This window comes from Hylobates moloch, unplaced genomic scaffold, assembly GCF_009828535.3.
Source record: "Hylobates moloch isolate HMO894 unplaced genomic scaffold, HMol_V3 SCAFFOLD_12, whole genome shotgun sequence".
In the NCBI taxonomy this organism is placed as follows: Eukaryota; Metazoa; Chordata; class Mammalia; order Primates; family Hylobatidae; genus Hylobates; species Hylobates moloch.
This window is the reverse complement of record NW_026652287.1, coordinates 91,500,698-91,644,876: the sequence shown is the minus strand read 5'-3', so window position 1 is coordinate 91,644,876 and position 144,179 is coordinate 91,500,698. Positions and strand designations below refer to the sequence as shown.

At 36.8% G+C, this 144,179-nt stretch overlaps 1 long non-coding RNA gene across 1 annotated transcript; it reads left to right on the top strand.

The window, feature by feature from the left end:
• The first annotated feature begins 36,487 nt into the window (after positions 1-36,487).
• LOC131380886 (uncharacterized) lies at positions 36,488-130,227 on the top strand. Its single transcript, XR_009209154.1, has 3 exons — positions 36,488-36,572; positions 53,788-53,908; positions 129,851-130,227. It is a non-coding gene; the product is annotated as an uncharacterized LOC131380886 (long non-coding RNA).
• Positions 130,228-144,179: the final 13,952 nt, after the last annotated feature.

Below are 144,179 nucleotides of genomic sequence, written 5' to 3'. Positions count from 1 at the left end.
AGGGTGAAGAATGGAAAGTTTGTTAACATTGTTAAGAAGGGAGGGAACATGATCAGATTTGCTTTTTGCACTGGGACGAGATGATGAGCAATCTGGCCTCAAACTCACTACTAATTTGTATTTTAATTACCCTAATACAACACATGACTAAGAATTTGATAATACTTTATAGAAGTTTTTATGATGGAAAATTTTGAACATATCAAAAAAAACAGAATGATATATTTCCCCATGTCCTTATCCCTTGGTTTTGGTAGTTATCAACTATCAATGTCATGTTTGTTTCACCTTTCCTCTTTTCCCATCTTCTCCTATTTTATTAATATTTCTTTCTTTAGTACTTTTTGAGGCAAGATTTATATATATTCAATTACTGTACAATTTTGACCAATGCATACACTCATGTAACCCACACACCTATCAAGACAAAAAGTATTTTTTATTATTTTTATTACTCAGAAAGTTTTCCCATATCTCTTCCAAGTCAACCCCTCCCACTCTGCTAAGAGGCAGCCACTGTGTTTGTTTTTGTTTTCTTTTGTTTTGTTTTTTTGTTTTTGCCACTCTTAGAACTTTATATAAATGGAGTCATACAGCATGCATTCTTTTGTGTCTGGCTTTTTTTCACAGCATAATGTCTGGGAGAAGATTTATGCCATTGGGTGTATTCACAGTTTGTTCCTTTGTATTGTCAAGTAGTAGTCCATTAAAAGAATATGTCAGTGTTTTTCCATTATTTTCATACCTGGGCTGTTTCCAGTTTGGGGCTATTACAAACAAAGCTACTATTTCCATTCTTACAGATGTCTTTCTGTGGACATCTATTTTTATTTTCCTTAAGTAAATATATAGGAGTTTGCTGAGTCAAAGGGCATGCATATTATATTTAAATTTATTAGGAACTGTCAAAGTTTCTTTCAAAGTGTTTGTAACATTTTACACTCCCATCAGCAATGTATGAGAGTTACAGTTGCTCTGCATCCTCACCAACACTTGTTGTTGCTAGTTTTAATTGCAGCCATTCTGATGGGTGTATATTAGTGTCACATTGTGGTTTTAATTTATATTTCCATTATGACTGATGACATTGAATAATTACATTCAGATGTGGAATAATACTGCTGAAGAGCCTCAGTTTTCATATTAGACCAACCCTCATTCAAATCCCTGCTTTGCTTCTTACCCATCAAGATTCTTGACTTCTTTCTAAAATATATATCCATATAGCAGCTACCCAGCTATCCAAATTTTACACACACACACACACACACACACGCACATGAACAGCAATCCCCAACCTTTCTGGCACCAGGGATTGATTTACCTGGAAGACAATTTTTCCATGGATGGGGCAGAGGGAAGCATGGTTTTGGAATGAGACTGTTCGACCTCCGATCATCAGGCATTAGATTCTCATAATGAGTGCAATATAGATCCCTTGCATGTGCACTTCACAATAGGGTTCATGCTCCTATGAGAGTCTAATGCCCCTGCTGATCTGACAGGAGGACAAGCTCATGTGGTAATGTTCACTTGCCAGTTGCTCACCTCCTGCTGTGCGGCTGGGTTCCTAACAGGCCATAGACTGGTACAAGTCCATTGTACTAGAATATATAAATACTATATATATTTTAGTGCATATATAAATAGAATATATATATTTATAAGTATATATAATTCTTTTTAAATTTTTTTTTTTTTTGAGACAAGTCTCCCTCTTGCTGCCCAGGCTGGAGTGCAGTGGTGCAATCTCGGCTCACTGCAACCTCTGCCCCCCGGGTTCAGGTTATTCTCCTGCCTCAGCCTCTCTCTGCCAGGCTGGTCTCGAACTCTTGACCTCAAGTGATCCGCCCACCTTGGCCTCCCAAAGTGCTAGGATTACAGGCATGAGCCATCATGCCTGGCTTATATATAATTCTAGTATCTGCTACATGGATTGTGGTAAAGGTTAAGCAAGAAAATACACATACAGTTTTTAGCAAAGTATGTGGCCCAACAAATAGTAGTTTTACTACTCATTGAAGACTTTCATGAATTATACTTATTGACACACAAATAGTCAAGTAGATTACTTATTGTTATTTTCAGATGGAGGGAATTAAAGGGGAGAACCTCTTGTACTCAGAGAGGTCACAATCCTAAGCACTCCTTACTCACCTCAAGATATAGCATAACCAAGCCTGTCTCTACCCTTGATGACTTCTTGCCACAGCAATCTGAATGCCCTTGACCGCTTGGACTTGGCTACTCAGTTCAGCCTGTTTCCCCTACGATGAACTGACATAGATTCCAAGGCTACAGCTTCCTTTGTATCTTTTCCTCAATGTTGCTTCACAGAAACACACTGCCTATGCCATCCACTTCTGTTTTTTCTCTTCCCCATCCTCCAGTTCCCTCTTTTCATGATTTGTAATACATGCCCTTTAAAAGAGTTTTTTAAATGTCAGGCAAAGGCAGGCAAATGTGATTCTTAGAAGTAGTGTCCATTTTGGAAGTGGGAGTGAGGGAGGCAGAACCCTTTGTTGGGGTGGGTGGGGGGTGTGTGAATGGGAGAACTAGTCTTTCTTCCTCAAATAGTTTTGTCTAAATTCACTAGGCATTAAGGAGGGGCGAGGGTAATGTGCTTCTCCCTGCCTCTATCCCCAGTAAAGTGTGGGGGTATAGCAGAACAAGCCAGGGTCTCAGAAAGGGGCCATCAATAGTTTTAAAAATCTTCCTGGTTATTGATCTCCTGCCTGTGCCTCCTATATTGCACTGAGTCGTACTTTTTAGAGCCAGAACCAGAAGAGAAGAAAATGAAGGACAGAGCCTTGAGCTGTCCAGAAATGTAACAAGTGGCTGAAATAAAGAGATTGAAGGCAAGTGGCTAGCAGAATAGAAGCAAAGTTAGAAGTAGGTAATGTCTGTATTCAAAGAGAAGGGGATTGTCAACATAATGAAACACTTCAGAGAAGTGAAGTAGAATGAGGAATAAAAGTAGGTCACTGGAAGTTAAGTGTTGGTGTTTCTGAAAGGTGTGTTTGCATATATGTTTGGAGAGGTAGAGGGAAGGAAGTCAGATAAAAGCTGATGAATTTATGACTCACAATGTCTTTTGATGAAATTAACAAAGCCTTTGAACTCATGCATTCCGGAAAGAGCATTCCAACTGTTGTCGAGGTTTAATTCCAAAGAGAAAAATAACATCCAACATCCATCTTGTCATGATCTGATGGGAACAGCCTAACAGGCAGGGAGAAGCACCTCCAAGCTCACAGCCTCGCAGACCTTCAGCAGCTACTCCAGAGAATAGTGTGATGTGTGTAATTCATGAATTTCTGTAATCAAGGACAAGGATAATTTAGTCATGAACCTGTTTTCTGGATCATCCTCCACATAAATAATTGCTAGCTTATTAAGGAATATTTTAACGTAATAAAAGTAATTTCCACCCCCCAAAAAAGATATACAAATGGCCAATAAGCACATAAAAATGTGTCCAGGCTGGGCGCAGTGGCTCACGCCTGTACTCCCAGCACTTTGGGAGACCTAGGCGGGCAGATCACCTGAGGTCGGGAGTTCGATACCAGCCTGACCAACATGGAGTAACCCTGTCTCTACTGAAAATACAAAACTAGCCAGGCGTGGTGGCACATGCCTGTAATCCCAGATACCTGGGAGGCTGAGGCAGGAGAATTGCTTGAACCTGGGAGGCAGAGATTGCAGTGAGCTGAGATTGTGCCATTGCACTCCAGCCTGGGCAACAAGAGTGAAACTCTGTCTCAAATAAATAAATACAATAAAAAATGTGTGCAAAGTCATTAGCCATTAGGGAAATATAAATCAAAATCACAACGAGATACTATTTCACATTCATTAGATTGACTAAAATTAAAAAGACAGATAATAACAAGTGTTGGTTAAGACACGGAGAAAATCTATTCCTTATATTGCTGGTGGGAATGTAAAATGGTGCAACCACTTTGCAAAACTATCTAGAAATTCTTCCTAAGGTTAACATTTGAGTTAACATAGAGTTAACATTTGACCCAGCAATTCTACCCCTAGGTATATACCTAAGAGGAATGAAAATATATGTCCACATGAAAACTTGGACATAAATGCGTATGGTGCCGTTATTCATAATAGCAAAAAAGGGGTAAATTCCCAGCTATCCATCAATTTATGAATGAATAAATACAATGTCATGTATCCACACAATGGAATAGTATCTGGCAATAAAAAGGAAGTATTGATACTTGCTACAACATGGATGAATCTCAAAACTTTTTACTAAGTGAAAGAAGCTATCACAAAAGACCGTATATTATTGCATTTATAAGAAATGTCCAGAAGAGCCAAATCTATAGAAACAGAAAGTAGATTAGTGTTTGCCTGATACTGGGGAGAAAAGGAGAGCAATGTTAAAAGACATGAAATTTCTTTTGGGGTGATGACAGTTTCCCCAAATATTCTAAATTGATTATGGTGATGTTTATACAACTCTGTAAATATACTAAAAACCACTGAATTGAATACTTTAAATGTGTGAACTGTATTGTATGTGAATTATGTCTCAATTGTGCTATTCCAAAATAAAACAATGTAAATGTGTTTCAGATATTTAAAAATATATATATACATCTAGCAGGATACCTCATACATGTATATATATATATATGGGGTGTGTATATATATGTGTGTGTGTGTGTGTGTGTGTATGTGTATATATATGTATATCCCATATATGTATATATACACACACGGGATATCTATACATATATATGTGTGTGTGTATGTATAAATGTGTGTGTGTGTGTGTATATGTGTATATATATGTATATCCCATATATGTATATATACACACACGGGATATCTATATATACATATAGATGTGTGTGTATGTATATATGTGTGTGTGTGTGTGTGTGTGTGTGTGTGTGAGAGGTACCCTGCTAGATATATATTTTTTAATTTGACTTCCTTGCCTATATTTTATCCTATAGGATTACATTTAAAAAGTCAAAAAGTCAATATCTCATCTACCCCAAAATATGTATAACTATCATATATTAGTTATTATATAAATATGATAGTTGTGCACGTTTGCAGGTATATGTGCTGTTTTGATACCTGTGTACAATGTGAAATGATCAAAGTAGAGTAATTGGGATATCCACTATCTCAAACATTTATTATCTTTTGTGTGTGTGTGTTGGGAACATTGCAACTCTTCTCTTCTATTTTGAAATCTACAATAAATTATTGTTAACTATAATAGCTGTACTATTAAATACTAGAACTTATTCTTTCTATCAAACTGTATTTTTTTTTTACCCGTTAACTAACTTTTCTTCATTCCTGTATGTTAAATTTTACTGGATTAAAGAGTTAAGTGGGCCGGGCGTGGTGGCTCACGCTTGTAATCCCAGCACTTTGGGAGGCCGAAGTGGGCGGATCACGAGGTCAGGAGATCGAGACCACGGTGAAACCCCGTCTCTACTAAAAATACAAAAAATTAGCCGGGCGTGGTGGCGGGCGCCTGTAGTCCCAGCTACTTGGAGAGGCTGAGGCAGGAGAATGGCGTGAACCCGGGAGGCGGAGCTTGCAGTGAGCCGAGATTGCACCACTGCACTCCAGCCTGGGCGACAGAGCGAGACTCCGTCTCAAAAAAAAAAAACAAAAAAACAAACAAAAAAAGAGTTAAGTGGAAGATAAGTAAACTCAGATCTCTGCCTTAAGAAATGGCTTAAGAAGTAAAGCATACAAGAGAGGGAAAAAATGGGAAAAAGATGGCTCATATAACCATAGGCAAGTTACTTCTCTGGGCCTCAATTTCTCTCTCTGTAAAATGAGGTAGTCATAGTACATATCCTGTAGGATTTTGTGGGGATTTTATTAGCAGATATGATATGCTTAAAACAGTTTTGCAAATATGGAAAATACCCACAAATGTCAAGTATTATTATATTAGTGAAGGAGAAATTGAGCAATTCTCTTTTTATTGAAAGTCTCAGGGATCATTAGTTTGGCCTTTTCCATTGCTACTACCTGCTGTTCCATTTAGAGGCCTTCTCTAGGAGCCAGATTCACTATACCCCTCATTCAGTTTCCAACTGCTCCTCAGCTCTGCAATGCCGCAGAAAAATTCTTTAATCTTCGAAAAGATGTTTTTTTCCCCCTTATAGAAGATACAAGATGAGGATAACAAAAAAACACAACTAGTGGGGAAGTTACATGAAATCTGAAAAGGAATGGTATTAGTTCTCATTGACCTTCATTTCGAACTAAATTGAAACCAGCCCTCAGCATTCATAACATAACCATTTTCCTTCCTCTTCATTCCTCCTCTCCCCAGCTATCTTTCTTCTTCTGTTTACAAGGTTTCCTGGCTCAGTATATATTGTTGTTGTTTAATTTCAGAGCCTTGCTTCTTATTCAACTCCCCTTTCTCTCCGTGCCTTTTTGAAATACTGCCTCTGCTGCCTAGGTTTCATGTAAGATACTGAGAGGGTAAGAGAAAAATAAATGCAAACAGGTGTTTTTTGGGGGGCGAGTCTTTTTGTTTATTTATTTATTTTTTTGAGACAGGGTCTCACTCTGTCATCCAGGCTGGAGTGCAGTGGTGTGATTATAGCTCACTGCAGCCTTTAACTCCTGAACTCTTGGGATCCTCTAGCGTTAGCCTCCTGGCATGCACCACCTTGTCTGACTAATTTGTTTTTTGTTTTTAGTAGAGATAGGGTTTCATTATGTTGCCCAAGCTGGTCCCAAATATCTGGCCTCAAGTGATCCTCCTGCCTCGCCCTCACAAAGTGCTGGGATTACAAGCATGAGCCACCATATCCAGCCACAAATAGGTGTTACAATGCCAAAAAAAAAAAAAAAAAAAAATCCAATTTGGTAACATGAAGGGAACAGTGGTTCTAGAATCAAGAAGGGGGTTAAAACTTCAAATCCAAGACTTACTAGATAACAACATTACTTTGTTTTGTGTTTGATTATTAAATATTGTTGAAATGGGACAAATAATGTGACCAATATCATAGAGTTTAGGGAGGAATAAATGGAATATTGCGAAAGAGCCCCTAGTAGTACAAGACCTGGTGCTTATGCATCAGCTACTTTTCTTTCCTGGGCTTTCAAAATGGATTAAATGCATGTAATTTATATATTGGAGCATAACTTGTCTACATCTACCTCAAAGTGGTTCCTGCTTTACAAAGGAAAAACGTAGCTCCTTTCCTGATGGCAGTCATTGAAGGTGAATAAACCTACTTAAAATAATGGCGAATGGAAACTTTGAGACTGCCATAGCATCCTACTGTAAAGTACACACTTATATAAATGAAAATAGAGTTTGCTGATGCTGAAACGTAAATTAAACATAAAGGGAGCACATACCCTGCCCAGAGAAGGGGTGTTGAGTCCTCAATAGTAGTCCCCTTGTGTTTGTATATTTCGTGAATTCTAAATAATGGATGAATGAAGTGGGAATTTTTCTGTATTTCTTAGGAGGTCATAACACAGAATAGTTAACTGATTTTATTTTTTGCTTCACCTTGAGCATACAAGAGCCTTCATATGTACCATAAACAGTGTTTTTGATGTACTGTTAGTTTTGCATCAACACCTCTTCTTCTCCGCCACCTGCTGCCTGCCTGTCTGCCTCAGAGGCTGGGCAGACGGCCCCCATTTGGAAAACAGGCAGGAGGAAGATGAGCTTCCTCAACAGAGCTGACAGAATTTATCTCTTACATTTGCCCCAGTTGGACTTCCAACCAGAACATGGATCTACGTGAAGAATTGCTTGCTTGCTGAACCTTTCTAGAAATGGGCCTTTTCAAAAGGGGGAGTGGTAGGATGGGATATGGAGGGTGACATCAGCTTCCTCAGGCCTTTGTGGCCACTGTTTTGAAAAGGTCATGGTCATATCCATTGTGGGTGAACACCTGTGCCAGCCTTTGTCGGGAAAGCTTTTGTTCCAATGGGACATGTCTATCCCTGCCTTGAAATGACTTCCTGCTCAACATCGGGAACAGCGGCGGCTTTGTGCTTAATGAATGCCTATCAGACACATTTTTGTCATGGTTTTTGGCTTTGTTTGCTTGTTTTTGTATACTTTCATGGAGTTCTAAGTCATGGGGAAAACATATAGACATTTTTGCTTTGGGGTTCTGTGGTATAGGAGCAACAAATGTCAGCTTGAATATACTCAAGGCAGTTTTCGCATATCTCCTGAGTCACTTCCTTCAGTGAGGCAAAAGTCATATTGCGTGTTTTTCTGTCCACAGCAATTCCAAAGTCCTTACAAAACAGGTGAGTTTCAGTGAGGACTTGACTAAGCTTGAGTCTAGGTTGCCTAAGACAGCTAGTTCCTGTGGAGAAGAATTTTTAGCAGGAAGGAGTCCTTAGCTCAAGACAGCAACTCTGAGTGATTACACTGTTTATTTGAAATGGGTGTGTAAATATACTATGATCAGCTAACTTCTACCCATGTGGTGATTTGCACTTACAAATTTTTGAATTTCCCTGAAAATTGAAGTTTTTCTCCCTCTGCACAAAAACACCAAGGTCCCCCTTGCACAGAATGCCTGATGTTTGACTGGTGGTCAGCGGAATGTGAACAATAAATGTTGGCTCAGGATATTAATATAGAAGCTGCAATATTCCTAACAGTTTTGAAATTACCCTAAATTAGTCACCTTTTCCTGGACCAACAATAAAAAAACTATAATATTCATCTATACTTGTAGATGTTTGCTGAGAACACTCCAATTGGCAAATATCCTAATATGAATGATCTTAAGTAGCTTCACACTTTCCCAATTGCAAGTTCTTTCTAGAATTTCTTCAGGACAAGCTCTTTGACTCTCTTTCTCCCTCTTTCTCTGTCTATCCGTCTCTGTATATCTCTCTCTCTCCCTCTCTCTTTCTATATATATATGTGTGTGTGTGTGTGTATATATGCGTATGTACACATATATATACACACACGTTTGTGTGTGTGTGTGTGTGTGTATATAAAATAAATTTATTTATTGGTTTGCTTACTTATAGAGGCAGATTTTTAGGTCTCAGAATGTGTTAGCATGTAGGTTCTCCATCAACTTTCAGTTTAGTACCAATCCATGATGTCATAGAGCAAGGTAGTGAACTGATCCCAGAAATTAACCACATATTTTCACGATGTTTTTTTTTTCCCCTTTTCCCTGTGCTTACCTCTCCCCATCTAGGCTTTAGCTGATCCTTCCCTTGGCCTTCTGGACTTTTAGACTAGAACCAGCACTTACAAAGGTACCTTGTACTAGGGTGATATTTAAGATGCTGCAAATCCAGTTACAGAGCCAGTGGGAGGCTGGGGTCTGGGCCACCACGCCTCCCCAACCAAGACAAGAGCTTCCCCTAAAGCGGTAGCCCCAAGGAGCAGTGAGAAGTAGTTTTCTCAGCGGATTGGAGAGAGCTTGGTTCCAGATCCCCTGGAACACTTTTAGGCCTGGTAATTTGAAGGCACTGAACTCCTTCTGGTATGTGAGTAATTTTTAGTGTGATTTTATGCCTTTTTACCTTTCTTTTTAAATATTTGGTCATCATTGTTCTGTACTTGGAGCAGGAAAGCTACACCAAATTGCTTTTCAGGCTGGGCATGGTGGCTCACGCCTGTAATCCTAGCACTTTGGGAGGCTGACAAAAGTGGATCACTTGAGCCCAAGAGTTCGAGACCAGCCTGGGCAATGTGGTGAAACTCAGTCTCTACCGGAAAAAAAAAAAAAAAAAAAAAAATTAGCCAGACATGGTGGTGTGCACTGTAGTCCCAACTACTTGGAAGGCTAAGGTGTGAGAGTCACTTGAGCCAGAGAGATCGAAGCTGCAGTGAGCCAAGATTGTGCCACTGCACTCCAGCCTGGGTGACACAGTGAGACCCTGTCTCAAAAACAAAAACTAACAAAAAAATCCTGATTTTCAGTATTTATCTCCTCTTTCAGTTTGAGTGCCAGGACATATCTGTCTTCAGGGCAAGCTCCAGTGGTGGAAAGGGCATATAATTGAGCTTAAATCTTGGAATTGTCACTTGTTGGGTATGAGATCTCAAGAATGACATTTAACATTGCTGCTTCTTTTGCTCAATTAGTAATAACTTTCTGCTAGGGTTATTTTGAGATGTTGATGAAATCGAGTATTAGAAAGTGCCCAGCACAGTATTTGGCTTAGCGTTAGTTCCATTTCTCTCCCTATCCTAGTTTCCATCCTGGTTTTAGTTTCTTTCCTGACGCTCCTCTTAATCTGGAAATGTTAGGTGATGGGAAGAAGTCATTCTCCACATCAAAACTTTTGGGAGATGGTTCTGAAGCTGGCCACAATTGTGATACGTTGGTTGTGGTATTTTGTGATTAGTTTTTATATCGTGATTTGTTTATCACTTTCCCTATGATATCACGGTTGGTAATAAACTAAAATTTGATTGAGAATCTAACCGCCAGCTCAGGAGAGGTGAGGAGGGTGGTAGAAGAAATGACAAAGGCTTCAGTGCAGACTCCAGCAAATATTAGGGTAGGAGACCCAAAGCAATAAAGCCAGAGTGAGGCTGGGACGGTGGCACCACCCTTCTCTGTCCAAGATAACAGCTTTCCATCAAGTGTAGTCCCAAGAACAAGTGGGCACCAGGTTTCCCATAGGCCAGTGAACCAAACGGGTGGAATGAGCCTCATTTCAGCCCTTGGATTCAAGCAGTGGGCTGTGAGCCTGGTTACAGGACCAAATGAGAGCCAGGAGCCTAATGAGAGCAGGAAGCCCCACTTGCAGCCCAAGTCTTCCTGCCTCTGTTCTTTGCTGAAGGAACTTTCACTCAAGTGAGTTGTGAGAAACTTGGTTTCTACTTCCCAGCTTCAGCCTCCTTTGTGGCTAAGATCAGACATGTGACATACTTCTAACTAATCCTACATAGGAGCAGGAGAAGAATCTCCTATGGCTGTTCTCAAAAGGCTGCTTCTCTATATAGAAGCTTGGGTACAGCTACATCAATATTTTATGTAGAGTATTAAGAACTTGATAAACCTGCATTCAACACCAGGATTTATTGATTTCTTATTGTCAGAACTTGGGCAAGTGTCTGATACTCTTTAAAACTCATAATGCCTTCTGCTTCCTGTACTGGAGCATTACTGAATGCATATTGCTTTCTAACTGTGTGGTTACTTCGTTTATTTTCTCTCTTAGACTAAAAACATCTTGTGAGAAGGGGCTGTGTTTATAGTAAATAGCACAGTACAAGAACATGATAGGCATGGAAAAAAGAATTCAAATAGATAAATTAATTTTCTACTTCTGATGAGGTGACCAGCAATGAAGATATGCTATTGAGCTGCAACATGAACTGCTCTTCATTACTGAGGAGAGTGTAAAAAAGTTGGCACAAAGGATTCTGATGCATATACTAAGCATTTCATTGAGACAGGGTACAAAGATGATAGTAAGATGCCCCCAATTCTAGAATCAGAAGTGGAAAGGATCTAGGGAATTAATTGTAGGTGTACGGGAATTAATTGTTGGTCTACAGCACACTCTAGAGCACCTCTTCTATTTATTTATGGAACTTTAAGGAACATTTTCTTATGAAAGGTTTAATTTTCAAAATACTATCCAAGGAAAAATTAGTAGTTGTTTTAAATACTGAAACTATAGTTTAGACACTGAAATCATTTCGAGAGTGGTACCACTTCATCCTTGCCAATTACAGCTACAATCCATATTTCTGGAACCTTGACATATCCAACAACATGCTTCCTCCTTAACAAGTTATCATATGCAATCTCTGTCTCACAACACCAAGAGCTAAAATCTTTTCATATTTTATACTAGTTTACGCTTAGATTTTGAGGCAATATATTGCATAGTCTACTGAGAGGCATCAGGTGCAACTTAACTTTGCAAACTCAAATTCAGACACAACTAGGTATCCTTATGAAAACACGTAGAGAGAATGACTTCAAATTATATTTTCAGTTTATCATAATGGTCTTAAAATCACATCTCTTATAGTGGAACAACAGCAAATGACGAAAGAAAGGGGAAGTTTGACATTTCTTGACCTCCTGCTCTCAAAGGATTCTCCTGCCTTGGCCTCCCAAAGTGCTGGGATTATAGGTGTGAGCCACCACACCTGGCCTAAGTTTGACATTTCTGATAGAGTCAGAATTATTTTTTTGTGAACCTAAAGGAAGGCTGGGAGCTGACCAAAAAAAATTGAGAGGAGTAAGAGATCCTGTCTGCAAAACTGAAGGGCTTCTTTGCATGCAAGTTATAAGTTAAATTCTTTTATTATTAAGTTTTTATTTTTAACAGACTTTGTGTAGTACCCTAAAACCTTATAATGACTCTTTTCTTGTTCAACAAAAGGCACATTTCCTCACTGTTTCTGTAATATTCTTGCTTCTCTCTTGGAGAAATTAATGGAGCAAACAACCCTTTTATTAAACAATATGTCAATTTTCAGAAGCATATACCATCCTCCAAACCTTACTGAAAAACAAAGGCTTGCATAGTTTGCACCATCATTCTTTTGCTTCCAGGCTGCACAGAACACTCTGATTGAGGGCATGACAACCAGATGCTGATGATCACCTGAAAGTGCTATTCAATGTATGCAAATTCCTGTTCCAGTATTTTTAGGAAAGCCCTTTGGGGTGGCACTGGTGCTGTGACAAAGCATATTTGAAAGAGGAAGGTCAACCATGGATATTATAGTGCACATATGGCTACACAAGGCTTGAATGTAAAATGCTTTTCCTGAAAAATAAGTTGGCAGCCATATAAAATCTGCCATTAATATTTGGTTCTGCTATCCAATATCTGGAACAAGTGGGGAGTGATTCTGGGCACATTTCGTGTGTTTTTTTCCCATGGCTATTGTCTTGTTTATAATCACTGCAAAACTGACATTCAGGAGATGCAGCAGTAGAGACCCAGCACTTGCAGCCAGGGAAACCTTGGTCCATTCTTTACTGACTGCACAACAAACACTATTAAAGGCAGGGGAAGCCATTTGTTCATGAATATACATTTGATACATATAAATGCTTTGTGCCATGAATATTTATCTCTTTCATGGATTGCAGCTGTTGTGTATTGAAAACTATTAACAGGTTGGAAACCATCCTTTAGAAACCTATGCCTGTCATTGGTGTGCAAAACCATCCCTGGAAATTTATCTTTTTCCCCCTTCCTCTTTTGTGCGAAATATAGCATACTCCTTGGGTTTATAATGTGGTTAGTCCCTTAGAAGATAGAGAAATGAATTTGGTAAAAATGAAAGGCAGCTTTCTCGGGAGAATTTACACACACACAGACACACACACACACACACACACACGTGATTTATTTAAGGTTTTCTAACTTAAATTGTTTAGGTAATATGACTAAGGCAGAGTTTTATCTACCAATTGGACTTCAGATTTTGATGAACCATTGATAACACAGGTGAAAATATTAGTCATTCAATATTATGTATTTGTGAGGGTGAAGAGTGTCACATGATTTCTATTATTACCCAAGATGAAAACCTAAACCTTGTGGATATTCTTGGGTATTTTTTTGGACAGAATGAATAGTTTTTCAGAGGTCAATCTTGTACTCCTGCATGTTCTATATAATTTAGCCACTCTTAATTCTTGTTTCCCAAACAAACAATGTTCTCTTATGCCTCAGGACATTTGTTAATTCTGTTCCTATTGTCTGAAAGATTTTTCTCTCCAATTCTGAGCATCCCTGCAGGTTTTCCTCTTAATCCACTTCTCTTCAAGAGCAGATTCAAACATCTGTGTCTTGGGATATCTTTTTATGCTTTTTATTCTCTATCCCCCATCCATCTCTAGAAACCACTCCTGCCAGTGTCCCTTCTCATGGTAAATTCCTTTTCTGGATCCTTCTGCTGTGCCTCGCTGAACTCTAGTACAGGCACTTATTGTTTTGCAGTTATTTGCTTTGGGGTACATCTCTTTTAGTAGAGGAAAGTTACTTGAATATAAGAAAAGATCCAACACACCTCTTGACTTTCATACAGTGAATGCAATGTTTGACGTTTATTCTTCATTTAACATATGTTTATGCAATGAGTAAAACTGAGGGGGGCAATGGTATTTAATTTTTATTTTTAATCTTTATGGGTACATAACAGGTGTATATATTTATGGGGTACCTGAGATATTTTGATACTGGCATACAATGTATAATTATTACAGGTGGGTAAATGAAATATCTCTCACCTCAAGTAGTTACTATTTCTTTGTGTTACAAACATTCCAATTATACTTTTTTAGTTATTTTGAAATGCACAACAAATTATTGGTATTTAAGGGTAGATGTCCATGAAAAATATTTTACTATTTCTGTAACAATATACAAAGTCAAATGACAGCTACTCATTCTCTCCCTTTTTCCGATTTTCTCTTTTTCTTCTCTTACCATTCTACTTAGCTCTTCTTGGCCAACTCTGAATTCTCCATTGGAAAAGGACAACTGTGGTTTACACTGCCACTCAGGTTTATACCCAGGCTTTCCTGTGTGCTATCCCTTTTCTCCCCTAACATACCTCCACCAAAAGATGCAAACAATAGGAAAATTCATCATTCTTTACTCTTTCCAATCCTACCCTAAGTTACAGAAAAGATGAACTGTTGTGAAGTATTTAGGCACTTTTGACTCTAATGAGTTTTTAAGGTATGTTGATATAAATACTTTCTTATATATGCTATGTTATTTTAGTAGAATGAAATTTGAGCATGTAGTCATAGTTATGGGATGTCTGATATCTATCTGTGAAGACGCTATGTGTGTTTGTTGCTCCCTTTCTTTAGTGCTCATCACTATAGCTTTCTCTAGCATGGAAAACTTGCCTTTGACTTCTTTTAATTTGGATCCACTTATTGGCTGTAATAGATGGCAAAAATATCTCCAAATACAGCCCTTCTCTGACTCCATGCCTCTTTGCAATGTGACCTGGCAGCTCCTCTAACAAAGAAGCAAAATTTATTTTTTTCCCCTTGCATTTGAGCTGGCCAGTAAAATATACTAGAAGAGGTGCTGTGTATGTTCTGAGCCTTGATCTGCCCTTACTGCCACAGGGACTCTGCCACCACCATGTGATAAAAACTGAAGGTAGGCTGATGGAGAATGAAAAGTAATGTCAAGAGAAGCCCCGGTCATCTGAGCTGTCTCAGAAATGGTCATCATAAACCAGCCAGGCTCAGCAAAGTAGCCAGGTGATCACAGATGTCTGAGCAAATCCAGGCACGATTAGCCAAGCCCAGATCTGACTAGACCAAATTGTTAATCAGTAGATTCAGGAACCAAATAAATGGTTGAAATCACTACATTTTGGAGTAATTTGTTACACAGGAAAAGCTGACTGATACAATGATAGGGCATAAGAGGTTCTGATAATTCAAGCAAAATCCTGTACTAGGCTGGGTGCGGTGGCTCACACCTGTAATGCCAGCACATTGGGAGGCTGAGGCAGGTGGATCACTTGAGGTCAGGGGTTCAAGACCAGCCTGGCCAACATGGTGAAACCCAGTTTCTACTAAAAATACAAAAAATTAGCCAGGCATGGTGGCGGGCATCTGTAATCCCAGCTGCTCGGGAGGCTGAGGCAGGAGAATTGGCTTGAACCTGGGAGACAGAAGTTGCAGTGAGCCGAGATAGTGCCATTGCTCTCCAGCCTGGGTAACAAGAGTGAAACTGTCTCAAAAAAAGAAAAAAATCCTGTACTAGGAGTCAGTGCCTAATAAACACATAACAGAGGAACATATGGGATAGAGATTGTTAATGTGAGACAACTTACGTCAGTTCTGACCGTACCTACTACCTCTGATCTTGCCTTTCTTGAAGACGGCTTCCATAAACTTTTAATTTACTTCTGCATGATGTTTCTGGCAGTGACTCTACCTCCACTTGCCTATAAATCAAGCTTTTTTTTCACTGATTAAGTCTTTAAGATTTGTGTCACAGGCCAGTTAGCTCTTTCAGTCTCTCCTATCTTGGTCTTTCCCTAAGTCCACCTTGTTTAGAAAAGCTTAGCTTAAGTTTTGGAGGACAGGCAACACAACCAGCATCAACTATTACTGGCTGAGGGCTTCCTATGTTCAAAATCTCATTTAATCCTTACTACAACGTAGGCAGTAAGAACCAGGAGTCTTAGCTATAAGCTGGGAAACATGACGCCATAAAACCAGAAAGAAAAGATTGGGAAGACCTTGATCCAGAAAGGGGGCTGGTTACCAGAGGACTTCAAATCTGAATCAGACTTTAAAGGAAAGTATGCTGGAAGCAATGACTCAAAGAGAGGCACCTGCTGTTAGTAGGCTGGCAGCTAGGTGCACTCTCCTGTATTTTCATGTGATTGGTTTTGCCTTTGTTAGCATGAGCAGGCAATGGATGGCAGCCAGAGAGACTAAGTTCCCAAATGCCTATTGCTCAGTAGAGGTGAAAGGCTCAGCCTTCCAGTACATTTGAACATCATGTGTGATAAATGCGATCTTCCAAGAATGTCTACACAAAGTCGTGTGACAGTCATTCTCTTTTATCAACAAATGTCCTTTTTTCCTTTGAAGAGTCCTTAAATCAACCTCACCTTAAACAAAACAGTATGTCACTTAAATGGATAGACAAATATTTCACACATTAGGTATGAAGCTCCTTTTAGTTATCCAGTACACTGCCCCGGTAACATTGGGTTGCATCTCAGGAATGTGGTCTGCATCAATGTTTAATTTTGTTTAAAATGTGTTCAATGTTAACATACTGCTTCAGAAAACTCTTTTATTGACTAGTGATTCAGATGTCTACATGTTCTGGGCTTACTCACTTCTCATTATCTGGGCTAAAGATAAAGACTTTTTGGAGAACTCATTTGTACTAGATTAACTAATCCTATTCTTCTTTGGGGCCTATAAATTAAATTAGGCCTAGACTGGCATGTTTCCTTAGTTACTTGCATTTAGCCTTGAAATTTCATCATTTAGTTCCTGAGTGAAGGTGATTGCTCTTGTCTGAATGTTACTCAAGACTGCTACAACTATAACCATAAAACCCACATTTGAATGTGGAATTTCAAATGACGTTTTAGGAAAGACTTTAATGTCACCCAATTGATTTCCATTAGTGAAATAAAAGCTATTATTTACTTATCTTAAATGTATTAAAAGCTGCTAATAAAATTTGTCTTACATTTGTGTCTTTGTGTATAGGTCTGAATAAAGATCTATAAGAATAGATGTGCCATGTATATCTTTGTACAGATCTATAGATCTTTATGTACATTTGCATGATGTTAATGTCTGTCATCCATCATCATCATTCTCTCCTGCTCCCTCTCTCTCTTCAGTGTGTGTGTATAAACAGATCTTTTAATATATTTAAATGACTTGTGATTATTGATATTAGGAAGGCATGGGAAAAGTCCAGGCAACCTTTTACTTAAAGACAAATTATTAATTCCTTTTATTTCTCTTGCCTTTCCACTTTCTAGATGTTCGTTATTTCATTGTTCATTAAAATATCCTCCAGGGGAAAGAAGATGAGCTCTTGGTATCTAATGCAATGTGTAGCACTCTAGGGACACCCATTAAGTGTCTGTTGACAATGACAATGATGATGATAAAATTCAAATCAGTTAATTGGTTCTACACCTGTTAGTAATGCCAGTGAAACTTTGCATCAGATACAGGTTAAAACAATTGGTGAATTTTCTGTGAAGACATGCTCCTCTTATGGGGAGGAATACTCATGTTGAGGGCTCCTATCTCACAGTTTTCACCAGCGTGAAATGGAGTAATAGAACAAGGCTAAACCCAGGGGAAGGCAGAGCATGTAATGTGTCTGTAACGATTGTGGGGTTATGACAAGGGCCTATCATCTCTGCCTTTTCCTACACCTGCGATTTATCTTTTGGGCTGAGACATCTCTTCTATTCTTCCTTGTTTATGTATACACAGGCAATTGTAAAAGCAGAAAGAAGGACATTCCAGAGAGGGAAAACTTTCTAACTCAGAGAAGGGAGCATTTCAGCTCATTCTTGACAGATACATGAAAGTAAGCCAAATAGACTCGAATGTTTGGGAAAAAAAATAACAGGTAGGGATGCTATCTTCCTCTTGCCTCAGTCAAAATAGGCCAAGTTCAAAGCCTAAAAGGGCAGCAGGAGATTAGAAAATGCCAAGGAGGAGAACTCAGAGAAAGAGAACCCTGAAAGACAAACTTCGCCGACATTATAATCTCCTTGGAGGCCATTCGGTGTAGCCAGAAAAGCACTCTTCATTTTCATATTTCAGAGAGTTTTTTATTTGTCAAGTTTTTTTGATTCTTTTCTACATGTAATTGCAGTAACAGTTCTTGGTGCTTATTGATGTTAATGGTAAATACAAGCATAAATAGAAAGGTACATATACTTTCCTTATAGAGTATTTTCCATTGCATTATTGAATAAATACAATAGGATTTGGGAATACAGAAAGAAACTACTGTTTGCAAAGTAAGAATATTACTGACAATGCCCATTTTATTTAAAAGGTGAGCTTTGTGAGATTCAGAACCAATTTTCCAAATCTAAGATCCATTTCATAAAAAATGAGTATACTCTGAGACTTTAAGAGGAAATTTATTCAAGAGAGTGTTGCATATTTTACATCACCCCCAGATTACATGTTACAACACGTCATATTGTTTCAAATGTCGTTTCTACACAAAATGAGCCTGTTCCTGATAAACAGGTCTCTCTGCCCTACCTCCCTCAGCTTCTTTTCATTGTTTGGATCTCTTTTTTTTCCTTAGAATTGTATGTCTTCTAAATGTAAATAAGCCTTATGGCTTTTAAATTCTACAAGATCTCCAAAATGCTATCTGCATCCCAAATTTTTACTTTTATTTCCTTTGCCTAAAAATAAGGAGAAAAACAAACAAATACAAAACAAACACACACACACACTAACTATAAACAAAATGCCACGGGCTTCATTTTCCATGACAGGAAATAGCTGAAAAGGGAGAAGAAGGCAAATTGGGGTTTATATTGGAACGTAAGCAGTAAATAATTGATCTCCCACTTCTCCCTGCCTCAGTTTGGAACCATTGAGAAATAGGAGTCGGGATTACCATCAAAATATGACCTTTGTCTGTTTGGGAACATGACTTGTGCATGTAGAAAAATGGGCTTAATAGTTCTGTACCCCCTGAGATGAGACAGATTTATCCATCTGTTCACCAGGCAGAGGCAGAAAAAAATCATAGAGTTTCTGAAAGAGAAAAAAGTGGCAGGGGAGGCGAGTGTACCCCTGTCCATTTTATAGCAATAGGAAGCAGCAATAGCAACTTCCTTGAAGGCAGACTGGCTCCCAAATAGAGTTATAAGGGGCTGAGAACAGTATTAGCAGTTCCTTCTTTCAAATTACCAATCCTTTATAGAGGATTGAGGGAGGAGAAGGGGCAAGAGACCTGAGTCTTTCTCTAGAGGTGGTCCCTCCATAGGGAAATCTTAGGACAGGGAATAGAAAGAATCCCTCATCTTACTATTTAAGAACTTCTCTTAGCCCCACTGTCTGAATTTAATTAAGCCACTTCGATTTTCTTCAGGCCTTTGGCAAGCTTCATGGTCATTCTGAACTATTCCTGATGTACTTATGTCTTTAAAAATTATGCTTAGGATAGTTCTGAGAAAGTGACTCTTGGGAAAGAGTACATTTTGTTCCAAATATCTAAACCAGAATGAAGCCAGATCCGGGTGCTTTCAAAACAGAACCTCTATATTAGTCACAAAAATTAGAAGCAATGAAATCTATTAGATCATCTGCTGCCTCCTCATGCCAAGCCCGGGGAATATGGACTGCTTATTCTTTTGAACTTACACTGTTTATCAGAAGGGCAACTAAATAAAGTTTACTCAGAAATAGACACAAAGGGGCACATTATGTGTCAGCATACACAAATTCAGAAATGTCTCCAGAGCACATGGAGAAAAATGTACGTGGAAAAAAGAAATTTGTTCTGGGAAGTTTTTTTCTTATTAAACCAGTTTAATTCCTTTACCAACTTTCTATCTAGCATACTTAAATCATACCCAATTTTTTAAATGTTTATTTTTATTTTGCTGAAATTATTTTCATTAGAATCATTTTCCATGTAAAATTTTCAGTGAAAGTGACGTACTGCTAATCAAGTTTTAAAATTTATATTAATAAATTTATAGCATCTTCAATTGGAAATTTTGTTGTATGACATTATATCTATTCTAAATCTAATGTTGCAGATAGATATTTTATTAAAAAGTTTTGCTTCTCTCCATTTTTAGTGAACAACAAAGTTTACTATGTGCAATTTTGTTTTATTTTGTGTCATTATTTTTACTGTTAATATTAATTGTAAATTGGATAAAATAAAATAGTTTATATTTATTTCTTAGCTAACTTATGAGAAAATAGCAGGCAATTTTCCTTTGCTCTTCCAGAAGTGCTGCAATGTAAAGGACTAGACATCTTTATCACTAACCTTCTGTATATTTTTATCACTTTGAATATTGCATTTTGAAGTACATCATCTTAGTCTGGTCTGGGGATGCTATAAAACCTTTATCATACACATAGGTATGTCACCTATAGATACACCATAAGTGGCTTAAGCAACATTTATTTATTTCTCACAGTTATGGAGTCTGGGAGGTCCGAGATGAAGCTGCCTACAGATCCAGAGTCTGGTGTGGGTCCCCTTTCTGGTGTGTAGATGACAATGACCACGTGGCAGAGAGCAGAGAGGGAGTTGCTCTCTTTCCCTAGTTATATGGACACTAATCTCATCAAAGGGTTCCACCCTCACAAACAATTTACTTCTAAAAGGTCCCACTTCCCAGTGCTATCACATTAGAACTTCAGCATATAAATTTGGAGGAAACACAAGCATTCATTCCACGGTACACCCCCTCTGCTTGTGGAACCAAGGGTAAGTGGTGGGTCCAAAATGATTTACTTTGCTTTATATTTGTCAACATTTGGGAGACAAAGAAAAAAAGATTATAAAAAAACTAAAATACTCTTCTCTTTGTTTCATCTGATTTCTTTTTCCTATTTTTTCCTCTCTCATCTCTAAACCTTCAGTCGTATCAAAGTTTCCCTGACTCATCTTTTTATTCTTCTGTAACTATTTTATCCTATTTGTCTCTTGCCTCAGTCTTCTTTCTACCTGCTGTTCGCTTGCCCTCTCTCTCCCACTCTGTCTGGGACCCCTGCACTGTCCGTGACAGTTCTCCTCTGGGTATTTAGGTGCACTATCTCCTCTGTTGCCCTACCACCATCTCTTACCAAGAACTGCTTAGTCAATGTTATGATTATAAAGGTTCAGGGAAAAAACTCTTGCCCCTGACACTCAGCATCCCATTCAGATCAAGTAACCTTAACTGAAAGAGTTTATTAACTATTTATTGTATGGGTTTAAATACAGCGCTGAAAATAGTCCACTTATCTGAGCTTGAGCAGAGGGATGGATGATAGGATCTCAGGAGGACCTTGCCAGATCAAGAAATTTGGAATCATCAACTTAGATTTATTAGACATCCTTGTGGAATTTGGAGTTGTATTACATTAATTCAGACTTCAAGCCCTAAAATCCAGTTTCTTTTTTTTTTTTTCAAAAAGCTTAAAATGTTGTGGTATTGAGCTGAGTTTTCTGCAAGCTTTTGTTATTGTTTCTGTCATTATTTACTTAAAACAAGGCTTGTTTGTCTTACCATTAAGTAGTATTCTAGTATGTTCAGAGTTGTGCAACCATCACCACAATCTAATTTTAGAACATATTCAAATCCCATAAAAAGAAACCCCAACCCAAATCCATTAGCAGTTATTCCCTATTACTGTTCTCCAGCTCACCACCGCAGCCCCAGGCAACCACTATTCTATTTTCTGTTTCCATGGATGTGCCTGTTCATGGCTTTTCAAATAAATGGAATTATACAATATGTGGTCTCCTGTGACCGGTTTCTTTCACTTAACATAATGCATTCAGGGTTCTCAAGTAGTAGCATGTACCAGTATTTCATTATTTTTTATTGCTAAATGATGTTAGATTGTATAGATATAAATATTTACTAGTTGTTAGACATTTGTTTCCACTTTTTGGCTGTTATAAATAATGCTGCTATGAACATTCACATGTGCGTTTTTGTGTGGAGATACATTTGCACTTCTTTTGGGTATATCTAGGACTGGCATTGATATGTCTTATGATAACTTCATGCATAACATTTTGAAAAATGGACAAACTGTTTTCCAAAATATCTGCCCTATTTTGCACTTCACAAGCAATTTATGAGGGTTTCAATTTCTCCTAATCCTCTTTGACCTTTGTTATTGCCTATCTTTCTAGTCATGTTAGTGAGTGTGAAATTGTATCTCATTGTGGTTTTGATTTGCATTTTCCTAGTAACTAATGATGTGGAGAATCTCTTCATTGATTGTTGGTCATTTATATATCTGATTTGAAGAAGTGTATATTCACATCCTTTGCCCATTTAAAAAATGGGTTATCATTTTATTGTTGAGTTGTTTAGAGTTATTTATAAATTCTGCATACAAATCCTATGTCATATATGCTTTACAGACAATTTATCTCATTCTATGGTTATCTTTTCATGTTCTAGATGGTGTTCTTTTTAAATTTGTTGAAGGTTCATTTATATCTATCTATCATCTATCTATCTATGTTGTTGCTTGTGCTTTTCATATCATATCTAAGAAACCAGTGCTTGACCTAAGGTCACAAAGATTTACTCCTAAGTTCTCTTTTAGTTTGGTAGTATTAGCTCTTCTATTTAGGTTTGTGATGTATTTGAGCTAATTTTGTGTATGGTATAAGATAAAGGTCCAGCTTCATTGTTTTGCATGTAGATATCCAGTTTTCTCAACACCATTCGTTGAAACACCATTTGCACCATTTGCACATTGAACTGTCTTGGCACCCTTGTTGCAGAACAAAAGGACACAAGTGTAAGAACTTTCTTTTGGAACTATTAGCTCAATTCCTTTCATTCATATATACATAAAATCTTATATCAGTAGCATGCTGTCTTAATTACTGTAGATTTATAATAAGTTTTGAAAATGAGAAGTGTGAGTCCACCAACTTTGTCCTTTTTTTCCCAAGATTGTTTAACTATTCTGAGTCTCTTGAATTTCTATATGAATTTTAGGATCATCTTATCAATTTCTGCAAGAAAATGGGCCGAAATTTTGATAATGATTGCATTGAATTTCTAGATCAACTTGGGTAATATATCTTAACAATGTTAAGTTTTCTCACTCATGAGTGTGGGATATTGTTTCATTTTTTAAAATCTTCTTTAATTTATTTTAAAATATTTTTGTATTTTTCAATGTGCAAGTTGCACTTAAACATTTATTCCTAGGTATTCTATATAATTATTAGTTATTATTATAAGTCAGATTGTGTTCTTAATTTGATTTTTGGAATATTCATGGCTAGTGTATACAAATACAATTGATTTTTGTATATTGAACTTGTACTCAGTAACAATGTTGAACTTGTTTATTTGTTCTAATAGTTTTTATACTGGATTTTCTATATACAAGATCATATTATCTACAAATGAAAATACTTTTACTTCTTTATTTTCAATCTTATGCCCTTTATTTCTTTCTCTTACCTTATTACACTGCCCAGAAATTCAGTACAATACTGAACAGAGATAGTAAGCTTGGACGTGCTTGTCTTATTGTTAATCTTAGAGGGAAATGATTTGGTGATTTTCCGTTAAGTATGTTAGCTATGGGATTTTTAATAAAATATCTTTTATCAGGTTGAGGAAGTTCTCTGTATTTGTAGTTTTCAAACTGTTTTTAGCAAAACAAGAGTGTTGGATTTTGTCAGACGCTTTTGCTGCCTCTATTGAGATGATTTATGTGGGTTTTGTCCTTAATTTTATTAGCATGGTATATTACATGGATTGATTTTCAGATGTTGAACAAGCCTTGCATTCCTGAGATAAATCCCTTTTGATCATGGGATAAAATATTTTTTAATTTTTTTGGATATGGTTTGCTTATATTTTGTTGAGGATTTTTGCATCCATATTCATAAAGAATATTGGTCTGTACTTTTCTTTTCTTATAATATCTTTGTCTGATTTTTGTATCAGGGTAATACTGGGATCATAGAAATAACTGGGATTCTTTTGTTCCTCTTCTGTTTTTTGAAAGAGTTTTTGAAGAATTGGTATCAGTTCTTTAAATGTTTAGTTGAATTCACCTGAGAAAACATCTAGTCTTGGACTGTAATTTATAAAAAGGTTATTTATTTATTTATTTTATTTTATTTTTGACATGGAGTTTTGCCCAGCCTGGAGTGCAATGGTGCGATCTTGGCTCACTGCATCCTCCGCCTCCAGGGCTCAACTGATTCTCCTGCCTCAGCCTCCGGAGTAGCTGGGATTACAGGTGCCTGCCACCACCCCTGGCTAAGTTTTTGTATTTTTAGTAGTGATGGGGTTTCACCATGTTGGTCAGGCTGGTCTTGAACTCTTGACCTCAGGTGATCTACCTGCCTCAGCCTCCCAAAGTGCTGAGATTGCAGGCATGAGCCACCATGCCTGGCCAAGTTTATTGATTAATAATTAAATCTTCTAATTTGTCATAGGTCTAGTTAGATTTCTCTATCTTCTTAAGTCAACATTAGTTTGGGTATTTCTAGGAATTTGTTCATTTGACCTAAACAATATAACTTTATGATTCATTTATTTAAAGTTGATAGTGTATGTCCTTCTTTTACTTGTAGTTTAGTAATTTGAGTATTTTTTAAAAATTTTTTCTTGATCAGTCTACCTAAAGATTTGCCCATTTATTTTTTCAAAGAACTAACTTTTTGTTTTTCCAATTTTCCCTATTAATTTTCTATACTCTATTTCATTTACTTCTGCTCTAAATTTTATTATTTTCTTCTTTTTGCTTGGTTTGAGTTTAGTTTTTTCTGCTTTTTCTGGTTTCTTAAGAAAATTAGGTTATTTATTTGAGATCACTCTTCTTTTTAATGTAAACATTTATAGAAGTAAATTTCCTGAAAGCAATGCTTTATCTGCATTTCCTAAATTTGGTATGTTGTATTTTCTTTTCACTCACCTCAAAGTCTTTTCTAATTTTGCTTATTAATTGTATTTGACCCATTGGTTATATAGGGTGTGTATTTTAAATTTAAATATTTGTACATTTCCCAAATTTTCTTCTGTGCATGTTTTGTAACTAAATTTTATCAGAGTCAAAGAACATACTTTGTATTATTTAAATTTAAAAAAAAAATGTTGAGGTTTGTTTTATGACCTACCATATTGTCCATCCTGGAGAATATTCCAAATACTCCGGAGAATAATGTGTATTCTACAGTTGTTGGATTGGGGAATTGATAGGTTTTGTTATATCCAGTTGGCTTAAGCTCTGTTCAACTCTGTTCTGTTTGTTTGTTTTTTTATTTTTGCTGATATTCTGGCTATCAAATTTATTGTTTCTTGGAAGTAAAGTATTGAGTTCTAAATTATTTTCAATTGTCTGTTTCTCCCTTTAATTTAGTCAATTTTGCTTTATATATTTTGATGCAATGTTGATATATACATAAATGTTCATAATTGTATTCTTCATGATTTACCTTACTTATTATAAAATAGCCCTCATTATTTCTAATAAAATACTTTTAAAGTCTGTTTTTTTTATATTAGTATAGCCACTCCAGCTGTCATTAGGTTATTCCCTAAATGATATTTCTTTTAACATCCTTTATTTTCCATCTATTTGTATCTTTTAATCTAAAGTATATTTCTTTCAGACATCATATAGCCATATTAGGTTTTTAAAAAATATTTATCCCTTCTTCCATTCTCTGCTTTTTGAGAGGGAAGTTTAATCCACTCACATTTAATTTCTGATAAGGCAGTATTTAAGTCTGCCATTTTACTATTTGTTTTCTACATATCTTACAACTTTTCTGTTCAACAATTGTTCAATTCCTGCCTTCTTGTGTGCCAAATAGGTATTTCCTAGTGAACCTCTGTAATTCCCTAGTCATTTCTTTTATTATATTTGTTTTAAATGATCTTTTTAGTGGTTGCATATGAACTTAACCTAGTTTTGACTAATACTCATTTTATTTCAGTAAAATATAAACATTTTATTTCCATTTACCCTTGTTTTCTTTGTAGTATTTTTGCTATACCAATGGTATTTCTTAAGTTTATAAGACCATTAATATGGTTTTATAATATTGTTTAGGCAGTTATCTTTTCAAACAGGAGAAGAAAATAATGGCAAACCACAAAAAACTATATTGTCTTTCATACTACTGACACAATTACTTTTATTAGTGTTCTATTCCTTTAGGTGGATTTACTCACCATGTAGTGTATTTTACTTTAGATTTAAGGATTTACATAGTATTACTTACAGAGCAGAAATGCTAGCAGTGCTTTCTTTAATTTTTTTCTGTATCTGAAAGGGATTTATTAATTTTTGAAAGTTTAACTGAATCCAAAAAGTTGGGCTGACAGTCTTTTTCTTTCAACACTTTGAAGATATTAGCTCACTGTCTTCCAGGATCCATGGTTTCTGATGAGAAATTATTCATTTTTCTCTTGCTACTTTCAAGGCTCTCTTTTAGCCTTTGACTTTTGTCAGTTTTGTCTTGGTATAGATCTCTTTAAGTTTATTGTATTTCAGTTCATTAAGCTTCTCGGATGGGTAGATTCATATATTTCATCAAATTTTGGAAGTTTTTGGCTACTATTTTTTCAAATGTATTTCTATCCTTTTCTCTCTCTTCTTTTTCTGGGATTCTTATTACATGTATATTGGAATACTGTGTCCCACAAGTCTTTTAGGCTTTATTTTTTATCAGTCTTTTCTCTTTCTTCTCCTTACACTGGATAATCTGTATTAGCCTATCTTAAAGTGTGTTGATTTTTTTTCCTGCCAGTGCAAATCTGTTGTTGAACCTTTGTAGAGGATTTGTCATTTTAGTTCTAACTCTAGAATTTGTATTTCAACTCCAGAGTTTTCAACTCCATAATATTTTGATTCAAGATTTTTCATATCTAGAATTCATATTTGGCTACTTTTATAATTTTCAGCTCTATTCTAGCTGATACTATCTACGTGGGAATAGCTGATACTACCTACTTGGGAAGACAATGTTGTCCTATTTTTCTTTAATTCTTTAGACATAGTTTCCTCTAGTTCTAATTTTAGCATGTGTTGCCAAAGTGAGCATGTTTTCCTCTAGTTCTTAAAAATTTTGTGATCCCTTATTAAAAGTCTCTGTCCAAAGTCTGGACCCTATCAGGAACATTTTATGTTGACTGCTTTTTCCCCCTTTAATGTGACATACTTTCCTATTCACTTTATTTTATTTTTGGAATGTCTTCTAATTTGTTTGTTGAAAACTCAACAATTTATAAAATCTAGTACCAGATTTTTCTGTTGCTATTTGTTTAGCAAGTTTCCTGGACTAATTATATAGTTATGTATTTCTTCTAGTAAATGGCCACTAAGTTCTCTGCTAGCTAAAAAATATATTTTTTAAAGTTATTGTTTTTATTTTTAAGTCTTGCTCCCTAGGGGTCACATCTGAATCAGGATAATTTAGTGGTTAGTAAATTTTCTGAATGGTCAAAAGTTTTCCTTAAATACTTTGCAGACATGTCTTTTGCCTTTGCACAGAGATCTGTGTGAGAAGGGGCCCTTTCATACTTCATGCAATTTACAAGACAGACTTCACTTTCAACTCCTGCTTGTGTAGGACCTTAAGGACAGCTGCAGGTGGGTAACTGGCAGCTTATCCTTTCCCACATGTTTCTTGGTCATGGACACAGACTTGTGCAGAAAATGGCTTTTTATATGCACAGGAATATGTCATAGGTTTTCAGTCTCTTCCTACAGCCATCTAGTTCTCTGGCATTTCCTTTTAAATTCCTGGCCATACAGTTGTTTTTCATAATTAAAATTACAGCCTTAAACAGCTATTGCCAGAAGTTTGTTATTGTTTTGGTGATGCCCTAGGGATGGGCCATTTTTTTCCCCCACTAAATTAAGCTCTGAGTCAAATCAAATAGTCAACACATTCTGAGAATAGAGCTTTTTCAGAGAGCTTCAATTTTAGACGAATATTGACTGTTTTCTGGGGATGGAGGTTTTAATAAAACTTTGAAAAAGCGGTTCAATTTCTCCATTTTCAACAACGTTATCAACTTTTGCTTGCCATACTACTGAGCAGGGAATAAAGAGGAGTGGGAATAAGAAGTTAAAATACCAGATAGTTCATTTTGTCAACTAGGTTCAGTAATTAGTGCTTTTCAGCTAACTCCTTGTTTAATTGTCCTGACAATTATATAAGAGTTGTAGTTGTTTTGTCTGTATTTTCGTTGTTTTGGAGAGAGAACACGTTGACTGATGTCTTCACCATTGCAAAGTCCATTCCCTGAGCATTTGTAAAAATAAATAAATATTTTTCTTCACTCATAATGAAGGAAACAAGTATATTTTATATACCGGTTCAAAGGGGAATCCAATAAAAATATAAATTTGTAGATCAGGGATATTGGATTAAATGTGCAAATTGAGGCAAAACATTTTTCTGAGGAAGGAGGATGGCTGCTCCTCTTGGGACATAATTCATTTGCATGTATATAGATGAAAATTATTTTTGCATTGCTCTAAGTTATCTACAACTCACAAAGTTGTAAAATAGCTTTTATTGAATCAGAATCTGATAAGGCAGAAGAGTGAGTGAGTTATAGAAATGCATGGCCTTCCATTGAATCACAAATTACTTCCTACAAAACTAAGAAGACTTTCAGAATAAATAAATCTTATGCTATTAGGAAATAGAAAATGGTTAAAAAAAAAGTTTATTCTTATTTGGCCAAAATTGAACCCCACTAGAGTAACAAAAATATGAAAAACATAACAGCACTCACAGGCATTTGTTATTTATACCTCCCCTACCACCACCCTGTAATCACCAAGGGAGTTCCATTTTGGAGATTCTGTCTGCCTTATACACATCAAAGTTAAAGTATTGGGAGATTTTTCACATGTTAGGGGCTAGAAAACCACTGCTTACTTTTTTCTTTATGAAGTGGATATAGTTATGAAGGCAAGTTCAAGTAGGGAGAGAATACTAATGTTATAATGGCTTCCAAATTACCTAAAATGGATTCCTGAGTGATTGATTAGCATTCTGAGTCTTGTCTGACACACACACTTCATGACTTTCATTATAAAGCAGGAATCCACTTTTTACTTCAACTTCCTATTTCCTCTTTTAAAAGTCTCTTTACAAGAAGCAAATAAAAAGCTTAAAAGAAAATTTGTATGTGCTAACCTTTTAGCTTAGTTACTATCCAGCCTCAAGTGTGAAAAGAAAGCTGTCCTGGATAAAGTGTTTATAAAAGGTAGGCCCTCAGGTAGAGAAGGCTTGCTTCCTTTTCTGATCTATCCTTGCTGAATCCATGCACAGAGAATGTTTTCTTTGCCCTATTCCATAATGGGTTTCATCCTGAACTCAGTAATTTTAGCTAAGAAACAGCTAAGTTAAAAAGACCACCTATGGAAATAAAATACACCTTTCTGGCATTGATCTGGCTATCTTGACATGCTGTTGTCACTTGTAAGGGTGTCTGAGAGGGAGGACTAGGTCATTGACAACTCTTACCTTTGTTTAAGGTACTGTTTCTGGCCATATTTTCTTTAATGGGCCTTTACATACATTTTATTATTGCTTTGAAGAAATGATGGTACAATAATTAGGCCTCAAGTCCTATCCCTATCCTTTTGAGATATAAATTTTCTACTTGGTTTTATCTAACAGTCTTTTTTTTTTTTTTTTTTTAAGGCAAACTGATGCTGAGTGTACTAGTCTGTTTTCACACTGCTGTAAAGATATTACCTGAGACTTGGTAATTTATAAACAAAAGAGGTTTAATTGACTCACAGTTCTGAATAGCTGGGGAAGCCTCAGAAAATTTACTATCATGGTGGATGGTGAAGGGAAAGCAAGGCATGTTTTACATGACAGGAGAGAGAGAAAGAACAACAAAGTTCCTCACTTAAAATCATCAGCTCTCATGAGAACTCCCTGTCACAGGAACAGCATGGTGGACACTGCCTCCATGATTCAGTTCCCTCCCACCAGGGCCCTCCCTCAGCATGTGGGGATTACACGAGATGAGATTTGGATGGAGACACAGAGCCAACCCATATCATTCCACTCCTGGCCCCTCCCAAATCTCATGCCCTTTTCACATTCAAAACCAATCATGCCTTCCCAACAGTCCCCCAAAGTCTTAACTCATTCCAGCATTAACTCGAAAATGCAAGTCCATAGTCTCATCTGAGACAAGGCAAGTCCCTTCTGCCTATGAGCCTGTAAAAATCAAAAGCAAGTTAGTTAATTCCAAGATACAATGGGGACATAGGCATTGGGTAAATATTTCTATTCCAAATGGGAGAAATTGGGGCTCCAGGCTCTAGGCAAGTCTGAAGTACAACAGGGCAGTCATTGACTCTTAAAGTCCAAAATGACCTCCATTGACTCCATGTCTCACATCCACGACATAGTGATGCAAGGGGTGGGCTCCCAAAGCCTTGGGCAGCTCCACCCCTGTAGCTTTGCAGAGTACAGCCCCCATGGCTGTTTTCATGTGCTAATGGTGAGTGCCTGTGGCTTTTCCACTCACGTGGTACAAACTGTTGATGGATCTTTCATTCTGGGGTCAGTAGGATGGTGGCCCTATTCTCACAGCTCCACTAGGCAGTGCCCCAGTGGGGACTCTGTGTGGGGGCTCTGACCCCACATTTTCCTTCCTTGCCCTAGCACAGATTCTCCATGAGGGCACTGGCCCTGCAGCAGACTCCTGCCTGGATATTCAGGTGTTTCCATACATCCTCTGAAATCTAGCTAGAGGTTACCAAAGCTCAACTCTTGTCTTCTGTGTACCCACAGGCCCAACACCATGTGGAAGCCCCAAAACTTGAGGCTTGCATCCTCTGAAGCAATGGCCCAAGCTGTTCCTTGGCCCCTTTTAGCTATGACTGGAGCTGGAGTAGCTGGGACGCAGGGCACCAAGTCCCAAGGCTGCACAGAGCATCAGGGACCTGGACCTGGCCACAAAACCATTATTTCCTCCTAGGCCTCTGGGCCAGTTATGAGAGGGGCTGCCATGAAGGTCTCTGACATGCCCTGGAGACATTTTCCCCATTGTCTTGGCTATAAATATTCAGCTCCTTGTTACTTGTGCAAATTTCTGCAGCTGGCTTGAATTCCTCCCCAGAAAATGGGTTTTACTTTTCTACCACATGGTCAGGCTGCAAATTTTCCAAACCTTTATTTTCTGCTTCTCTTTTAAACATAAGTTCCAATTTCAAATCATATATGTGTTCAAATCTCTTTGTGAACACATATAACTGTATGCTTTCAGGAAAATCCAGGTCACCTCTTGAATGCTTTGCTGCTTAGAAATTTCTTCTGCAAATACCCTAAATCATCTCTCTCAAGTTCAAAGCTCCACAGATTTCTAGGGCAGGGACAAAATGCTGCCAATCTCTTTGCTAAAGCATAACCAGAGTGACTTTTGCTTAAGTTCTCAATAAGTTCCTCATCTCCATCTGAGACCACGTCAGCCTGGATTTCATTTTCCGTATCACTATCAACATTTTGGTCAAAACCATTCAAAAAGTTTCTAGGAAGTTTCAAACTTTCCCAGATCTTCCTGTCTTCTTCTGAGCCCTCCCAAATGTTCCAAACTCTGCCTATCACCTAGTTCCAAAGTCACTTCCACATTTTCAGGTTATCTTTGTAGCAGTACCCCACTATCCCAGTACTAATTATCTGTATTAGTTCATTTTCATACTGCTAAATGTATAATCATGGCAGAAGGTAAAGGGGAAGAAAGGCACAACTTACATGGCAGCAGGAGGGAGAGGGAAAGAGTGAGGAAGTGCCACACTTAAAACCATCAGCTCTCATGAGAACTTCCTCACTATCATGAGAACAGCATAGTGGAAACAGCCCCTATGATCCAATCATCTCGAACCAGGTCCCTCCTTGACACATGGGGATTTCAATTTGAGATGAGATTTGAGTGAGGAAAGAGAGCTAAACCATATCACCTTGCTAACAATTGCCTGAGACAATAAAACAGCTAATTGGAAAATTGATAGTCTAAATGGAAAAAAAATTATTTTATTTTTTCCAACTTTTAAATTCAGGGGTATGTATGCAGGTTTGTTACATAGGTAAACTTGTGTCATGGGCGTTTGTTGTACAGATTGTTTTGTCATCCAGGTATTAAGCTAAGTACCCATTAGTTATTTTTCCTGATCCTTTCCGTACTCCCACCCTCCTCCCTTCAATTGTCCCCAGTGTGTCTTGTTCCCCTCTATGTGTCCATTTGTTCTCATTATTTAGCTCCTGTTTGTAAGTGAGAACATGTTATATTTGATTTACTTTTCCTGCATTAGTTTGCTAAGAAAAATAGCCTCTAGCTCCATCCATGTGCCTACAAAGGACATGATCTCATTCATTTTATGGCTTCATAGTATTGCACAGTGTATATGTACCACATTTTTTTAACCCAGTCTATCATTGATGGGCATTTAGAATGATTCCATGTCTTTACTATTGTGAATAGTACTGTAATTAACATATGTGTGCATATGTCTCTGTAACAGAATGATTTATATCCCTTTGAGTATATACCCAGTAATGGGATTGCTGAGTCAAATGGGGTTTCTCTGTTTAGGTCTTTGAGAAATTGCCACACTGTCTTCCACAATGGTTGAACTAATTTACCCTCTCACCAGTTTATAAACATTCCTTTTTCTCAACAGCCTTCCTAGCATCTGTTATTTTTTGACTTTTTAATAATAGCCATTCTGACTGGTATGGTATCTCATTGTGGTTTTGATTTTCATTTCTTTAATGATCAGTAATATTGAGCTTTTTTCATATGATTGTTGGCCACATATATGTCTTTTGAAAAGTGTCTGTTCATGTCCTTTTCCCACTCTTTAATGGGATTGTTTTTCTCTGTAAATTTGTTTAAGTTTCTATGGATGTTAGCTATTAGACCTTTGTCAGATGCATAGTTTGCAAAAATTTTCTCCCATTCTTTGGGTTGTCTGTTTACTCTGTTGATAGTTTCTTTTGCTATGCAGAAGCTCTTTAGTTTTAATTAGATCCAATTTTTCAATTTTTGCTTAAAAAACGCTTTAAAAGCTGGCAAACAAAAATTTTTTATGGAATCCATAAGATCTGCTTCTGTGTCAGGATGTCCACATGTGTTCGTTGTTAAGTGTAAGTGATAATATTTGATAAATAAAGCTAGTTTTTAAATTGTTGGAAAAATAGGAATGGCTTTAAAATTGTCAGTTAAATATAATTCAGGATATTTTGCCTGAAATTACTGGTGAGACAGGTTTATGCTGCCTCTGCTACATGTTTTAAGGTCACAAAACTTCTGTTTCTGTGGTATTTTTGATAATTCTTGATTTGACTGTGAGCTTATGCTTTTGGTGTGGAGCCTCTGGATTCTGGGGTCTAGATAGTTTACCATGGTGAGACCTGAAGACATTTTCTCCATGCCTGAACCAGCAGCTACAACGCAGAATAAAGACCAATACGGCCCTTCTTCCTGGCTCAGCTTTGCCTTTTGGCTCTTCTGCAAGGGGTTCCATCCTCCATACATCATCTTCACAGATCTGTCTTTTGTCTTGAACTCCATACCTGGTATGTAAATTCAGGACTCAGGCCCTACCTCTCATAGCCATCCTAAGTGCCATGTGGCTACTTGACATCCAGGATGACTGGGGAAATTATTTCAAAATTCTTTTGAGTAATTTAAAATCTTAAGGTCATGTTATATTAAATTAAATAAGTGATAATCATAAAATGTCTAATACTAGAATATTAATTATTAAACATAAGTTTAAATTTATATACTTTGGCATCTTATTGTTATATAGCATACATAGAAAATCTATAGATATTCAGATCTGTTAATAAACAGATCTGCCTGTGTCTGTTTGACAGGCCAGGAGTTTGAGTCCAACCTGGGCAACATAGTGAGACACTTTCTCTACAAATAAAACAAAATAAAAAGAAATTAACAAGGCATAGTGTCATGTGCCTGTAGTCCTAGCTACCTGGGAGGCTTAATTAGGAGGATCACTTCAGTTCAGGAGTTCAAGGCTGCAGTGAGCTATGATCATGCCAGTGTATTCCAGCTTAGGTGACAGAGCAAGACCCTATCTCTAAAAAAAATAATAAAAATACTTATAAGAAATTATAAATAGTTTATGGAAATCTAGTATGATCAAAAGCTGACTGAAATTGGATAGATTTGTTTATAAAGTTTTATTAAAATTAGCTGTAGTATTTATTGATAATACACACAAAAAGGAATGCTTGGTTTTATCTTTGAACAAAATGTTTTATAGTATTAATAAGACACAGTAAAATATTTTTGTTTACCTTTTGAGTAAACCACACAAAACAAAAAAGAGAGGAATTAAGGAGAGACAAATTATGTCTCATGCTGTCTTTCTCAGGTCTGCTGATTGTTTGGAAAACCGAGTTTCTTCTCCACTAAAGAATAAAGGTTTTGCTTTTTAATTTTTTTTTTCTTTGAGACGGAGTCACACTGTGTCACCCCAGCTGGAGTGCAGTGGTGTGATCTCGTCTCACTGCAAGCTCCACCTCCCAGGTTCATGCCATTCTCCTGCCTCAGCCTCCCGAGTAGCTGGTAAAATTTTTAATTATCATTTTGGCTAAATGAATAACTATTATTTTACACTGTGTGTGATCTTGTTTTGGTCAAGTGTTTTTAACATATTTGGTCAAGCGTTCTGATATGCTTGAGAGGCTCCCCAAAATCAAATTATAAATTCAAAATTCTTTTTATTGACCTCTAGCTTTGGAATGCTATGGAGGGCTCTTATAGCATACAAAAGAGAGATAATAAGCAGGCTTAATTGATGTGTTAAATTACACAGAAAGCATTGTCAAATAAAAAATAATGTTTAATCTTCTTCAAGTTATATTTTTATGAATATGTTATTAATATATATTCCAACAGTGTATGGGACTCCTAACATTCTGATATGTCTGGGTATACGCTATCACTTATAATTATGGTTATTATGTTTAACTATTATAGGCCAGAGAAATAGCCAAACTTATTTGTGATTGTGTCTTTAAGTATAATCATTTAAAGTCATTTACACAGTTAATTGCTTAATTCTAACGGAGTTTCAAAAACTTTACAAACATGTAAAATTCTAGCGTATTGTGTTTTCAAAAAGATTCATGAAAAGAATGCAATCTAAATGTAGGTTTCTGATAACTTTAGGATCATTTGGTCTGGGAAAGAATTCCCAGAACTTTAATAAAGAGACTGACTGGTTTTTAAAATGTTAACCTAAGCAAGGCAAAAATTAATTAAATATCAAGAAAACACTTTGCCAGATTTTCATGCTAAATCAGCCAGTACTGAAATTGTTTAGCTAGGCAATTTAAATAAACTCCATGGTCCAAGTGAAATTACCTATGATAACCCATCTAATAGACAGTGTTTTCCACCTTAATTGGAGAAACAAAATTGATATTTAGGAGGATATAAACTCAATGTTAAGTCTGGACTCATGGAGAGTCTGGTCTGCTGCTTGGTTCTTCTGAGTTCTTAAAGCTTTCATTATTTAAAGCTTTACATACCATGAATCTTCATGGAAGGGATAAAATAATCAAAATTGAATCTTTGGTTTGTCAAACCCATAATCCTGGGAAAACAATCAAAACTTCAGGTACATCTCTGCTATCTGATGGGCCGTTCAAACATTTATAGAGGGATTTCATTCAATTGTAATTTTCAGCATATGTTTTCTGGTTGTATAGAAGCTTTCCAGTGTAATAATGCAGATGTTATAATAGTAGTTAAAAGGTTATTGGAAAATGTGTTTTTAGCATGAGAAATTTATAAGAAAATCTCCAGTGATAGAGGCATTTATTTCACTAGTCAAGGTATAAAATTATTAAATAATGTATTACAGATACAATAACATTAGGCAAAGGCAACTGAATTAGTTGGATTGCCATGATCAAAGTTATTGCAGATTGATGACAATATGATCTACTTCCAGGGGAAAATATAAGCTGACCAACCCCTTATGAAATAGTCACTGGAGAACCTATGCTCCTAAAAATAAAATCTCATGTGTCTTCTACTCCTAAACTCTAATATGACTAAATGCTGGAAGGCTTTAATGCATTATGCCACAGTGAATTTTCACCAGGTAAAGAAAGTATTTTATTGTCCACTGACTGAAGACAACCGAATCCTTTACATTCTAGAACCTACCCTACATTCTGAGAATGACATCAGAGAAAGACTGCCCTTGCCACCCACACTGCAACAAAACTTTGGGACCTTGGATCTTGGGTTCATAATCTCGCAATTCAGAAGGACTTCTCCAGACTCTTGGATTTGAACCTTCACTGGAGACCTTAAGGTAAAGCTAACTGGAGAAGTTTCTCCCCAGAAGTAGATAATATCCTAGACATGGATAGCTTTATCCCACAATCACAAGTCAAGGCTTCCGTGCTATCATGAAACTCTTCTCTCTCAATTTTTCCTTGTTTATGTCTGTATAAACGATAGAACTCAAAAATGGATATTATGTGTGTACCCATGGGGTGTACTTTTATTTGTGGAGGATTTTGCAACCCACCTTATACATGGACAACCTTATGTACTGACAGATGGACGATAAAGGGCTAATGTGGGTGAGAAATTTTAGTAAAACCTTTGTTCCTTCTTAATCACTGAGAAACAGAACATTGGTCCACTCCTCTTAACCTATATCATAGGTTAAAGAGAACATTGCCAAGAGGCCTTCATTCTTCTGGATAGGCATCATTTATTAGGCCTCTTTTTCCATGGTTTGGGGTAAATGAAGCAATGACTAGAAATGTGTCCCTTATAATAGGCTCTATAGCAGATTCTACTGCAAAGGCTATGATTACACAACAGACTTTAATTTCTCTTACTAAAGTTGTGCTATATAATAGAATTGCCCTAGATTACTTACTGGCTAAACAGAGAAATATCTGTGCAGTTACTGATGCTTCTAGTTGCACATGAGGAATACATTGTGTATTATAGAGAATCAGTTGAGGAGATTAATGAACAGGCTGTTTGGTTAAAACTAGTAGACTGTTTATCTAGCTCATTATTTGATATATTTGATTTTAGTTGGTTTGGCTTATGGGGACCCTGGCTAAGGAGCATACTCCAAACTCTTGGTATTATTCTCCTGATAGTTATAATAGTTGTCTCCATGGTACATCACATTCCCTCAAAAATTTTAAATGTTTGTATGGAGCCATGTGTAAAATGTCAAATGATCTCTCTTTGACTGAAACAATAAATAGTCAAAGAAATGTGTCATTATGAAAATACCATAACCTATAAATGAGGTGATGAGACCAGAAACCCAAAAAGATGGTAACTGAGAGTGGTGCTAAAGCCCTAAGTTTTTGTCACACTTTCACTTAAAAGAGAAACCTAACCCAAAGGAGAAAATTTTTAAACATGTAAGTTTTATGAAAGGCCATTGTTTTGGCCTGTCCTGAACAGACCAAACAAAACCAAAATGGAGTCACTCATGCTAAATGCAACATAATCAAACTGAAACTTTAAGGAAGTGGATAGGTCCTAAAACAGACCAGGTTTTGTTGTTCTTCTATAAACAGGAGATTCCAGGACAAGGAGGTCCCCCGTCTACTCTAACCATTATCCACCTTATAAAAATCTACTGTTCTACTATTTCCCAGTTCTACTATTGAGACTAAATAAGTACATTTACTGTAGTGACAGGGTGATGTCAATGCCTAAACTTTTGGTCAACCTCCCAATTTTGAGAGATTGACCAAAAGGGGGAATTGTTAAATTAAGTTTAGTCTACAACTGCCTTCTTACATATTTTAAGTTAGGCCTAAAGCTTTCTTTGTACATAGTGACCTGTAACCTAACTGGATGTGCTAACAGACTGTAACCTACTCTTGTCCCAATCATGGCGTTTCTGCCAATCAAAGGTGGCCAGCCCTTCAAACCATGTTCAAATAAGGCAAACACAGAGCTGTAACCAGTCTGGCTGTTTCTGTACCTCACTTTCATTTTCTGTACATCACTTTTCCTTTTCTGTCCATAAATCTTTTTCAACCATGAGGTAGCACTGGAATCTCTCTAAACCTGTTCTAGTTTGAGGCTGTCAAATTCACAAATCGTTATTTGCTCAATTGAACTCTGTTAAATGTAATTTTTCTAAGGTTTTTCTTTTTAACAGTCCTACATCCTAGTGTAGCACTTTCTTGTTACTTAAAATAACAGTAATAATAGTAATAATGCAAATATAAATATGGACATAAGAACCATCCAAATAAAATATTGTCTAGCTAGATTTTAGTTTAGGCTGTTTGTAGACATTTGAGACAGGTTTTTTTGTTTGAAGCATTATTCCATTGTGAAAATGTAGAAAGCCTAATGTCTATTTTCAAACATAGAATGATATATTGAGTAATTTAAAAAAATCTTGGTGTATTTCTTCCAATAATGGCAATCAGGGTAACCTTAATGGACTGCGCTGTCTTGATAGGCTCATTATTTGCTGGAGGTTAAAGAGCATATTGGGTAATAGTTTGACTTATTGGTGCATACAACTTTAGCTAAGGGAAACACATCCAGTAACAGAAATGCATTTTAATTTGAGGTAATTAGAAAAGAGTTTTGACTCTTACATTAGAGAGCTGAGATTGAAATAGAATCACATCAATATGCTTTAAGAAGCAGTCCTCAAAATGAAGAAATTTCACCCTTCATTGGTTGTGGTAGATTAAATAATGGTCCCTCAAATATATCAGATTCTAATTTCCAAAACCTATAAATGTTACCTTACATGGAAACAGGGTGTTTGTAGATTTGATTAAGTTAAGGATCTTGAGATAGAGAGATTATCCTGGAAGATCAAGGTGGGCTCTAAATGCAAATGTATGAATCCTTATAAGATGGCAAGAGAGGCTGCAGAGGGAGATTTGACAATACATAACAGAGGAGAAGGCAAAGTGAAGAGAGATTCCAACATGCTGGCCTTGAAGATTGAAGCGACACAGCCACAAACCAAGGGTTGCCAGCAGCCGTCGGAAGATGAGATTCAAGGAAAGAATTCTCTCCTAGAGCCTCCAGAGGGAATGCTGCCCTACAATACCTTGATTTTAGTCCAGTGATGCTGGTAACAGATTTCTGGTCTTCAGAATCATGACAGCATACATTTCTGCTGTTTTAAACCAACACATTTATAGTAACTTATTATAGCAGCCCCAAGAAACTAATAGAATGGTGATAAAATATACTTACCAAATCCTTGAAGTGGTTTCAGTGTTTTCTGAGATCTCCAGTTTTCTCTTTCACCCTCTAAATCTCCTTGGATTATCACACCAATTTCTTCCTTTAGAGCTATCCACTGCCTTCTCAATTCTGTCAGAGCACTCTGCACCAACTTTTATGCCAGCATGTATCATATCATTCCAGCCTGCAAAACACCACCCTAATCTTACTAGCTAAGCAAGCACCATTTTATTATACTCATGAATTCTGGGGGATAAAAATTTGGTCAGGGTACGGACAGATGGCTTGGTCTGTTCCACAGTGCCTGGGGCCATCCTGAGATGACCAAAATGTCTGAGGGACTGGAATCATATGAAGACTTCTTCAGTTATATAACTGGTATTTGGACTCTTATGACTAAGAAGTTGAGCTTACCTTCAGTGGTGGACCACAACCCCTCTACATGTAATTTCTTAACTTTCTCTTGGCCAGATTCCAACAGAAAACATCCTGAGGGAAAATCTCAGGAGGGGGAGCATTCCAAGCCAAATAAAAACATTTCCATCATAATCTGCTGCTCAAAGTGATCTAAAGTCCACCCAGATTCTAGGAGAGGGTCCATAGACTCAACTCCTTAATGGCATGTAGCAGGGTCTTACTGCAGAAGGGCTTGTGAAGACGTAGATATTGTGCGATAATCTAGTGAAAAATACAAGAGTCCACATTCATTCGAATATGGTTGCTTTTTCACCTATTACCTGGCCTAACCTAAAACTCAAGCTAAAGGAAGTCCACTTGGTTTCTTTATATCCCCAATGCCAAACACTCAAAAAATGCTTGAATTGAGAAAATGGAGGTTGCAAAGAAGAAAATAAGGAATGTGAGAAGAAAGGAACTGGAAATTAATCGTGTTGGCTTTATAATGAGTGAAGATTTCTTCTGCAGTAAAAACTGTGTGGTGTGAGGCTCCATGTTAACCTACAATTCCCCTCTACTTTCACTTCCTTTTCTATTCAGCCAAGACCAAAACATCCATCATTATCAATGGCTCTTTGCCATAGCCCTCAATTTCCATTTTTCTTTCAGCTTTGCCCTGGAAAAACTCTGTCCCTGGATCAACTTAACTATTCGCCTCTCTGCTTGTCCTCTACTGAATTACTGATCACTGCCAGACAAAATTCACACAGGCTTCTGGGCCGTTACTGCAAGTTCACAATTGATACTTGTACTGGTCAGTTTGGAAAGATCTGTGGGTTGTTGGCTGACTTGGCTCTAGGCTTTGGTTCATTTTCTATTTTTTTCTTCTAAGGCCCAGGCTGAAGAAGCAGGAACCACCTGAGGCAAGTTCTTCTTCCAGTGGGGTCAGAAACTCCCAGAGACATGAAATAGAAATATATCATAACTTTCAGACCTACAAAGAAAACTGACACACTGTCCCTTCTGCCTATATCCCATTGTCCAAAGCATGTCACCGGGCCAAGCCAAACATTATAAAGCAAAGACAAATACTTCTCACAGAGAAGCTAAGCAATAATATATAATATTTCCCAATATTTTACTAGACTCTCTTAGCTGTCTTTTATTCAACGTATCTCCAGTTAATGTTTTCTATAATTTTCCCAAAAAGGCATTTATAATTTTTTTCAAGATCCCAATCTTTTCATTAACCCACCTTAAATTGGCCAAACAGAGTAGTCTCCAACTTCAAAGAAAAATTAGAGATCTTTTAGCAAGTATCCTCTTATCCTTGCTATGGGTCTGTCACAAAATTCATTTATCTGCTCTTTACCATCTTGGTGGAAATCATATTCAACATTCAGTTTAATGGTAATTTTTTCACCTCTTCTCTGGATCCTATCCACTATGATCTTCTTTGAGTTTGATACCATTAGTTATTTCTTCCTATTTTATAGCTTTAAATTAGCCCTCTTCTTAGCAGCATGACCCAAAGTAGTATAAACTATAAAAACTATTCACAATCCAATATTCAGCCAGACATGATGATGTAAAATTAGGCAATATTACTTTAATACAAGAAAAAAATTAGAGAGGTGAGGAGAGTGGATCACTTGAGGCTAGGAGTTCAAGACCAGCCTGGCCAACATGGTGAAACCCTGTCTCTACCAAAAATACAAAAATTAGCCTGGTGTGGTGGCAAACGCCTGTAATCCCACGTACTCAGGAGGCTAAGGCAGGAGAATTGCTTGAGCCCAGGACAGAGGTTGCAGTGAGCCAAGATCACACCACTGCACTCCAGCCTGGGCAACAGAGCAAGACTGTCTCAAAAAACAAAAAAAGAAAAGGAATTCAGGAAGGATGGAATGAAGCAGTAGATTAATTGAATGAAGCAAGAGGTGTGGATACGTATGTGGAGTGACTCAAACTGATAGAGGACATGAATTCTTTAAATTTTATTTCCTGCAATATAGAAATTATAGGAGACTCAAGATTGTGGTTCTAGTAGTAAGAGGATTTGTCTCGAATACCTTCACTCCTAGATCTTAAGGAAGTGAAATCTCTGGTTGCTAAGCCAACTCAATCAGCTGAGATGATGAATTGATGAATTCTATTGGCTCAATTAACACATCATCCTAAACTTAGGGGCTTAAAATGACGTGTATTTATTACCTCAGCATTTCTGTGAGTCTGGAGTCTAGTTATGGCTTTACTGAGTTGTCTGCTCAGGGTCTGAGCAGATTATGGGCTGGAACTACAATCTCATTTGAAGCTTGGGATCATCTTTTTAGTTTATTGGTTGTTGGCAGAGTTCAATTCCTTGTAGTTGTAGGCCTGAAGTTCCTGTTTTATTTCTGGCTGTGGGTTGGAGACTGCCCTCAGGTGCTGGAGGCTGACTTTAGAGCCTTACTATGTGCCTCGTTTGAAAGGTAGTTCACAATATGGTTGTTTGTTTCATTATTATTATACTTTAAGTTCTAGGGTACGTGTGCACAACGTGCAGGTTTGTTACATATGTATACATGTGCCATGTTGGTGTGCTGCACCCATTAACTCGTCATTTACATTAGGTATATCTCCTAATGCTATCCCTCCCTCAGACCCCCACCCCCCAACAGGCCCCGGCGTGTGATGTTCCCCACCCTGTGTCCAAGTGACCCCAGGAGAATCTGTGTTTCTTTGAATCTCTTTCTTAAGGGAGTGCCTGGACTGTATTTTAAATGGCCCACCTGATTAGATTTGAGCCACCTAGGCAAATGTCTTTTCTGATTGATTAACTCCAAGTTAGTTACCTTATTTACACTTGTAAAATTCATTCATCTTTGCTATGTAATGTAATCACAAGAGTGAAATCTCATTTTGTTCACAAGTCTTTGCCACACTCATGGGGAAAGGATTATAGAAGGTATGTACACCATGGAGAGATCTTGGGGGCCAATTTAGAATTGTTCCTACCATACATCAAAACCCCAAACGTAAATTGAAATTGCAATCCTAAATTTTTAAGGATAACATAATTGTTTTCTTAGTGGGCATTTATTTTTAATTCTGGTGAGAGTACAAATGAGTGTTAGAGGTAATATCAATATAAGCTTTAAAGTTTTTATTTTTGTGCTTAATAATTTGTAATTTTTAAATTTAAAAAATCTGGTTTTCTCTTTATCTATCACTCTGGGAAATTCCCGTGCCTCTCCCGTGTAGGACTTTTTTTTCTTGCACTATATATCCCTTCTTTATTTTTTAATTCCTTAATTTTGACATTGTATATCTTCCTGTAGCCTCCTAAAAGTAAGTTCAAGGAAGATAAACATTTTGAATTCATGTTTATTTGAAAATGTCTTTATCCTATATTATACCTCACATAGTTTGGCTGGATTTAAAATTGCAGGCTGAGAATACCTTTTCCTTGGAATTTTGAATACATTGTTCCTTTTCCTTTCTTCTTTATTTTTATTTTTTTCTTTTCTTTTTCAGAGACAGGGTCCCACTCTGTTGCCCAGGCTGGAGCGCAGTGGTACAATTATAGTTCACTGAAGCCTTGAATTCCTGGGCTCTGCCTCAGTCTCCTCAGTAGCTAGGACTGTATGTGCACACCACCACACTGATCTAATTTTTTTTTTTGAGATTGTGTCTTGCTATATTGCTCAGGTTGGTCATGAACTCCTGGTCTCAAGCTACCCTCCTACCTTGGACCCCCAAAGCATTGGGATTACAAGCATGAGCCACTGTAGCCAGACACACTCTTTTCCAGGTTTCAGTGTCGCTACTTAGAAGCCCAATGTCATTTCAGATTTCAGTGTTGCTATTTAGAAGCCCATGACAAAAACATGTTAGTTTGTAACGTGTTTTTGTCTCTCTGGATGCTTTCATAATCTCATCTTTGTCCTTGGTATTCTAAATTTTTATGATGACCTGACTTGGTGGAGATCTTTTTAATTTGATTTTTCTTCTAATGGGTGGGTACTTTTAGCCTTGATACTATAAACTTCTAATCTGGAAAGTTTTCTGGTGTTATTTCTTCATAACTTCTTTTCTTCCATTTTTCACCATTGTCCTCTTATAGAATTATATTAATCAATTTTTAGACTTCCTAAATTAATCCTGATTATTTTTTATTTTTATATTTTTGTCTTTTCATTTGTTCCCTGACTTTATCTTCAATTATTTTATAACGGTTTTAATTTTAGCTATGTAATTTAATTTCTAAAATGTTTTTCTTATTCTCCAAATTTTTCTTTTTATGGTTCAATAATTTTTTAATGGTATATTTTAAGAATGTGGTGTTTTAAGAATGCAGTTATCTTCTTTTGTCTCCTTGAGCATGTCAGTCATAGTTTTTTAACAATATTTTTTACTCCTTTTATAATTGATTTTTTTGTGTTGTATACTCTCTTATGTTTGTTGTTCCTTAGGTATCTAACAGTATTGGAATAATGAACACTTTCCATGTTGGAGCATGGCTTATTGAACACTGGGCTTCACTCTGTGTTGGTCAATTGAGGACGATACCATTTTATCATATAATCCTCAAAACTCAGTACCTGCAAGTCTTTTCAGATATGTAAATCTGGTTGTATTTGGATGTTGAGCCGAAAAAGGCAGCTGGTGGTCTCTAGTTAAACCTGTAGACTTATTAGTTTCCTTTTGGTTCAGGTTGCATACTTACACTTGCTTTCTGCCATACCTTTTGTCCCATGTCCCATAATGTCTCTGGCTCAGTCGTTTTAAAGACTAAAAACTGTCCTTGTCCAGGTGCGGTGGCTCACACCTGTAATGCCAGAACTTTGGGAGGCCAAAGCGGGCCAATCACTTGACTTGAGGTCAGGAGTTCAAGACCAGCCTGGCCAACATGGTGAAACCCCGTCTCTACTAAAAACCACAAAAATTAGCTAGACATGGTGGTGCACGCCTGTAATCCCAGCTACCTGAGTGGCTGAGGCTGGAGAATTGCTTGAACTCGAGAGGCGGAAGTTGCAGTTAGCCGGGACTGTACCACTGCATCCCAGCCTGGGCAGCAGAGTGAGACTGTCTCAAAAATAAACAAATAAATAAATATATACATACATACTGCTCTCTTACCTAGGCCAAAGAGAAGTATTTATCTGGTTATGAGTCTGAGAACCTTAAAATTTTAGCTAACAATCTGGTTTCCAGCCCTACCCTTTATCTTTGACTTCTACATAAATTTTTTTAAACTTTCAGAGGTTCAATTGATTTGTATCTCATTGGCAAATTTGATTTTCCTACTTAAAATTATTTATTATGCCTCAATACATCTGTAAATTTTGTTGGCATCTTTTGTCACTGTTGTATTCCTTTCTCTTATTTTTATCTGAGTATGTTTACTTTTTAAAAGCTTACATCTTCATAGGTTTCTAGAAGGTATTTCTAGATAATATTATAATTTTCTTTACTGTTCTTAAACACTGTTCTCTTTCCCTAAGAAATATTTCATTCTCTCTCATTGCTCCCAGTGGCACTCACACTTAGAAAATTTCCAGTCCATCCTGATGTGTATCTAAATGCCAACCAGACATCTTTGCTTGTATGTATTACAGGGACTTCAACTCAACAAGTCCGAAGCCATCCTCATCCACTTCTCTCAAAATTCTCTTCTTTTTGTACGCTATTGACCTTATTAATAGCATCACAGTTCTCTGTTGTTCACACCATAAACCTGGAAGCCATTCTGGCTCCTTTCTCTCATTATAAAACCACATTAAGTTGCTCATCAAGCCCTGTTCACAATATCTCATAACCATCTTTAAAAATCTGTCATTTCTTTCCCATTTCTGTGGGCATTTTTCTGGCTCAACTTCTCTTTATGTCTTGCTCAGATGGCTACAATAGCTTCTTAAAATCCTCCCCTTACTAGGAGGGTTGCCCTTCTCTATTCGATTCTTCTCAACGTCACTACCTGGATCCCTTGAAATTTAAGTCTTACCATGGCAGTTAGCTTAACACCTCTGAATGTCTATCTCATATGTATTGGTAATTACTGTATGCTAAATCCTGTGCTATGCTGAGGGTAGGATATAAACAAATGAGATATTTGGTTCTCTGGTCTCATGAGGCATATAGCATGATGAGAGAAAGACCTATTAAACAACCACAGAAATTAATGTTTAGCAATAAGCTGCAATAAGGAGCACAAAGAAAAAGCAATGAGTGTGTTGAGAGATTATAATTAGGCCCTTACATAGCAAGGGGAGTTAAAACAAAAAACCTTGCAGACATGGTAACATTTAAACTGTGTCCTGAAGCAGGAATAGAGGTTGATAATGCAAAACATGAGGAGAAGGTTGGAGGGGCAGTATGAAGATAGGAGAGGCAGGCGGAGCTTTTCAGACAGAAGGAGTAGCCTCCATGTGAAGATCCTAAAAGTGGTAAAGAACTTGGTGTGTTTAAGGAGCAGAGAAAGAAACCTGTGCAACTGTTGTATAGCAAATGATGGGAAAAAATGGAATGCAATGGGACTAGAGAGGGAGATGTAGTCTAGATGATACAGGGCAATAGGCCATATAGAAGATGTTGGATTTCATCTCCAGCGCTATGGGAAGCTGTCATAGAATTTTAAGCAGGAATGTGACAGAATCCAATTGTAGCTTATAAGAATCATTCTGGCTGCATTTTAAAATAGTAGATCTGGATAGGAAGTGGGGGGATTTTATGGCTCAGTATTCCAGCCAAGACAAGATGGTGGCTTAGACTGTAAGGTGACTGTGGTATCACAGGGAAGTGGATATATTTAAGACACATTTAGGTATTAAAATAGACATAAGCTCGTAAATAAAGTGGCATTAGGGCTTTTAAGATATCCTGGCTTTTGCATCATGAAGCAAAAAGGGTAAAGAAGCATGCTGAAAAGATGAGCAAGAAGAGTTAGGTTTGAGATTGCAGTTATATATATGTCTGAATTTACAATAAAGAATGAGAAGAAAGAGTGTCCAGGGTGGAGCTACCGGGAATTCTAACAATTAGAGGTTAAGTAGGGAAGGATGAACCAAAAGAGCATCTTGAGAAGGAGAGACTAAAGAAGTAAGAGGAAAACTAGCATAAGGTGGAATCATATATGCCAAAAATAAAGAGTTTCTTTCAAAGAGAGAATCACGGTAAGTTATATTGAATCGTTCTGAGATATCCAAACTATCTAAGAAGTATCTTTTATGCTTAGTTATTGATTGGTCATTGTGATCTTAGCAAGAGAAGTTGTAGTAGCAAAATAAGAGAAGTCAGAATGGAAGTAGTAAGGGAGTTAATAGGAGACAGGAAGTAGGCATCTTTTCCAGGCGTTTGGCTGGGAAAGATAGGCAAGAGAAAGGATGGTAACTGAAGAGAGTTATCAAGTCATGGAACATTTGTTTGTTTTTAAAGGTTACTAGGGTTGCTAAGCCTTTGAATGCTGATAAGAAAGATCTAACAGAAAAACGAGAGATAATTTGAAGAACCATGCATAAGGAGTTATTACCAAAGAAAAGAGGTCTCTGAAGGAGGGAGAAGGAATGGCATGCACACACAGGCAGAGGGATGAGTCTTAGGAAAGGGACACTGATTCTATAGCTACATGAGGGGAAATAGAAAAGGATGGATCCAGGTAGGATAAATTGTGAATCCGGTTGAGGGGAAATGAGAGTCTCTATTTGATGGTGGCAACTTGTAGACAGTGGAGATAGAAACTATGTGGAAAGAAGTGGCCACGTTGCATCATGAGTTTTTAATTATGTCAATTATCTAGTTATATAATTTCCCGTCAAATCCAAACTTCTTAGCATAATGATTCTCAAATGGTGATTTTCTTTAGGAGCATGGGAAAGCTTTTCTCTGACCTGAATCTCAGAACTAATGACTTAAAACCTCTGAGAATGACATATACCATATGTCTTTTTACAACTTCCATATTTTTTCTTTGCCTTTAATGAATAGAACACACTGTTTTAACATACAAGGCTCTTCATGGTTAGACTAGAAAGTCTAACCTGTCCATCTTCACCTCTCACTATGCCTTGCTTTGAACCCTGTATACCAACAATAACAAACCACAGGTTATTAGCCACCCTCCACCCCACCCAATGCACCAAATTAATCATCATTTTCCCACTACTGACTTTGAATGGAGACCCAAACAAGTAGCACATCTAAATTACTTATAGAGAATACTTAATTCCACATCACCATTTGCAGAACACAGAGAAATTCTTAGGTTCTTTTTTTATATCTCTCCCTAGCAAAGTGTCTGGCCTGCATTGCTTACATGCCTTTGGTAAAAGGAGTTCAGATCATAATAATTGGGGTTGAAGAACACTGAATAGATTGACAGCTCTGGGTGGAAGCACAAAACAGAATTAACAAGTTGTTGAATCCAGTCTAGAGTCAGTGTACTAGTCTAAATAAGGTGGGGAGAAGAAATTCAAGCCAAATTCAACCCAAGAGGGCCTGACTTTTATGAAGTTACACAGCACCAAGAGGTGTGATGTTTCACAGATACAAAGAGGGCAGATGTTTTCAGAATGGAGAGAGAATAATCAGATGGGCAACTACTGCAGTCACGTCAGATAAGAACTGAGACTTATCCATTGTCTTTGGAAATACAAAAGTCCTTAGTGACCTTTGCAAGAACAGTTGCAGTGGAGCTAGAGAACAAAAGGCAGATCACAGCACGGTGAGGAGTAAATTGCTTATTATGAAGTACAGATAGCAAGTAGCAGGAAATTTTTTAAGAAGCTCGACAGTAAAAAAGTAGAGGTAGAGGGGAACATGGTGTCCTTGAAAGGCATTTCTTTATTGAACTATGCATATATACTAAAACATGTACATAAATTTTAAGAAAAGATCCAGAAGAGAGAAAAAAAGAAAAGAAGAGTGTGTGTGAAAGAGAGAATGCTGAGTAGAGAGACAGGAAGCAAAAAAAAAAAAAAAAAAAAAAAAAAGAAGAGGACCGGGGGAGAAAAGACAGAGTACCTGACAAAATAAAGTCTCAGAAGAGAAATTGGAATTCACAGGTGAAAGAACTTGGAGTAGAAAGAGAAAATCCCCTTTCACAAAGACAGGAGGAGATTCTGGGAGAATCTGGTGATTAAAATGTACTCTAAGCACTAGGAGATAAAGGTGGGAGGACATTTTGTTCTATGGTCTCATTTTAATCAAATAGAATATAACATCCATAACTAAGGGTGAGGGAGGAGGATTCAAGAGGAATGTAGCCTGGCAACAACTGAGATTGGAGACTATGAATCTGAAATATCCCTGGTTATGTGATTTTATGCTAACAGCTCTCACCGTCAAGAATTCTGCCTGTATATTGTGAATATTTATGTGCAGTATTGTTCTTTTAATTTCAGTGATATACAGCAATATCTCTTATTGGATGGGGTCCTTTTTAAAGCCATAATAAATGCCAATTTTGATTCCTCCAAGGACACTACTAGAAGGATTTAACATGAGCTCCACATATGAAATGATCATGAAACGTGTCATCTAAGAAATCTTGCAAATTGCACTGCCTAAACAGATGGCACAGCTTTGCAATATAAGCAGCAATGCCCTCACCAGCTGTTGATTTTCTTTGCAAAATTTAAATCACTGCACAATGGCTGCTGGTGCTGATGAGACGTGTATCTAAAATAATCCCACAAGTTCCACAAATGATTAAATGTCCTAGGTTTAGAAGAGATTGGGGTAAAAAGATACTTTATTATTGTACATGTTTGAGCTGCAGAGATTTTCAGAAAATATCAAACTTATGTTTGGATATACTTCAAAGTAGGGAGGAGAAAGCTCATCCTGTTATATGTAGGAAGCCATCTGACTGTATAAATGCCTCCATTCTGCCCTAACCCTCTGCCTTCACTTTGGCATCTGTGATACTTTACTATCCCTGAATGCCTTTGCTGTTTTCTTCTTTGATTTTTCTGTCTTCTATTATCCTTGACATTTAGGGAATTTTCAAGCATCCTGCGTCTTCTCTTTGTATATGCTGTTAATTGCCTAATCCCTCCCTTGCCTTCCCTTAAACTATAGCCTGCATTGCTGTCATCCAAGGAGAGAGGCCATAAAAAGCTGAGAATGTAGATCTGAAGTTTAGGAGAGAGGAGGAGGCTGTAAACACACAGAGTTAAGGAGGTTAATGTATATGTAGAAGAAGTCATACCCTTCTTTCTCTTCTCCATTTGACAAATCCCCACACATCTGTGCAGACTCAGCTATAATAATACTAACAAAATAATAATAATAAATGATTCATGAATTTTTATATGTGTTAAACACTAAGCATTTTAAATGTATCAACACACTTCATCTAACCCCAAATTCAGTGCTATCATCGTGGTTACCTGTATGATTATATTTACCTTCCCTAGTAGACATTAAACTTTTTTAAGGAGAGAGAAATTATATCACTTATATTTTTGTCCCCTATGGGACTTCTTGTATTTTCTGTGTTGAATATGTAAAAAGCATGTTTGTTGAATAACAAGATAAGAAAAAGAAAAGGAATGCACAAAATTGTTCTAAAAGTTGAAACTATTAACTATATACTTATAATCATGTTTTTTCGTGTAAACTGTGAGTTCTTTGAGAATAAGATGTGTTTGTCTGTTTCCCTCAAAGTACCAGGTACACTGTAGATACTCAATACATATTTGTTGGTTGATTGGTTAAAACCTGCCAGAGCGCTATTTTACCCTAGAAAGTGGAAAGCTAAGGGATATATAATCTAACTCAAAGTCAGAATTCACTGAGTACCTGCTGCATCCCTTCCCACAGACCATTTGTCAGGCATGTTGTTTGATTCTTTGGATGTGATTTTACTGAAAGTGGTTTGGATAGTGATCACTGGGCACCACCCCATTGCTGAAGCACCGCTAGTCACTGTGATTAACAACTTACATTCCATTCTGTTTCTCTTCATTCCTGTTCAAATCATCTACCACTGTGGCACTATTGTGGATATCTTTTGCATCTATTGAAGAAAGCTTACAGTTTACATTAAAGATGACTTAAAGCAAGTTGCACATTAATAGTGGACACTTTAAATAAAAGTGTATACTATAACTATTTGGGGAGAATTAATTTACAAAACAGTTAATTTCTATCTATGGATGACAATGTGTACTTACACTAGGAATAATCACAAAAGTCAACACTGGTGAAAATGAAGAAACAAGATACTCAACTAAATAATACAGGTTGTCTTATTTTTGTGCAGCTATTAGAAATCATAAAATGAAAGGTGTAATAAATCAAAAGATTATTTATTGTTCAAACTGACTTTAAGTTCATCTGTGAGGAGATATTATTTGCAACTGGAATATGAACTATGTTTTCTTCTGAAAAGCAACCATACAATTCGGTGCTGATTAGTACATAGCGAATGACATTTGAGTTCCAAAAACAAATCCATCTCTAATTTTTGCCAAAAATAAGAACAAATTCTAATTATGAAAGGAAAGTCTCTTTGTTTTGAGAGGCTAGTAACTGAGTTTTCACTACATAATTTCTACCTTTTCTCCCAGTGGGGCTATATCATCATGCAAGATATGAATGCATCATCATCATTTTACCTGGAGAAGTGCCATGGGTTTTCTAGAAAATTTGCATCTCTAGAATTTAGACTGGAGACACCTTGTGTGTCATAATTCTGTGATCCTGGCTTTTAAATTTGTATTCTTATGATTTTGGCTTTCTGGGATAACTTTCTATTCTCCCTTTTCTAATACCTAGCAAAGATGGATATTTTGTTAGTATTTGGATACCCAAAGGAAGACCTGGTTGTCTTCCTTGTCAGACCATCCCTCACAATCCCTTCAGACAGAGTGAAGAAAAATTGGTATTTTCAAGTGGAGTCCATGAGATGAATTGTAGATGGTACCTGCTAACCCTATGTATGACAATGTCAGTAGAACACTGATTTATAGCTTTCCAAAGAGTTTTTATACAACTTGCATTTTTTTAAAAAATAAAATGAAATGAATCCCTATATAACAGGAAAGAAAAAGAAAATTATCTTTTTTACGGTCTTTAACTTTGATCTGTGTATTTTAGTCCCCAAAGAAACATCAAGACATTTTAAAGCATAAAATAATCTATACCCACCCAAAGAACAGATCCTAGGTCTAATACAATTCAAGTCCAAATGAAGAGTTTCATTTTCCCATGAGGTTAAACCTCCAACAAGTTGAAATTAATATCTGTATATAAATTAAAGAATCTGCAACATTCAGAAAACATCCCTTGCCTTTGAGATTCACCAGCTTTTGCTCTGAAATTTCTGGATTTATTAGGTGGTAAAACTGTAGGTCCATAGCTAAGGCAAAAACAGATTACCCATATAGGTCAAACAATATGAATAGAATATCTATAAATGTATTGTTTATGAAAAAGCTAGCATTCTGAAACTAAATAAATTTAGAGAGTGTTTGTCTAGAAACACTTTCCTACCCAGAATCAATTACCATTAGACTGCTTAGTACAGTTGTCTAACAAACCTATCGGAAAGCCATTAGACAACAAGTATATGAAGATAGTTAACTTAATTAGTAATCAGGTCACTATAAATCATGACAACAAGAAAATGCCATTTTACATCCATTCGATCAAAATAATTAAAAGTTTGATAGTAACAATTGCTGGAGCAATGCTAATCAATAAATCTTTTACATCACTGTTGTGAGGATAAAATGGTACAATTGCTTTGAAAACAATTTAGCATTATCTTGTAAAAGTGAATATTCATATGTCCTGTGACCTATTGGTTCCTCTCCTAGATATAAATTCATGTGACATGTTTGTTTATGTGCACTGAGAGACACGTATAAGGATGTTTAGAGCAGCACTGTTTATAATTGCAAAAAGAAACAAAAGTTTAAAAACCTGTATTAAATGCAAATAACCACAAAGAGGGCCAGGCACGGTTGTTCATGCCTGTAATCCCACCCCTTTGAGAGGGTGAGGTGGGCAGATCACTTGAGGCCAGGAGTTTGAGACCAGTCTAGCCAACATGACAAAACCTAATGCTATGAAATTTGTTTTATTTTTCTACTTAAAAATATAAAAAAATAAGCCAGGCGTAGTGGCACACACCTGTAATCCCAGCTACTTGGGAGGCTGAAGCATGAAAGTCATTTGAACCCGAGAGGCAGAGGTTGCCATAAGCCGAGATCTTGCCACTGCACTCCAGCCTGTCCAGAGTGAGACTCTGTCTGGAAAAAAACAAAACAAACAACAACAACAAAACACACAAGAGGAGAATGGATACAGTGGATTAAAAAAAATCATAAATGTGCCATTACACAGTAGTGAAAATGAATAAACCACAACTATATATAACATGGATGAATCACAGCTACTACTGAGTGAACAAAAAAAATCCCAGAATCTGTATATAACATAATAGCCTTTTTTTAGAAAAATGAAAATAAAAGCTCAGTATAAAAAATATTACTAAATATATGCTATGTGTAATACAACTATTATTAAAAAGCAAGGTGTCGCTTGGCGTGGTGGCTCACGCCTGTAATCCTAGCACTTTGGGAGGCTGAGGTGGACAGATCATCTGAGGTGAGGAGTTCAAGACCAGTCTGGCAAACATGGTGAAACCCCGTCTCCATTAAAAATACAAAATTTAGCTGGGTGTGGTGGTGTGCGCCTGTGGTCCCAGCTACCTGGGAGGCTGAGGCAGGAGAATTGCTTGAACCTGGGAGACGGAGGTTGCAGTGAGCCGAGTCGTGCCACTCCACTCCAGCTTGGGTGACAGAGCAGAGACTCTGTCTCAAAAAAAAAAAAAAAAAAAAAAAAAAAAAAAAGCAAGGTGTCCTCATCAGCTTGTACTATTGTAACAAAAATACCATGGACTGAGTGGCTTACAAACAATAGACATTTATTTCTCACAGTTCTGGAGGCTGAAAGTCCAAGATCAGAGTGCCAGCATGGTCCGGTTCTGGTGAAGGCCCTCTTCCAGATCACAGACAGCCAACTTGGAATTGTATCCTTACACAGTGTAGAGCAGAGAGGGTAAGCAAGCTCTCTTGTGACTCTTAGAAGGGCATTAATCCCTTCTAAGAGGCTCCACCCTCGTGACTTCATTTAATCCTAATTATTAGTACCTTCTAAAGGCTTCCCACTACATATTGTCACATCAGGGGATAGGGTTTCATCATATGAACCTTGGGGAGACACAAACATTCAGTCCATAACACACACAAAAAGTAAAAATACAAAAGGCAGAATGATGGATAGCTTGTATTGGAAACTTCCGCCCAAAGACAGGATGGGAAGGAACCCAGATACCTGTAACCAGTTGTCAGTATTCTAGCTCTTGGCCTGGGTATAGTGTTCACAGATGTTTATTATTTGTTGAAATAAACGAATGAATAACTAAATAAAAGCACTGAAGAAATTAAAGGCACAATGAACCTGACTCTATATACTTGTGATACATAAAAATAAGACTTTGAATGGATGTCAGTGTTTGAAATATTTACAATCTGATTGATAAATACTCATAAACAATTACAGAATGTGCACCACAGAGCTAGGCACCCAACTCTTCAAAAATCCAAATTTTATTAGGATTTTGTTCTGGGTGAGAGGATGGGCAGAAATGTTTCCTCTGAAAAATGCCATATCGGTAACATAATACATGGATCATTAGGTCAGGAGAGATTAATTCTGCCATGTGGTACCGTTAAGTCTATCTTTTAATGATAATTTTGTTGTTTTTAGCTTCTTGGCAGCTGCTCTACGATTCTTCCCCTATATGGTTTTTTTTTTCTTTTAGACTGTTAACAGAGTTACTGCATTTTGTGTGAAGGTGACATTATAATTACTACATATTCAACAAGCAGGATCCATAGGTATCTAGACTAAATGAAATGGAAAAACGGGTCTGTCATTTATTTTATGTAATTTATATGATCTTGATCTGGGCAATTTAAACTTCTAAACTCTAAGCTTAGAGTCATATTTCCATAAGCAATTGCGTCCTTTATGAATATAATTCAGGCCTTCTAGTCTTTCATGTTGACTGATGGGAAGGCACAGAGCAATCAAAACTCATGGCTGGAACAGATCTGAATTGAGGCATCACAAGGATTAGGGTTTGGTGTGTGTGTGTGTGTGCGTGTGTGTGTGTGTGTGTGTGTCTGGATCATTGTTTTGGGAAGAGACATTCTACAAATATAGGTCAGAATAGAAATATCCTTGCGTATTTTGCCCAAGTGACTGAAAGAACAGCACGCCAGCACTCCTTTCACCTCTTTCAGGCCCTTATTCCAAATTGTAGGGTTTAAAAAAAGTCTTTGTATTTGTTTTTTATTAGTCTCTTATACAGAAATATTAAAACTACAAGGCAGGGGTTATTGCTTACCAATGCATTGCAGTGCCAGCTCCAGGGCCAGGCAGTAAATATTTGTTGAATGAAAGACTAGGCCCCCATTAGGCAATGAGGCTGCTTTGGCAATCAGTCTCCTTAAATGACATTATTTACTGCTGAAAATGTGTTTTCCACATTGGCTTAGATCTTTAATTTACACAGGCCCATTGCCACACTTCAGTGACACAGATCACTTTCTGAACACTCCCATAGCTTTTCTGACCTCCTTCTCACATTGAGACATCTTGAAAAAACAAAACACGTTGCATTCATTTTTATTCAATAGCACAGCCTTGCCCTACCCCTACCTCTAAATTGCAATTCTTTGATTTTTCACTATAGAGCTAACATGCCCCAGCCTGTTGATTCCATAAACTTTCCTTAGCTTTATGTTATGCACAGGGTTACGTCTCAAGTGGAGTCTTGTCTGCCTGTTTACCAGACCACTTTAGAGATTGTTCAAACCCAAATAGCCAGGAGAGAGATGGGAACTTAATTTGTTTAAAGCTTCAATGGCTGGAGGCTAGACAGACTCTGTTTCCCATGGGTGGACTACTAAATGTTTTCAACCTTGGTGAGCAGCAAAGACGTTGTACATACACCACACAGCAATTTCCCAACAAGTACAGATCACACTCAAATGACAGGGTTGCCTGTTCAATACTGACTGAGACCCACCTACCTAGGGAGTTGAGCAATTCTTTGCTTTTTCAATACTTCAGTCCTCAAGTCAGTTAAACAGAGCTCCTAGCACACATGACAGAAAGTATAGCAAACATGCCATGTACCAAACATGATTGGGCTATTGCCTGTTCTCCTCTCCCCTCACCTTCACCAATCCTTACTGGAATAAGTTTTAAAGTCCTTTCTGTTGACCTGGAAGCCATTATTGTAACAAGAGGCTAAAATCAGGGTAAATTGAATTGCTATGCATGACTGAACCCAGTCATCTGGAAGAATGACTCAGGCAAGAATTAAGTTTGAAATTTGAATGTGTTAAGTGGCATAATATGAAAGAATTACTGTTTTGTTAACTATGTCTAAGAAAAGATGGTAAACTGAGTATATCTCAAACAATTTGATTTAATTAGTTCAGTGTTTATGAACGCTAATTATATGGCCTTGAATTGGGCTACATTGAAGGAAAGGCATTGAAGGAAAAGAGAGTAGATTTCTCCCCTTAAGAAGTCCACAGTTTGGGAGCTGACTGATTCACATATGCCAGTGAAATACCTGTGATTAACACAGACCAGCATGTAATAAACATTTACAAATCTTATTAGGTGGTGCAAAAGTAATTGCAGTTTTGCCATTGAAAGTAATGGTACTATGACTGCTATCTGTCAAGTATTATAAGAATGCCTGAATACTTTTATTGTGCCTAGGGGAGATGTATTAGAGAAGGCAATACATGAGCAGATTCTTGAATGGTAATCCTGCCAGTAGGGAGCAACGGAGGACATTTAGACAGAGACTGCATATATAAAGCATCCATGGCATAACAGCCAGTTCAGTGGTGAAAAGTCCAGGTCTCTCTTGGCAGGCCAGGGCATATTTGGCAAGAGAACTGTCCACAGTAGTCCAGTCCAGACCTCATTGTCCTAGTCCTGGTGTAGACTGGACCAAGATAGCTTAAGGCAGTGTAGCCAGAGGGAGGATTTAAAATACAGTTCAAAAAATGCAGCCAAAGTAAGCAAAAGGTGGTGCCAGTGGTCAAGTTTGAAGAGTCAGCTGAAGCTGTAGGTGGAGTAATGAATAATACAGTAAAAAGTAAATAGGGATAGGAAGCAGTTCCAAATGCAGGTTTAGAAATAGGGCAGGAGGTCTATTTCATTTGGATCATGCTTACTGACACCACTGAAAATGGATGAAAGAGAAGCAAAAGGATCAGTTAGAAAACAATTGCAAAAGTCAAGCAGGAGATGAAAAGGACTTGAAACAAAGCAGTATTAGTGGAGTCGAGTGTGAGAAAAGTTTTGGAGACCGCATGCATCACACTTGATAAATAATGAATATGAGTTTGAGGAGACAGACCTAGAAAATGCTCCAATCGTGCTCAGGGACAACGTCTTGCAGAATGCGAAGTGCACATCGAATCTGTGGCTAGTTAAGTATTCACTCAAGGGCTAGAACACATGAGTTTAGGAACCAATGAATGACTCTTATCATTAGCCTCTCAGTATAATTCTTACTGACCAACCCACTTGCAGATTTACATTTTCCATTACCTCGAACATAGGTTCTGCCAAATCACAGGCCTTAATTCTCAATGGGAGAATGTTTTCATCAGTGAACAGTTATAGTTTCAATAAACTTGGAGCTATGACTTACTACCATATTACTTTGCAGTCCTATGCTAATGGCCCTAAAGGCAAAGATTTAGGGTAAAATGACCCTGATAATAAATAAAGATGGAATGTAATTAGTTCCAAAAGAGAACAATGAAAAAGAATACCATGAAAATCTAGAGGATGGAGAAATTTGGTAACATTCAGAAATGCAAAAATAGAAAGCCAAAAGATAGGCTTTCATTCACAAGCAACCATAAAAATTAATAAGGACAGGCCGGGTGTGGTGGCTCACACCTGTAATCCCAGCACTTTGGGAGGCTGAGGCAGGCAGATCACAAGGTCAGGAGATCAAGACCATCCTGGCTAATAGGGTGAAACCCCATCTCTACTAAAAATACAAAAAATTAGCCATGTGTGGTGGCGGGTGCCTGTAATCCCAGTTACTCAGGAGGCTGAGGCAGGAGAATGGCATGAACCTGGGAGGCGGAGCTTGCAGTGAGCAGCGATCGCGCCACTGCACTCCAGCCTGGGCGACAGAGCGAGACTTTGTATCAAAAAAATAAAATAAAATAATAATAATAATAATAATAATAAGGACAAATAAATAATAATGTCAGAAATTTACATCTCTTTTTTTGTATGAAAATGTTTACAAATAATGTTTGGAAAGTGTCTGTTGGATAAATAAAGATGTGATCTGTGTACAATTTGGTTATATTTTACTGAACTTAGTGATATGGTTCAACTATGTTTTTTAAGAATAATGAAGGAAATTAGGAAATAACCCTTGATAGCAAACATTTTATCACATTTTTCTATTGACATTAAGATAATATTTTTTCTTGTATTATTGCACCATATTATTTAGGTTGTAATAGTATAAGAATTTAAAATATCTTTAATATAATAATTGAAACATAATAAACTTAGGGAGAGCTAGATAGATTCAACTTCATTCTCTTGGCCTTGTGATGATCCCTCCTCCCTGTCCAGATTCAGATTCATATTTCAGAATAGGTATGAATGCAGTCATATAATAAATGTTTCCAAATATCAGTTTTACTTGAGTGGTCTAACTTTTTTCTAAATAGTACTTCTGCTCCTATTCTCCAGCAGACAGAATAACTTGGTTTAAAATGGTATTGTGTTGACAGTCAATACAGTGTTATGAGTAACAGCATGAGTTCTGGAGTCAGATGAAACTGGGCATCAAGGTCTAGGTCTGACAACAGTTGTGTTACCATGTGCAATTTTGTTAACCTCCCTGGGCCTCAGGCACCTTATTTGTGAAAGCGAAATCATAATAGGATTTACCTACCTCATAGGATTTTTGTGGAAGTCAGATGAGCTAGTACAAGTAAATAGGAGTAGTAGTTGTTGGTTGTTTTTCTTAGTTTATAATGTGGTTTCAAGAAGTAGTAGTTGTCATTAAAAGATAATTTCAATAAACAGGGAAACCATGACATTCATACAGCTGAAAATGAACACACGTTAAAAACTTTATTTAACATATTAATCAGTAAAATAACCAAACAGATATTATAACCCGTTCAAAAGAGAATCCTAAGAATAGACACATTTATAGATTTGGAATATTAACATGAATGTAAAAATGGAGGCAAAACTGATTTCTTCCATAGTGGAGATGGGGAAACAATTGAATGGCCACTGTAGAGAACTTCAATGTCTAGAGACAAGACTTATTTTTGCATTGCTATCAGTTATCTACAACTTATAGAGTTGCAAAATAGATTCCATAGAATCAAAACTTTAAAATGGGGGAGAGCTGTGCTAGAGACTGTGTGTTTTTCCACTGAAGCACAAACACAAGGTTTCTGTACATAGTAGAGGTGGTGGTAGTTACTTCTGGATCACGAGTAACGTGTGTGGTAAACTTCCTAGAAACAGGTTAAATCCTATAAGACTTGAAAAATAATAAAGTATATATATTATTCGAATGATCAAATGGTGCTGATGGAAAAAATGCTGTCCTGGCATCAAACAAACCTGGGTTCTAGTTCCATCATTTTACCATTTATCAGGTGATTGACATTGGGCGAGTCATTTAACCTCTCCAAATTTTGCTGTCCTCATCTGTGAAATTAGGCACTGGAACAAATGTTTTCTAAAGTGTCCTTCTGGACTCACATCTGTAGACAAAAAAGGATGACTGTTAATGTGAATTTTAATGTAATGTCTCCTATGGATAATCTACCCATGGATAGTCGAGACTGGGCTACAAATGAGCAAACCGATCAGGGTTGCTGGCTTAAACAATTTCAGCAAATGACAAGTCATTAGGGCTTTTGAAATGTCACCCATTTTACTCTGTATATTTAATGAAATGCTAATGTAATTTTGCTAAACATGCAGTACTTATCATTATACATGATGGATTAGAGATATGAGTTTTCAATAGTAGTAAACTGTCGTAGAAATAGTAATTAAGGACTACAATTATGGGAACATCTATTACCTTTTATATTAGAAAGTCATTTTTTTTTCCCCAGCTGGTGTCAGTTAAAGTACTAAGAGACTGCAAATATGAGCAAAAAGTTTGTGTTAAAAGTATGGTTTAAGAACATTCAACTCAAACTCTGCTTGTATCATGCCAATCTTGGTGGGCAATGCCCACTCTGTGGCACTGCGGGCACTGTGTAGAACTTTTGTATGTGATTCCCTCAAGTCTGTGAGATCACCTGGGATATTTGAGTAAATGTTAGACCATAAGTCATTCGCTTTTGTAAAATAGTTATTTATAATAAAATATAATTTTAATATTTATTGTAAAATTTAGAGTATTATTTATTATAAAATATACAAGAAACTGCAAAAAAAAGTGTGAGCTTAGTGAATTATTAAACACCTATATCTCTCCGATGAAGAGAGAAGACTTTTGATCGTGAACCAAGCGATCCTTCAGGTATCCTATCTCAATCAAGTCACTCTTTTTCCTTCATAAAAGACATTACTATTTTGTACTTTAATCATTTTCTTTCATCTCCGTACAGTTTTATCACCCAAATGTGCACGTTTAAACATTAAAAATTAGTTTTGCCTGCTTTCATTTATTTATTTTAGAGTATGTGGGGGGCGGTTCCTGCTATGTTGCCCAAGCTGGTCTCCAACTCCTGGCCTCAAGTGATCCACCCACCTTAGCCTTCTGCGTCACTGGGATTACAGGCTTGAGCTACATGCCTGGCTCTGCTTTTGATTAATGTGTCATTTAAGTCTCTTTCATCTAAAATTCCTTCCTCATCTTCATTTCTTTTGCAAACTTTTTTGCAATTTGTTAGTTGTAGAACATAGGTCATTTGATCCACAGAATGTCCTGTAGTCTGAGTTTCTTGTAAATTGGTAGTTACATAGCTTGATAAAGTTCCAGTTCTTTTTCGGGAGATGGGGAGAAATACAAAGGTAGTGATGTGTTCCTCCAACAAGGGGCATGTAATGGCCGGTCACCTCTGTTTTTGTGATGTGGATAGTTGTTAGAACTTCTATGCTCAGATCCATATATCTACTGGGGATGTTTTGGGCTTGATTTTCTATTTCAAGACCATTTGAAGTGCCTATAGAAATCAGTAATATATTGAAATTATATGTCCTTGTTATGTTATCATGTTGGTATGTTTAGATATGTTTATTACCTGATGTAGGTTTGTAGGTTAGCCTTGCTGTCTCCATCCCACTCTATAATTCCATGGAGACTCCATGTGATTTGAATGATACTGGGAGAAGACAATTTAAAAGTGCTGAAAACTGATCTTTAAATTGATTTCCCATGTTTAAAGATGACCATGAACATTCATAAGTCTTCCCCCCAAAACAATCTCTTTCAACATATCAAACTGGGACAATGAATTTTGATCCAAATTGTTGGAGGAAAAAATCAAGTTTCTTACTGTAGTGAGTACTACCTGGATTTGATTCAACAGCTTTCCTGAGCACTTACTTTGTACAAGGGAGAGGCCAAAATTAACCACACTGGTATCTTTGATTTTGGAATCTTCTCAGTTGAGAGCACTATATACCACAAAATATAAATCTGAGAAAAACACATTTACCTTGAACTATTTTTAACAGGATTTTCAGGGACTCAGGCCTAATTCAGTATCAGAGAACGTTTGACTCTATAATTATTGAGAAAAAAAAAAAGAAAGCTTTCTTGCCTTCTGATCTCAAGTATGAAAGTATTGTATGGAACTAAGGCTCCTTCCAGGTCTAAAATAATGTGACTCTAAGACAGGGTTCCTCAACCTTGGTACTACTGATAATTTGAGGATAATTCTGTGTTTGGAGGTTGTGCTGTACATTGTTTAGCAGTACCCCTGGCCTCTACCCACTAGATGCCAACAGCACCCTCCTTCCAAGTTGTAGCAACAAAATATGTTGCCAAACATTGCCAGATATCCCCTGAGGCAGGATGCTGCTTGACAGTCACTGCTCGAAGTCCTTAAGGCATAGATGCACTTGGAGGAAAGAAGGAATCTGCCTGTAGTTTGCATGTAAAGCACTTATTTCAGCAGTGGTCCAACATGACAATATTCTACCTTGGGGGAAATAAATGTAGCTATGTGTACATACATTCATTTCTATATAATTTTTAATGTCCCCAAATTCTTATAATGCAGTCATCAGGTGATATGTTAATGACAAGGATATGTTCCAAGAAATGTGTTGTTAGGTGATTTCATCATTGGGTGAACAACACAGAGTGTACTTACACAAACCTACATGGTCTATCTACTACACACCTAGACTATATGGTATAGCTTATTGCTCCTAGGCCACAAACCTATAAATAAATAAATAGTTAAAATATATTTTTAAAAGCTAAGGACTATAAAAAAACTATCCCAAATACAATTTATCTAATAAAAATGAATAATAATTTCTTAAAATTGTAGAATATCCAGTTACTGTTGAAAGAAAATGACAATTTGAATTCAGTTAGTGAATGAAAATGTATTGAATCTAAATTCGTGGGCTACACTATATTTTACTGGCAGAATGACTTTAAGCAGCTATAGTACTGTCATTTAAACAAAGATTCCAGTTTCTGGAAGACAATTTTTTTATATTCTAATAATCCACACAATTGTTTTCTTGACAAAATAAGGGGGATCTCTTAGGCAGGAGTTTGTTCTGGTTTTTCATTCTCTTGGTGGCCCCCTGGTGGCCAGATGGATTTTACAAGCGGCTCTTGGCTGAGTGTGTAAAAGTGTGTGTGTGTGTGTGTGTGTGTACTTTTGAAAGGAGAGGAAGAGATTTTGAGAGGGTATGATGGAGTGAATGCTAATGTACTTCTTTCTCAATAATACAAATACTCTTAAATCCATTAGAAGCTGTTAAATTAACCATGATCTCGGCTGTAGCTAGCAAGAGATTTTGATTAAATGCAGCCTGGTACAGAAACCTGAAGACCATAACTTGAGTCTTTGGTAAGCCAACTCTCTAGGTCAATTTGGATTTTAGTTTCCTATTTTACAAAATAAGAAATCATAATAAATGAGCTGTCAGTCCTTCAGCATCCTCCTGTTAAACAATTTTATGAAATAGAAACTCTCTCATCAATTGCTCCCTAAGAAGGAAAATGTGACATAGATATTTCAGTTAAGGTATGCTCAACTTAAAATATTTGGAGACAAATGAACACATTTTATCTTTTGATAAAAAATTTTCATTACATTTTTTTCAAAATTTAAATTCATAGCTATTTATTCATTTGAAAATATTTTACAGAAAGCCTACAATAGACAATCTATTCTACTACACATTGGAGTGCAGATGACGAGAGGAGCTAAGAATAGAAAAAAACATGTGTAATCTGTCTTAAAAGCACCCATAATTTGTAGATGACAAGCTTAGAGAAAAGTGGCCCGCTTTGTAAAAAATTAAAGTTGACAAAATAAATGAATTATGAAGTAGTTATTTGGACCATAGCAGAAAAGTAACAGTCATGCTGCCATAGGGATAATGTGTCTAAAATAAATCAATTATATATGAGTGCACACACACATATTTGCAACCTGGGTTCTTTACTGATTTTGAGTACAAATTAACAGTAAGAGTTATATTGGCTGAGGTAGGTGCTTTGTGTTTATGATCTCATTTAATTGTTACAATAGTGCTATGGGAGAAGCATTGTTTTTATTTTCATTTTTCACCCAGAGCCCAGGAAATCTGCTCAAAGGAAAACAGCCATTACGAGATGAAATTGGGGTTTGCCTTCTTAGCTTGGACTCTCCCCTACTCAGCTGTATGGTTTTACTTTCTGCACATCTCCAAGTTGGACTGTTATGGTGCTTAGGTCAAGAACCACTGTCCTAGAGGCAAGTCGGATCACAGAAGCCTACGTTTTCACTTTCTTTAGTCCCACGGTAGTGAAACAGCAAGGCACAAAAAAGTTTCTATTTTTTTAAGATTTTTTTTTCAACTTTTAAGTTCAGGGGTACATGTGCAGGATGTGCAGGTTTGTTACAAGGTAAACATGTGCCATGGTAGTTTGCTGCATAGATTATCCCATCACCAAGGTATTAAGCCCAGCATCCATTTGCTATTCTTCTGGATGCTCTCCATCCTCCCGCCCACTACCCTCTGACAGGCCCCAGAGTGTGTTGTTACCCTCCATGTGTCCATGTGTTTTCATCATTCAGCTCCCACTTACAAGTGAGAACATGCAGTGTTTTATTTTTTATTGCTGCTTTAGTTTGTTAAGGATAATGGCATCCAGCTCCAACTATGTCCCTGAAAAGGACATGATCTTGTTCCTGTTTATGGCTGCATAGCGTTCCATGGTGTATACATACCACATTTTTTTAAATCCAGTCTATCATTTATGGGCATTTAGGTTGATTCCATGTCTTTGCTACTGTGAATAGTGCTGCAATGAATATATGTGTTCATGTGTCTTTATAATAGAAAGATTTAAATTCCTTTGGGTACATAACCAGTAATGGGATTGCTGGGTCAAATGGTATTTCTGCCCATAGGTCTTTGAGAAATAGTCACATTGTCTTCCACAGTGGTTGAACTAATTTACACTCCCACCAACAGTGTCAAAGTGTTCCTTTTTCTCCACAACCTCGCTACCATCTGTTGTTTTGACTTTTAAATAATAGTCATCTGACTGGTGTGAGATGGTATCTCACTGTGGTTTTGATTTGCATTTCTTTAATAATTAGTAATGTTGAGCTTTTTTTCATGTTTGTTGACTGCATGTATGTCTTCTTCTGAGAAATGTCTGTTCATGTCCTTTGCCCACTTTTTAATGGGGTTGTTTATTGCTTGTTAATTTAAGTGTTCCTTATAGACACTGGATATTAGACCTTTGTCAGATGGATAGATTACAAAAATGTTTGCCCATTTTGTAGGTTTTCTGTTTACTCTGATGATAGTGTTTTTTTTTTTTTTTTTTTTGCTGTGCAGAAGCTCTTTAGTTTAATTAGATTCCATTTGCCAATTTTTGCTTTTGTTGCAATTGCTTTTGGCATCTTCATCATAAAATCTTTGCCCATGCCTGTGTCCTGAATGGTATTGCATAGGTTTTTTTCTAGGGTTTTTATAGTTTTGGGTTTTACATTTAAGTCTTTAATACATCCCAAGTTGATTTTTGTACATGGTATAAGGAGGGGGTCCAGTTTCAATTTTCTGCATATGGTTAGCCAGTTATCCCAGCACCATGTATTAAATAGGGAATCCTTTCCTCATTGCTTGTTTTCATCAGGTTTGTTGAAGATAAGATGCTTGTAGGTGTGCAGTCTTATTTCTGAGTTCTCTATTCTGTTCCATTTGACTATGTGTCTGTTTTTGTACCAGTACCATGCTGTTTTGGTTACTGTAACCCTGTAGTATAGTTTGAAGTCAAGTAGTGTGATGCCTGCAGCTGTGTTCTTTTTGCTTAGGATTGTTTTGGCTATTCGGGCTCTTTTTTGGTTCCATATAAATTTTAAAAGAGTTTTTTTTTCTAATTCTGTAAAGAATGTCAGTGGTGGTTTAATGGGATTAGCATTGAATCTATAAATTGCTCTGGGCACTATGGCCATTTTCATATTAATTCTTCCTATCCATGAGCATGGAATGTTTTGTCATTTGTTTTTGTTATCTCTGATTTCTTTGAGCAGTGGTTTGTAGTTCTCCTTGAAGAGGTCCTTCACTTCCCTTGTTAGCTCTATTCCTAGGTATTTTATTATTTTTGTGGCAATTGTGAATGGGAGTTCATTCATGATTTAGCTCTCGGCTTGCCTGTTATTGGTATGTAGGAATGCTGGTGATTTTTGCTCATTGATTTAGTATCCTGAGACTTTGCTGAAGTTGTTTATTAGCTTAAGAAGCTTTTGGGCTGAAATTATGGGGTTCTCTAGATATAGGATCATGTCATCTGAAAACAAAGATAGTTTGACTTCCTCTGTTCCTATTTGAATACGCTTTATTTCTTTCTTCTCCCTGATTACCCTGACCAGAACTTCCAATACTATGTTGAATAGCAGTGGTGAGAGAAGGCTTCCTTGTCTTGTGCTGGGTTTCAAGGGAAATGCTTCCAGCTTTTGCCTATTCAGTATGATGCTGGCTGTGGGTTTGTCATATACAGTTCTTATTATTTTGAAGTATATTCCTTCAATACCTGGTTTACTGGGAGTTTTTAACATGAAGGGATGTTGGATTTTATTGAAGGTCTTTTCTGAATCTATTGAGATAATCATGTGGTTTTTGTCTTTAGTTCAGTTTATGTGATGAATCACATTTATTGATTTGTGTATGTTGAACCAACTTTGCATCTTGGGGATGAAGCCTACTTGATCCTGGTGAATAAGCTTTTTGATGTGCTGCTGGATTTAGTTTGCCAGTATTTTGTTGAGGATTTTTGCATTGATCTTCATCAAGGATATTGGCCTGAAGTTTTATTTTTCTGTTGTATGTCTGCCAGCTTTTGGTATCAGGGTGATGCTGGCCTCATAGAATGAGTTAGGAAGGATTCCCTCCTTTTCAATTTTTTGGAATAATTTCAGTAGGAATGACATCGACTCTTCTTTGTACCTCTGGTAGAATTCAGTTGTGAATCTGCCTTGTCTGTCCTGGGCTTTTTTGTTTTTTTTTTTTGGTTGGTAGGCTATTTATTAACTGTCTCAATTTCAGAACTTGTTATTATTGGCCTATTCAGGGATTCAATTTCCTCTAGTTCAGTCTTGGGAGAGTGTATGTGTCCATTTCTTCTAGATTTTCTAGTTTATGTGCATAGAGGTATCTTTAGTGTTCTCTGATGGTTGTTTTTATTTCTGTGGGGTCAGTGGTGATATCCTTGTTATCATTTCTGATTGTATTTACTTGAATCTTCTCTCTTTTCTTACTTATTTGTCTAGCTAGTGGTGTATCTATTTTATTAAGTTTTTTCAAAAAGCCAGCTTCTGGATTTGTTGACCTTTTGAATTTTGTTTGTATGTCTACATTTCCTGCAGTTCAGCTCTGATTTGGGTTATTTCTTGTCTTCTAGCTTTGGGATTTGTTTGCTCTTGGTTCTCTAGTTCTTTTAGTTGTAATGTTAGGTTGTTAACTTGAGATCGTTCTAGCTTTTCGACGTAGGCATTTAGTGCTATAAATTTTTCTCTTAGCACAGCTTTAGCTGCGTTCTGGAGATTCTGGTACATTGTCTCTTTGTTCTCATTAGTTTCAAATAACTTCTTGATTTCTGCCTTAATTTTGTTATTTACTGAAGAGTCATTCAGGAGCAGGTTGTTCAATTTCCATGTACTGGTGTGGTTTTGAGTGAATTTCTTAATCTTGAGTTCTGGTTTGGTTGCACTGTGGTCTGAGAGACTGTTATGATTTTAGTTCTTTTGCATTTGTGAGGAGTGTTTTACTTTATTTCTGATTATGTGATCAATTTTAGAGTAAGTGTCATGTGGCAAAGAGAAGAATGTATATTCTGTTGTTTTAGGGTGTAGAGTTTTGCCAATATCTATCAGGTCCACTTGATCCAGAGCAGAGTTCAGATCCTGATATCTTCGTTAATTTTCTGTCTCCTTGATCTAATATTGTCAGTGGGGTGTTAAAGTCTCCTACTATCATTATGTGGGACTCTAAGTCTCTTTGAAGTTCTCTAAGAACTTGCTTTATGAATCTGGATGCTTCTATATTGGGTGAATATATATTTAGGATAGTTAGCTCTTCTTGTTGAATTGAACCCTTTACCATTTTGTAATGGCCTTCTTTGTCTTTTTTGATCTTTGTGGGTTCAAAGTGTGCTTTGTCAGAAACTAGAATTGCAACTCCTGCTTTTTTCTGTTTTCCATTTGCTTGGTAATTTTCCCTCCATCTGTTTATTTTTAGTCTATGTGTGTCTTTGCATGTGAGATGGGTCTCTTCAAGACAGCATACCAACGGGTCTTGACTCTATCCAGCTTACCATTCTGTGTCTTTTAATTGAGGCATTTAGCCCCTTTACATTTAAAGATAGTATTGTTATATGTGGATTTAATTCTGTCATCATCATGCTAGTGGGTTATTTTCAGACTTGTTTATGTGGTTGCTTCATAGTGTCTCTGGTCTGTGTATTTCAGTGTGTTTTTGTAGTGGCTGGTAATGGTTTTTCCCTTCCATATTTAGTGCTTCCTTCAGGAACTTTTGCAAGGCAGGTCTGGTGGTAATAAATTCCCTCAGTATTTGCTTGTCTGAAAAGAATCTTATTTCTCCTTCATTTATGAAGCTTAGTTTGGCCAGATATGAAATTCTGGGTTGAAAATTATTTTCTCTAAAAATATTGAATATTGGCCCCCAATCTCTTCTGACTTGTAGGGTTTCCTCTGAGAGGCCTGCTGTTAGCCTGATGGGCTTCCCTTTGTAGCTGACTTGGCCTTTCTCTCTGACTGCCCTTAAGATTTTTTTTTTCATTTTTGACCTTGGAGAATCTGATGATTATGTGTCTTGGGGATGATCTTCTTGTGGAGTATCTTACTGGGGTTCTCTGCATTTCCTGAATTTGAATGTTAGCCTATCTTGCTAAGTTGGGGAAGTTCTTCTGGATGATATTCTGAAGTATGTTTTCCAACTTGTTTCCATTCTTCCCCCTCCACTTTCAGGTACCCCAATCACAGATTTGGTCTCTTTATATAATCTCATATTTCTTGGAGGTTTTCTTCATTCCTTTTCATTCTTCTTTCTCTATTCTTGTCTGCCTGTCATAATTCGGAAAGCCAGCCTTCCAGCTCTGATATTTGTTCCTCTCCTTGGTCTATTTTGCTATTAATCCTTGTGAATGCATTGTGAAGTTCTTGTAGTGTGTTTTTCAGCTCTTGCACAGGTTGGTTATGTCTCTCTCTAAACTGGATATTTTGGCTGTCACCTTCTGTATTGTTTTATCATGATTCTTAGCTTCTGTGCATTAGGTTATAACATGCTCCTTTAGCTCAGCGAGGTTTGTTATTACCCACCTTCTGAATTCTATGTCTGTCATTTCAGCCATTTCAACCTCAGCCCAATTCTGAGCCCTTGCTGGAGAGGTGTTGCAGTCATTTGGTAGAAAAGGGGAACTCTGGCTGTTTGAGTTGTCACTGTTTTTGCATTGATTCTTTCTCATCATTGTGGGCTTATCTACCTTCAATCTTTGAGGTTGCTGACCTTTGGATGAGGTTTTTGTGGTTTTTCTGTATTGTTGTTGTTTTCTGTTTGTTTTGTTTTAACAATGTGGCCACTCTTCCATGCGGCTGCTGTGGTTTCCTGGGGGTCTGCTCCAGACCTTAGCCACCTCAGTTCTTCCCATACCTGTAGGTATCACCAATGAAGGCTGTAAAACAGCAGGGACAGCAGCCTGCCTTTTCTTCTGGAAGTTCCGTCCCAGGGGATACTGACATATTGCCAGCTGGAATGCACCTTTAAGAAGTGGTTGGAGACTCCATTTGGGAGGTCTCATTCAGTCAGGAGGAATGTGATCAGGCTCCTACCTAAAGAAGCAGCCTGGCTGCTTTTTGGTAGAGCAGCTGTGCTGTGCTGGGGACCCCTTCAGCCCCTCATTGGTCTGGGCTCTCCAAGGCCCCCAGGCTGGACCAGCTGAGGAGCCAGAACAGCCAAGGTGGCCACCTACACCACCCCTGAGGCACTCCATCCCAGGGAGAAATTGGAGCTCTGTCCCCTCAAATAACAGTGGCAAGGGTGACTGGAGCCCCTGGCTGGGAGGATCCACCCTCTGAAGAGAAGCAGAGATTTCTTAAAGAAGCAGTCTGGCCATGCCTTGACAAAAACTATATTGTGGTAGAGAATGGCCTCTGTGCCTGTCAGCTTGGACTTTCCAAAGCCAGCAGGGTGGAATGACTGAGTCATCCAACCAACCCAGATGGCAGCCTCCCCACCCCCCAGTGCTTTGTTCCAGGGAGAGATCAAAGCGCTGTCCATAATAGTACCTGCCAGTGGGCCTGGCTGGGAGGAACCACTCAGTGAGAAGGAATGGATCTGGGGTCCCACTTAGAGAAGCAGTCTGGCCATGATCTGGCTAAGCCACTGTGTTGAGCTGCTGGGGGACCCTTCCTCATTTGGACCATTTGGACACTCCAAAGCCTGCAGGCTGGAGCAGCTGAGGCAATCAAACAGCAGAGATGGTGCCTACCCATTCTCCTGGGGGTTCCATTCAGTCTCAGGCAGGCTCCACCCTATTGCCAGTGGCTGGCTGGAATTCCAAGCCAGTGGGTCTCATCTTGTGAGGTGCCCTGGAAGTGGAGCCTACGGAACAAGGCTGATCAGCTCTCTGGATTCTGCCCACTTCCTAGGGGTATGTGCAGACCTCTCGCCTTGTCGGGTTGCAGACACATTTGTTGCACATCTAGGGGATGGAGTATGTAAAGCTCCTGGGTCTCTGTGTGTGCCTGAGCCGCTGCTCTGCTGAAACTCCACACAGCTCTGTGTGTCCCACGCAATGCCCTGGTGGTGTGGGCTCACAAGGGGATCTCCTGATCCGTGGATTGCAAAAAATCTGTGAAAGAAGTGTGGTTTCCCGGGGTCGCCCAATCGCTCACCACTTTCCTTGGCTGGGTTTGGAGGTTCCCTTGGCTCCATGTTGCTCCAGGGTGGGCCATAGCCTCGCCCTGCTTTTCTTAATTTTCCGTGGTTTGAGTTGTTTCCCTGATCAGTTCCAGTGTGACTACCTGGATATTTCAGTTGAAGGTGCTGTATTCACTAGTCTCTTTTGTTCCGCTCCTTGAGTGCAGCAGACCATAGCTGCTTCTAATCGGCTGTCTTGGCCCCCCTCCAAGATTGTATTTTAAGAAAGTAATCAATGTAAGAAGATTTACAAGGAATCAGGATTAGAAAAAGATTATTAATGATTATTATTTTCATGGTAGTAAAAACATATAACATGAACTCTACCCTCTTAAGACATTTTCTCATGTACAGCACAGTGTTGTTAACTGTATGCACTATATTGTACAGCAGATCTCTGGAACTCTTTCCTCTTGCATGCTTGAAACTCTATATTCATTGAACAGCAAGTCTCCATTTCCTCTCCTAGCCTCCAACACCATCAATCTCCTTTTTGCTTCTATGAGGTTGACTACTTTAGATACTTCATAGAAATGGAATCATGCAGTACTATTTGTCCTTCCGTGCCTGGCTTAATTTCACTTAACATACTGCTCCCAGGTTTCATCCATGTTATCACATATTGCAGAATATCCATCTTTTTTAAGGCTGAGTAATATTCCATGTGTGTACACCACATTTTCTTTATTCATTCATCAATTGATAGACATTAGGTTGTTTACAACTCTTAGCTATTGTGAATAATGCTGAAATAAAGATGTGGGTGCAAATACCTTGTTGAGATTTTGTTTTCAATTCAATTGGATACATATCCAGAAGTGGGATTGCTGGATCATATGGTAGTTCTATTTTTAATTTTTCCCGGAAACCCCATACTATTTTACATAGAAGTTACACCACTTTACATTACCACCAACAGTGCACGAAAGTTCCAACTTTCCAATATCTTCACCAGCACTGTTATTTTCTCGTTTTTTGTTTGTTTAATTATGGGCATCCTAACAGGTGTAAAATAATATCTCATTGTGGTTTTGATTAGTATTTCCCTGATGATAAGTGATGTTGAGCATATTTGCATATACCTATTGGCCATTTGTGTGTCTTGTTTGGAGAAATGTCTACATTAATTATCATTTACTTTGCCTTTGAAGCAAAGTTCACTCTTTTTCTATAAATAAAAATTAATTTAATTCCTAGCTGTGAGCATGCACTGAACATATGCTGTGGAAGGTACACTGGGCCCACAAGGATATACATATGCCCTTCTTGAAAAGCAGTTTACACCATAGAGGAGGAGACAAGTCATGTATATCAAACCCTACTCTAAGGCAAAGTCTGAGATGTGTTATAGTGTTGGTACTGGTTGTGAAGGGGACACAATAAGGAGAAGAAAGCCAACTTTCATTAACCAGACACCCACCACATACAAGTCTGATAGGCTGAGAATCATCATAGAAGAAATATGAGGCAAAGAGAAGTTAAGTAATGCGCCTGAGGTCAGCAGCAAGCAGATCCACATCCGAACTATTTCCCAAATTCACAACTTTTTCTCCTATAAGATTTTACAATCTCTTCTTTGTGAACTGAGAACACTTCAGAGAAATTTGACTTCGGAGCTGAATCTTAAAGAATGGATCAGTGTTAGAATTAGAGAGTAAATGGTCTCTCACTGACTTTTCTGAGCCTTTGTGATTTGCCTTAGAAATAAGTGATAAGCTCTGTGATAACCTGGGACCTAAAGAGAAAAAGTGGCAGGTCTCTGAAGTATAAGTTAAAAGCCCCATTCACCCCAGGGGCACTGTTTAACTCACAAGGACCACCTCATTTTAGAAACAGAGGTTTCTAATTAGTCAGTATAGCATAACTTTTCCTCTGATTGTTTTGACCAGTTCTCATTTCTCCGGGACCTCAGACCCTCAGAGTAATTACCCTAAAGTGAACCTCTTACAACTATTGAAAAATTTTTCTCTGCCTGTCTCCTGAGCTTCAGCTATTTCTTAATTGTGAAATGCAAATGATAATGTATCGATTCTGAGGGCAATTCTTGGGGCTGAGCAGTTATTAGGAAAATCAGGATTATGAATTCTGATCTAGAGGCAAGATCTTTCACATCACCTAGGACCCAACAACTAAGGATATATTGTAATCAGGATTTGATTTGGGAGTTCTGCCGAGAAACTTTCCTTGCCTAAGGAGGCTGGCCATGGGTGGTGGAGGAGCTCTGTGGAATCTGAATGTTTATTTCCATGTGGAGTTGTTAGCAGAGGTGTGTTTCTCATTAGAGTCAGCTGTGGAAATTCAGGAGTTTTTATAATATCCCCATTCATTCACTTTTAGCCAACAAATATTTAGAGGCTACACAGCATTACTGGGATCAGCATAAAGTTTTAATTCATCCATTTATATTCAGAAGGGAGAGGAGGTCAGAATTTTGTGGGTATCCTGAAAACCCCTGCCAGGTCACTCAATCTTCTAGAGTGGTCTCAGTACTGATCATATCCTGAGGACACCTTGTTTCTTTACCCAAAATGTAAGGAAAAGATGCAGCCAGATAGACGTCCCTGTGAAAATGCCCAGTCTTTGGCACTGTTAAAAGAAAAGCCTCAGACAAATATAACAGAGTTTATTTGAGCAAAGAACAAATTATGAATCAAGTAGCATTCAGAACCAGAAGAGGCTCAGAGAGTTTTGCCCAGCAACATGAACAGTGAGCTTTTATTGGCCCAACATGGAAGTGAAGGAGAGAAATCATCTGATTGCCCACAGGCAGGTGTTTACCTTATTTGGGCATGGTGTGCTTGGTTGGCTGTCTGTGATTGGCTGAAGCTTAGCTGTTTATGATTGGCTGAAACTCAGCTGTTTTTTTTTTTTTTTTTTGAGACAGAGTCTCGCTCTGTCGCCCAGGCTGGAGTGCAGTGGCGCAATCTCGGCTCACTGCAACCTCCGCCTCCCGGGTTCACGCCATTCTCCTGCCTCAGCCTCCCAAGTAGCTGGGACTACAGGCGCCCACCACCACGCCTGGCTAATTTTTTTGTATTTTTAGTAGAGACGGGGTTTCACCGTGGTCTCGATCTCCTGACCTCGTGATCTGCCCGCCTTGGCCTCCCAAAGTGCTGGGATTACAAGCGTGAGCCACCGCGCCCGGCCTCAGCTGTTTGTTACAAAAATATACTCCTAAGTTAGGTTGTGGTTTGTTACATACGCACTCAAAATACAGAGTCAGCCTTGGGCCAATGGTCTCCTATTCGCTTAACTTAATTGCCCTAACAGTTTGTTGTCATCTATTCATAAACTGCAAATCAAATGAATGGATTGTCACCACCTATAATTTGACAAACTGCTCTTAGAAATGCAGTGTTGTATGGTGGAAGGTGCAGGAGACAAGCAGATATTGTTCTAAATCCTGACTCTGTCACCAGCAAAGTGATTTTGAGCAGGTAGCTTTACCCCTTTAGTTTTATCATTTATAATATGGACATATTAACACATAAATTTTGCAAACAGAAAATTCGATAAATTTTATAAACATTCCTACTCCATTACTTGTTTGATATGTGCTTAGTGAATAGCATTTCCCTTCTCCATAAGAAACAAGAACAAAGAAAATTTTAGGTAGCATATGTATCTATTGAAGTATAAATGGAAGAATTTCCCCCGAATGGGGATAAACCAATATACTTAGGCACTGTTGAAAAATGTTAAGGTAAAATTGGGATTAAAAATATCAACAAATAATATTCTACACATTTAGAAAGGAAGTGCGTTTAAAAAATTTCCCAATGCTTTCAGCAAACTTTCTTGAAATTCTTTTTGTCTTTATATAACTAAATGGAACTGGAAAATAGATGGTGATAATGATTAAAGTAATATAGTCAAAAATGTAACATGACCTAAGAGAAATATGCAAACAAAATAGAACTGAGGGTTTCAAAGGAAGAAGAAATGATTATTTTGAGCTGGCAGAATCAAGACAGAGTTTATGGAGGACGAAATAGCTTCTAAGCAGGACCTTAAACCATACAAGTTGAGTTTCAAAGGAAAGCTATTAGAGAAAAGGCATCTAGGAGGCCCTGGGCCAAGGTGGGAAAGCCTAGACATGAAAGGGGCCAGTGGATGGTCTGGTTTGATTGGATGCCAGGCCAGGTTTCATGGAAGCATGGCCTATGCTGCTGTACGGAGTTTTGTGCTTGGTTTATTTTTCTGTTGCCACTATATTAAAATTCTAAATAATTTTTTGGCAAGAAGCCCTGCATTTTCATTTTGCACTGGGCCTGGAAAATTACATAGCTGGTCCTGACTGGAAAAAAAAATGATTAAAATAATATTGTTGAAATCTTGCAGGATTTTAAATGGCTGAGTAAAACACCTAAATTTTACTGTGTCAGGGAATGAGGAGAGCTTTGAACCGAGGAATAACATGACTGGGGTTATGTATGAACCAAACAAACTCTGTGTGTTCTAGATAAGAACAGAGAGAGGCTAGAGGGAGAGAAGTCAGTGGTTCTTGCTGGAATCACCATATCCCCCCGCCCTTTGCTGAGAGTTCCTTTGGCTTATGGCAACTCTCCATTGTAATTACTAATGCCCTCTTTCACTCCCAAAAATGTCCCATAAATTATTTGGTCACTCAATTTATTTTGATAGTTAAGGCAAATTAAGTTCTGAATTTGGATGGCAGCAGGAGATGGTGGTGAATAGATTATAGAAAACCAAGAAGAGAGATTTAAATGACAGGAATTGTCAAATTTTGAGTCTCAAGTTCCCTTTCAACATGAGAAAATTCTGCAAGTGACTACATGCTAGTAGTTGAACTTTTAGTACTTGTTGCTTGAAAAAATCCGTGATGACATAAAATTTTTTTTAGTGCACTCTTAGGTAATTATATATGTTATTAATCACTAGACACTTGAAGAGCTGTAGTATGTATTTGAATGAGATATTAGTCATTCTGTCTAAAATCACTGCTTGCTTCCCTTTTTGGATTGGTGGGCCTTTTATAAAATTCCAGTCTTCCCTGCATAAGAAAGGATCCATGTCCCAGAAAGGTGGAATCATTCAACTACAAGTAAAACTTACATTCTTTAGCATGACATTCAAGGCATTTACCACTGTGGACAGAATCTGAAGTAGAGCCTGCCTATTATAGTTTGAAAAATTTACTAACAAATGGTTGAGTCCACCACAGGAGTAGATGAGAATGTGTGTATATATAGGGGATGGAGGGTAGAGCGAATGGATGTGGATTTGTTCACTCATTTAACTTCATCTCAACAAAAGAAATACCTTACTTTTAATAATGTATATACTAGGTATCTACAATACATTTTCTTTGAAATATTTTTGAAATATATTAATGTGGTAGAGGGAACACTGTAGAGAATTCCGGGTTTGATTCCTGCCTCTATAATTTGCCATTTTTGTGAAATTAAGCAAGTCCCTGAACTTTTCGGAGCCCCCGTTTCTTCATGTAGGAAATGGGGTTCATGATGCCACTCTGCAGGCAGTCCTGAGGGTGGAAGTAGGCTTAACATGTGAAATGCTTTAAACACTCCAACAGAGTCATTCTTAACACTTAAGCATGTATCAGAGACACTTAGAAAGCTTGTTCCTTTTTTGTTTTTGTTTTTTGGGGGTTTTTTTTTGAGATGGATTCTCGCTCTGTCGCCCAGGCTGTAATGCAGTGGCGCAATTTGGCTCACTGCAACCTCTGCCTCCCAGGTTCAAGCGATTCTCCTGCCTCAGCCTCCCGAGTGGCTGGGACTACAGGCGTGTGCCACCACACTCAGTGATTTTTTTTGTGTGTTTTTAGTAGAGACAGGGTTTCACTGTGTTAGCCAGGATGGTCTGGGTCTCCTGACCTTGTGATCCACCCACCTCCACCTCCCAAAATGCTGGGATTACAGGAGTGAGCCACCACACCTGGCCAGGAAGCTTTTTAAAACACAGATTGCTGGGCTCCACCCCCAGAGTTTCTGATTTGGTAGAATCTGCATTTTCCAAAACCTCATGTGATTTTGATGCTGCTCCTCTTGGGACTACGTTCAGAGAACCACTGCTCTTAGCAAATGGAAGTCTTCTTCATCAAGTTAAAAGAATCACTCCCACCTGCCTAGAAGATAGGTATTTTTTAGGGGATGTTGCACATTATGAAATAAAAGAGACATAAATATGAAACAAAGAAATGCATGTGACTAGATATTGTGCTACATATTTTACTAAAGAGAAAGACCTTGGCTTTGTGAAGAAATTAATGAAGACTGCTATGAATCATCTATTGGCCTCATGCAAACTAAAACCAAGGATTATACTTGCAGCTTAATTTCAACTTTATAATGATTTCATGTAATTACGATATAGGACCAAACATGAAGATGCAGTAGTGTGAAATTAATACTGACAACACTGGGTTTGCTTGGGCTCTGCAGATTAACTAGCATTTTACTGCATCAATAAAGGAATGAGGAAATAAAATTAAAAACTGATAGTGAATGGAATTACTTATTTGAAGCTAGTGATTATGTCAAGCTGTCACTCCCACAGACAGATTAAGCACAGAAAGACAACCAGATAAATTATAAACCACTCATCGAAGCCCATATCCACCTAGTCCACAAGCTTGGTAACAATGGAAAGCTGAAATCGACTTGGTCATGGCAGATTTGGGTTGCGTGTTTAGCATTTCATAAACTCCTAGCATCTTGAGGAGAAGAGATCAAAAAAACCTTGGAGGTCATGTGAGATTAGGTTTCATGTTTTGAGCCATTACACTGTGTTATTCAATCTAAGATGGAAAAAATAAAGATTTTGTTTCCTTTAGAAAAATCACTGCAATATAATTTAGAGAAAATATAGTGTCAAATAGTATACCTAAATTATGTGAAACAAAAAGATTACCTTAAAATATAGCAAGGTTAGTTCTCTGTACTTTGAATAGGCAGTGTTTATTTTAGTATTCATTTCCTTTTCTTTAATTCTCCTTTTTCTCTCTTCTTTTCTCTTTACCACTATTTCTTTATTATTGAGACTCATAGATCACCTGAAAGTCTTTTTCAATTTGACTGAAACATTGATTTTTTTAAATTTATCAACTATTTCCAGGCAAACTATCTGGTTAAACAGAAGGTCCTGGCTTTAGCATAAACAAGACTATTTGTTTTCTGTATAGTGGGAGGAATTATAGAATTGTGGAAATATCAGGGTTGAACATGACTTTAGAGAACTTCTTCTTCTACTTATTTATTAAATTGTGGCAGGATATGATTCTCTCTTGCCTTTGCTCCTTTCAATCCTCACTGTTATAATGGAGAATGTCTTTTATTTTTATCATACTCAAGCATCAGGAATTTGCCAGAAGAGGCACTCAATATTAGCAATAAGACATTTGTTTATTTTGTAGCTGGTCTTTTATGAAGAGTGGAAAGGTCTAATGTATTCTTTTTGGGATGGAACTTTGATCACAAAATGTTAAAGCAGAATGGACTCTGGACCCCGAAGAAAAGGTAGAAAAGGGAAAAGGAGAAGGTGATTGTGAAATCAGGACTCTAGGTATCCAACTAAAAATTGACTCTCTGTGGCCTGAGAAGTCACCTGCCTGGTCATGTTAAGCTACGATCAAGACCGTTTTCTTTCAGATAACAGACAGAATTTGAACACCTCCAGTCATTGGGAACATAGTGGCTAGATTTTAACAAATATGGTGGAACTCAAGATCTTACTAAATAAATTTCCAGATCTACTGTGACAGAACCAATCCTAAAATTCCCATTGGAGGAAGAAATTTAAAAACGGTCGTTCTTACTCTTCTTTGAGAATTTGTTGTCAAGTTATTTTCCCTATTTGTCAGTTTATCTTAGCAGTCTTCTTACTTCCCCCTTCAATAATCTCAAAACTTGGGAAAAATAATCAAATCTCCCAGTTAGAAAAGTTCCCTGATTATCCACTTAGACTTCATTGTAGCCTTTTGGTGATAGAGTTCTTTGTTCTATTTTTTTTAGCACAGGTTTATTGTTGGAACATTCTTTCAAATGGAAATAACTCCCTTCCTTTTACCCCAGAGAAAATGGAGTTAATCCAAGTTCCTAATGGATTAAGTCTAACTTTTCTAAATGCTGTCTATACTTACAGTATATAGTAACTCATAGCTAACCCTCCTCAGTGCTTAGCTTACTGTTTAAGAAGTTTGCATTTAAACCCTCACCCTAACGGCAGGTATTATTATTATACCCACCTTACATATAGGAAAACCAAGTTGTGGAAAGAGTAAGTAAACTGCCCAAGGTCATATGGGACTTCAATGAACACTACTATTTGCAACCAGGGAGTCTTATTGCCAAAGCCCATAGTTTTAACCGCTATGCAAGCTACCTTTGACCTACTGATGGAAAATGATTTTCTCTGGCCTTGGTATCTTCTGAGTATACCCAGTCTTTTAACAGAAAGGTGCTTCTGGTTCTCCCATCAGACCATGACCTTTGATACATAAACAAAAGTAATCTTTATATTTAGGCATATTTTTAGTGTCATTCAATAAATTAGTTTTAATACAACTAAATATACTTCCTAATGGGGTAAAGAAGAAATGAAAATCAATGTAAGAAATGCTTCATAGAATAGGCAGCTTAGAACCTGTAAGTGATGTATTAACAGGTTTTTATTCAATGTCATTAAAAGAAATTGATCTCAGTTGTTAGAAAATTGAAATGCTTATGGAAATCTCAGACTCTTCCATACAAAGTGTATATATTTTTTTACAGTTCTTTCCAGTTCACCTCCCACTGACTGTCAGAGCAATAAGAAAACATGCAAATTGGGGGGCAATGTTGTAAGCGCTTTAAAAAGCATTCAAACTCAAGTGAAAGAGATTTTTTTTAAAGCTTTTAACCTGCTTTCTGGGTGATGTGATGGTAAACTACAAAGACAAAAAAAAAAAACTTCGCAAAGGACCTGCTTTCTGTTGAGGTCTTTCTTTATGTCTCTCTCTTTCTCTCTCTCTGTAGGGTATATACTCATTATGATTATCCAAGCCCGTTTCTAAGATTCTCAAAACTATTTAAAAGAAGCAATTAGCATAATATGCAGTTGACCCTTAACACTGGTGTAAACTGCATGGGTCCACTATATGCAGATTTTCTTCTGCCTCTGTCACTCCTGAGACAGCAATACCAACCACTCCTCTTCCTGCTCCTCCTTAGCCCATTAGCGTGATGAAGGCAAAGATGAAAACTTTTATAATGATCCATTTCCACCTAATGAAGAGTAAATACACTTTCTCTTCCTTATGACTTTCCTAAGAACATTTTTTTCTCTAGCTTACTTTATTGTAAAAATCCAGTATATTATACATATAACATACAAAATATGTGTTAACTGTTTATGCTATTGGTAAGGCTTCTGGTCAACAATACGCTATTTGTAGTTACATTTCTGAGGAGTCAAAAGTTTTATGCAGATTCTTGACTGCGCAGGGGATCAGTGCCCCTAACCCCTGCCTTGCTCAAGAGTTAATTCTATTTTAAAAATACAATGAAAATGAGAACAGAGGCAGCAATTAGATGAAACAAACCAGGTGGCAGATACTTAAAAATAATAACAATTTTTATTCAGAGCTAAAAGAATGACAATTATAAGACTAATATCAGAAACCTGAAGGTATTTCTTCAAGCCTAATTAGTTTTATGGATATTTATAGTAAATATATGTGTGTCTTAAACTCGAGAGTTTCTTAAGAAACTAAATAAACACAGAGAAATATAGTTGTTCCTTTTTTATATATTCACTGAAAGTCCACTGGATAAGAGTTTAAAATATGAAATGTGTTGAGTATATTTGGAATTTCCCTTACAACAGATGTCAATTTCCCTTACAAAAATTGTCAATGGTACACAGGTACTACAGACAACCTTTTCTGTCTTGGGATGACTGCTGGACATGGTGAAGATATTAGAGAACTACTCTATGTTTTCCATCCTGTGATAGAATATCTCTAAGACAAAAATCTGAGACACACAATAAAATTTAAGATAAAATCTCCAAGACTCTAACACAAGATAATGCCTTTAAATACATAGGCCCAAAATTGATCATCTCAAATATTAAAAACAAAGGCATGCCCCACAGTTTAACTCTGTATCATCTAGTAGTCTTTGCTATAAAATCTAGTGGAAATAAAATAAGCTGAGTTGGTGCTTGTGCATCAGCTCATTATGATTAACTATTCATTTGAAGTTTGAGATTGATAACTAGTGTCACCATCATATGAAAATCTCCTAGCAGATTCATTAAGGCTGAACTTTTATGTAAAATATTTTCCATAGAAAAGGGGAGAACACTGAGAGCATACAACATGAAATTGAGAAGACATCTGTCACAGTGGCCAAACCTCCAGTAGACGTAATAATGATTATGAATCTATTACTGTTGATATATTACATAAAGCTATGGGAATAGAGAGCTTTTCCAATTACACAGAGAGTAATCAACAGCCAACAGCAGTAGCCCCATGCTCTCACACCTGCTGCTTGTCTCCAATGGGAATATGCCCGAGACAGTGGGAGTTTCCATTCACCTTTAGTTTGGCTTTGAAAGTATAAAATAAACCATTGGTTCTTCAACCTCGCAATAGCAGTGATATGTCACTGAAGCACTGTTTATAGAGACATCCTCTGCCTCCTTTCACGAGCATCTCAAGCCCAATTGCTAAAGTTGTTCTCTTGTGATCTCTCTTCCTCTCCTTAATCTCTACCACAAAAATCACATACTTTAAGAAAATTCAAAGAATTTCTAAAAACTCACAGGATGTCCAACTTACCTCAAGAAGACAGACAGAGAGAGAGAGAAAGAGAGAGAGAAATATAGAGGGTTTCTTTAAATTTTTAAGTAAAGTTCTAAGATGGAAATATTTTTTATCATGAACATAGAAATTTTAGCTATTGCGAATCAAATTGTAGCCTCAGAATCCATCTAACTCAAATCCTAAAAGTACCAATTGCTGTTACCACAGCTAGGTGGATAACAAATAACTTGGTGGTCTGAATTGATTTTGGACAAAAATTAAATGCCTGATTTCCTGCCCAGTACTTAATATACTGATATATTGTCTATCCTTGAAAAATACAGTTGTTAACACTGACCAGATATTAAGGTAACTGTTTCCTTTGTAGCCTTTAATCTCATTTGCATTCCAACTATGCAAAAATGACAATTGGTATTACTTTAGCTGGTAGAGCAACTTTATGTGAATTTGAAAAAGGCACCTTTTCCTTAAGATATGTCCTTATTATCTGCCATAAATTTATAAGAAATATAGAAATTTATTTTAACTAACATGTGAAGTGTTCCTTAGATCTGTGAAGTATACCTCTTGTACAACCAAATTCAACTATTTTGGTAGATAGTGTATGATTGCTTCCTCATAATTCCAATGGATTGGTTCTTGGCAATCTCACATTATGCTGTATTCACATAGGTACATTTTGATCTTCTATTTTCATCCAGCCTGACACCTCCAGACATACTAGTTTGCACATTAGCTGACAACTCTGATACCAGTAGTATTTGTGGTAGACGTCTTGGGCTGTCTTTATTTATTACCACTATACTTCTTCTTTCTTTAATTCTGGTCCCATCCAGTTCTGACTCTTGCCTCCATCTCTTATTTCTTTAGGTCTTTGTTTACAGAATGTTCTTGTTAGTAATCAAGCTGTAGTTCGTATTTCACACTCACACACACACTCATACAAACATACAAGGTCATTTTCTGATGATCGAACTGATAAAAAATCAAAATAAGGAAGACGAAAGGATCCCTCTGAAAAATTATTTATATCAATATTGTTTATGAATATTTTTTTGAGGAAGCCTAGGAAAGACTCCAATAGAATCACAATGGCATCCTCAGGCCTGGAATGTAACTGAAGCAATTGTTACTCAGAAAAGGCCAACTACGTACAAGAGGGAGAATAATTTTCAGTGTTTATCCTACACTACTTAGTGACAACTGCTCCCTGGTTGTAGAGATCTGCTTTATTTATTTATTTATTTATTTTATTTATTTATTTTTTTTGAGACAGAGTCTCGCTGTGTCGCCCAGGCTGGAGTGCAGTGGCGCAATCTCGGCTCACTGCAAGCTCCACCTCCCAGGTTCACTCCATTCTCCTGCCTCAGCCTCCCGCATAGCTGGGACCACAGGCACCCGCCACCACACCCGGCTAATTTTTTCTATTTTTAGTGGATACGGGGTTTCACCATGTTAGCCAGGATGGTCTCGATCTCCTGACCTCATGATCTGCCCGCCTCGGCCTCCCAAAGTGCTGGGATTACAGGCGTGAGCCACCGCGCCCAGGTAGAGATATATATGTGTATATATATATATATATTTTTTTTTTTTTTTTTTTTTGCTTAGGAAAAGAATAATAATTCACCTGGCAATGATTATCTGATGTGATTGTGCCTGCTTTTATCAAGCATATGATGTGTAACTTGGCCTCCTGAGAGGTCTTATGTCTACAGTCATCAGGAATCTTGATTGAGGCTAATTTTTTACTGTATTAAAGTGAGGAAAATATTTTAGTTGGTGGTGGTGGTGTTGTTTTCTCTAGCTGCCTCCTGTGAGTTAGTCTAATGTTAACTCCCTACAATCTGAAATACTATACATTAATAAGCTTATCAAATGTAGTTTCTGACCAGAAAATCTGACAATCTGCCCCAGATTCACTAAAATGATTCCACACACTGTAGACCAGTGGTGAACTTATCTTTGTGCTAGGAAGTCTCTCTCTTGAATACTAAAGCTCTTATGTGTACCATTCTTGAGGGAGATGCCTAGTAAAGTGTCTGTCAGAAATTCTGGAAACTATTGCACCAATGGTCACAGGAGTGGCTCCCAGCAGCCATGTTGGCTCTGCATGGCTTACTGCCACCCAGCAAGTGGCTGAAGACAGAAGACAAGAGAATCTCTCCCAGTTGCAGGCAGTTGAATGTAACAGACCTGGTCAATTGATGCAATCTGGACAATTAAAGAATCTTCTCCAGGAACTTAAAATTTGAACTGAGAGTATGTTAACTGCATCTTGAGATTGGAATTATAACAATTTGAGTTGAAAGCCATGGGTGGTCACATGAACAAGGGAGCAGAAAGAGAAAGAGGAGTGCCACAGGCAAGCAGAGAGAGACAGATACCAAAAACAGAACAAATCCTGTGGGGTGCCTGAGAACTCTCTTCTTGATTCTGGTTCTTCCATAAGTCTGTCCATTGTCCTGCTCTTGGGGTTCATAAGATAGTCTGGACACTTCACAGCTTTTTGCTTAAGTTAGCTTGTACTTACTTCAAGAATCTCAAATATTCCACATCTGTAGTTTTACATTTTCACCAATCCATCTGATCTCACTCTTTAGCACAATCAATAGAGTTTCTATTTTAACACATTCCAAATTCATATGTGACCTTAAGCAAATCACTTAACATATCCTTAGTCAGTAAAATGGCACACTCACTTCATAGAGTATCTGTGAGAATAAAGTGAATTATATATATAAAATCTGAATAATAGTGCCTGGCACACAAAGAAAACACCAAATACACTTAAATTTTACAATTATTTATTTACATTAATATTATAATATTAACTATGATCTTTCTAAAAAAAGCATACTTAGAATCTTCTTAATGTTTTTAGTTTAATTCATATCTCCAAAATGAAGTTTTAGTTAGTATTTGCAAAACTCTAGAGATAGTGTTAGTTACTTCACTCATTCATTCAAACAAGTTATTGAACATTTCATGTTTATGCATATTTCTGTCTGTAGAAAGATTACTATTAGACTACTATTTAGAAACAATCTTATTATGCTGTTCAATTTAGGATTTTAATTAATGAGATTTCTCTTGAGTTACATCTTATCTGCATTAATCATCCTTTGGCTTCAGAGAAAATAGAACTGATAGAAAGATGTTCTTTGAAGATAATTCTGTAGTATATAGCTACATGTCAATGTTTGTTTAATAAGTTAAAAAGGCACAAAGGTGAATACATTTTAAGCTTTATAATTATGCCTGTGATTGAATTATTAAGAAGATGGACAGAATCCCACTAGGGATGGTTACATGTGCCTTCATCCTGATCATTCTCTTAAAAAAGAGTTCTTTGATGTGCATGAACATTTGTTCCAACTGGCCCATTGAGTATCTGAAGCTTATTCAAAGGTCATATTTTTGGGCAAGACTTCACTCATACAGCCCAGTTGGACTAAAATACAAAGGGATGTAAATACTTCGAAGTTATAGCTGTTAAAGCAAGGATTTCCAGACTGATTTTCTTAGATGTTGCTTTAACTTTAGGGTTACATTTGGAAATGTCATGACTAATTTTTAAGAGAGACTAAAGAGGACATGAAACTACCACCACTACCAAACAACAAAAACCTGGCACAGATATCAATGAAAAAATTTTCCTTGAGCAATTCTAAACTATACTCTTAGAAGCTATTGAAAATATCACTGAAATCAACATTCACCTCCCTGGCTCAGTAAGAGAGTTGAGGTGAAGCTATTAAGCCAAACCTAGGCACTAAACATAACACTGGCAACTTTTATGCCTCAGAGGTTGCCATAATAACACTTTTTGAGACACATTCTAGTTTAGGAGTTTTCAAGATTCTGTCTTATATTAATTTTACCCTACATGCTTTCTTCATTTCACAACCTGTAAATCTCAGGGGCTATCAGATTTAAAAACCCTTCTTTTTATAAAAAAAATTTTCTAATATACTCTTTACTTTCTGAAATAAAATTAATCAATGACAAAACTACCAACAATGTAATTTTTAAAAATCAATGTAATTGCTTTAATAATTTTAAGAAATAAAAAGGAAAGTAATTTTATTAAAACAATTTGTACAACTAGAGTAGAAGATAAGATTCTACCTAATGACTGCACTTAAATGTCTGGGAAAATATTTAAAAATTGTATGGGACAACTTGTGCATTTGCAGAACACTTAGCATTCATAGTGCCTACTCACTAAGGGTATTAGCATCATCATTGATAAAATCGAAAACTTTCTTGCATGGAATTATAAATCTTCCCTAAGTGACCAGTACTACTCTTGTTGCTAACCATTACTTTTGCCAATTCTAAAAAAATTGAACCATAATTCCATATGATAACAGTTTAGGTTATAATAAAACAATTTTTCATCAATATTTATTATGAATATTGATTACTAGAATGGTATCACCACCTTTTAAAATGTATCAACAATTCCAAGCTCTCCAAAATTCAGACACAACTATTTTTAAAGAGTTGTTCATTTGTTATTTTTTATTTGAGAAACTGGCAATGGTTTCAGGCTCAGGAATAACGTAATTTAAGTACTGCTTTTTAGGAAATGCAAATATCTATTGCAAGATTTGGTGAAATGATTGAAGTATTGATGTGTCATTACATGTTATAGAAATTTTTAAAGGGCAAGAACTACTAAATGGAAACACTGGTTTTCACCCAGAGTTTCTGTGTATTGATCTAGTTTTATTTCCAGATAACCCTGATGTATCAGGGCAGGATACACACCAAGAAAAAGAATCCCAGTGGATTACAGAGTCAGACTATTAGTCAGAGAAGACTTGTTCCAGGGCTCCAAGCAGTTGCTATGCATTATAAAGTTGAGAGATGTACATTTACATTAAAATTGTTTTCAGACTCTGATTTAGTTATGATTGCAAAAAAAAATCCATCTTCTAGCTGAGACAGGTGATCTCCTGTCTGTATTTATTTCTATATCAATATTTCTAGCTATTTTTAAAGCTGTTTCTCTTTTTTTGTGGCAGCACATGGGATATTCTGGGCCTGGAGTAAATAAAAATGACCCAACAATCAGTAGAGATATAGCAACTCCCCTGAATCATGCTGCCTCGATACCCTCTGAACAACATAGCTTTGTAAGTAAAAGCTTATTCAAAATCAACTAAAGTTTTAGAAGGCTCTGGACAACTACTTATATTACTCAGTTAATAAGATAGCCCAATATAAGAGCAGAAGTAGTATAGAGAGGAAGTAACGCTAGTGGTTAAGCATCAGTTCTGGACCTAGACTCTCTACTTTCTAGCTATGCCAACATGGGTAAAATATGTATCTTCTTCAAGCCTCAGTTTTCTATAACATGGTACAATAATACTATCTCCTTTATAATAAAATAGGGCAGTAAGAAGGTCCCCATGTAAAGTGCTAAGATAGTGTCTAACACTGGACAAAAACTCAGGAAACATTAGGAATATTGTTAGTTGGCTCTTCAATCCCATCAATTTTTATTTCTAGGGAAAATCCTGGGGGAATTCAGGCCGGTTAAGGTCTAAGTAAAATATCCTTTAGGCCAACTCGTGACCACTCTGGTTGGGGTATCATACGATTGTGTAACCTATTTAGGATTTTGAGTTGACCCAAGCATGTAAGTGTAAAACCAAGTCACATAGATCTGATGCTCATCTTCCTGTTGGTAAATCTTTTTTCAGAAACATTCAGTAGTCCATCTACTGACCTGTGATAGGACGAAAGTCTCATGGACGATTTCTGAATTGGTCCTCAGATAGAAGCACAGACCAAAATCTGTTCCTATAGAACATGCTGATCTCTGATACAATGTGGTGAAAATAGCTCACCAATCCAAAATTTAATTGCTTATAGCCTTGATTTCCTGATCCTAATTCTATGGTCTATGTAACCACTTGAAATACATATGCTTACAAGTGAGTTATTCGAAAGCAATATAGAAATGGGATACAACAAGCCACTTAGGGTTACATAATAAAAGATTAACAACTTCAGGTTTCAGCTAAATTAAAGCATGTAGGTTTAAAAAAAATCTCCACATAGCTTAATGTATCAAATTCTATGGATTTTCTTTGGGGAAATTATTTATTTATTGATGGTTATGGAATTACTTGAAATCAATACAAAAATAAGTAGCAAAAATATTTTACTTTTAAGTTCCAACCAAATGAGTTTAATTTGCATGCATCCAAAGTACCCAAGACTGCATTGCATGCAGCAGCTCTGCCCAACATCAAAGACACTCGGGAGATCAAAACAAAATCAAGTTCTGAGGAAGTGATTCTCTTATTTTTTTTCTTAATAGGCATGTTTGTGTTTTCTCTGTTGGTATTGGTCAATTCAAGGCAACATTAAAGTCTGTGAACACCACCAAGATTTGAATGACTCCATCTTAACCTAGGAGGTAATGAAAACATGAGAAGTCTGACATCTGAGAAAGGGTCTGTGATTGGAATCTGAAAACCTGTAGCTGCATTGAGAATGAAGGACCTTTGTACTGTTTCATTTTCCCTCTTGCAGAGGTGTGCAATTGCTGTCACAAGATTGGATTTATGTTGGAACATTTCCCCTGCCCCTTCAATTTTTTTTTTTTTTTTCATGAGATCAACATGAAGATCATTAAATGTCCTTATTAAGCCTGCCTGAACCAGAGGACAATGACCTTTTTCATGTTCTGTCATTTGTTAGGTGGGTTTGTCCCAGTCTTCTGGCTTTGTTTTCTCAGGGAGGGAAAAATCAGAGCCAATCAAACTGTAAGATTCTGACTGGGCTAAAACCAGGCCAGGGTTGCTTAAGCAGTGCTAACACTTTCATAGATCATTTTCATGACAAAGATGGAAAGGAGTATAGAAAACAGCACAACGGGATTCAATTCACGTGACGAAAGGAAATTGTGCAAAGTTTAATCCATTCCCATTACAGTCTCAAGATTGTAATCTCCTTGGATGCTGAGCCCAGGAAAGATTTTTTTTTTCTACAATATGCATCATCAAGTTGCTTTAGAAGTGGTGCTGTGGGCTGGAGGGAGGCAGCACAAGTTATATAACATGCAATTTAGGATAATGGCCTTTGAAAAGAAGAAATTGATATAAACACACGAGGCCAACAAAGCTTCCGTCATCTAGAAGGTAGTTTCAATCACCACTGACATTAAACAATATCACCCCCACTGAGTCTACACTATGTTTATGATCATTTAATTTCTTGCTCAAATCGGCGCTTTCTTATCATAATGTCGCAGGGATTGCAAGCTCTGTTGTGACAACAATTGGTAGAAAACCTCATTCATCTAAATAAGTAACAGGATACAGAAATTGAGCTCTCTATCTTCACCTTCTGTGACTTTAAATATTCTACCAAAAACATGAGCAAAAATGGAAGCCACAGTGTTTTCACAATTATCACAGCACTGTCTTTGCTCTTGTAATGATAGAATCCATACTTTCAATCTGAGGTGCTTAATAATAGCAGCCGTCTAGTCCGCCCAACTGTGGGCTTTTAGGACTCCCATAATTATTCATTTTCACTCACTTGACAGAGGGTGTTTCCTTGAAATAATTCAGGCCACATCAGAAAATAGAATTTTAAAACCCTTTCATGTGTTCTGCTATATATAACAATATTGAATTATGCATTAATAAACCAAATTTAATTGACTTGGAGGTGCGTATGCCCTAATTAACACTATACTTCAATACTAAAACTGATTGCTACAGACCATCAAATACACAAATATAGACATAATGATTATACCATTAGTGAATGAAGTTCCGCTGTCTCTTGGTCCATAAAAACCACACCTTTGCTTTTTCTTCATCTTCTCCCTTGCTTTTTTTCCTCTTCATATTCTGCCTCTGCTTTTCCTTTTCTCTCTTCTCTCATTTTGTTACAATATTTTTGGGGAATAATTTTAGATGTACAGAAGACTTGCATAGATGGTACAGAGATTCTGTCTTTCATCCAGTTGTCCTCTTATTTTTAGTAAAATGTATTAATGGGTAGCTACAAGGTAACAGGAAAAAACAGAAACCTATCCAGAGAAAATGCAAATGGCACTTCATATTTCTGATATCCATCAAGTTAATTACAATAATAAATAAAATATGAATATGGGAAATACACAGGGCCATTTCCTATTATTATATTAAATGAATGGGTTTTTCCATAGTGAGATTATGACGTACATGCACATGTATACCAGCAACAACAGCAGTGTGACTTATTATTATGGGTGAAAATTATACGTTTCTGGGTGTGTTCACATGTGCTGAGAGGGTGGTTTGAAAGATGAGAAAGGTAGTTTTATGGGCAACACTGTGGAGAGGCTGGAGGAGATAATTGAAAGAGAGAGGTTTTTAGGATTTAACAGGGCCCAGACAGTGTCTGCGTGCGTGCGTGCGTGCGTGTGTGTGTGTGTGTGTGTGTGTGTGTGTGTGTGTTTAGGGACAGGGCTGGTGGAGACAGGTAAGCAAGTTGAAATATATATATTTGAAATATATATATTTATTTGAAATATATATATATATTTGAAATATATATATTTATTTGAAATATATATATTTGAAATATATATATTTGAAATATATATATTTCATTATATATTATATAGACACTTATATATTTAAAAACAAAGTATTATATATATTTTTACAATTATAAAATTAATGCATATTTCAATCTTATAGCTGAAAGAGGTAAACTTTATTTAAAATGTATATCCTGACCACTGTACAAACTTTTGAAAATTTATAAAAGCAGTAAGAAGAAATGACTGATAATTTCACCACTCATATATAGCCACTCTGAACAATTTATTTTATTTTTAATTTATTTTACCCACATTTTTCTGAATTATACTATCTAGTTGTTCTAAATTCTGTTCTGTTCTAAATTTGATGCTCTTGTTGTTTGCTTATTTTGCTTTTAAGTCAATTTAATTTTCACATTCAATTGTGAGACTGGGGCTCCAGATAGTTCACAGGCAACATCATCTCTTTCTCTAAACCCTATAAAAATAGTCTAGAAAATACCTCTCATTATGTAAGACAAACATGTAGATATTACCACTGGAAAGCACTAAGGAGTCCTTTCCAAAGATAAAAGGTTTCTACTGACTTCCAAATACTTGCACTGCTTTGCTCCTTGCTAAAGGACACATTGTTGTTTTATAATTGCAATCTAAGAATTCTAGTTGTGTCAACTCTCTTTTCACTCATGCCAATTTCACTTATAGCTATAACTTTTCTCTTTTGCAATCTCTATAGCTATGCTTTTTTTTTTTTTTTTAAGATGGACCCTCACTCTGTCACCCAGACTGGAGTGCAGTGGCATTATCTTGGCTCACTGCAACCTCTGCCTCCAGGGTTCAAGTGATTCTCCTGCTGCAGCCTCCCGAGTAGCTAGGACTACAGGCATGCGCCACCACACCCGGCTAATTTTTTGTATTTTTAGTAGAGACAGGTTTTCACAGTGTTAGCCGGGATGGTCTCGATCTCCTAACCTCGTGATCCGCCCTACTTGGCCTCCCAAAGTGCTGGGATTACAGGCATAAGCCACCGCACCCAGCCTCTATAGCTGTACTTTTAAGAGATGAGCAGCCTTTGCTTAACAGGTGCAGCACCTGGCACCATGATCAGCCATAGTTCAAATATATTAATCGAGTGAATAAATAAGTTCATCTATGAGATGGGTCAGTATTAAACATGGTCCAGAGAAACCAAAGCACCATGAATAGACTGCTTGAGAACGTTAGTTACAAAACTATTCTAAAAATAAAGACTAGTCAGGACATCAGTCACGACCTTATTCTATAGCAGTGTTATTAACATATTTAAGAATCATCAGTTAATTTGATTATGCTACATGTGAATGATGCTTCCTGCCTCTTGTGAGAAAAGTTATGATCTGGAAAGCCTTTTTTTATGTCTTTAGAGAGTCACATAGCTTGTAACAAAATTTACTTTCTCTGGATGTTAGAACCAGAGTAAGAATTAGGAATTGGCCTTAAGTCTACTGGTCACTTGGAAACATTCCAGTGGGCCTGTAAGTAGTTTGAAGGTAGAGAAGTTCTCAAATACATAAACATATCCATGCAAATTTATATTTAAATGTAAATATGAAATAAACATTGTGTGGTATTTTTAGGGAGAGATGAACATGTTATGGAATTACACAAAGTCAAACAAGGCATTGCAATTGCCAAAGTCTAAAACATCTAGCTTTAGCAGATTAACTACACGGTGACCTCAAGATAGGTACAGATAAAAATAAAATAAGGTGAAATAAAATCAAATAAATAAAATAATTTATTTGATCTATCATAACTCACTCAGGTCCAAAGCACAATAATTTCCTGCGAATTTGTGGCTTTTAGTCCAAAAGCCCCAAGAACATTTCTTCAAACCATTGGTTCTGGACATTTATTTCAATTCAATAAATATCTCTTATGATATGCCAACAACCACACAAGACACTGGAGCTAAAATAGGGAATAAGACACCAGAGCGTGCAGGTCTATGGAGCCTATCATTCAATAGGAAAGCACGATTATTAAGCACATAACTATAATGAAGAGTGATTTTAGCTAGGACAGAAGAGCAGAAGTCAGTGGCGAACCAGGCGCAGGTGTGTATAATTGGAATGTTAGGGGAATCTTCCCAGGCAAAGTGACAGCTAAGCTGTGGCCTGGACTACAGATAAGGAAGGTTCAGTCCATCAAAACTGCAACAGAAATGTAAGGGAAAAGAGCAAAGCAAAACAACACAAAGTCCAGATCATAAAAGCGGAACGTGCAAAAACTATACAGATTGGGAGAAGTGTTTCTGTGACCTATCTTATAAGGTGCAGAGTGGTGAGAAATGAAGCTGGAGAGCTACTCAGGCCTACTTTTCATGTATTAATGGGAAGTTAATGATGCAAAATAGTTAAATAAATTTAGAAAATCTGTGTCAACTCCACAGGTAAAGCCTTTACTATATAAATAGGCACTGTAAATCTCAAATGCTTAGAGCTCCTGAATTAAATGACTGTTTTACTATTGTCTTTTAAAATTTAATACATTATTGCCTTGCTCTTGTCCCTAGGAACTTGGAGCTGTGACCACCTCTCTCTGTCTCTATCTCTCTCGTGAACTTGAAGAAAAAAATGGTATGAGGAGATAACAAATGGAATTTAGGTGGGTGTATTAGTCCATTTTCACACTGCTGTAAAGAACTTCCCTGGGGCTGGGTAATTTATAAAGGAAAAAGCTTTAATTGAGTTATAGTTCAGCATGGCTGGGAAGGACTCAGGAAACTTACAATCATGGTGGAAGGGGAAGCAGGCACCTTCTTCACAAGGCAACAGAAGAGAGAGGAACGAAGGAAGAACTTCCAAACACTTATAAAACCATCAGATCTCGTGAGAACTCACTATCACGAGAGCAGCATGGCGGAAACTGCCCCCATGATCCAATCACCTTTCTCCCTTGACGCGTGGGGATTACAGGTCCCTCCCTTGACAGGTGAGAATTACGATTCGAGATGAAGTTTGGGTAGGGACACAGAGCCAAACCACATCAGTGACAGTATATAATTTTTTGGTATATTTCCACTGGACTGTGCCTGTAATATGACTTACCCACCATGGAATCCTTACTAATTCTAAACTCTCGTATTTCAGTTGATTTGTTGATATGAATATTTAGCCGTGTACAATGTTAATAGCAGGCAGGAACTATCTAGCTCCATCTACTCCCAGAAATAATGCTTTTAATTTTTCATTTCTAAAGGAGTATCTTCTCCTGTATTAGGTACACATTTTAAGGCTTTGATATATATTCTAATGCTTAAGAAACTTATGCAACTTGGTAGCCATGGCTACCCCACCACAAAATAAATGAATGAGTAAATAAATACAAAAATAAATAAGAATATAGGGAGCACGCTCCAAGAGTTGTACATCTTCCTGACAGAAAATCAATATACAGTAGTTGTGGAGATGGAGATCGTTGAGCTAAATTTTTGTTTACCTTCTAGATAATTCTGGTTTCTGCTGTCATCGGGATGGTAAAAAGAGAGCTTTCCCATCTCAGAAAACCTTTTATGGGTCATGACAAGCTATTTGCAATTATGTTCATTCAAATTCTAAATTCTGCCCAAATGCAGTTGACAGACTGTAGACAGCTAAGTTATGGGAATGGTACAAATAAATTCTGTGTATGATAATTACTTATTGATCTGCAAAGTGCCTTCTATTTGGATCTGTATTAGAATAAAGGCATGAATGTGTTGAAAGCTCATAACAATAATATTGAGAGCAACAGGGACAAGAACATCTCCTTAGCATGTATCAGGGTTTAAATATTCTTGCTAGAAGAAAAAGACTTTCTTCTGTTTCAATTTTTAAAAATATGTAGCTTTTAAAAAATTAATGGTTTCTAGTTTCCAACTCAAAGCCAGATTAAAGAAGCTTCTTTTATTTTTCTTTAACTTTTACTCTAAGTTCAGGGGTACGTGTGCAGGTTTGCTGCATAGGTAAAAGTGTGCCGTGGTGGTTTGCCACACAAATCATCTCATCGCCTAGGTATTAAGCCCAGCATCCGTAACCTATTCTGGAGGCTCTCCCTCCCCCAGTCCCCAGCAGGCTCCAGTGTGTGTTGTTCCTCATTATGCGTCCATGCGTTCTCATCATTCAGCTCCCAATTATACGTGACAACATGCAGTCTTTTGTTTTCTGTTCCTGCATTAGTTTGCTGAGAATAATGGCTTCCAGCTCCATCAATGTCCTTGCGAAGAGCATGGGTCTCATTCCTTTTTATGGCTTCATAGTATTCCATGGTGTGTATGTACCACAGTTTCTTTATCCAGCCTGTCACTGATGGGCATTTAGCTTGATTCCATGCCTTTGCTATTGTGAATAGTGCACAATGAACATATGAGTGCATGTATCTTTATAATATAATGATTTGTATTCCTTTGGGTATATACCCAGTAATGGGATTGCTGGGTCAAATAATATTTCTGCCTCTATGTCTTTGAGGAATCACCACACTGTCTTCCACAATGGTTGAACTAATTTACACTCCCACCAACAGTAGAAAAGTGTTCCTTTTTCTCCACAACCTCATGAACATCTGTCTTTTTTTGTCTTTTTAACAATAGCTATTTTAACTGGCATGAGATGGTATCTCATTTGTGGTTTTGACTTGAATTTTTCTAATGATCAGTAATGTTGAGCTTTTTTTCATGTTTGTTGGCTGCATATATATCTTCTTTTGAGAAGTGTTCATGTCATTTGCCCACTTTATAATGGGGTTGTTTTCATTTTTTTTTTGCTTGTTGATTTGTTCAAGCTCTTTGTAGACTCTGGATATTAGATCTTTTCAGATGGATAGATTGCAAAACTTTTCTCCTATTCTGTAGGTTGTCTATTCATTTTGATGGTAGTTTCTTTTGCTGTGCAGAAGCTCTTTAGTTTAATTAGATTCCATTTATCAATTTTTGCTTTTGTTGCAATTGCTTTTGGTATCTTCATCATAAAATATATGCCCATGCCTGTGTCCTGAATGGAATTGTGTAGGTTCTAGGGTTTTTATAGTTTTGGGTTTACATTTAAGTCTTTAATACATCTTAAGTTGATTTTTGTACATGGTATAAGGAGGGGTCCAGTTTCAATTTTCTGCATATTGTTACCCAGTTATCCTGGCACCATGTATTAAATAGGGAATCCTTTCCCCATTGCTTGTTTTTGTTAGGTTTGTTGAAGATAAGATGCTTGTAGGTGTGCGGTCTTATTTCTAAGTTCTCTATTCTTTTCCATTGGTCTATGTGTCTATTTTTGTACCAGTACCATGCTGTTTTGGTTACTGTATCCCTGTAGTATAGTTTGAAGTCTGGTAGTGTGATACCTCCAGCTGTGTTCTTTTTGCTTAGGATTGTTTTGGCCATATAGGCTCTTTTTTGGTTCCATATGAATTTTAAAATAGTTTTTTTTCTCTAATTCTGTAAAGAATGTCAATGGTAGTTTAATTGAATTAGCATTGAATCTATAAATTGCTTTGGGCACTATGGCCATTATCATGATATTAATTCTTCCTATCCAGGAGCATGGAATGTTTTGTCATTTGTTTTTATCATCTCTGATTTCTTTGAGCAGTGGTTTGTAGTTCTCCTTGAAGAGGTCCTTCACTTCCCTTGTTAGCTCTATTCCTAGGTATTTTACTGTTTTTGTGGCAATTGCGAATGGGAGTTCATTCGTGATTTGGCTCCCGGCTTGCCTGTTATTGGTATGTAGGAATGCTGGTGATTTTTGCACATTAATTTTGTATCCTGAGATTTTGCTGAAGTTGCTTATCAGCTTAAGGAGATTTTGGGCTGAGACGATGGGGTTTTCTAAATATACAATCATGTCATCTGCAAAAAGAGACAATTTGACTTCCTCTCTTCCTCTGTGAATACCCTTTATTTCTTTCTCTTGCCTGATTGCCCTGGCCGTAACTTCCAATGCTACGTTAAATAGGAGTGGTGAGAGAGGGCATACTTGTCTTGTGCTGGTTTTCAAAGGGAATGCTTCCAGTTTTTGCCCGTTCAATATGAGATTTTTTACCTTTGCATTCCTGGCACCAAGTACATATCAGACTCTTAAAAGCTATATTTTAAACAAAATTAAATTAAAAGTAACTGAACTTTCATGGGGCACAGACATGGCTGTTAGTCAGAAGAGGCTGGATTATGCATCAGGAAAAAAACAGCACTGAAGTCTCCGTTGCAAACATAACACAGCCCTATTTCTTATGCTTATGATCCATGCCACTCTCTAAGGTGGCTAGTATCCATGAAGCTCCTACACTCAGAGATCTAGGCTAACAAAGGAGCTATTGGACAGCTCCACCTTATAGCTGCATGTTCTGGCTATAGTGTGGCTTTCAGATTCACCAGGAAAGGGAGAAGGGGAGAAGGTGTGATGGAAGGATTTTCTCTGTTAAGGGTTTGGTTCAGAATTAATGCACATCGGTTTACACACAGTCCATTGGCCATCACCAGCATGTGGCCCCATCAAACTACAAGGTCACTAGAAAGTGTGACACAATTGTATCCCCAGAAGGAGAGAAAAATTAGAAAGCAGTGAATGTTAGGGGTCTCTCTGTCTAAAGTAACATGCAAGAGACATTTTTAATGTGCTTTTTATATGATTTTTTAAAAAAGATAATGCTCAAATACCATTCAAGGACTCTTCTATTCCAGCTCCCCTACTTTGGCTCTAAATGTGCTCAGCCAAATGCATATATTTTGCTTTCATAGAAGAGTCTATAAACAACAAGATCACGAAATAGGCACGATATCTTTGGAGGCCTTCACACAAAGACTTACATAAGTAAAATATGACATAAATAATACTCAAGTATCAAGGCTTGAGCTTTTGGAGAGTAAAATAATACCAGAAAATATGCCTTCAAGGGCTTATAGTTGGTGGCTAGATACTAAATAAAACACTTGCAGATTTAACCCCAATAATTGGTTATTCTTTAAGGGTTTAGGTCAGTGTTTTGCACACCAAATGACACTGTGGATTCATAAACTGATATGTCAGCCACATTCTTGAAGACCAGAGGGTTTGTGTATACAAGAACAGAATAGTGATCTAGTGGACAAAATTATCTTAAATACAAAACAATTTAACTGGTTGTTTAAGATCAGTCAAAAACTCATTAAAAAAAAACCCGAAACTTACGTGTTGTTTTTTTTACTGTGTGAAGACTGCAGCAACCAGAGCCAACGCTCAGTTTAATGTTGTACATTTCCCCACCTCAGCCCAGAGTTTTAATAAGTGGCTAAAATAAGCATTGAGGTATTTCAAAAGTAATATATTGTATTTAATAAAATCAAACAAAATAGAAGAAGAAACTAAAAATCTCCCCTTATCTCCTTTTCAAGTCTCAGATTTTAAAATCTTACTTCTTGATCTATATCCTTCCAGAGTTTTGATAAGTATATGTAAATAAACACCTGCAAGCAATCACTAACCCATATTTTTATTTACATATTATAAATACATATTGATCTCTTGTAGACTTCAAGTATCATAAAAATAAAAAAGGGTCAGTATTTGTTTACTTTTATTCCTAGTAGCAAACACAGTGCCTGACATTGTAGATGCTTAATTGATTATCTAATGAACAAATTACTCTTAACACATCTTAGTTTCCCAAGTGAACTTTATTATTTTTAATCTTAGTAGAGTTTTCCATAACACAAACATGCCATAATATTTTAAAATATCTTGTTCACCAGGATAAATATTTGTGTAGGATTTATCCCTGGAAATAGGATATTTAGCTCAAAGTCATGAATGTTTTAAATGCTGATGGACACTAGTGAAATGGTTATTCACCTATTTGGAGAATCACAGAACCATTTGACAAAGATGAAAGTTAATGTACCCTCTCCTAGTAAATTACACCAGTGTCCTACATGATTTCAGAGTGTAATAATATAGGCATGATTCCTAGGTAAAGAATCTCTGCTTTAGAGTGTCAACCTCAGTAATCTGAGGTTCACTTCACTATAAATGGTCTCAGCTTCTAATTGCAACATGCTTTGCCAACTTTCCTTCAGAAAACAGATATTCTCTGAAAGGAAAATTACGAGATATTGAGATATTACATCTAATTTGTCTCATGAAAATGTTAAGCTCAGTTTACCCATTTTCAAAGGCAAATGCTTCAGTGTCAGTAGTACAGCCTTAAAAACTCTCACTCTGCCACACCGAAATCCCACGTTAAGCCATGATTTTCTTATTTTCTGCTTTAGAGTTTCTCTAGCTGCTCTAGTCACAGTGATGTTACCAAAATTTTTAAGAAAAGGGAGAATGCGACGTGTTTGTTTCAATTTTTATTGCAGCAGGTTGAATTAAGTAAGAACTTCCGTTTTGCCCAGCCCAAATATGAGGGCTGCACTGAGTCATGAAAGAGAACTCTAAGTGAAGACAGTGAGTAATAGTTAGGAGAATGCTTGGTCAGCAGAAAGGCAGACCTTGATCTTCCAGTGACCAATGGCAAACTCATATCAGCCCGCCAGCAGGGCAATGGGTCAAAGCCATTACTGTTTTATCATTCTTGAGTCAAAACAAGAAACTGTGATGTGCCTGGTCATCAAAGCTAGTCACTTTCCTCCACATATACACCCAGATACTCCGTTTCTTTAAGTTTATTTTTCTTAAAGGAACAAAGAAAAATTAATTTAATTAGTCTCCCTGCCCATTTTCAGAGAAAACAAAGCCTCATCTAAAGAGATGTAACTTTCAGCTGCTTTCAGGAGGAAGCATCCTTTTATTTAAGGGACTGTAACTGATTTACAAGAGAATAAAGCACTCTTCGTTTACGCAGCTAGAAATTATATGGGCCTTTCCTCATTTCACTTCCAAAAGATGAACATTTGGATATTGCAGAGAACCGACTTTGACATCTTTAGAGGGTGGAATCACTTGGCTGGGCTCATTTCCTGGATCCTGTGTTTTCATAGCACAGTTTCAAAGACAGTGTAAAGCCAACACACACTCAAAATTCTTGGTTTCTATCAAAACAAATCTGCCATTTCCTGCTTTACTTTTTCAGTGAGGTTCATTACAGTGCTAAATTTGAACCTCATTAAAAAATAACATCTACACCTGTCCTTAGATTATTCCTAAAAAGTAACATTCTCCTATTTTATAGTAAATGCTACTGTATGCAAACTTGAAATCTATACTTAATATCATTGAGTAAAAATGTGACCAGACTTAGGTTTTAAACTATGAAAGATAAGTGTATAAGTTCTTCCCCTTATGCCCTTTGAGAAATCAAATTGAAGTTCAACTGAGGAGGAAACAGGCTAATGCAAATAAGAAATTGTCATCTGGGATCTTGCTACTCAAAAGGTGTTTTCTGAAACAATAACATGAGCATCAAGTGGGAACTGATTATAAATGCAGTATGTAGGGCCGCACCCCAGATCTCCCTATTCGCAAAGTACATTTTAAAATATTCCCATGTGATTTGCATATACATTATTCCCCCTGTCCTTAGAAGATACGTTTCAAGACCCCCAGTGGATGCCTGAAACCTCGAATAGTACCAAATTCTATATATACTACTTTTTTCCTACCTATCTATGATAAAATTGAATTTATAAATTAGGCACAGTGAGAGATTAACAGCAATAACTAGTAATAAAATTGATCTATTGTAATAAAAGTAAAATAAGAGTTACTTGAACATAAGCACTGAGATACTTCAACAGTCAATCTGATCACCAAGACGGTGACTAGTGACTAATGGGCATGTGGTGAGTACAAGATGGATACCTGGACAAGGGATGATTCATGTCCTGAGCAAGTTGGAGTGGGGACGTTGGGAGATTTTATTAGCTCCTTAGAATGGCACACAGTTTAAAACACACGACTTGTTTACTCCTGGATTTTCCATTTAATATTTTTGGACCATGATTAATTACAGGTAACTGAAGTCTTAGAAAGTAAAACCAAGGCCACTGGATAAGGGGGAACTACTGGACATTACTTTGAGAAACCCTGGTGTAGGTCATCGCTGTAAAGCTATGTAGAGACACTAAATGTTTCATTCTTTAAAATACACTATTGTGTGAGGAAGGCCAAATATTATAGGTATTTGCGGTCCTGAAGGTTATAGAACTCAGCTGAGCATAGTGACTCACACCTGTAATCCCAGCACTTTGGGAGGCAGAGGTGGGAGGATTGTTTGAACCCAGGAGTTCAAGACCAATCTGGGCAACATGATGAAACCCTATCTCTACAAAAAATACAAAAATTAGCTGGGCATGGTGGCTCCCACAAGCAGTCCCTCCTACTAGGGGGCTGAGGCGGGAGGATCACCTGAGCCCAGAAGTTTGGGACCAGCCTACACAGCAGAGTGAGACCACCCAACTCTACAGAAAAAAAAACAAAAAACAAAACAAAACAAAAAATTAGGCAGGCATGGCAGCACATGCCTGTAGTCCCAGCTACTTGAGAGGCTGAGATGGGAGGATTGCTTGAGCCCAGGAGTTTGAGGCTGCAGTGAGCCAAGATCACGCCACTACACTCCAGCCTGGGGAACAGAGTTAGACCCTGTCTCAAAAAAAAAAAAAAAAAAAAAAGATTATAGAACTTCAAGTTTATTCCCTGAGCAGGACATGAATGAAAGACTGTGTTCTTGAGGAAATTTAATTGAAAAAAGAAAGTCAAACACACAACCAAGTTCTTCATAGCTATTTGAAGACCTGTGTGCAGAAAACATCACTGCTGAACGACCAAAGGAAAACAAAGTATGATTCAATTAAAACAAGCAGTTGTAGATAAAAACAAAATCAAGAGCTCAAAACAGTGAAAAAGATAGGCTTGCTTTGTTTCAGTTTACTGTATTTAAACTGCTAATTTATCATTAATTAAAATGTCTTAAATAATTTTTATGAATTCAGCCCAAAAATACTATTTTGTGCTGTTTTTTTCAAAATAGAATCTTTGCAAAACAACACTAAAACTTAATTTCTATATTCAATAAATATTACTCAATACCAGGCACTGTTTTAGGTATTTGAAATACATCAGTGAATAAAAATCTGTATTCTTGTGGAACTTACATGTTTGTGAGGAGAACACAGAAAATAAATACCAAAAGGAAAAGTAAATTGCATATTAGATTGGAAGTGATAAAGAGCCATAGAGAGCAGGGTTGGTTGCAATTTTAAGATCAGTTTGGAGGGAAATTTGAAGGAAACTAGAAAAGCAGGAAAAGGCAGGGGAAGGCTTGATTCTTTTGGCCAGAGGATAATGGATGTCAGTCTCTTCTATGTATCTATTGTTTTTTGACATTAAGGAAGAGCAAGCAGGGGAGGGTAATGCCCTTCTCCTAACTTGTAATGTGGTTGATGATCCACTGCTTTAGCAATAGTGGGGAACCTCGCTCTACGATTAGTCTTTCTAGTGACTCAAGCATTCAACTACACGTGAACTCAGATTTTATTTTTCTGTGGCACCTGAATCCACATTAACTACATTCTTATTTTAAATGTATAATAATAACCTCTAGAAACTAAATTCATTACAATAACTTTATTATGTGCTTATTATGTATAAAACTTTATTATTTTTTTCTAATCCTAGAAGGAGTTATTATCATCCTTACTTTAGAGATAAGAAAAGAGAGGATCTGAGATTACAAGAGCCAAGCTCCAAGGTTAGGAAGCTGTTTTACTGGTTCAGGCAAGAACTGAACTTGCCTCTCTCTGAAGTCAAAGTCAATCTTTTTACTAAGCCAACATCAGAATTTGTGCTCAATGCATTCTGTTAGACACCTGCAATCTCTAATTTTATTGAAAAATGTTTATAGGGCAGAATCAACTAATTTCTTACTAGCAGACTTTATACAGTGCCAACGAGCATAAAAAAGATGCCACCTAGACAGGTCAATAGTCATTTCATGGCAGCTCGATGCTGATACCAAAATAAAACTTCAAGATGCTAACATAGTCTATACACTAAAACCTTTTATTAATCATTTTATCCACAACCTTTATCAAATTCTACACATATGGTTCTTTTCTTTTTTTTTTTTTGAGATGGAGTCTCACCGTGTCACCAGGCTGGATTGCAGTGGTACGACCTTGGCTCACTGCAACCTTCACCTCCCAGGTTTAAGCAATTGTCCTGCCTCAGCCTCCTGAGTAGCTGGGATTACAGGTGTGCACCACCACACCCAGCTAATTTTTTTGTATTTTTAGTAGAGACGGGGTTTCACCATGTTGGCCAGGATGGTCTCAATCTCTTGACCTCATGATCTGCCCGCCTTGGCCTTCCAAAGTGCTGGGATTACAGGCATGAGCCACCGTGCCCGACCAGTTATTTTCATTTATTGAATTGTTCTCATGAGTTAGAGATTGCACTATACATTCCACATGTATAATATTTTGTCTTAATAACATTATTTTAGAGAAAACTGAAGTCTATAAATGTTAAATGGAAACTTTACCTTAAGTGTCACAATGAATGTTGAGTCCTAGCCCCTAGTTCAGAGCCATAGAAATCTCTATGTAGGGAACTACTTAAAGGACTCAATTCACAGCAGTTAAGGAGTAGTCCATCAGCACATGGTAAATCTAAGAGGAACAAGGAGTGGTGGATATCTTAGACTATGAGGGTCAGGAAGCCAGTACAAAATTAGAGCTTTGCTTCTAGAAAAATGATCCAGGAACCAACTACATTGCATCTCAGTACCCATCTGCCATTTCTGGGTGCCAACCCCCCAGCAAGACACAAGACACCTGGACTATGTAGGTGGCATATCAGTATAAATCTATCCTTGCTAGGTGGTGGAAGGCACAACTACTCTCGTAGGGTCTTAAATGATTCTTCCTGTCCCTGGTCATTATAAGCAGCTGGCACTCTGAGTCCAAAAAAAGGAGCCAAAAACGCAACAGCACAGTAAATTGTTGATAACAGAGACCTTGAGTCATCAAGAATGCATTTAAAGAAACAGAGCTGCACGCAGTATATGATAGAAAGCTTTTCATGTAAAACTGTTAAACTGAAAGTCTCTGCTTTTTATCTGGCAAGTTTTACAAACCCTACCGGAGAATGCACTTTATGCAGAATTCTCATTTCCTGACAACCCTGGATAGATCAGGCATAGCTGTGATAATGTTCATCTCTGTGTATTATAATGAGGCTGCCATGGTAACTCCAGAAGTCGCTTTAAAAAATGTGCAATTTTGAAAGTTCATTTCTTGGAAAAAGATTAGCATAGCTATAATGCTCATAATAATCTAATGAGACTTGAAAAGAACACTCAGGCAAAAAAATATATACAGAAAGAGAGACTCCTCAGAATTCACAATTGCATAAACCTCCTGAGAATGACGTGGTCCACCCATGACTTCCCTAATCAATGAAACCAGGGGGATGTTAGGTCAGAGATTTAATTAAATTTTGATGTGTGTAACTCAGCAGTAGAACCCATTCAGTGCCTACTTAGCTCAGGATGCTCGAGAAGTAAATCACAGAAGCACTTGTGTAGAAAATTTTATGTACTTTCCATTTTCATAATTTAAAGAACTAGGTATAATAAATGTTTCCAGCATTTGTTATTTAGGATGGGTTGACTGTACCTTTCACGACTGGTCACAGAAATTCAGGCTGGGAAGGAAACAAATGTGGCAACTGGGGATTGAGTACATTTCTAAAGTTAAACTCTCTCTCCCCAGCCCACTCCCACCTTCCCACCCCAGCCTTTTTAAAAGGAAGAAGGCATAAATCAGTCTGCGTACCTTGTTTTGGAAAATATTTTTTTTTCCAAAGGGAGATTATAACTTCTAAAAATGTAATTGTTTTTGGAGACTGAATCATATGCAACTGATGAAGGTATAGTGCATGCTCAGAAGCCCCTGTTATCTCTGGGACCTCACAAGCCCTAGAAGCAAGTATTCCTGGAGGCACATTGTGACACACTCTTGATGTGGCATGTTTAATTGGAATGTCTTTTCTAGAGCCTTCCTTGCGGGCTTACAATTTAGGATCAGGGCCCTGACTACAAATTCAAATAAGTCACATTTAATAAACCCTTATTAGCAGAAAGCTTTTGTGGCCATATGCTAATAAAGGAATCTTAATCTCCATGTTGAATTCTACATTGCTCAGTAAATTGTAAAGTTTAAGTAGATGTTGACCTTACAATTGCCTTTTAAAGAAACTAGGCTACATGGTATAGGATGCCTTCCTTCCTCAGGCTTCCTTCCCAAAATACACAACAGTGATTTGATTATTGATTTTACTTATTTAATTAAAGAACATGCCAATGAAACTGTGATGTGTTTTGGATTTGTGTCCCCGCCCAAATCCCATGTCAAATTGTAATCTTCAATATTGGAGGTGGGCCTGGTGGAAGGTGATTGGATCATGGGGACAGATTTCCCCCTTGCTGTTCTCATGATCATGTGTGAGTTATTACATGATCTTGTTGTTTAAAAGTGTGTAGTACCTCCCCCTTAACTCTCTTGCTCCTGCTCCGGCCATGTAAGATGTGCCTGCTTCCCCTTCACCTTCCTCCATGATTGTGAATTCCCTGAGGCCTCCCCAGCCATGCTTTCCATACAGCCTGCCGAACTGTGAGCCAGTTAAATCTCTTTTCTTTATAAATGACCCATTCTCAGGTATTTCTTTATAATGAGAGAACAAAATAATACAAACTGGCTGATGCCTTCTCCTCACCTCTTCCATCCGGTGTCCCCAATTCCTGCCACAATCAGATGTATTGGTTGTTTGGCATTGGACAATTCTCTTATTTTTCTCAAAAAAAAAATAAGAGAAAAAATTTAAGTCATCTGTTCTGACTTCATGTCCAATCAGCCTTGCCATGAAACATTATTTTGGCCCTCTCAACAATTTCTAGACATGCTGGTGGCATTGAAGTCAGATAAAGGTGGGCAAGTTTCCTTGAAAATGATTCTATGACACACAGTGGAAAAGACATAGAATAGCAATTACGTTAGCCTGTCGAGTAGGCTTTCAGACATATTAGGTTATCAAAGTACTAAGAAAGGCGAGCTTGGCCTTCTGCCTTGAGAACAGTGTTAAGGCTCTTTCTTCCTCTACACATCTTTAACTTGAGTCTTCTGTAAGCATCACACCTACTTTTTTGGGGTTCTTCATGACTGCCATAACTTTGACAGAGACATCCTATTTAGCAGGTGAGAGCAAGAACTGGGGAAACGTGTCACTGTGCTCCATTTTATCTGGAAACTCATAATGGTAGGAAAAACTTCACCTCATGCTTATACAATTAATGGTAACTGCCTTGTTCTAGACGGTGATTTGAACATTGAGTCCCAGGGGTGAAAAGGAATTTCTACTTTGAGAGAACTCAAAGTCTGGTAGGGGAATATACATGGAAGTAAAACAAATCACTGTTTCAGTGGGAAGAATGGACTCTTTTTACCGCTTGGTGACACAGGTATCCATCCCCAAGCACCTCACTTACCCATTCTACCCAAAGGTTTTCCAAATTCTACCTCCCATTTATCTTCTGCCAAACCACTGCCCTCTACAATTTTACCAAAGGATCTTACAACTGACTTAATCCTTGCACCACTATGCCCAGCTAATATTTGCATTTTTAGTAGAGACACGGTTTCACCAGTTTGGCCAGGTTGGTCTTGAACTCCTGACCTCAAGGACTCAACCTCCCAAAGTGTTGGGATTACAGGCATGAGTCACTATGCTTGGCCACCCATATCTTTCATTTCCTCTCTCATGCTTAGGCTCTTAATTCCTCATGATCCAGCCTGATCCACACAGCCGGCCTCTTGCATACTCCATGCCTCTCTGAACTCTGCCACTCAGCCTAGGATGTTCTTTCACATTGGTCCTGCATAAACACTGTGACCCACTTACCAAAACCCATCTTATGTCTTTTCTTTCTTGTATTTTCATTTTCCCTATGTCTGCTGACTCTGTATCTTTAGCTTTCAAACACATGTCATCCTTAAGAAAAAAGTGAAAAAAAATCAATAACTTTTCTTTAATGTTACTCATCAAATCACTATAATTCTCTGTTCTCTCCATTTCTTTGAAAGACATGCATGCAATAGTGCCATAAAAATATATATGTATTATTTGGATCTTTTATTACAAAATAAATATAGAAAATTTGGCAAAATGTTTCAGAGTTATAAAAAGAGAAATGATCACCATTTATAATCCTACCACCTAGAGAAAAATGCTAGAATGATGGAGGCTTAGGTGAGCAGTGTCTGGAATTAGACTCTGATTTCAAATTCTGGCACCGTCACATACCAGTTGTGTCACTTTGGAAAAGTAACCTCACCTCCTGTGCCTTTGTTTCCCTTTGTGCAAAATGTATGATAGCAGGGAATTGCTGTGAAAATTTAACAGGTCAGTGGAAGTGTATGTAAAGCACTTATGGTAACAGGCACTTGTAAATAAAACTATATGTTACTAATTTTTTATTGTTGACATCTTTAATTATAGTCTTTTCCCATATATATAAATAGATTTTTCATTTGGGATCTTGCTGTATCAATATTTTAACAACTTGATTTCTCACTTAACAGTATTTTGTGTCTCCACTTCTTAAATCTTTACTTAAACTTCATCCACCTGCAACATGGCATGGGCACTAAGCTATAATTCAGCCACTTTGTCCAAGGCAAATCATCTCTAATAACTTGCAATGAGATTGTCCCACTTCACGTCTTTCCTGAAGTCTTTAATTACCAACCTTCCCTTACTGAAACTCCTTTCTTAACTTCACCGACACTGTTCTTTCATTGTTCCTTTCTACGTGTCTTAGTCTCCTATAAGACACATGCTCTTTGCCGTCAAATTGCTAAATATTGTCAATTCTTAGAACACCAAATGCATATTTCCTTTTTTGTGCTCTGCTTCTTCCCTTGCATATACCACATGTCCTTCAAGTGTAAGATTTTCAATACTAACCTTATTTTCTTCTAAAAAAGTCTCTACGTTATTCATCCAATCACAGTTAATAGCATTACCACCCACCCAACGAAGTCATTTTTAAGCTTTTTCTTTTCCCTTGAGAATAGCCTCACTCAAGGCACTTTACTTTGTGCAAAACTGAACACATCTACACCCTCTACACATCTGAATCCATCTCTCAAATCCATTCTTACTCGTGTTGTTTCTATCTCCATCAGTGCTACTGAAATACAACTGGTTTCTCCAGCTAATAACACGGGTTGTCCTCAATTCCTAATTTCATTTCTTCCTCCACTTCAGCCAACCATGACTTTGTTTTACTGTGACCTCCTGCCTACCTCTGCCCTGTTTTACCTCAGATCTTATCATCCCCTGCTTGTATTATTGCTATGGCCTCCTGTAGTGGGTTGAATAATGTCTCATAAAAATGCAAATCGACCCAGAACCTTAGAATTTGACCGTATTTGGAAACAGGTTCTTCATGGATGTACTTAACGTAAGGCTTGAGATGAGGTCATACTGGATTAGGGTGGGCCTTAAATCTGGTGAGAGAGTCCTATAAGAGACAGGAAAGGACACACAGACACACACACAGGGAAGCAGGCCATGTGAAGATGGAGACAGAGATTGGAGTGATGCAGCCACAAGCCTAGCAATGCCAGGGGCCACTAGAAGCTGGAAAAGGCAAAGAAGACGCTCCCCTGAAGCCTTCAGGGGGAGTATGGCTGTGTTGACACTTCGATTAAATTTTTCTTGTTTTAAATAACCAATTTTATGACGATTTTTTATGGCAGCTCTAGGAAACTTAGACACCTCCCAACTAGTTTCCCCTTCAATCCATCTTCTATGCTTCGGCCAGAACTCTCAGACTATACCATGTCTCTGATTAAGGTCTTTCAATCAAACGCAAGCAAGGTTCTTCCCATCTGGCCTCTCTACTTTCTTTTGTTCTCTTCCAAATTATTTCTTGCATCTTTGACTCCTGAACACAATTTTTGTTCCACATCTAAGTCCTTTCTGACTTTTGCCTCTCTAGTTGTAATGGCCTTACCATTCTTGTCTTCCTTGTGCAATTAGTCATCTATCACGATCCAGCCCAGAAGTCACCTCATCTGTGTGGTCCTTCTTGATTCTTTTCTGTCATGTTCATGTCTTGAATTTTCTTCTACTATTGTATTTATTAAACATCATAATTGTTTGTTAATATCTTCATATTCATTTTTATAGTCCAATATTTTTTGGCACAGGGTCAAACACATAATAGGTATTAAATCCATGTTTGTTGAATGACAGAATCCCTTTTTTCTTACACATTACACATAATTAAATGTTTGTTCATTTTTTAAGAGATGGGGTCTTGCTCTTTTGTCCAGGCTGAAGTGCAGTAGTGCAATCAGTGCAGCTCACTGTAACCTGAAATTCCTGGGAAGCGATCCTCCAACCTCAGCCTCCTGAGTAGCTGGCACTACAGACACACACCACCACTATGCCTGGCTAATGCTTTTTAATTTTTGTAGAGACAGGATCTCGGTACATTGTCCAGGCTGGGCTTAAATTCATGGCCTCAAGCAATCCTCTCACCTTGGCCTCCCAAAGCATTGGGATTAGAGGAATGAGCCACTGTACCCAACTTATGCCAATTTTAATTTAAAAAGTTATCTTTGAGTTTTTCCACTCAGTCCTACTGTCTTGGTTCTAGTCATCACCTCCCTTGAATAGTTTTCTTGCCTGCATCTCCCTGTCTCTCTATCTTGTTTCTCCTTCTGCCATTAATAGAACTTTCTGAAACTCATAAAAAATTATATCATTCTTGCAGCTGGAAACTTCAGTAATTACCCATTGGCTTTAGAACAAAGTCCAAACTTTATAATGTGACTTATAAAGTTGTTCCAGTCTTTCTTGCTCCATCAAGAATGCGGTGTTCCAATTTCACTACATTTCCCACAAATCCTTAAAGCCCTGTCTATGCTTGTGTCTTCATATCTTTGTTCCTCAGCTTTCTTCTTCTGCTGGAGTCTTCTTCCTTCTCTCTCTTTTATTTTATTTTATTTTATTTTTTGGAGATGGAGTCTTGCTCGCCTAGCCTGGAGTGCAGTGACGTGATCTCAGCTCACTGCAACCTCCACCTCCCGGGCTCAAGCAATTCTGCTTCAGCCTCCCAAGCAGCCAGGACTACAGGCGCATGCCACCACACCTGGCTAAATTTTGTATTTTAGTAGAGACAGAGTTTCACAATGTTGGCCAGGCTGGTCTTGAACTCCTGACCGCCCGTCTCGGCCTCCCAAAGTGCTGGGATTACAGGTGTGAGCCACCATACGCGGCCCCTCTTCCTTCTTAATGTGCCAAAGCATCCCCTTCTCTTGAAGATCCCTCTCAGCCTGCACTAGAAATAAGGAAGTACATTACTCCTTATCTTCCTGAAGAACTCTGTCCCAGCGATGTTTACATCATGTTACACTGAAGCATAGAACTATGCTATTTACAATCAGCTATGCTACCATGTGCTGACTTAGCATATCAGAGCTGAGTTGAGTGTAAATACGACTATTTCTCCCTCCTTGATATGTCCCTATCTAGACTGTGAGAGCCTTAAAACTTGGGATCCATTTTGTAGTCTGAATATCCAGCATGCTCTCTTGAAAGGAGTACATAATTAGAAGTGTCCTTTCAGAGGTGGCTCTTTTTTCCCTGTTAAAGAGTTTGTGAATTTATTTTTAGTCATAGCATCAAATATGTGTTTTTAAAAATTTCTCTTTTTGTTATCCACCCATCTGCACACTGATTTTCTATTTTTTTAAAAAATTTACTTACATAGCATAATATATGCAAATAATACACGCAAACCCTCGTGATGGCTACTTTTATACATCAACTTGCCTGGGCCATAGTACCCAGATATTTGGCCAAACATTATTCTAGACATCTCTGTGAAGGTACTTTTTGATGAGATTAACATTTAAATCAGTAGACTTTGCGTAAAACAGATGGCCCTTTATAACATGGGTGGGCCTCATCCAATCAGTTGAAGGCCTCAGCTGAGAAAAAGACTGACCTCCCCGGAGGAAGAGCGAATTCTGCTAGCACCCTTACGTTGAATTCAAACTGAAGCTCTTCCCTAGATCTCCAGCCTGCTCTGCTGCCCTGAAGATTTTGTTCTGGCAGACTTCACAATTGCTGAGCCAATTCCTTAAAATAAATCTTTCTCCATACATATACACCTCTTATTCTGTTTCTCTAGAGACCCCTGACTAATACAACAATTGACAAATACCTCTTCTCATCTGAAACATTTCATTGATTCTCTCTCTACACACACATTTCTAAAACACAAAACAAAACAAGTTATAAATAAAATTTATGAGCTTGAATTTGGAAATGTTTGCTTGCAAAGGTGTGTTTGTGGCCCAGAAGTCCTGGAATCACCCAGCGCCTGAGTTTGAATCTTGGCTCTAGCAACTAGGTGACCTTGATATAGCTACTTGCCTTTTGTTTTTCTATTACTTTATATGATTGTTGTTGTGAGGATTAAATCAATGGAAACATGTGAAGTGCTTAAGACAGTGCCTGGCGCATAGTAAGTGCTCACTGAACGTTAGCTGTCATGTTTATAAAATCTCCTCTGTTTGCCTAATTGCTTCAGTTCATTCATTGCCCCTTGCTAATCTACTACTGAGAAAAATACGGATTCTGATTGCTTGCCTTCAGCTTTTCAGCTTCTGCAGTCTGTAATGTGATACACAACAATGTATTCATTACAATAAAATTCAACTATAAATTTTTTGGATGGTTTATGCTGCTTGATGTAGTAATATTATATGTGTATTCCCAGGGTGATGTTTCTTGGTTTCTTATTGTTTAAACAAAACTGTCTATTTTGATTCTAGCATATAGGAAATGTACAAAGTTCAAATATACTAGTAAAAATGAAAGATATTTTCATTTACTAAAGCTATAATCAAGACAGAAGGCATTAATTAAGTAATTACTTAAGGGAATAGAAATGTTTTTGAGTTTGCTGAAGATTCTTCCCTGCCAAGGGGTGGCTAGAGCGCTGTCTTTACTGTAACATATGCAAATACATACATAAGTAGAGCAAACCCTGAGTTTTTCTTACTTCTGAAAGAAAACAGTAGTTCAAAAAAAAATAATTCTCAAAATAAATTTTGTTTGGTTTGGCAGTGCAGCAGCAGCACATAATTTGAGGGCAGTTGGTGGATTTATTCTGTGAGCATGTGTGTGTTTTAACACTTAATCTAAAACAAGAGCAACATCAATCTTTATTTCTTAGCACGCTACTCATTACTTAAGAAGGTGTTTCAGAATTGTGTTAAAAGAAAAGGTAGTTAATCAGGAAGGGGGGAGTGTGTGTGTGTGTGTGTGTCACGTGCAAATCCCACAAGACATTGCTTTTTCCTCATTACTTTGTTTTCCACTGGTGATACTGAATTCCTCTTGCCCTTACTTGATAAAGCATCATGTCCCCAAGGTATGTACTAATGTTGAAAGAAAACATTCTTTTTTCCTCCCTTTGAGTGTGTGAAAGATTGATGATAGAGACATTTTCCATCTTCTCTCATGTAGTTCTCTCTTTAGATCTAATGATTTGGCAATCAAATGCACTTGAAACATGTAGATGAAACAATCCTCATTCTTTTTATCAGTGGCAAAAGACTTTCTGATTTACAAATGGATCTAGAAATATACATACTTAATTATAAGTATACATAAATATACTTCCCTGAAATATATTAATAATTATCTGAAAGACATATAAATATGAATGATAAATTAAGCGTAAAGCAATATAAACTAGAAGGGCCCGTGTTCCCGAACACATTTAAGTCATTTTCCATCTTCCAATCAGGCTTCATCAAGTCAATAAAGATTGAGAAGTGCTTATCCCTTTCTCATAAATTCCCAGGAAGAAAGATGTCTCATTTAAAGGATAATTATTACCTACATATGAACATATATACATATGTATAACATATGCTATTTAAGAAAATTGAAATCAAGCGTCAACAATGATTTGACTTTGCATTAAATGTTTGCTTAAAAACTTTTCATAGGAAATCTTTACTATAAAAATCAAGAAAATCAGTATTATTATCCCCATTTTGTAGAAAGAAAAAAATGAGATACATACTTGTGTACATTACACAGAGTTAACCACACCCCTTCAATCAAAAAAAAATTTACTTTTTGTTTTATTTAATGCTTGGGTTCTTCCCATCAATCCAAGTTACTTTTTAAGAGTATAAATGATTTCTTACAAAGCCATTATAAATGGAGGAAAATCCCCAGGTGGCATAATTTTTCTCTCTCACATTTCATTTTTTCCACCAAAAATGTCTCTAACATTTAATTATAAACTGCTTATAATCACAGTCCACTGATACAACATGGGAACCACAGATTAATTTAGGTGCTCACTGTCAGTTTTCTGTATATAAAAATCAGTTTGGTTTGAAACCTTTGTGCTCAGGTGCTTATCAGGCTTGCTTACTAGTGTAGATGCATCTGGTGAATGTTTGCAACTTCCAAATAACTTAAGAAACAAACCTAGAAATCCTTTGAAGGTTGAGCCCAGTAGATGCTGAGTAAGTAGCTGTTTGGTGTCCATGATCGGCTTAGTTTGGCTGTGACCTAGAGCCCTTCTTGTAAATGATCCATGTCTCACCTTTAAATGGATTTTTCATTCTTCATATCCCTCCTTTTTATCCCCACCGAACTTCCATCCTAACTTTTCTCCTCTTTCTTCTGACCTGGTGTTAGCACCTTGGTGTCTGAAGTGGCATAATTTCACCAAAATCCTTTCTCTGGGGCTGGTAAGCAGAACCTTACTTCTGTGACTCCTTAAGCCTAATTTTTCATCAGGCCTTCCTTCTAATCTCCCTTATGGACCAGATTTCTCTTAAGTACTAAAGGAGTTTTCCCTAATATGTTCAACAGATGCTCCTTTCCAATGCCATCTTTTCAGAGCGCCTAAAAGTGCTCCATTGTGGAGCCTAGCATATATGCTTGAATATACAAACACAGCACTACTTCTTTTCTTTATTGACTTGCACTGAAATCTGTGCCTCTTCTAAATAAAACACTTTGCCTTCCCAGTATCAGGCTGCCCATGTGCTGAAACATTTGTGTCTCCTTTAAAGGCATGAGAACTTCCCAGGTTTGCCTCCAACAATATTTTAACAGATAGTACACTGCCAAAAACCGATCAAATGCTTTCCAAATCTTCTTGACAGCATTATTGATGACAGATGGTTTGCCTCCACATTTCGCCAACCACAGGACAGTATTAGAAGTAACACTGCCTTGATACGATTATGCAGTAGGACAACATATGTAATGCCTTTCACCTCTTGACCTCTGTAAGAACATAAATATTTAGAAGAGTTCCAAAATATCAGAAGAGCTATAATTGCACATAGTTTTATGCAAACCGTTTATCTACTGATACCCTTAGCTGAAGGCAAGTTATTTATTTTTCTTTTCATAGGAATCCTAAGTGTCATTGTACTATATTTACAATGTCCATTCTCAGAGGTTACTACAGAAAGGCATCTAATTTTCCATGAGTGAAAATGCTCTGAAAATAGATGTACTCAGGGCTTCAACATGCAGTTTCTCAGAAGCCTGTTGTTGTTTCCAGTTAGGAATTTTTTTAACCAGAAATAAAATAATATATTGCTTTTCCCAGTTACTGTCTTGTTCTATGTGAAGGTTAATCGTTGACCTATATGTATCAAAAAGACAATTAATATTGCATAAAATGTATGATTAGTGTAGCTGCTTACATGAAAAATTAATAAGTGTGTGGGAGAGTTATAAATCTGAATCTTTTTTTAGGCACAAAAATATGCCATTATGATAAATAGCTTACTATGAATGCTTGAGGTAGTTGCCATGTTCTCAATTGTTTAAGTACCCCCAAAGATTACTTTTCTAGATTATAAACACCATGAAGCCTAGGATTGTGTCTGTTCTGTTCACTTCTGATTTCCCAGCATCAAGCACAGAGTCTGTTGCCATAATAGGTGCTCAATAAATATGTGATAACTATCTGGATGAACAGATAGATGGATACATGGATGGAATAATTTATCAAGCACTAACGCACATTACAGTGTTCATATTTTCCTAAAGAAAAATGTAGTGAGAGTTGGTACACATTGTGGATAAAAGCCTGGGTTTATCTTTGGTTATATCTACTGGCTTTATAAAAGTTTAGGTTTTTAACATCTAATGCCTGAATTTGCTCATTTTTAAAATGAGAATAATAATTCTATTGCATAAAAATATAGAGGCCTTATAGTGATGATGCTAAGTACATTGACTCTGGGGCTACATTTCCTAAGTTTAAATTCATGTTTTACCACAGAATGGCTATGTAACTTTGGTCTCGGCTCACTGAAACCTCCACCTCTCAAGCGCAAGCCGTCTTTCCACCTCAGCCTCCAGAGTAGCTAGGACTAAAGGTGTGTACCACCATACCCGGCTAATGTTTCTAATTTTTGTAGAGAAGAGATTTCACTATGTTGCCTCAGGTTGATCTCGAACTCCTGGGCTCAAGCTATTCGCCTGCCTCGGCTTTCCAAAGTGCTGGGATTACAGGCATGTACCATTGTGCCTGGTTCGTGTTAGTTATTTTCATTGTGCAATATGTTTTTTTTTTTGTTTGTTTCTTGAACCAAATAAGTTTTTGTTTGTTCCTCACTGTGGTTAGTTTAAAAGAAAAAATAAATCACAGTAATTGTAATTTAAGAGGTGTAAAATATGAATTCACTGGTAAAGTAACAAATGAGAAATAAAATGGCTTTATGGCTAGGAGCGGTGATACAAAAATAAACCCTCAATGTAATAGGACTTTCCAGAAAAAGATGTTACTCTGTTCACTTTATTAATTCCTTCAATAATTTACTCAACAATATATATTTACTGTTTCAACAACATATATGCTGTATGGCAGGCACTACTCTAGGTGAAATAAATATAGACAGTAGTCAGAAAATAAACAGAAATCATAGCCTTTAACAGTTCTTAGAACTGTGTGTGTGTGTGTGTGTGTGTAAACACTGATAAGCAAAATAAATAAATATATAATATGTTAAGTACATGGAGACAATTCATGTTAAGAAGAAAAAAGCTCAGAAAGTGAGAATTTGGAGTTTGGTGTTACAATTTTCCTAAAGTAGATATGAAGTCCTCATTTATATGGTTAATATACAATAAAAGTCTAATAGAGATGAGTGCATGAATTGTGTTCATGTTTTTGGAAAGGAAAGCCAGTCAGAGTGAGGAGCAATTAGAAAGACCCTACAGAATACTACCTACTATATCTCAGTAACATGAAGGAAACCAGTCATTTTACAAGAAATGTCTGCAAGGAGGAGAGTAGTAAGACATAAAGTCAGAGAGGTATGAGAGAGTGCACTGGATTGTGAAGGGTCTTACAAGCCAATGGAATGATATTAGCTTTTACTTGTAATGAAATGTGAAGTCATTCGAAGGTTTTAGCAAGAAAACAAGAAAATGTGATCAACCTTTAAACAGAATTATTTTAGTTACTCTCTTGAGAATATACAATAGGGAGGACAAAGGTGTAAACAAAGTCTGGAAGCTTTTTCAATAATGCAAGTAAGAGATGATGTGCTGTTGGACTGAAATGTTACAGGAAAGACTGAAAAGTAGACAAATACAGAGGCTATTTTGAAGCTAAAGGCAAGAGGACTTGTTGATGCATTACATGTGGGAAGGAAAAGGACAGACAGCCATTTTTTAAAATCTGCAGCTACTGGAAGAATAGAATTGTTATTAACTGTTTGGAAAGGCTGAAGGAGGTCGGTGAAAATTAGGAAGGCTGTTTTAGACAAGTGGAGATGTTGAGTAGAGAGATATGTGTGTATATCTAAAGATCAGAAAGGAAGCCTAGATAGGAGATTAGAAGTTGAAAGTCATCACTGTATTGCCACTATAAGGCCACAAGATCACCAAAGGAGAGGGGTATAGAAAGAAAAGAGAATATGAATTTTGGAGAGACAAAATTATACCCATAACAGTCCATTCTCTGGTCCCCCAAATACTCATGTCCATCCCACACACAAAACACATTAATCCCATCCCAACATTCATCAAAGTTTCAACTTATTATAGTGTCTACTCTTAGTTAAAAATCTCATCTAAATATTGTCAGCTCAAAAGTCAAAACTGAATTATTTAAATAACCTAAATTAAGTATGGCTAAGATTCCAGGCATAATCTATCCTATGGGAAAATTTCTTCCCACCTATGGATATGTGAAACTTAAAAATAAACCATCTGCTTTCAAAGTATAACAGTAGGACAGACATATGTAGATGCTAACCTCCCAAGGGGCATAAATTGAAATAAAGGGATCACTGGTTCCAAGAAAGTTGGTGTCTAGCAGGCTAAGTTTCATTATGTTTCAAGGTCTGAGGCTTATGCTCTGTAGCTTAAGGCTCTATCTTCAGGGCCTACTTTCCTCCACAGTCTCTGCCTCTGCTTCCATGGCAGCTCTATTGGCCTCTGCCTCTGTTTCTGCACCTCTGACCTCTGAGTCCTTCTTACCATTAAACTGTAGCACATGTTTGCTGTTAAGTAGCTCTATCAGTCCATTTCCTGACTGTAAAATTTTGGAAGTCTGATAGTCTTCTTTCACTTTGTGAAATCCCTTCTAGTTTAAGTTGGCAGTGTTTCTGCTTATATAATTTTCTCAACAACCTTGTCGGTCTCCCACATATATCAGAAGGTTTCACACCATTAGACAAGAGGATCCTCTACAGGTCTTTCCTAGATAACTCCATTTCTGTTTCTGGCTTCTGCTGAGCTGGTTGAGGGGACCCCAAGAGTCACACACTTAATCTCTTCAGCAAAAATCTTTCAGCCTCATCTTTCCCTTGTCTTCAAAGCACAGTTTCTCCAACAGTGAATAACATTAGCACGTTTTGGAATCTGAATAGATGTGATTTTTTTGAATCATCAAGTGCTGGTTTCTTTGTGCTTAACGGTCTCTTCTTCAATTTATCTTTTTCTTCTTACATTTTATTCTAAATGGCAACAAGAAATCAGGTCACAACTTCAAAATTTTGTTTGAAAATATTTTCAGCTAAATATATAAGTATGTAAGTTGTAAACAATGGCTTACAACTTCTGCTTTCCGAGCAACATTAAGACACAATTTAGCCAAGATATGCTACTATATAATAAAGATTACCTTTCCTCCAGTTTTCAATAACATGTTCATAATTTGTTTCTGAGCACCCGTCTTTAATATTCATATCTATACCATGAACATTGTGCTCATGGGAATATACGTATTCTCTAAGATAGTAACAGTTTTCTCTACTATATTCTTCATTTTCCTTGAGCCTTCACCAAAATCTAGGCTTTTTCAATCATACCCCTCAAAATTCTTCCAGCCTCTACCCATTGCTCAATTCCAAAGCCACTTCCAGATTGTTAGATACTTGTTTCATTACAATTGTACTTCCTGGTAAAAAAATCATTGCTCTTCCTTTTTTTCTGTATATATAAGCTTCTAACTGGGGATTGTTTTTCTTTTGTCTTTTGGTGTTTCCTCTAGTGTGGAACTAATGATTAATTATTTTAGTTTTTATTTCTATAAAAGTGTTCTATTTTACCTTTACTTATAAAATATGAATATTTACCAGGTATAGAATTCTAGATCAGTGTTTTCCCCTAGTACTTTAAAGATCTCATTCCATTGACTTCTGGTTTTTATTTTATTGATCCTATGAAAGTGTTACATTCCTAGCACTCTCTGCCTGCTTTTAAGATGTTCTCTTTGTCTTTGGTTTTCAGCAGTATGTCTATAGTGTGTCTAAATGTGTCATTCTTTATGATTATTTCACTTGAGATTTATTTCCCTTCTTGAAATTGTGACTTGATATCTTTTGTTGATTGGGGAAAAATCTTGACCACTACATTTTTTTAAATTTCTTTTGTTCCAATATCTCTCTTTACTCTTTTTGGGAGTTTAATATGTGTGTTAGATCATTTGACTGTTGCTATAATTTGAATGTTATTGTACCCTCCAAAAATTTATGAAGCTTAGTTTCCAATTTAATAGTATTGAGAGGTATAATCCTTGGAAGTGATTGAGTTTTAAGGCTCTGCCCATGAATGGGATTAGGTACCCTATAAAGGAGCTTGATGGAGGGAGTTTGTTCCTTTTTGCCCTTAACCTTTTGCCTTGTGAGGACACAGTGTTCTCCCTTCTGGAGGACACAGTGTTCAAGGTGCCATCTTGAAAGCAGATTGGACCCTCACCAGACACCAGATGTTGGCACCTTGATCTTGTACTTACTAGTCTCCAGAACTGTGAGAAATAAATTTCTGGGTAGTTACAATTTACCTAGTCTCTGGTATTTTGTTATAGCAGCTTAAACAGACTAAGAAAATAATATATTATATATATTTTTTTCTCTTTTCTTCATTTTTAATCTAATCTTTTTGCTTTGGTTTGTGTACTTTTAACACACACATTAAAGTTGTAATTTGGTTACTGTGTTAATCAGTTACAAAATTTCTATTTGCTTTTTAAAAATGGCTTACATTTCTCTGATGAAATTTTTTACCTTGTCTTGTATTTCTTGAACATATATTAATCATAGTTATTTAGTTCCACGTTTGATAACTACAATTGTGGATATCTTAGGGGTATGTTTTTACTGCTGGTTTTCTCTTGGTTTGCCACACACACACACACAAACTGTGTGTGTGTGTCTGTGTATGTGTGTGTGTGTGTGTGTGCACAGCCAGAAATAATGTTTGAAAAGTTATAGTGGCAGATTGAAGTCCTGAATGATGCTATCGTTCTGTAGAAATAATTTGTTTTCTTCATCTGGTAATTTAGCTTGAGACAGATCAGATTATTCCATTCGGGATTAAGCTGATTCAAATTAGTTTTCAGTATTTGTGAAGGCTTGGTCTGTCCAGATTCATCATTATTCATAGGCATAATCCTTCAGAGACCCCAACAGAGACCCAGAGTTTTATGCCAGAGTCCTTTCTCCTTGGCACATATTAAACTTCAACTGCCATTACCCTAACCTCTTAAGACTTTTGAAAGTCCTGCTCAGATTTTTAGATTCTTGTTTATCAAATTAGAACTAGCAAATTTTTTATGGTGAAAAGCAGAGCTAAATGTTATATTTACTTCTTTTTGTTTCCATTCTCTCTGAGTTCTTGATTCCTCAAGTTCTTACTGCCTTAGTAGCTGTCTTATACCTTTAAATTGATTTTTTAAATTATTTTATTTGAATTTTGCCATTTTTCTTGGCAGAATAATTTCATAGTAGGAATTGAAAATATTTTTTAAGCAAAATGGCATTTTACTGTAAATTTTTTGTGTTACATAAATATTTTTAAATTTTCAAATCGATTTTGGAAAGTTTACATAGAGTATGTTAGTTATATAGACCTTCCTTGTACTTTTAACTGTTGAATGATATTATATCCAATACCCTCTTGATGAAACCTAGATTGTTCTCAATTTTATTGCTATTATTTACAGTTATGCAACCAATATTCTGTGCATGCCTTTTGGTGTATCTATGTGAGTAGTACACTAGAGTCAACATTGATAATTAAAGTTGATGGATATGAACATAAAAAGCTTAACTGATACTTCACATTTTCCTTTATAAACAGGGTTCCAATTTATACTTCCACTAACAGAGGAAGAATGAAATTGATGCTTTCATAAAAAATAAATTAGAATAGGCAAGATGAATTTGCAAAAAGATTATTCCTACCATTCTTCTTACACAAATAAAACACTAACAGAATATTACTAGTTGATTAATTTGACAATTGTTTATTATTCCAAATACATATTTGGGCAGTGAGGATCAAGCAGTGGTGAAGTTGACAAAATCTTGCTATAATAGGGATGATATTTTAGGAAGTATGAATTTTGGGGTTTGAAGCAGCTTGCTTTTTATTGTCTAATATATTGCAGGCTAATTTATTTGTCTCAATTTCTCTCACCTTTTCTAATTGCTTTGAGTCTTTCTGAGAACTTGAAAATTTACAACAAATAGTTTGAAAACGTTTTACATACAAATAAATAAGACTTGATGAGCAAAAGACAATGATGAATGACAAATTGGGAAAATATTTTTAACTAACACATGGTTAAAATCCCTAATATAAAAAGAGTTTTTTTAGAGTGAGGAAAAAATAACAATAATTGACAACTCAATAAAAATAATACAAATGACTCCAAAACGTGAGAGTAAGAAGCTTAAATTTGTTCATAATGGCAAATTTACAAATAAAAACCACACTGAGATAAGATTTCATTTATTAGACTGCTAAAAATCATAGATTTTGACCATAAACTTTTTGGCAAGGTGCTGGGGAAACAAGCACTTTCATTTTTTGCTACTAGGATTGCAAAATGCCTTTCTAAGGAAATCTAGAAACATCCAGAAAATAAATGTCTTTGTTCTTTTACCTAGTAATTCCTCTTAGGAATCTAACTGAAGATACCCTTGCAAAAATATAAAATGATCTATGTACAAAGATATTGGTTGTGACATTATTTAAAATAGCAAAAGCCTGGAAACAACCTAAATGTCTATCCATAGTGAACTGGTACAATAAATTATAATATGCCCTCATAATATAATACCAATCCTCTGTAAAATGTAATGAGGAAGATCTCTATATATTGATATTGGGTGACTCCAGGGTAATTGGAAAGTGAAAAAACCCTACAAAACTGAAAATGCAAAACATCACTTAGTGTATATGATAAAGGATGAGAGAGAAGAAATGATGGAGAAACCAGAATAGAAGCAAGATTTTACTGGGTATACGTTACGTTATGCTTTTATTTTGAAATCTTTTGATATTTTACAAAATTATGTCAAATCAAAATCAAAATAATCACTAAAATGGAATGAAAATTAAGCAAATGGATCTGAATTTTATATTGTATGTAGAATAACCACACAGAAAAACACTGATTATTTCATGTGATTTAAAATACGCTATTTGTACTGTATAATCCTAACAAGATGTATTCTAAAGACAAGAATCTATTTTAAAATATTTGGCAGAATTCAAATTTTAGTAATTCTGTTATTAATTTGAACACATTATTAATTTTACAGGAATCAGTATTTTTAGCATATAAAACATTATAAAATAAGAAAATTTTAAATCTATCATTTGAAATGCAAACTTGTGTGCATATATATATGCATATATATTTCATTATATATATGCATATATATATATATGCATATATATTTCATTATATATATGCATATATATATATATATTCACTGTGTCCACTGGAAGAACCAGAAAGCAATGATACCTACTATAAGCACTCTAAATACAGTCACATGTCACTTAATGTTGGAGAGTGCTGAGAAATGCATCTTTAAGTGATTTCATCATGTGTGAACATCAGAGTGCACTTACACAAACCTAAATGGTGTAGCCTACTATACATCTAGGCTGTATGGTGTAGCCTATTGCTCCTAGGCTACAAACCTGTACAGAATGCTATTGTACTAAATATAGCAGGCAATTATAACACAATGGAAACCATTGGTGTATCCAAAACCTATCTAAACACAGAAAAGGTACAGTAAAAATATGGTATAAAAGATTAAAAATGACACATCTGTATAGGGCACTTACCATGAATGAAGCTTGCAGGACTGGAAGTTGCTCTGGGTCAGTGAGTGAGTGAGTGGTGAATGAATGTGATGGCCTAGGACATCATGGTATACCACTGTAGACGTTATAAACATGGTACATATATGCTACACTAAATTGATTTAAATTTTTTTCTTCATTAATAAGTTAATCTTACCTTACTGTATGCTTTTCACTTTATAAGCTTTTTAATTTTTTAAATTTGTTGACTCTTTCTTTATAGCACCAAGTTTAAAACACAAATTATATAGCTGTACAAAAATATTTTATTTATATTCCTATTGTATAAGCATTTCTCTGTTTTTAATTTTTTCATTTTTAAACTCTTTTATTAAAAACTAAGACACAAACATATGCATTGGCCCAGGCCTACACAGGGTCAAGATAATTAATGTCCCTGCCTTCTACCTCCACATCTTGTCCCACTGGAAGGTCTTCAGGGGCAATAACACACATAGAGTTGTTATGATAACACTGCCTTCTTCTGGAATACCTCTTGAAGGACTCGCCTGAAGCTGTTTACAAATAATTTTTTTTAATAAGTAGAAGGAGTATACTCTAAAATAACAATAAAAAGTATAGGATAGTAAATACACAAACAGTAATATAGTTGTATACTATCATATCAAGCATTATGCACTGTACATAATTGTGTGTGCTGTACTTTTGTATGACTGGCAGCACAATTGGTTTTTTATGTCATCCTTACCACAAACACATGAATAATGCATTGCACTATGATGGTGCAATGACTACTACAATGTCACTAGGTCATAGACATTTTTGAGTTCCATTATAATCTTATGAGACCATCATTGTATGTGTGGTTAATTATTTTCCAAAACATTACGTGGCACATGAAGATAGTATTTTCTTTAAAAGCATCTAAAAATGTTTATTTCACTAAAGGTTGATTTAGGCTAAGTGTGGGGCCTGAACTGTATAAATGTATAAAGTGAATCATGGTCATCTTATTCCAGAGAAAAAGGAAGCTCTCAAACACTAAGGAGGTCATGTCAAAAGCACAGGGGCTAACTTTAAAGGACTCGCATTAGCCAAAAATAAGACCATTTGACATTGAAAAATATTGTCTTGATCAATCAAGACATATTAAATATGTAGACATTCGTGAGTCCATAATGATCCTCAACAAGTCCTTATTGTGGTGGTTGCTTGGCTACAACTCTTTACTGTAAAAGTTGATAAAGATAAACAGCATTTATTTTAAATTTTCACTATCAATTTTATTTTCTCAGAGCTATTTAAGGATGGAAAGTTCTTTTTAGCAGAATTTTAGTTTATACATGCAGAAGAAAATATGTAATTGAAGAATTAATATTGTTAAAATGCCCATATTACCAAAAGTGATCTCCAGCTTCAATGGAATCTCTATCAAAATCTCAATGGTATTTTTTACAGAAATAGAAAAAGCAATCATAAAATTCATATGAAACCCCAAAAGAACCCAAATAGCCAAAGCAATTTTGAGCAAGAACAAAGCTGAAGGCATCACACTTCCTGATTTCAAAATATATTGCAAAGCTACAGTAAACAAAACAGTATGGTATAGAGAGCTCAGAATAAATTCATGTATATAAAGTCAATTGATTTTTATATATATTACAGTCAATTGATTGAGGTTGTCTGAAACTTATGTTGTATGAAACTAATTGAAACTTATGTATATACAGTCAATTGATTTTTTAACAAAGGTACCAAGAACATGCAATGAGGAAAGAATAGTCTCTTCCATAAATGGTATTGAGACAACTGGATACTTACAGACAACATAATGAAATTGAACTCTTATTTTATGCCATACACAAAAATCAATTCAAACTTTAAATGTAAAATCTGAAACCATAAAACTCTTAGAAGAAAACCCAGGAATAAAGCTTCTTCATAATGGCTTTGGCAATGATTTCTTGGATATAACATCAAAAGCACAGGCAACAGAAACAAAAGTAGACAAATAAGATTACATCAGACTAAAAAGCTCCTGCAGAGCAAATGAAACAGCCAAGAAAATGAAAATGAAACCTATGGGATGGGAGAAAATATTTGCAAAACATATATCTGGCTAAGGGTTAATATCCAAAATATACAAGAAACTTTAACAATTCAACAGCAAAAAAATGAATAAACCCATTAAAAATGGACAAAGGAACTGAATCAACATTTTTCCAAAGAAGACATATAAATGGTCAATAGGAATATGAAATGGAGCTCAGCATTAAACAAGTCAATATCAAAGAATTAATAAACTAATGAAAAAATGGGAAAATGAACTGAATTCACATTTTTCCAAAGAAGACATATAAATGGCCAATAGGAATATGAAAAGGAGCTCAATATCACTAATCAGGGAAATGTAAATCAAAACCACAATGAGATATCACCTCATGCCTGTTAGGATGGCTATTATTAAAGCACACACACACACACACACACACACACACACACACACACACACACACCACACACACACACACACACACACACACACACACACACACACACACACAAATGATAAAGGTAACAAATGCTGGCCAGGATGTGAACAAAAGAGGAACTGGGCTGGGTGCAGTGGCTCATGTCTATAATCTCAGCACTTTGGGAGGCTGAGGCAGGAGGATCATCTGCCTCAGAGAGATGCCAGGAATTTGAAGCCAGCCTGGGCAACAGAGAGAACCCATCTTTACAGAGAATACACAAATTAGCTGGGGTGGTGGTGCACGCATTTGTAGTCCCAGCTACTCAGGAGACTGAGGCGGGAGGAAGGCTTGAGCCCAGGAGTTTGAGGCTGCGGTGACCTAAAATTGTGGCCCTGCACTCCAGCCTGGGAGACAGAGTAAGACCTTATTTCTAAATTAAAAAAAAAAAAAAAAAAAAAAAGAAGAAGAAAGAAAAAGCTAGAGAAAACTTTTACACAGTTGGTTGAGAATATAAATTGACAGAGCCACTATGTTAAATAGTTTGAAAATTCCTCAAAAAAAAAGAGAACTACCATGATGCAGAATCTTACTTCTAGGTATATATCCAAAGGAACTGAATTCAGAATCTCAGAGATACCTGTACCTCCATGCTGACTGCCACATTATTCACAGTAACCAAGACATAGAAGCAACCTAAATGTACACTGATGGATGAACAATAAAGAAAAATGTGATATATACATAAAATTGAATATTATTTAGCCTTAAAAAGGAAGGAAATCCTGCCCTTTGCAACAACATGAATGAACTTTGAGAACATTATGCTACGGAAAATAAGCCAGACACAGGACAAATACAACTACATGGTATCACTTATATGATTAATATAGACAAACTCATAGAAGCCGACAGTAGAATGCTGGTTGCCAAAAGATAGGGAGAGAATAAAATAGAGAAGAATTTTTCAAAGGGTATGAAATTTTAGTAATGTAAGACATCTCAGTAGTGCAATGCATGAGTCCTAGAAATCTATTGCACAGCATAGGTGCCTACAGTTAGCAGTACTGTATTCGTATACTACTTAAAAATTTGCTAAGAGGATAGATCTTATGATAACAGTGCTTAACACATAAACATAATAATTAATAAAGAGGGGGAGGAAACTTTTAGAGTTAATGAATATGTTTATGTCATAGGTTGTCATGTAGGTCCCATGGATGTACATTTACCTCCAAACTTATCAAGCTGTATACATTAAATAAGTAAAGATTTTAGTATGACAATCATCCTTCAATAAAATGCATTTTTTTAACTGTTTGTATTTTTATTAAGTGGGGAAGGTAAAAATTCTTGACTAGACAATGATCATCAATGTCTGCTAAAGCCTATTGATGGGACACATCATTATGGATGGATGGGGATGACAAAACTGGAAATTCTGACCAATTTTAACATTCATCAGATTGAAACAGCCAAATATTATTTACCTCTGGATAAGACAGATAAAACGGTAGATATATAGTATCATATAATAATAATCCAAAAAATCCCCTTAGGAATCAAATCAAGTCTCTAGCATTTTATAGGAAATCTAGAGGATGAAAAATAAGTACTAACATGCCATGTGAAAACAATCAGCTGAATAAAGAATGATGGCCATACTGCCCAAGGTAATTTATAGATTCAATGCTATCCCCATCAAGCTACCAATGACTTTCTTCACAGAATTGGAAAAAACTACTTTAAAGTTCATATGGAACCGAAAAAGAGCCTGCATTGCCAAGTCAATCCTAAGCCAAAAGAACAAAGCTGGAGGCATCACGCTACCTGACTTCAAACTATACTACAAGGCTACTGTAACCAAAACAGCATGGTACTCGTACCAAAACAGAGATATAGACCAGTGGAACAGAACAGAGCCCTCAGAAATAATGCCACATATCTACAACTATCTGATCTTTGACAAATCTGACAAAAACGAGAAATGGGGAAAGGATTCCCTATTTAATAAATGGTGCTGGGAAAACTGGCTAGCCATATGTAGAAAGATGAAACTGCATCCCTTCCTTACACCTTCTACAAAAATTAATTCTAGAGGGGTTAAAGATTTAAATGTTAGACCTAAAACCATAAAAACCCTAGAAGAAAACCTAGGCAATACCATTCAGGACATAGGCATGGGCAAGGACTTCATGTCTAAAACACCAAAAGCAATGGCAACAAAAGCCAAAATTGACAAATGGGATCTAATTAAACTAAAGAGCTTCTGCACAGCAAAAGAAACTACTATCAGAGTAGACAACAACTACTATCAGAACAGACAACCTACAGAATGGGAGAAAATTTTTGCAATCTACTCATCTGACAAAGGGTTAATGTCCAGAATCTACAATGAACCCAAACAAATTTACAAGAAAAAAACAAACAACCCCATCAAAAAGTGGGCAAAGGACATGAACAGACACTTCTCAAAAGAAGACATTTATGCAGCCAAAAGACACATGAAAAAATGCTCATCATCACTGGCCATCAGAGAAATGCAAATCAAAACCACAGTGAGATACCATCTCACACCAGTTAGAATGGCAATCATTAAAAAGTCAGGAAACAACATGTGCTGGAGAGGATGTGGAGAAATAGGAACACTTTTACACTGTTGGTGGGACTGCAAACTAGTTCAACCATTGTGGAAGTCAGTGTGGAGATTCCTCAGGGACCTAGAACTAGAAATACCATTTGACCCAGCCATCCCATTACTGGGTATATACCCAAAGGATTATAAATCATGCTGCTATAAAGACACACGCACACGTATGCTTACTGTGGCACTATTCACAATAGCAAAGACTTGGAACCAAGCCAAATGTCCAACAATGATAGACTGGATTAAGAAAATGTGGCACATATACACCATGGAATACTATGTAGCCATAAAAGTGATGAGTTCATGTCCTTTGTAGGGACATGGATGAAGCTGGAAACCATCATTCTCAGCAAACTATCTCAAGGACGAAAAACCAAACACTGCATGTTCTCACTCATAGGTGGGAACTGAACAATGAGAACACATGGACACAGGAAGGGGAACATCACACACTGGGGCCTGTTGTAGGGTGGGTGGATGGGGGAGGGATAGCATTAGGAGATATACCTAATGTTAAATGACGAGTTAATGGGTGCAGCACACCAACACGGCACATGTATATGTATGTAACAAACTTGCACGTTGTGCACATGTACCCTAAAACTTGAAGTATAATAATAAAAAAAAGAATATGAGACACTATATGACAATGACCCATTCCTTTAACAAATAAATGGCATGGAATATGGTGGTGAGGTGTTGGAGAGAGAGAGAGAGGAGGGAGAGAGAGACAGACTGAAGAGACAGCTGACAAATGTAATGCAGTAAGAGGGTGTGAAGTGCATCTTGATTCAAACAAATTAATTATAAAAGACTGTTGTGGATGCAATCAGAGAAGTTTAAATGTGGAATGAATATAAGATGACATTAAGGAATGGTTGTTAACTTTTAAGGTTGATAATCACATTGTGGTTATATAAAGACTATCTTTTCCTGTACCAATATATTTATAGATGGAAAGGTATGATTGGGGCATTTAAGTTAAACTATTTCAACCAAAATAAGAAAATAAACAAAAAAGATTTGCTTAAACTAAGAATGATGGGCAAAAATATTGATAATGATTAAAATAGGATATTATGATACTGTTCTCTCTTCTCTTCAAATTTTCATAATTTTTTATAAGAAAGTGTATTTTTGAGCTTCTGAGCCCTTCTAGTTGATATGTTTGTGAAATACAGTTCTGAATTAATTCTGGTTACTGGCTGGTGTTTAAACAAGTATAATCTTTTACTAGATAATACATTCTCATGGCTCAAAACTCAAAATAATATTTTTAAAAGGTGTACATTAAGAAGTATCACATTTACTCCTGCTTCCATTCACTCAATTCTTCCTGTCCTCCAAAGGTAGTAGCTTTTTCTTATTTCTGTGTTTGGTTTTTTAAGCAAATAGAAATAAGCATATATATATTATATATATTTTCTCTCTTTTACACAAAAGAAAGCATAAAACATTTAGTCTTCTGCATCTTTCTTTTTTTAACTTTAAATGTATGCTGGAAACATTTCCATAACAATAAATGGAGATATTCCATCTTTTCATGGCTACATAGTATTCCATTGTGAGCATATAATGGAATACATATTTGTTCTTTTGCCATCTCAATAATTTCATATGCACGGAAGAATATATACAAGATAAATTCACAGGGTAAAAGCAATTACGATTTCCACAGATATTGCCAATGTCAATCCATGTGGATTATATCGTTCATTTTACATTCACACCTGCAATATATGAGACTGCCTGCGTTTTCACAAACTCATCAACAAAAATGCAGCCAGACTTTTGTATTGTTTACAATATGTTAGGTAAGAAATAAGATCTCTGTATAATTTCAATTTGCACATTTCTAATTATAATAACGGTTGAACATCCTTTTGTATGTTTAGAAGCCATTGTAGTTATTTTTAAATTAATTTTTGCTTCTTACCTTTTGCATATTTTTCTTTTAGATTATTGATCTTTCCTCTCTTTTTAGGAACTCTTTGTATATTAAAGATATTAACCCTATGTTATAAGTTGCAAACTTTTTTCCATTTTGTTATTTATTTTTGTCTTTGCATTGGTATTTTTGTGATTTGCAGGTTTTCATATCCTTACATATTTAAATTTATTATATTTTCTGTTAAGATTTCTGATTTTTAAATTACAGTTAAATAAATTTTTCTTCCTTATTATAAGGAAGTATATAAAGGAGTCTATATTTTATTCTAGTATTTCTGATTTTACTTCTGATATTTCAATTTTATGTTTAGGCATTATTCTGGTGTTTGATTAAAGGTGTAGATCTAATTTTGTCTTTTCTTCCAGGTGGCTTCTCAATTGTCACAGTACCATGTATTTAAAAGTCTACTTTTATTCTTCTACTTAAAAATGCTACTTTTATCACATGCTAAATTTCCATATTTGGATCTATTTCTGAACATTATATTCTGTTCTATTGTTTGAATATAAAAGCTTTTTTTTTTTTTTTTTTTTTTGAGACAGATTCTCGCTCTGTCACCCAGGCTGGAGTGCAATGGCGTGATCTCTGCTCACTGCAACCTCAGCCTCCAGGGTTCTGGTGATTCTCCTACCTCAGCCTCCCTAGTAGCTGGGATTACAGGCACCCGCCACCATGCCCGGCAAATTTTTTTTGTATAGTAGAGATGTGGTTTCACCATGTTGGCCAGGCTGGTCTTGAACTCCTGACCTCAGCTGATCCACCCACCTCGGCCTCCCAAAGTGCTGGGATTACAGGCATGAGCCATTACACCCAGCCATAAAATCTTTTAATATGATTCAGTATCTATTCAGGCTAGTACCGATAATTTTTCTATTAATTTTTCATATTTTTGAAAAATTTTTACTTTTTATTTTTCCATATGAATTTTAGAATCAGCTTCCTTAGTTCCAAAGCAATACAAATAACAACACCTTCAGAAAAAAAATAAAACATGGTGTACTACATTGGGCAAGTATAATTTTGTGTCTTTAAGATTTTAAAAATTTTTTCATAAAGGATTTGAATACTATTTAGTAGGCATTTGTAACACTTATTAATGCTGCAGAACACACTACCCGAACTTAGAGGTATGAAATATGTATTTTATTATGCTCTTGCATTCTGTGGGTCAAGAGTTTAGAAAGGGAACACTGATGACTGTCTCTTCTAGATGATGTCAGCTGAAAAGACTTGGAGACCGGAGATGAATCAAAGGCAGGAGTATCTCCATGGCTGGGGAAAGAAATCATCTGATGTCATCTTCATTCACATGTTTAGCTGTTGATACTGCCTGTTGTCAGGACTCTCAGTTGGGGCTGTCCCATGGAAACTTATGTATGGCCTCTCCATGTAGCCTGGGTTGCCTCACAGCATGACGGCCTTGGATATCTTACCTGGTGCTCAGGGCTCCAAAGGCAAGTATTCCAAAAGAACCAGGTGAAAGCTGTATCACCTTTTGTAACCTAGCTTCAGAATCAGATAGCATCACTTCTACCATACTCAGCATCACCCAGCAACAAGGGGAGGAACATAGATATCACTTCTTGACAGGAGGGATGTATAAGTCACTGAGATTATGTGAGTAAAAGATACTGCTGCAGTCATTTTTAGAAAATTTAATGTGTCACAATATTTTTCTTGGATTTTTTTTGTTGTTGCTTTTTATGAATTGGGTCCTTTCTTTCATTTTATATCCTAACTGTTTATGATTTAATGAACACTACTGATTCCTGTATATTACATCTGCTGATGCAAATACATATAACCTTATTGAGTTCTGCCACTTCTCTTTTTTTGTATTTTATTCTTTTGGGTATCAGTTGTATTATGAGATAATCAACAAAGAGTTTTACATTTTCCACTCCAATTTTGTTGACTGTTCTACTCTTTCATAATTGTGTTGGCTGTGAGCCTCAGTATAATGTTAAATGTAATGGTGACCGTAGACATCCTCACTTTTTTCCTGACTGTAGCAGAAATGCCTGTGCTTTTACATTAATTAAAATAGTGCAACTGAAAAGAAGACATATATCTTATAGCTTTTTAGATATGGTATTTGATATCTAGAGAATCATTATTATAATATTTTCATTCTGAATAACAATCTTTGCTTATCAAATATGTTTTTAAAAATAATTTTTGGCCTTATATTTTATCTGCTGTGATGTTAAGGTCACCAACCGTGATCCTGTTTTATGGCTTACACTTTCTTTCCTTAAATATCATATTGGTGTTGGCTCCACTTTCTTCTGGTGTTAAAAACTAGAAAAAGTCTGATACTAAACTCTTTTTCAAAGAGTACTAATGTTCTTGGCTATTCACTTAGTGAACTATTTATTCATCTTTGGAGACTAATAATCTCATTAGATGTTGATTGTGGCCAATTTTACTTGGTAGTAAATATGTAGAGTCAATATATTGATTCATATCTACATATCGATTCACATCTTCATTTGGTTCCATTTTTAAATGATATTTTGAAACATTTATTCTCTCCCATTGTTTTACCTTTTTAGGACCTTCAATTACCTTTCCTTTACCTATTTTCTAAATACATTATTTTATTTTTATCTCTATTTATCTCCTTATATGTTTCTTTTTCTTCTTTCCTACTTCATCAAAGCCATTACTATGGTTTTCATGCCATCATTCATCCCTCTCCTCGTAAGCCTTGGAATTTCTTTTTCATTGTTGAAATAATTTAGTAATTTTCTTCTTATGAGTTTTGTCAATTCCTTTTTTACCTTTCGCAGTTTTCTGGCCATCACCTCTTACTGTGTGACTATGTTATCTCAGAACTCTTGTGTTTCTGCCTTGTGATTTTTCTTCATAGCTGGAAATAATTCACTCTTACTTTTTTAAAAAAAATTGGAATATTAGATTACAATTTTAGCTGCTGTATAAGACAATTTTAGTGTGTATTCTTTTCCTGTTGGAAAATTTATCTATAGTTTTTCACATTTTATCCTATTTTTGCATTTTTTTATTTACCTTCTTCTTTGTTTGTCCTCATATTTAGATGAGAGCAGAATATCCCTGCATGTGAGTATAAGGCAGAGGAGGGTGGGTAAGGATGACCTCCTTGCCTCACAGCTCAAGCTGGAATGGTATGGACAGTGGTATGGTGGGAAACTGACCAATTTACAACAGACATTTCAGCCAGCCATTAGACTGTAAAGAAAACATTAAAATATACAGGAGCGAGTCTCTGTTGAAAATCAGCCCTAGGTTCAAAATGTTTCCTTATGGTTGTGGTATTTCCATGTCGGCACATTTCCTTTGCTTTTCAGAACCTAACTTGGTTCCGGAGGGCTCCATCTTCCAGACTTGTGTCTCCTGCTGACTCTGTTTGCTGCTTCTACCAAGGGACAGAGCGAATGCGAACCATTCACTTTTATTTAGAAAGTGGATTTTTACTGATGCTTGCAAAATATCATCTCTGAGCTTTTCTGGGCAATTTTTAAGTCTTCTTTTTACCCCTAGTGCTTATTCCTATTTATCTCTCAACATGGTTCACAGCAGTTTGCCCTCAGTGTGGAACCTTCACATATATGAGAGTGGATATTTTGCTTGGTGTCTGGGACCTGCATCTGCAGTGTCAACACTCCCCCGTCTTTCCTGCCACTGTATCATGGCTGCATTAGGGACTTCCTGTCTGGCTCTGCTGGTCTTAGTTGCTTTTGGCAGCATGTATACATAATTTAAAATTTGTGGGTTTTCTTTGTTTTCTATTTTAAGTAAAAAGGGAGTTTGTGATATATTTGTTATTTTCCTTTTAATTATCTCACTGGTCTATTTCCAGGGGAAGCAGAAAGATTCAGAATTTAGCTGCCACTATGCTCTTCCAGAATCATAATTAAAATAATTTTTTTTTGTTGTAGTAAAATATGATGTATATTCCCACTTAAGTAGAGTGGACTTTTCATATGAAAGTATAAGATTATTCAAAAGATGTCTCCCTGAGCAAAACATACTCTCCACTGGTGAATTTTCAAGACGTGTGCTGGACAAAATTGAGAAGGGGAAGTTTGATAAACTCGTTAGATAAGCAAATCTATGCAGAGTCTGTCATTCTCTGAGAAATGAAAACTGGGTAGAGAAAAAGAGTCAGATTTACATGTTACAAAAATGCTGTTCTTTATTTTAATCGACAGAATTGGATTAGACTCTGGCATCAGCATGCATTTCTCATTGTTTTCTTTCTATATTAACTACAGGAGACTCATTAGAATTTCATGGATGTAATTGTTTCTGGGTTACATCCTCAATTAATGACTATAATTGAAAGATGGGATAAAACTGGGATGACGTGACTGTAATTTAAGTGTAAGATGTCTGGGCCTCTATTTACAATGCATTGGTTAGTATTATTTTTTCCTACTGCGGAGGAGTATTTACGAGAGGCAGAAATAAATGCATTTCAAACAGCAATGTCTCAATCAAAACAATGAACATATTGTGCGCAGGATGTTGTTTTCCTGGGCTGTTTTGTGACTATGCAGCCCTCAGCATGATACATGTGCATATAAAGAGCTTGTGCTCAGATCTTCTGGGAAGGGAGAACATGCTCCAACAAAAGGGAGGTGGAAGAGAGCCTATCTTTGCCCTGTATGTGCTGCGTTATAAGAACCGTTCAAAACCCAGCAGCTCAGCCTGCACTTGTCAAGGATTCCCTAATCAGTTTTAGATTATGTCATGGGGAAAGAAAAAAGGAACTCCCCCAGTCCCTTAATTATGGCTCTCCTCTGCTTCCCTCTCATTTTATTCCTCCCCCCAACCAAAGTAGATATTAACCTTATTAGCTTTTTGAACAGTGCATCGCTGATTATCCGCACACAAGCCATGAGAGCAGCTGCAAGGGGCAGCTGAATAATTATCTGGAGGTAACTGGGTTTGATTCAGACTCTGGGAACAAAGTCCGTAGACTGGAGCTCCTGGGTTGAGGGGTGTCTGTTATTGCTCCATCCAGGGTCAGAAGAGGACTGGGTAGCTCATTGTGTGTCTTTTACAATGGTAACGACTTTTCCTTTTCTCAAGAGTCTTCTGAATTAGAGGGAATGACAAAAACAGCCAAAGGGTTTAAGTTTCAATAGCTGAGCTGGAAATACTAGGATATGTGGCTGGACTAAACCACCATGAAAAGCAAAAAGAAAGTGGGAGATGAACTAGGTAGGAATAGAGAGATAGGGAGGGACCACTGATTCAGAGGTGACTTAACAACGATAATAACTTGACAATTATATACCTTTTAAAATAACTCTCGTACTGATACTGCCAGCTGAGGAGTACTTCCTAACACAGGACCTGCGCTTAAGAAACATAATGCGGATTATCAGGCCCCACCACAGACTACAGGAATCAAAATTTCCGGGTGTGACGTCCAGGAAGCTGCATTTTTCCAAGCTCCTAGGTGATTCTGACAGATATTGGAACTTAAGAATGACCTGAGTAGAAGCCGTGGAGAGTAGAATGAATGGAATGGCAGTGACAAACCAGAGACAAGCTGGAAGTAGGTGGATTGAAGTTGAATTTACCAGGCACGTATTCTGTGCTTACCAACAAGGGGACTATGAATCAGAGGAGGTAAGTACCTTCCTGTAAGCTAAATATCTAGTAAGTTAAGTCAGTTGGAATAGAAATGTGCCAGAATTTGGATGGCAGGTTACAGGAAGTAGGCAATGTGGTTTGGGATCCAGGCCTTGATTTGGTTATATGTCGAGATAAGGACATCTTTCAGGAAAGTGGTGTGGAAGGCAAAATATGTTTCATGTTCTTTAATCCAGTATTCTAAGCTTATCTTTTATTTGCCCCCTTCATGGATTTTTTTTCATACATCTCTGGTGCATGTTAGCTGTAAAAATATATATCCAACCTTTTTGTGTTAAATGTATGTGTTTTTAAATGTAGCATGATTCTAACTCATATCACAAAATTATCACTTCGATATATTGAGTTTTTGTAGCACACATTGGCAAATATTCAACTAAAATTTCTTAAAATGTGTATCTGCATACTATTTACAATTATCTTGCCAGTGGTACTACATGTACTGCACTTTAGATATCATACTTTTACACATTTTATCTTTTGCTTGATGCTTCTTTCCATCACTTTCCAGCTCCCCATTGTCTAGGACCTGTCTGCATGATCTAAAACCATCACATTTATTGGCTTGGCCTATTCAGCACGGCTTTCCTAGTGATGCGGCCTGGGTCACCCTCTCCAGCACCTCCATTTGCCTTCTTTCCTTTCTATTGCTGAACTTCTCCCCCAGGTCATATTTCTAGCTGAATTTTAGCCACACTGTTTGGATCTCTGCACCTTTAGTCATCCTAAAAGCTCTGTTCATTTACTTCACATAGGCATCTTATAAAGTGCCTTCAGTCACATTGCCCCTTATTCACATGGTGTCAGTAAAATGTTTGGTTGATAAATTGATAAATGATTTCAAACTACCAAGTTTATTTTAGGTGGCTTTTAAGGGCTTAGATGAGAGGCAATAAAATGAACACATAAGTACAATCTTCAGATACTGATTTCTGATTTCTTGTATGGAGAAAACGAAACAGGGTAAAGTATTAGAGAGATAAGAGGGTTGTACTCTATTGGGATAGATAGGGAAGATTTCTTTGAGAGGGGAAGACTTGTGTAATGAGAAGGAACCAACGAGAAGATCTGGAGGAAGAGTGTGCAAGATGGAGGTGTACTAAGACTCTGAGATAGGAGTGGACTTGAGGGTCCAGTTGGGGGATGGAGGAGAAAAACACAATCCAAAAAGGAGAAAAGTAAATAGGAAGAGAGGTCAGAGAATACGACAAGGGAAAGATCCTATTATCCACAGCAAGAAGGATGAGATATACCCAAGCACAATGAAAGCCACTGGAACAGGTTCCGAAGGGAGGAACATGATCTAACCCCTTGGTCCACGTTCTGGAGAGACTAAACTAACTGCAAGTTCCCATACTTAATCACTCTTGTCTGCCTTTGTATGTGGTATTCTCTCAACTGGATCCCTCTCCATAATTCTCCCAGTTTTCCCAGCTCATCTTGATCATTTTTGACTCTGGACTTCTACTGTAAAACAAACAAAAATATGATCAACTTTGCTTCATTCCACATTTCTCAAACTTACTTGACCACATACTTTTTATATGAAATGTCTATTACCTTCTTTGGGAATACATTTTAGACTTTTAAGCTACCCCAGTTTCTCTTTCTCAAGATGTAAAATAATGTAGTTATTCTCTGTTGATTACTTTTTATATTAATCAGTGTTCTCCAGAAAAAAAAGACCCCCCAAAATATATACATATATATTTTTTCTCTCTTCATATATATATATATATATGTATATTCTATCAATACACAAAGGACCCCATTTTCCTTTCTCAGCCTTCCACTGCCTCTGCATATATATATGTATATATGTGTATATATGTATATATACATATATATGTGTATATATGTGTATATATGTATATATACATATATATATGTATATATGTGTATATATGTATATATACATATATATGTATATATATATGCGAGATAGAGAGATCTACTGGCCAAGGAGGTTATGCAGGCTGGCACAACCAAAATCTGTATGGAGGGGCTGTCAAGCTGGAGACTCAGAAAGAGCCAATGTTGCAGTTCAAGTCTAAAGGTCATCAGGTTAAAGATGCAGGAAAGAGCTGATGTTGCAGTTCATGTTCAAAGGCAGTCTGCTGCAGAATTTCCTCCTGCTCAGAGGAAGTCAGTCTTTATTCCATTCAGGCCTTCAACTGTTTGGAAAAAGTCCACCTACATCATGGAGTGCAATCTGCTTTACTCAAAATCTACCGATTTAAATGTTAATCTCAACCAAGAACAGCCTCACAGAAACATCTAGAATAATGCTTGGGCAATGTCTAGGTACTGTTGTCCAGCCAACTTGATACATAAAATTAACCATCAGATCTTTCTTATAGGACAAGACAGAGACAGATAATCAATTTTTCCATTTTAAAAAGTAATGCTTTCTGGGTTTTATCATAGGTGTATTTGGACATAGACATTTTTGTTGCTGCTAGTAAATCAGCAACCATGTAATCAACAACCTCCTCCCAATAATGATCATATTAATTAAAGGCTTTCCTGAAATAAATGTTAAAGATACAGTAGTCAGATAGGAAGAGTGAGATGAGAATAGACCAAAAGTGGGAACACATATGAGGTCAAGATAAAAAGAACAGAAAGAAAAAGATTGATAGACATTCACTGATGAGCTACCCTAGTAAAACAGAGTAGGAAGAGATGATAGCAACCTAAACTTTGCAGATGTAGGATGGTAGGGAGCAAGAACACTTAATAATGGTTTTTTTTTTGAGAGAAGCTGTAATTGATCAGCATTTCATGCAAATGAATAATGTAGGTGAACCTTATCAGCATGCTGGAAGCTTACAATTATTCAAATTACACAAAGCCATCAAATTTGTGCAAATCAAAACAACAAAAAGAGCCATTAATTCCCATTCTATCCCCTAGCATTCTAGGGTTTTACCCACGTTTGTAATGGTAAGACACTTCAACCTTGAAATTAAACAGAAAACATGGTGTGGTAATTTAGTCACATATTCACCATTTAATTGTTTTAAAGGTGATCTAGGCAAATGTACAATGTTGAAGTATGCACATTTTTAGTGTGCAGTCCAATTCTGTTCGTGTCTTGCATGATGGATTCAAAATTTCAGATCATTCTACCTAATAAAAAATGTGGTAATTAAGATCAATTTAATAGTAGTGCTTTTGGAGGATTAAAAATGTTTAATTTGAATACCACATTTCCATTCTGAAAAGCTGGGGTTACTAGAAAGTGAATATACTGGCCATGAAATACCTCTGAAACAAATCATCATTCGCAAACTGGATTTCTCTCTTTCCTGAGTATGAATCCATCTGTCAATCCACAAAGGACCCTGTCCTCCTCTCTCAGCCTTCCCCTGCCTCTGCATATATCTGTGACATCAATAGTTTAAGACAGTGGCTGCCCATCCTGGAACATCATTGGAGAGATAGGCCCTGCAGAATGCAGGCTTTTTGCTGAGTTAGACATGAAATTCACAGCAGAAGGGTCCATCAGCTACTTCCTATTGAACTGAGTCCCATTTACAACATGGTCACTGGGATTACCTCTCCTTTAAAGAAGTCAGGAAAATTACCTGATGGTAAATTCTGTCACAAAAGAGATGTTAGGCTAAGGGGATGTGATGATCTAGAAAATCCACTGTCAACAGCAAACTGTAGGATCTAAAGAGAGTTATCAATTTTTTCTGTGCCCATATTTCTTCATCTGTAAAATAGATACTATGATCATGTATTGAGTTTGTAATATGTGCTGATCATTTTTAATGATTTACCTCTCTTAATCTTCACAATAACATTAGGAAATAGGCATAATAATGTACCCATTCTTTCATTTGTAGAAGACATAACTGATGCTTAGAGATATCGACTATTGCCCAGGTTCACACAGCCATGAAGGCAGGATTTAAAGCAAGCCCTCCATCGTACTTGACCTTAATTATAGCACTAACTCCCACCGTGATAATTAGCACTCACCTGATAAGGTTGTTCTGGGGATGAATTTATATAATGTTTGTAAAATATGTAGCAAAAATACCTGAAAATAGATGCTAGCTTGAATACTTGGATACAGCAGCAATAACACATACTTCTTAGGTAACCTTTTATGTTTTTCAATTCCCTTCCAAAATTTCCCTTACTTTCCTTCAGTACTAATAAATCCAAAGTCAGTACCATCTACCAGGTGTCTATCCATGTAATCAAAACCTTTTAATTATTCGCTAGTTATTTTTTTGAATGAACGTGTTGTCTCTACAGTTTCAGTTGCTTTAGGCAGTATAAGAGAGTCAAAGAGCAATAGGCTCTTAGAAGACCAGCCTGGATTCTTAGCTCTTCCACTGGACTTTCTCATTTCTAAAAAGGAAATAATGCCTTTTCTTCCTCTGTCAGCACTAAAATAAAATCCAAATGAAAGCAAGAATATGAAAGGCTTTATAAACACCAATGTGTACAGAAATGTAAAGGTGATATTAACAAGAGTTATGACATCTTCCAAGTTCTTTCTATCCATCCATTTTCAGTGTGTCTATCAACACAGCAACCAATAATTTTCAACTTGCAAATTTTACTGTTTAGGCTCTACTGTTAAGTGATACAATGAAAAGAGGATACGTTCACATGTTATTTTTATGTGAATAAATTGTAGACAATTGCCTGTATACTTGCTTTTTTTTCTAGGACAAATGGTCTCATCTTATTCATATTTAAACCAAAGTTTCAAATTTCTTTCTGGCAAGTATTTTGGCTCGAAAGTTCATGTGAGATAAATAAGTTGTATGAAGGTTGGCTGATTGGTTTCAGATGATATTTAGCTTGGGATCTCTCAGAAGAAGACTTTGAAGCAGATATGTGAAGGAGTGCTCTTGGGTTCAACATCTGTAGAAGAAGGGAAAGATGTAGGATTGGGCAGAGGAAAAAGTTGGCCTCAATCAGACTCAGGAAAGGTCTCAGCTGATCCCATGGGGCACTCTACGTAGGATAGCCCCTACTGACCCTAGCAGGGGAGAAGAGATTGAATCTTTGTAACTATATGAACCAATTTTGGATGCAGACTGCCCCAAGAAGAGGGCATGACTTTAGGTGAGTGGCCTCTCTTCAAACAAAGCAATTCCCAGAATGGACTGACAGCCAGCAGTACGCTTAGCAGCTTGGGAATGATGTCCTTCAGCACTAAAAGGGGCCCTGGGGAGCAATTACAGCATTTACTACAGATAGTGATGTACCTACTTTACCAGACTATGAATCTCATCTACATCTCCTGACAAATGGCCATGTAGACACCAGTTAAGTCACTTCCTCATAAGTCTCTCCATCCGAGTTTATTCAGAAATAACTCCTATTTTATTACTTGAAGGTTTATATTAAGCTGAAATCTAACTCCAGATTCATTAATCCTTGAATAGAGAAGATTCTGAAGAAACTCTGCTAAAGAACTCAACCTGCCATCTGGAACAAAATGAGACAAATACAATACTTGGAACTCATGCATGTTTGCTGGAAGAATAAATGGTTGTGTGAAATACAGAGTTTATGTAGCTAATGGTTACTGCACAAATCTTTACTCTCAGCCACAGTTACTTCACCCCTGCATAAGAATAATAGTCATTTTTTTTACTGAATATTCATTACTTATTGCAATCTGTTCTAAGTGCATTGCATGAGTTTACTATCTTGATATCACAATAACCCTATAGGATGGGCAATATAAATCCCATTTTATAAATGAGGAAACAGGTTTAGAGAGGTTAAAAAGTATACCAAAGTCACTTGAATAGTAAATAATGAAAAGTGGAGCACTCTCTTGCATCTCATAAGGGGAATGACAGTAAAGACAGTTGGCACTCACAGTTTAATCTGACATTCTCTTACTTTCTTTGTCTCATGTATTAGTTTCCTGGCCTACCTAATAAAGCATCACAAACTGGGTAGCTTAAAACAACTGCAATTTATTATCTTATAGTTCTAGAGACCAGAAGTCTGAAATCAGTGTGTCAGCCAGATTGGTTCCTTCTGGAGCGCTCTGAGAATGGAATGGTATTCCATATCATTCTCTTAAATTCGGGTGTTGCCAGCAGTCTTTGGCATTCCTTGATTTGTAGACACATCAATTTCTGCCTTCTTTATCACATAGTGTTCTCGTTGTGTGTTTGTCTCTATGTCTCTTCTCTTTTTCTTATAAGGACACTAGTCATATTGGATTAAGAACCACTGCAATAAAGTATGACTTCATGTTAACTTGTGTACATCTGCAAAGACCCTGTTTCCAAATAAGATCACATTCACAGGCATCAAGAATTAGGAATTCAACATATCTTTTTAGGAAACACAGTTCAACCAACAATGCCACATAATTTTCAAGGAGATAATTATTTGAAAAAACAAATCCAATCAATGAATGTTTCTTATCTTGCTGCTGATATGGTTTCCATGTTTGCCCTCTCCAAATCTCATGTTGAACTATGAATTCCAAGGTTGGAAGTGGGTTCTACTGGAAGGTGATTGGATCATGGGGGTGGATGCCTCATGAATGGCTTAGCGTCATCCCTTTGGTGATGAGTGAGCTCTCTCTCAGTTAGTTACCATGAGATCCAGTTGTTTAAGAGTCTGGGAACTCCCTCTTCTCTCTTGCTCCTGCTCTTACCATCTATATGCCTGTTCTCTTTTTGCCTTCCCCCATGATTTTAAGTTTTCTCAGGCCCTCACCAGAAGCAGATGTTGACACCATGTTTCCTGTACAGTCTATAGAATCATAAGACAAAATAAACCACATTTCTTTATAAACTACTCAGTCTCAGATATTTGTTTATAGCAATGCAAAAGCAGCCTAGCGTACTTACACTGTGTCTATTGTTGTGCTAGCTACTGGAGACAGAGTAGGTAATAAGACAGATTATCTGCCAATCAATCGGACAGTCAAAAATATTTATTCAGCATGTAGTATTAATCAGGCACAGGTCCCAGAGCTAAGACTATTGTAATGAACAGGACAAAGTCATATTACCAAATATAATTTCGGAGACTAAAATGTGCTATGAAAAAAAAAATAGGCAAGGAGCTATAAGAAAGAGTGACTAGGGAAGGTTGGGCAGTTTTATCCGAAAAGTCAGGAAAGTCATTCCTGGGAGGGAATTTAAACTGGGAGGGATATTGAAACTGAGAACTGAGTGACTACAAAGAAGCAACCGTTCAAAGATCTGGAAGCAGAGAATCCAAGCAGAAGGGTAGCCAAGAGCAAAGGCCTTCATTAGGAATAAATGTAGAATGTTCCAGAAAGAGAATGAAAATCAATTTCCCCGAAGTGTATAAACCAAAGGAAAAATAAAAAGAAACATGTTAGAGAAATAAGTGGGTAAGGGGTTTGACCTTTATCATCAAGCTACTTTGAAGATTTATTAAGAAGCATGATTCGAATATAAAAGTTTTAGGAACGTGCACTCCATAGGGTAGACTGTAGAGGGATAAGAACAGAATCAGAAAGCCCACTTAGGTGGCTATTCTATAAATCCAAACAAAAAATGATGACATTTTGAAGCAGGGGTGGAGTGGTGGAATTGATGAGAAGGAACCAATTGGAAGACAGATATAGAAGTATTTTTGAAATGGAGATGATGGAGCTTTCTCATGAGGGATTGATTTTTAAAAATCAAGAGCTTACAGTATAATGGGAGACGTCACCGAAAGGGGTAATTTCAATTCACTGTTATGATTGCTACAGTAAGAATAAACCCAAATAGAATTCTCAAAACTGTTTGGGAAAAGTTAAAGGAAGCCTAGAGTTTCCTCAAGACTGTTGGGAATGTATTTTTCACAGCTGATATTTTGTCCTACCTCATTTCAAAGGCTAGTGTGCTTGTGAGAAACACAGGGTACACATGGTTTTCTGCACAGAGAGAACCCACATCACAACACTATATGTTTTGGCAAAGACTCCTGGGTTATTTCTCCTGAAATATAATGACTGTGTGTAGTACTGGGTAGCCATTTTATGAGTGGAGGTAGGGTTGGAAGCAGGACATGACATTGACCACAAGTATCTTTCTCTGGTCCCTCAGGAAAAATATGAGGCAATGGAGTACTAGTTTTGAAAGAAGTCCTATATGACAACATAATATGCAGACGTATAGTCCTTCTAAGGCCACTCTCTCCAGATACTGTGCTAAAGAACTCCAGATCTCTACTGTACTAACAAAATTTATCTCAGATAGCTATACAACTTACTATAATAACTACGAAAATGTGTTATCTTTTTGCATTTTATTTTGTTTAATTATACTTCAAGTTCTGGGATACATGTGCAAAACATGCAGGTTTGTTACATAGGTATACATGTGCCATCGTGGTTGGCTGCACTCATCAACCCATCATCTACATTAGGTATTTCTCCTAATGCTGCCCCTCCCCTTCCTTTCCATCTCCTGACAGGCCTGGGTGTGTGATGTTCCCCTCCCTCTGCTCATATATTCTCACTGTTCAAATCCCACTTATGAATGAGAACATGTGGTGTTTGGTTTTCTGTTCCTGTGTTAGCTTGCTGAGAATGATGGCCAACAAGCATAAGAAAAACAGCTCATCATCACTGGTCATTAGAGGAATGCAAATCAAAACCACATGTGATACCATCTCACACCAGTTAGAATGGCGATCATTAAAAAGTCAGGAAACAACAGATACTGGAGAGAATGTGGAGAAATAGGAATGCTTTCCACTATTGGTGGGAGTGTAAATTAGTTCAATCATTGTGGAAGACAGTGTGGCGTTTCCTCAAGGATCTAGAACTAGAAATACCATTTGACCCAGCAATCCCATTACTGGGTGTATACCCAAAGGATTATAAATCATTCTGCTATAAAGACACATGTACAAGTATGTTTATCACAGCACTATTCACAACAGCAAAGACTTGGAACCAATCCAAATTCCCATCTATGATAGACTGGATAAAGAAAATGTGGCAAATATACACCATGGAATATTATGCAGCCATAAAAAAGAATGAATTCATGTCCTTTGCATGGACATGGATGAAGCTAGAAAATACGTTATCTTTAAAACAAGCCATGACCTCTTGGAACTCTGCCTAAATTTTAATTTGTTGTCACCATTTGGGATAGTGACTTAAATGCCACTATCCATCTGACTACTCACTGATTAGGAAGCAAGATTTAAAAACAATATTTCCATAATCAAGTGTGCTTTCCTTGAAAATTTCCACAAAACTTCTAAATAAAATATTCAGCATAAATATTGGCTAATGTAAGCTCTAAAGAAAAGGTATAGGAAAACAGAAAAATGGTTCAAGATTCAAGGAATTACAATTGTGTAGGCAAAGACTAGTGCATTTACATTACTCTCAACCACACGTGTGTGTGTGTGTATGAACTTCTGATAGTCTCTCAAAATTTATTTCCATATCCTGATTTCAACTTTTCAAGTTAGTAAGTCTTTCAGTGTTGTGCTCAGGAGTTAGTGGTATTTGAAAGCTTGATGCATATCTCCTTTGAGGCACTTTTTATATAGTTACTCAACCTTTAATTGAGTAAAAAGTAGTTAACACTTTTGGCATATGAGTTCTTTGCCCATTTTGTTAACTTCTACTTCCACTGTCTGTTTCTGAGAAATTATCATCTATAATGTGGATATTAATTTTAAAGATACTGCCACCTAATTTTAAAGATACTAAACTCTGCTGCCACGAAACTTTTAACACATTCTGAGAAAATCATGTAGCAACGATTTTAAGTGAAACCAGAAAGTAGCTTCCCTCAAAACAGCAACTAATTTTCCCAGTGGAGATCACTCTTTCTTTCTGTACAGTCCAGAATAAAAATTAAGATCATCATAAATAGAAATACATTCTAGGCGTCCTATGTCCTGACGAG